Below are 144,179 nucleotides of genomic sequence, written 5' to 3'. Positions count from 1 at the left end.
AACAGCCATCATTGGGGGCCTGATCTGACCACTCACCCTCATAAATCAGCAGGGTGTCTTTCCATGCTGAGACTGATGCAAAGTGACCAGAGGGAAGTCCCCTACAATGAGACTACTTAGGAGTTCAGCAGAAAGAATTTTTAGAAGGACCACTATTAGCTGTAAATCTCTAAACCCCCTCTTTTTCCCTCTCCCCACAAACAAGAACAAACTGGCTGGTGGGGCCCTGAACCAAGGAAGTGCACCTCATCCTGCTCAGTTTCTGTGACCCAGGCAAGTGTGGGAAGCTCTGCACAGCATATGCTGGTCAGCTCACTGGTTCAGTGCAGACAAGAATGGAGTGTTTTTTTCCCTGGACAAACAAAAGAAGATTCAAAAGGGCCCAACTGAAAGAAGCACACGGAGCCACAGTCCAAAGCAAATCACCAGAGAAATTCCACTTTATTCTGAAAATACATGCTCTTTTATAGGGCTGGGTAAGAGCTAATAGTTCAGGGAGAGAGGCAGTGTGGCAGTTGATTGAATGAGGCCCTTTTGCTGAGGTTCTGGTATGGTGTGGCAAGGGCTGATTTGCTTCAGGTTTGCGCTGGTGAGAAGAAGTTATGAGGAGTAAAATCAGGAAGAGAAGCTCAGTCAGCGCCATGTTGGCACCTGGGGGGGTGATCTTATATTCCTCCCTTTCTTGTTTTGTATTGGAACGGGGTGTTGTTCAGTCTGGCTACTTCCTGCTGGATAGGGGTGGAGTCAGGGATGGGGTGGGGTGGGGGATTCCGGAGGAACATGGTCAAGAAGTTCCATAACAAGGCCGAAAAAGGGAAGACCTGTTGGGGACTAAAGTCACAAAATGTTCCCTGTAGCCAGAGGTCCTACATCACTTCATTCCATTCCTCTAGGTGGTGGACGGGTGGAATAAGTCAGGCGTCCTAATGGAGGGCCGCTAGGAAGGAGCCCCATAGGTTGGTTACAGCTCCCTCAACAGTTAGTGAGGTGTTCCCGAGAGGAGGCGCTGGGCTCACCTGTTGCCAGTAGCTGATAATTCTTGAGGAGTATCTGATTAAAAGCCTGGTTAGAGATTTTACCCACTTGGTTCTGAAGGAACTTAATGATACAGGATAGAAAGAGACAGGCGAGAAAAACGAAGGATAATGGTCCTAGAATGGGCCATACCCATGTTAGAAGGGGAGACTGGAACCACAAGGAGAATGGGGAATTGAGGGGGTCTTTGTAGGTCTGCTGCCAAATTATGTAATTTGATGATATTTTGTTCCACTAGGCCGGATTCATTAATATGATAGCAACATTCTTCTTGAAGGAATACACAGGTTCCCCCTTTTTCAGCTGTAAGGAGGTCCAGAGCCCGGCGATTCTGGAGAGTCACCTGGGCCAGGGAGGTTACCTGCTGTTGCAGAGAGACAAGGGAGGAGGCAGTAGAGGAGAGAGTGCTTTCCAGCTGGGTGTTGATATCCTCAACGAACCATAAGGAGTAGGCAAGGGCACCTCCTGATAGACCGGTCCCAGCAAGGGAAGTGGTCAATGAAACACTAACCAGTATGGGTAGGGAAGCTTTGTGCTTAGCATGTGAGGGTGGGGACATAAGGAACCGAAGTTCTGAGCTGCTGTAAAGGGTTAACTGTGGAACAATTGTAACAAGGACACAAGGGGAGTTTAAGTTCTTAAAGAGGACATTTGTGAGTCTTCCGTTACTCCAAAAGAAATGTCCAGGTTGGGCATAAGAAGTATTGTTAAGAGTGATGTTAATGGCACAGGCCATGGAAGAAGCAGCTTGGGTTTGGATTCCGTAGATGCAGGTTCGGGGGAGGTGAGTGGGAGGTGATGTCCTCAGGTTCCCACAAGGAGATGTGAGAAACATGTTTTATGGCAGACTCCTGAGAAGAAAATGTGAAGCTTGTAGCATTTAGGGGAACCACAGCTAGCAGAGGTCGGTTTAGAGAAGCGCAAAGGAAACAATCGGCAGGGCTAATAGTTGGAAAGGTGCAATTGAGAAGGCAAATGGTGTCTTTTAGTAACTGAAGCCAGGAGTAAAATGATCCAGAGGAGGAAGAGGAATTTTGTAAGGCTAGCATAATGATTTTTTGTGAATGCTTTGATGTCAAGGATACCTGAGACACCTGGGTGCCTATGGAGACATATTCCCTCCTGTGGAGGGATCCACAGGGAGTGCGAGTATATCCGTTACAGTGAATGGAAGCAGTTACTCCCGAAGCCCATCGAGGATCCCATGAGTCCTTGATGGTGAGATTGTAGGTGTGGGCATTGCTAATGTAGGAAAAGATGCCTACGTTCAGCTGTCACGAAAAACATCATGAACCCTGGAAGACCAATATGGGCAGCCTCTGTAGGTGTCAGGCCACCATCTGCAGTAATCTCGGGTTTGATCGTATGAAAAGCAAAGGTAGGGGCGGGTAGCCTGTTGAAATAGCTTGGTGGTCAGGGGAAATGAGATATGAACAATGCCAGAGCAACCCATCAGGGGACAGTCGGCTGTTGCTGCCAGAGTGGTGGTCTTGGTGTTCTTTTCTGTGTATGTTTGCTTCACCTTAAATCTCCACACAAAAGGTGTGGAGGTTATTAAGAGGGACATAAGGAGAAGGGGTAGGAGGATAGGGATTAGTGCTGGACTAACATGGATCATGTTCAGGAACTGGCTCAAGAAGGGAGACAGGGAAAAATGAAGCTTTAAGGTATTATGAGGAGAGGTAAAGCAAGAGTATTTTGTTTGAGGTCCGCAGGAAGGTGTCGCCAAAGACTCCAGGTGAGTTTCTTCAGGACCCAGGGAACTGGAGACTGACTTTAGCCTGGAAATATGAATCCATGGAGTCAGCTGATTGTTAGGGAGTACCGGCTTGGCAGCTGTCGGAGTACACAAGATCACCAAAATTGGGCCCTCCCATTTTGGTTTGGGGGGATCTCTTTCACCTGGGGGACAATAGTACACAAACTGACCAGGTGTTAGAGGGAGGGGATTCTGAGAGAGGTCGGGGTCAGGGAGAAGCCAGTCTTGGTGCTTCCATAATTCAGTTCGGAGGTGAAACAGAAGGGGTAGGGCATAGTTCTTGGGAAGGGGCCAGGTTTTTGGTGAGATGCCAGGGGGAAGAAGAGGGCGGCCGTACATAATCTCAAAAGGGGAAAGGAGAGAGGGTTTCTTTGGCAGAGCCTGCAGCAGAGAAAGGCCAGAGGAAGTAGCTTCATCCTCTAATGGTGGGATCTAGCTGTTTAGAAAGATAGGCTACTGGAGCAAAAGTGGGGTCGTACTCTTGTCCCAAGACCCCAAAACCTTTTCATGAACATAGAAGAGAAATGGTTTGGATAAATTAGGCAAGTGAAGGACTGGAGCATGAAGGAGCGCTTATTTGAGCATCTGAAAAGGCCATCCAGTGGTTGAAAGTAGTGACTCATTCTGGGGGCCCTTTGCCATATAATATAATGGTTTAGCTAGGAGGGAAAAATTTGGAATCCATGCCCTGAAGTATCCTGCCATTCCTAAAAATGATAAAATTTTGGCCTTGGTTTTTGGGGTGGGGAGAGAGTTAATGAGGTGTTTCCTGTCAGTGGTAATAGCCTTTTTCCTGTGTGAAATGAGGAAACCCAAGGTAGGTGACCGTGGGTGTAGAGATTTGTGCCTTTTGGGGGAAGGCCTGATACTCCTTTTGGGCTAGGTAATAGAGTAAGTTGATGGTGTCAATGTTGGCGATTTCAGCTGAAGGGCTACAAAGGAGGAGATTATCTACATACTGAAGGAGGGTGGAGTCAGGGCAGGCTGAGTGGAAGCCATCCAGGTCTGCTGCCAAAACCTGCCCAAAGATATGGGGACTATCCCTAAAACCCTGAGGAAGGACAGTCCATGTGAGTTGTTGAGAATGTCTGGTTTTTGGGTCAGTCCAGGTGAATGGAAAAATGTCTTGGGATTTGGGTGCAAAGGGAATAGAAAAAAAAGGCATCCTTTAAATTGATAACAGAGAAATGGGTAGAGGTGGCCGGGATCTGGGAAAGAAGAGTGTACGGGTTAGGGACCAGGGGATGGAGAGGAACAACAGAGGAATTAATGAGGCGAAGGTCTTGTATCAACTGGTAGGTACCATTAGGTTTCTGAACCGCTAATATGGGGTTGCTGTAGGGAGAATGGGTAGGCTGAAGGTATTTTTTAGTTATAAGATCATGTATGATAGGCTGGAGGCCAAGTTGGCAGTGGTGGACAAGAGATACTGGGATTGACTAGGAAACTGGTTGGGATCTTTAAGGCGAATGCGGATGGGAAAGCAATGGACCGTGGATGGACCTTGGGTGTCCCATATAATAGGATTGATGAGGTGGTTTGGGACAGGAAAGTGTTTGTGAAGATGGCCCTCTAGTGGCCCAGTCCAGTCAGAACAAAAGGAATTGTGGAATCTTCTGTCAGGAGGGCCATTAGGAAGTGTGGAGTGGGGGAAGATGGTGGCTGTATTGAGATGGTGGTTTTGAGGATTGAGAGGATATACCTACCAAGAAGTGGCACTGCACACTGGGGCATGACAAGGAAGGAATGTGAGAATGGAAAATTTTCTATGGTACATGTAAGGGGAGGGGTCTTTAGTGGAAGTATAGATTTCCCTCCTACCCCAACAATAGGAGGGGACAATGGCATTGTGGGTCCCCAAAACCCCCTCAAGACCAAAAATGTGGCTCCAGTATCTAAGAGGAAGTTAATACAGTGCCCATCCACAAGAATTTCCACCCTGGGTTCCTGCCTGTAAACAGTGATGGCCAGGGAGGAGGACCCAAGGCCCTGTCAATCATTGTGTGCCAGGCCCAGGAGGTCAGCGTTAGGGTTCCTGGCTGCAGCTCCCCTTTGGGAGGTGGGACAATCTGATCCCCAGTGACCCATTTATTGGCATTTTGGGCAAGAGGGAATAGGGGTCCTTGGGGTGGAACATGCTCTCACCCAGTGACCCTCTTTTCCACATTTGAAGCAGGCACCTGGAGGATTTTTACTTTGTGGATGACGTTGGCACCGTGTTTGGGGGGTCCCTTGAAGGACCTGAGCAAGCATCTGAAACTTACTATACTCTGCCTTTTCATATCTCTGGCATTTGCAGCATTCACCTTCCTCATCATGGTTATGGAAGACTTTGAAAGCCATAGCCAGAATTTTGGTCTGAGGTGTTGCAGGCCCTTGTTCAAGTTTTCTAAATTTAGCCTTAATATCAGGGTAACTTTGAGATATAAAAAAAGTCATAAGAACGTGTCTACCATCAGGGTCTCGGGATCTAAGCTGGTATATTGTTGCAGAGCCTTAGTGAGATGATCTAAAAATTCAGAAGAGGGTTTCATCATTTTTCTGCATTATTTCCTGAGCTTTTTGGAAATTAACTGCCCTATGGGTGGCCTTCTTAAGGCCAGCAATTATGCAGGCAGCAAACTGATTTCTCAGCTGCATTCTGGCTGCAGTGTTATAGTCCCAGTCTGGGTCCTGTTCAGGAACTGCATGGGGGCTGGTGGGATGGTTAGGGTTAACATGGTGGGTGTCATCTGCATGGGCTTGGGCTAATTCCCATACCCCGCCTACATTCTTCAGGAAGAAGGGTATTGGCCAGGAGCATGTAGATGTCATGGTGGGTGAGACTGTAAGCCTGGAGGACCCACTGGAATTCCCAAATACACGTAGTGGGATCAGTCATGAAAGAGCCCAATCTCTTCTCAAGCTGGGTGAGATCAGTCTGGAAAAATGGAACATGAACCTGAATAACCCCTTTGGGTCCCCAGCGACCTCTCAAAGGGGTGCCAGGACATGGGAATGGGTGGTTTGGGAGTGTGACCTAGTGGCTGGAGGGCTGAAGGAGTTAGGGGCAGGGGAGGGTGATGATGAAGAGGACTCAGGAGAGGATGGTGAAGGAGAGGAAGGGACAGAGGGAGGTGGGTGAGGGTAGGGGGTTGGTTCATCTGTGGGATCAAAAGAGGAGGTGGCAGGCTCGCTGGTAGGGGAGGGTTTGCAGGTGAGGAGAACCTGATGAGGGCTACAGGAAGAACAGAGATTGGGGTGAGAACTGAGGAGGGTAAAGGCCTCAACATAGGGGATCTCCTTCCACTATTTTCGAGTGCTGGCAGTAATTGAAAAGATCCTGGAGAATTTGGGGATCAAGGGAGCCTTTGGGAGGCCACTGACTAAGATTGTCTAACAGGTACGAAGGCCAATCTTGGGTGCAGAATTCAATGAGGGTTTTAGGTTTAATATCTGAAGTGAGTGAGAGATGAGCCAAGTTGGAGAGTAGGCATTTTAAGGGGGAGTCACTTGGGAGGGAAGAAGAGGTCCCCTATTGTTTACAGAGGAGAGAAAGTGATGGAGATGAGAGGCAGAGGAGGTGAGAGAGAGAGAGAGAGAGAGAGAGAGAGAGAGAGAGAGAGAGAGAGATCTGGACCCAGGGAAGTGAATGGGTGACTCGTTCAGGCATCCCCACTGAGCAAAACCATTCACGGGACTCCATAGAGTCAGTGGCAAGGGAAAAGATTTTCCCAACCAGGGCAAAATGCCGGAGGTCACGGAGTACCTAGCACTAGGTTTTTGCCAGTCGGTGTGGAAGAGGAGAGGAGAGAGGAGAGAAAGATCGAGAGAAGAGAGAAGAGGAAGGGGTCTGTTGTTCCCTCCCGCCCAACTGAGGGAGGAAAGAGGCACCTAGGAGTCCACTGTGGTCATGAAGGCCGAGGTGGGATGCGGTCGCCCCCCTATAACCAGACGTCGAGATTTGCCAGGTGTTCACGGCCAAAGTCCTGCCATAGCCTGATTAAGGGTGGTAGACTCTCAAAGGGTAACTCACCTAACAGTTGGCTGGTGATGGTTTCAGGGTAGCCAGCACTCGAGAAGGCAGACGAGGGCGAGAAGCTTTGGCTGGGTGGATGGAGGGGGTCCTCCCTCCCGGTTTTGGCACCAATGAAAGAAGCGCGCATAGCCACAGTCCAAAGCAAATCACTGGAGAAGTTCCACTTTATTCTAAAAATATATGCTCTTTTATAGGGCTGGGGAAGAGCTAATAGTTCAGGGAGAGAGGCCAGGTAGCAGTTGATTGGACGGGGCCCTATTGCTGAGGTCCCTGGATGGGGTGGCAAGGGTTGATTTGCTGCAGGTTTGCGCTGGTGGGAAGAAGTTATGAGGAGTAAAATCAGGAAGAGAAGCTTGGCCGGTGCCATGTTGGCACCTGGGGGGGTTACCTTATACCAACCACTGACAATGAAGGGAGGCACTGTGGGTAGCCTAGGGACCTCTCCAGGATTGTAGTGCCACAGCAAAGGGATGATGTCTGAATATCTATTGACAGAGATTCAGTGTGAAATTCTCAGTGGAGGCAGCAGAAAGGGGTTGACAAAAGCCTTAAAGGGTGCACACCTTGAATTGTGATCACAATTGGAAAGAGAAAGGACCAACCTTGCTTGGATAAATGCAGAATCTTTCATCAGTCTTAGTAAGCAAAAGGAATTAACACCTGCCATTATCAGTCTGGGGCAATGGAAAAGAGAATCCAGTGAAGCCACTGGAGACCCTTCACTATAATACTTCAGGGAGGGGAATAGGTTGAGGGATTACTCCTGCATCAGAGATCACACAGGAGAAAATCCACAACCAGAGTTCCTGTGCTCACAGTCAGCCAACAGGATCTCCACTACCACAAAAAAGATCCACCATTCTGAAGTACTACACACAATACAAAGAGCCAAAGGACATCTCTGTACTCTTCAAGCAGGAAGGTGTATTCCCCATAGCTGTCAAATGAGAAGTTACTACTATGAGATTTATTGCAACTCAGGGATCATTTCCTGTGCCCCTGCAACTCCTGAGAGATCCACAAAGACCGGTGAACATCTGCTAAATATCCAAACCTCAAGGAAATGAAAACCAAGATTCAACTAGAATTTTACCAACCTTGACATGGTATACTATTTACAACTCTAACATCAACTTTGATCATATAAATAACTCCTTAACTTGAATGACAATTGTCAACCCCATAGCCAATATTTTACCTTCAACTCATTTGAATGTAGTTCATTTAATGTTTTAAAGTATTCACTGGAATCAGTCTTCCTATGTTTGTTTTCCTAGCTCTAATTTATACCTACTTCTCTTTGCCCTTGGTCATTCTCTTGCACTATCTGCTGCTACTTCAAATAACACCTGTTCATCATTTCTCTCTTATATCTTGGTGTAAATTACCATTTTATAGATTTTCTCTTTATTCTGTTTATTTCTTTTCCTTCCTTCCTTCCTTCCTTCTTTCCTTTCCTTCCTACCTCCCTCCCTCTCTCCTTCCTCCCTCCTTGCTTCTCTTTCTTTCTTTCTCTTTCTTTCTTTCTTTCTTTCTTTCTTTCTTTCTTTCTTTCTTTCTTTCTTTCTTTCTTTCTTTCTTTCTTTTCTTTTCTTTCTCCTTCCTTCCTTCCTTCATTTATTTCATTCTTTTCCTCTCTCCTATTTTCCAAACTTTCTTCTTTCCATCTTTGACCCTCACTTAATGTTATAAATGTACTAATCATAATAACTACCTGTGACCTGTTCCAGAACTTTACTGGAGGTTTGTATTTGAATTTGAGGAACCACAGAAAAATATCACAAGTTTTTTTTTTCTTATAATTTTGAATATGAAAAAATTGATTAAGAAGTGATTACAGTTAATAGGGCTCAGTAACATCTCTTAAAGTGGTGCTGATATTGGGATCAGCATATGTCACACATTAAATTAAAATATCATTATCTGAATATTCCCCCAATTCTTAAGAAACTCACAAAGTATTCCTTCAATTAAAAGAAGTCACAACAATACCTGAAGATGAGTATATGTACAAATAATATGAAACAGCAAGGGAACAATGCATCCTAAACAATCCATAATGTTTCAACAGTAAAATACCAGAGAAGGCAATTAGAAATTTATCATTAAACTACTTCATGAGCCAAAAGACCATGTAATGAGTAAAATCAAAGATTAAAATAAAGAGAAAGAACACTTGAATTAAGAGATTGAGATTCTGAAAAAGAACAAAGTGGAAAAACTTGAAATGAAGGAATCAATTAACCAAGTTCAAAATTCAAGGACACTTTGAAGATAGACTGTCAGGCCTCAAAGACAAGTATATAATCTTGAACATAAAGCTGACCATAGATAAAGGTGTTGCAAAACCATAAAGAGAAAATTCAAGTAATATGGGATAACTTTAAAAGGCTTATTTAATATCCTATGCACATGTACGATTACACAAATGGTATGAATCTACATCATGTACAACCAAAGAAACAAAATGATGTATCCCATTTGTCTACAATGAATCAAAATGCAGTCTGTAAAAAGTTAAAAACTAAATAACTACTTTTTTTTTAAAAAGGCTTATTTAAGTTTCTTTGGGTTAGAAGAAGGTTCTGAATTACAAACTAATGGAATGCACAATTTTTTTAATGAAATAAAGGAATGCACATTTTTTTCAATGAAATAATAACAGAAATACTCTAAAACCTTAAAAATGAAATGGAAATTCATATTCAGGAAGCATATAGAACTTCAACTATACAAAATAATAATATACCCAATCCTAGACACATTATCAAATGCCTAACAGAATGAGGATAGAATTTTAAAAGATGAAAGATAATAACTACTGATTGCACTTAGAGGAAAACCAATCTGTGTTTCACCAGATTTCTCAACCTAGACCTTAAAAGCTAGGAGGGCTTGGAATAATGTATACCATGAACTGAAAGAAAATGGATGCAACCAAGAGTACTACCTCCAGCAAATTTAAGCTTTGAATTGAAGAGAAAATAAGAACCTTCCAAGATTAACAAAAACTAAGAAGAATTCATAGTTAGAAAGAAAGTCTGCACTATGAAACACTCAATACAACATTTCATGAAGAACAAAGGAAAGAAATGAAAGCTGGGAAAGGGAGAAACTACACTAGAATATTGAAGTGAAGGTGAATCAAATCCCATTTAATTGGTAGAAATAAATCAAAATGGCAGGAAATAAAAATCTTCTCTTAACAATGACATTGAATGTACATGGTGTACACTCATCAATGAAAAGAATTAGATTGGCAGACTGGATTAAAAACAAGACACAGCAATATGCTGTCTGCAAGAGATTCATCCTACAGGCAAAGATATGCACAGACTGAAGGTGAAAAGATCAGACAAACATGAAATCCACAGGGATCTCAAAAAAAGCATAGGTTAGTATTGTCATACCAGATAAAATATACTCAGGTCAAAATTAACAGGAAGTGATGAAGATCATTGCACTCTGTTTAAGAGAATCATACATGAACCTGATAAAACAATCACAAATATTTATGCCTGAAAAAATGAAGCATCTACATACATGAAAGAAACTCTTTGCAATATTATCAAATAGACCACAGTATAATATCACCATTTAATGTTAACACAACATTCTTATCACTGGATGCATCATACAAACAAAATCTAGATAAAGATACTACAGAACTAAAAAAAATGTGGACCTAGCAAACTTCTATAGAATATTTTATTCATCAATGAGTGAATTCACATTCTTCTCAATAACACATGGAACATTTTCTAAAATAGGCCTTATTTTAGGTCACCAAGCAATTCTTAGCAAATAGAAAATGACTGAAAATACCTGGCAGAAATTCTATCAGATCATAATGAAATGAAATTAGAAATCAATGAGATAAAAGCTAGAGACCACTCTAACTCTTAGATATTAGACAAAATATTTTCAATAATTTTTTAATTGTCAAAGGACATTTACCTCATATATTTACATATAAATAATAATCTGACCCAGTGCTAAGAATCTGATCCAGTGCCTCACATATGCTAGGCAAGCAGTCTACCACTGAGCTACAACCCCAGTCCAACAAAGCACTTTTGAATGATGCATGAATAGCACAAGAAAAGAAGTGAGAAATAAAAAAAAATAAAGGAATATGATATAACATATCAAAACCTCTGGGACACAATGAGCTCAAACACTAAAGGAATAGAAAGTTACCTGCTTGCTCAGTTCCCTGCACCTCATCAGGAATCTGCACCCCCTTCACACTGCCTGCTTGCTCACTTTGGGTCAGTCTTCAAAGCACCCCAGCTGATTTCCACAGGACACTCACGCTGCCCACTTGCTCAGCAAAGTGAGTCTTTCCTGCACTGCAGCATTTTCCCAGACCTCTGGACATTGCTCCTGGCTCACTGTGTTCTGTCTTCACTGAACCCCAGCAAAAGTATGCATGCCCTTTAGACTGTGTACTTACTCACGTTGGCCAGTCTTCCCAGCACCCTCGCACATATCCACAGGAAACTCACACTGGCTCCTTGCTCAGTTAATTCATTCTTCCCAGCATGCCAGCAGGAATCTGCATGCCATTCACATTACCAGGTTGCTCACTCTGGTCCCCGATCCCTGCACCCCAACAAATTTCCACAATCACTGCACTTTTCCTTCTTGTTCCCCTAAGTAAGTCTTCCCTACACACAAGCAGGTTGCCCCAGGATTCTCACACTGCCTGCTTGCTCACTGTGGGTCACTAATCCTTGTGACCAACTGATCTCCACTGGCCACTCAGCAGAAACCTGCCTGCCCCTCACACTGCATTCTCATCTGGATGGGTCAGTATACCCTGCACACAACCAGGTGGCCACAGGTTCCACACACTGCCTGCTTGCTTACTGTGGGCCAGTCTTCCTTGCCCACCAGCTGATTTCCACTAGTCAATAACACTGTCTCCTTGAACAGTTGGGACAGTGTTTCCTGCACTGCAGCATTATCCCCATAAAGCAAAACATTCCTGCTTTCTCACTGTGGTCTGCTTTCCCTACACCCAAAGAGATGTTGACCTGACTGTCAGACTGCCTGCTTAATCACTTAGTTTTCCTAGACCTGAGCATGTATCCCCAGCACTGCCTGCTTGTTGAGTTGAATCAGTCTTCCCTGCACCCCACGAGGTTGCAACAAGTTCCAAAAACTGCCTGCTGGCTCAGCTGGCTCAGTCTTCCCTACACCCTAGGAGGTTTACACAGGACCCTCACACTGCCTGCTTGCTCAGAAGAGTCAGTTTTCCCTGTACCCAAGCAAGTTTCCCAATGCCCCTCACACTGCCTTCTTCCTCATTAATGGTCAGCTTCCCTACCTACACACCAGCAGATTTCCAATGGTTACACACACTGCCTCTTTGGTCAACTGTCAGTCTCCCTGCACTTCTCTAGGGTATTCCCTCACCTGCACAATGCCTGCTTTTTCAGCTGGGTCAGTATTCCCTGCTATCCAGCAGGTGGTCACAGGCCCCACAGACTACCTGCTTGCTCACTTTGGGTCAGTCTTCAAAGCGCCCCAGTTGATTTCCACAGGCTACTCACACTGCCCGCTTGCTCAGCTGTGTCAGCCTTTCCTGTAACCCAGCATTTCCCCCAAGCTCCTAAACAATCCTCCTTACTCACTGTGGTCTGTCTTAACTGGATCCCAGCAGATGTACGCGTTCCCCTCTGATTTCCTGCGTACTCAATATGGGCCAGACTTCCCTGACATGAACCCCATCATGTATCTATCAGCCCCTCAAACTGGTTCCTTGGCAGTTGGCTCATTCTTCCTGTGTGCCAGCAGCAATCTGCATGCACCTCACACTGCCAGGATGTTCACTCTTGTTCAGTCTTCCCTGCAGCTCAGCAGGTTGTGATGGTCCCTAACAATGATTACTTGCTCACTGAGTGTTAGTCTTTTCTGCGCCCCAGTAGGTATCCACATGCCACACAAAGTTCCAGCTTGCTCACTGTGATTATCATTCTCTGCACACCATCTAGGTCTGCACACCTTTCACATGACCTTCTTGTTTAGCTGGGTCATACTTCCCTACATGCAAGCAGGTTGCCCCAGGCTCCTGATGATGTCTCATCATAGTTTTAATTGACATTGCTTGCTCACACTCTGGGTCAATCATCCATGCACTTCAGCTGGTTGCCACTGGCCGCTAACACTGCTTGCTTGCTCACCTGAGTTAGACTTCCCTGCACCCCAAAATGTCTGCAAACTCTACAAACTGCCGACTTACTCATTTTGTTTGAGTGGTTTCTGCATCCAAGCAGGTTGCCATATGCCCTTCACACTACACTGCCTCAGTCTTGCCTGAACACCAACTGTCTGTGTAGACCTCACATCTCCAGATTTCTCACTGGGATTCAGATTTCCTTTCTGCACCCTATAGGTTTTTCCCACACCCCTCACACTGCCATCCTGATCACTGTGCATTAGTCTTCCCTGCACCCCAGCAGGTTTCCATAGACCCCTCACACAGCCCACTAGCTCAGCTTTGTTAGTCTTCCCTGCCCACCAGCCATTGTCTGCATGTCAATCACACTGCCTGCAAGTTGAACTGCATGAGTCTTCCCTGCAGCCCAGTGGATTATCTGAGCTCCAAAATCTTGACTGTAGGCTCATCTAGTCAGTCTTCCATACACCCCAATAATTTCTCAATGGCCCCTCACCATCTCTGCTTGCTTACAGTGGGTCAGTCTTCCTTGCATACCAGTTAATTTCCACTGCCCACTCACACTACCTGCTTGTTCAGATGGGTCAGTCTTTCCTTCCCTGGGACATTTTCCCCAAAAACCTAGGTCCAGGGAAGGATCTAGTGGAAGAGATCAGGGAAAGCTTTCAGTTCAAAGGGGCACCCAGGCCTGACTCTTGAAAAGGTCAGGGACAAAAAGGCTAGGCATCAGAACATAAAATCAGACTTGGCTGACACAAAATCCCACTGTCACCCAGCTCTGTGACCTGGGGTCAGTACTGGTTAGCTTGAAGTGTTGCTCATTAGTGGTATTTCTACAAGTTCTCTGCTTTCAGAGAGAAGCTCAAGTCAGAGCTTCTGTCAATCATTCTGTGGCTGTGAGGGCTGGTATGAGTGCAAGCATCTCTTCAGATGCATACCAGGTTGATCCTGGGAAAAGTTGGGAATTTTCTCCACAGGCCTGTCAACAGAATGGTGTTGCCTCAAGGGAGTTTTAGGCAGTGAAAGTGGAGTGCCCGTGCCAATTCAACCCAGGTCAGCAGAAAGACCTTAAGTTTTGCAAAGTCTCAGTGTTAGGCAGGAAAGACTGTTTCCTTACTAGAAAAACAGAAATACTTGAAAGAGCAATTAATGCAACAGGCTCTTTCATAAACAGTGTTCAGATGCTGGCTCCTTGCTCCCTCACAGATCTCAGCTCAGGTGGGAACCCTGACTAATGACTAAGCTCTGACTCTTGTGGAGAGTTTTGTAGACACTGTGCAATTTTTAAGACAGCTGCAAACTTACAACACACTTGATTCCCTTCTGAGAAGGAAGACAAGCCACCTGCACTCTTCAGAAAGTTCTCACATTTCTGAAGTCCTTACATGCAACTAATATCCTCCATTTAGCAACTGAACATTCAGCCAGCTAAGAGAACATCCCCTCATGAAAAAGAATCCAAGGACCCAAGGGAACATATTCTTTAGAAGAAAAAGAAACTAACCAACTACTCAACTGTTCCACTAACAATCTTCCTGATCATTTAAAAACTCCCCTCAGAAAGCCCTTGCTGCTCAAGCCAGCATCCCTGGCCTGGTGACAAACTCCCTGTGAATATCTGGCTGGATGCCTGTCCACATGCCAAACTTGGAGGCCTGTGCCCCAGAGTCAGCTGAAAACATCTGCTGCCTCATCAGCTACAACAGCGTGGAAGACATGCATGGACAACCAAGGAGATTCCCACCAAAGAGAGCACACAAGGCAATTTAAAATAACTTCAAGAAATGGAGCTACACTTCACAAACAGTGAGAGGAAGAGGGCTCATTAACCTCCTCTCAGAAAGACAAAAATCAGAGGTGCACAGCAGCACTTCACCCCAGGCCACACACTTTCCAGGGCCTGGTATAACATGAAAGCACAGTGCTCTATGTTCAAAACTTACAGCACCTCAGGATTGAAGCACCAAATTCTGGTGTGAGTGCAGCCCTTCTGTGACAGCACAGGGCACAAGCCCAAACTGCTTGTCTCAAGTCCAGAGGACCTGAACCTGGCTGCAGACCCATAAAATCTGACATAGTGAGCAAGACATGGATGGAAAATAGCACTTTCTGATTCTGTGTCTCCATGCAGCCTGCAGAGTATCCACATATTTCTGTTTGTTTTCCTCCCCTAAAATTCAGAATCAGGACTGTTACATCGTAGGGACAGATTCACACATCAGCAATTTCTCTTACATACTTCATTCTCATCAATGATGTTAGTGTGTTCTATCACCCCAAAGTCTCTTTAGCTCACAGTACTGACGCATTCTGCACATCACACCTCTAAGTTCAAGGTTAGTAAAATAGGTCCAACCAAGAGCTGTCAATCTCTGATGCTGAGAGTAGCCTCATGTCTTCAAGAACTTTCCTTTTGACGATTCAATGACAAATCACAAGCACAGGAATAGCTCTCTCTTTAATATTCCTTTATATTAAAATTGCCTGAAAATAGAACAGTATCACTGAGGGTCCTCAAAAAGGGGAAAAAAAAAGTTGGAAGAAAGGAAATGATCAGAATAAAAAGGAAATGATTTAAAAATGATTTAAAAGGAAAAATTAATATTGTTACATTTTTTAGGGCTTTAACTCTTCACCCTCCCAGAGTAAAAGAAGATGGAATATCCTCTGCCTATATATGGCAACAAAAAGACCCAGCCCAGGCTGCCTCATAGACCTGTGAATGGAGGAATAAGTCAACCAGACAGTAGCCTCCTGGATGTTACATGAGGAACATCAGCAATCCACTCCCCTCTGTGAATTTTCCAGGAGTTATTTTTGTCAGTATGAAGGGATGCACTTTCATGATGACTGACCTAGAGGATGCGGGGGGAAATCTTATCCCATTAATGTGGGGCTTATTCTTTTTGGAAGTTTAGATCTTCTGAGTTCAGTTTCACAACATGGATGGGTTAACCAGAAGAAGCCTCAGCGATGTGTGGTGGGCATGTGGCATTTAGTTCCTGGGAGCATCTGCATGAGGCCCACACAGGAGCAATGGGATACACTGATAGAATCCTCAGGGATTGTGGTGAGCATGGGTTATGGAGCTCCCAGGTGCCTCTGGGTGAGGACTGCAGAGGAAGAATCGTCTGCACTACCCTGAGTCCTCAGGGTGCCTTATGATCATGTGGCTTGCAGCTCCCAGGAGCCTCTGTGTGAAGACTGCATTGTAGAGATGGGCTGCACTATGCAGAATCAACAAGAGTGCATGGTGAGCATGTGAACTGAACTCCCTGGAACCTATGGGTGTGGTCTACAAAGGAAGGATGTGCTTCACTACCCAGAATTATCAGAGGTTATTGGTGAGCATGTGCCCTGCAGCTCCCTGAATAATTTGGATGATATTTGACCAGTTAGGATGGTTTACACTGCCCCCAGTCTTCAGTGGTGCCTTAGAGTATGTGGCCTGCACGTCCCAGGAGCCTCTGTGTGAGGTGCACTCAGGAGAGTTGGGCTACACTATACAGAATCCTGAGAGATGTGTTGTGATCATGTAGCCAGCAGCACCCAATAGCCTCTGTGTGAGACTTGCACAAGTGATATGCAATCTACTACCCAGAATCCTCAGGGGTAAGTGGTTAGCATGTGGCCTGCAGCTTTCAGGAGCTACTGGGTGAAGACTGCAATGGAAAAATGATCTGCACTGCCCAGAATCCTTAGTGTTTTGTGGAAGGCATGTGACCTGCAGCTCCCTGGATCATCTGGGTAAGGTCTGTCAAGGAAGAATAGGTTACACTGCCCATAACTCTCAGAGGTACTTCATGTGCAGGTGGCATATAGTTCCTAGAAACTCTGGATGAGGGTTGCAATGGAAGGATGGGCTGCATTACCCTGAATACTCAGGAGTGTGTAGTGAGCATGTGTTCTGCATCTCCTTAGAGTTTGTGCATGGTGTGGGGTTCACGGGAGGGATGGGCTTTATAACAAAAATCCTGAGGAATATGTAGTGATCATGTGGGCCACAGGTCCCTAGAACCTCTGGGTGAGGGTTGCACAACAAGGATGAGTTAACGTACCCACATTAATCAGTGGTGACTTATGAACCTGTGACCTTCAGCTCCAAGGAGCCTCTGAATGAGGACTTCTCAGGAGGGATGTGCTACAATACTCAGAGTCGTCATGGCTGTGGTGAGCACACACCATGTTGTGGTGCAGTTGACAGAATCCCTTGCTTAAAGCCACAAGGGAAGAATTGACTGCAATATTTGAACCTTCATTGTGCAAGGTAACCATGTGGCTTGTATCTCCAGGAACCTTTGGTTTAGGGATTTTGCTTTAGGGTGGGTTACACTACCCAGAATCCTCAGGGGTGTGTGACGACCATATGGAATTCAGCTTCTAGTAGCTTCTGGGTGAGGGCTTCAAAGGAAGGATGAGCTACATTAACAAGTATCCTCAGGACTCATGGTAAGTCTGTGGTCTGCTGTTCTCAACATCCTCTGTGTGAGGGCCACAGAGAAGGGATGTGTTACACTACCCAGAATCATATGTTTTGATCATGTGTCTTCTAGCTTCCATGAGCCTCTGGGTGAGGGCCACACAGGAATTATAGGTTTTGATACCCAGAATCCTCAGGGTTGTTTGGGGAGCCTGTGATCTTAAGGTCCCAGGAGCCTTGTGTGAGATCTGAACAGGAGAGATGTGGGGTACTTCTCAGAATCCTCAGGGCTGCATGGTGAGCATATGGCTTGCAGCCTATTCTTGAGGGGTGCAATAGAAAAATGTCTAGCACTACCCATAATCCTAATTATGACTTATGGACATGTTGCCTGCAGCCTCCAGTAGACTCTGAGTGAGGTCTGCAAAGGAAGAATGAGTTACATTGACCACAATCCTCAGGGATTCCTTATGAGTATGTGACCTGCAGATCCCAGGAGACTTGCCATGGGGGCCACATAGAAGAGATGGACTGCACTGTCCAGAATCCTCAGGGGTGTGTTCTGAGCATGTGGCCTCCAGTTCCAAGAGACTATGGGTGAGGTTTCCAAGGAAGAATTGACTGCTCTATTCTTAAATCTCAGGGGAACTGGTGAGCAGGTGGCCTGCAGCTCCCAGGAGTACTTGGATGAGGGCCTCACTGGAAGAATGGGCTATACTATCCATAATCCTCAGAGTTTTGTGGTGAGCATGTTGCTGAAAGCACCTTGAGCCTCTGGGTGAAGGGTGCAATGGAGGGATAGGCTGCACTACTCAGAATACTATGTGCTATATAGGGAGAATGTAGCATGCAGTTCACTGCAACCCCTTGGTTAGGTCTCCACAGGAAGCTGGAGATACACTGCCAAGAATCCAGAGAGTGCCTGCAGAACCTGTGGCCCACACCTCCCGGGAGTCACTGGATGGGTGCTACACAAGTGTGATGGGTTACACTACCCAGAATCCTCAGGGTTGTGTGGTATCATGGAAGTTCTCAGAAGTCTCTGGGTATGGAACACACAAGAAGGATGGGTTACACTGCCTATCATCCTCATGGGTTTTTGGTGAGTATGTGGCCTTCAGCTTTCAGTAGCCTCTACATGAGGCCTGCACAGGAGTGGTTGGCAGTACTATCCAGAATCCTGAGCATGTGGCCTGCAGCTCCCAGAGGTCTCTCTGTGAGGACTGCACAACTTGGATAGTCTGGACTATCTAGAATACTCAGTGTTGTATGATTGGAATGTAGCTTGCAGCTCCCTGGATCCTCTGGGCGAGTGTCACATAGGAAGGATTGGATATACTATCCAGAATTCTCAGGGGGATGTGGTGATCATGTGACCATCAGTTCCTAGGAGCCTCTGCATAGGGCTTCATAAGAAGAATTGAGTGCACTACCCATAATCCCCAGGGTGCCTGGGGAGCATCTGGTTCAGGCTGCACATGAAGGATAGGCTGCACTAAACCAAAATCTACAATGAGCCCGGTAAGCATGTGATGTGCAGCTTGCTGGATCCTTTGTATGAGGTACTAACAGAGGGATGGAGTTCAGTACCCAGAATCCTGAGAGTTGCATAGTGAGCATGTGGCCTGCAATTCTAAGGATAATCTGCATTATTCCTGACCAAAAGTGATGGACTACACTATCCAGAATTCTCAGGCATGCTATGTGAGCAAATGAAATGGCCTGCAGCTTGCAGTAGCTGCTGGGTGAGGGCTGGTTGAAGAGAATCAGGAGGATTAATCCATGTTATTCATATTCCAGGAGTACCAACAAGAATTTTTAGAAGGATTGCACCAAAAGATCATAAATATTTTTGCCTAAGTAGAGGGTATATGTGAATTTGACAAAAAACTGATGTTTGGCCAAGTATGATAGCCCATGCCAGAAATCCCAGATGTTCTAGAGGTTGAATGTGGTGGATCACTTGAGTTCAGGAGTATGAGACTTGGTTTGGACTACATAGCAAGAACCCTGCCCTCCAAAAAACAAAAGCAAAAACAAAAAGTTTGAGTATCCTTGAGTAGACTTTCATAACTATCAAATAAAATGGCACTTCATTGTGGGCTAGTAGTATAAACTAACATATATCATGTTTTCTACCCTTGTGGAGATATTTTGTGTCTTTTGATATTTTATTTTGAGTTCAGTTGCTGGGAACAGAATCCATTATAGCTAGATAGATGAGACTGTATTTATTCTAAGTAGACTCTAGATGTGTTGATCTTTAGAACAAGTCCTAAAACCTCACCTTGAATCTGACCACCAACAGAGTCGTTCCAAAATAACTATGATCCACCAACAGGGTTGGAATGCAAGAAAGTTGGTCTAGTCATTGCTGGTGCTGCTGCTGCTGCTGCACAAAACTATTGATTGAATGATGCTTGCCTGCACAAGTATGAGATTTGCCCCTTCCACCTCACTTCTTCCTTCTTAGATCTCACTCGTGTATCTGATAAGCCTATCCTAAATCATTTCCAGAATCCTAGCTGCTATGGAGTCTAGCTTTTAGCTTTCCTATCTGATAATAGGGTGGCAGAATGTATGTTGCCTGCCACATGCTACATCTGTCACACCTACTAATTAGTCTTTTTTATTTTTTTACAGGTTTTCCAGCAATATTTATTAAGTGACTAGGATAAGAGTATTAAAATATTAGGAAAATCCAAAAAATCATTACATTAAACCTTGGGATTAAAATAAGTCTTCCTTCTGTAATTTAGATATTTTTTTAATTCTTTTTAAAATTTTTTATTATTGTATACAAATGGGATACATGTTGTTTCTCTATTTGTACATGGAGTCAAGGCATACCATTTGTGTAATCATACGTTTACATAGGGCAATGATGTTTGATTCATTATTTTTTTCTCTTCCCCCATCCCTCCCACCCCTCTTTTCCCTCTATACAGTCCTTCTTTCCTTCATTCTTACCACACTCCTTATCCCTAACCCTAAACCTAACCCTAACCCTAATGCTAATCCCTCCCACCCCCCATTATATGTCCTCATCCGCTTATCAGCCAGATCATTCGTCCTTTAGTTTTTTGAGATTGGCTTATCTCACTTAGCATGATATTCTCCAATTTCATCCATTTGCCTGCAAATGCCATAATTTTATCATTCTTCATTGCGAAGTAATATTCCATTGTATATATATGCCACAGTTTCTTTATCCATTCATAAACTGAAGGGCATCTAGGTTGAATAGCAAACAATATAGGTAAATTACTGTATGTGCTAACGCTTTGGGTCAAACAAATCAATATTTTTAATTTATTTTCTCTTTACTGAGTTCCCTTTCTGTAATCAGTTTCAACATGCATATGTGATTGATAAGCAACCAAATCCTGACTGGAAGCTATACTGAATAGATGTTGAATATATTCATTGTTGAAAACTCAACTTGATAATCACCAGGACTTTGAAGGATTTTATTGCAATAATACAAATTATAAGAACTTGAATGGGACAACTACTTACAAAAAACTGACTATCCGGTAGTGTTGGCAATATCTATATGACCTCAGTGTCATTTTCATACTCCAGAGCAACAGGACACCTGTTTTTGTTTAATAGCAGATTGTATGTAACATATAAATACATGTTTGTTCCATAGGGGTACAATGAATCTTTTGGAGTTTCATTAAAATAGTTTTTTTTGGGATGATATCATTCATATTGTTTTGCAGGGCATGTGGCTTCCTGGAAAGAGTCTCTCGTAAGGGTTGTAAGTCAAAAGATAATCTCTCTGTGACCCTCCTCCCACTTCTTTCAGGCAGGTCGACTATAAAAGTACCATGTATGGCAGCAAACTATGAAAGGAACATTAATTGTTTCCTATGGTGTTGCTTTGATTTGCTACTGATGGCAGCACTTATAGTTTTAAATGAATTAAGGAAGTATGAAATAGTAAATGGGAGAAATGTTGAATAAATGCTTTTAGAAACTATTTTTCAGTGGGAGAATATCAGTGGTAAAATTTTATCTGTCTTTTAAAATCAAAGATATGATTAGGGCACTTAAATTCTCTACCAAAGTCATTTTAAATTTTAAATGGCAGACAAAAGGACTACTACCAAATTATTAATGTAGTAATTAGTTTATTAACTTCAGCTCAAATTTATAATTGAACTTTTGTTATGTGTATGTACACCCTTCTTCAAACTGCTTACTATTTTTATTTTTTTTACACTTGAAGCAAAATCGTATGATCATTTTGGAAATGTTTTCATTAAAAATAACTTTTAATTGGTGTTTTGGACAAATACCACATTCATATGCTTGAAATTCCAAGTTACAAAAAAGGTAGAGTGGAAAGTCCCTCTCCTCTTCAGCCACCCAGTTTTCATCCCTGTTACAAGAATATTGTGTAGTCTTGCAAAGAAACTCTATGTACATAAAATGGTACATACTTTAAAAATATAAGTTGTACCATATTCTTTGTATTATATTTAGCATCCTGGTCTTTTTACTTTGCAGTGTATTTTGGGGAATGTTCCACCGGGTCTTGTTCTTAACTTTGTAGGTTTCATCATATGAATTTACTATTATTTATTGAACCTGCATCCTATTCCTTCTAGTTATTTAAATTAATTGTTTCTAAGGTGGGATTGATTTGTTTTTGTCATAATGAACAACACTACAATGAATAACCTTGTCTCTAAGTGATTTCATATGAACAAGTATACCTCTGGGACACACTCCTAGAAGGGTATTTACCTTTCAAAATTTTTCCCTTTCTTTAGCTTGTTTTTTTCAGATGAAGATATTACTATATTTTCCAGGCTGATCTCCAACTCGGGCTTAAGTGATCCTCCCTCTGCCAAGTAACTAGGACTACAGGTACACACCATCCCACCTGGTTAAAGTTTCAATAAATATTATAAGGTCACCGCTCTTATTTTTCCCAATCAGCGCTTGACCCACCTTCTGCCACCCCTTGAAGTCACACCCCATAGAGCTTGACACCCCGCCCAGACCCCTAGCAACAAGGCTCACCCAATCAACTCTCACTCATTTCATGCCCCAACCAATCAACCTCTTCCCGGTCCTGTAAAAGTGTGTACATTTTTAAAATAAAAGGGAACTGCTCCAGCATTTGGCTCGTGTCTCTGTGTGATTCCTTTCAAATATTATAAACGATCAATTTATACTCCTATCAATAATATAGTTACTATTTCCTCATATCTTTCCCATCACAGTGGGCACTCAACCTTTTTGAGCTGTGCTGTTCTAATAGATGAAAATAAGTATAATTTAAATTTGTATGTTAATAAAAAAAAGTTGAGCATCTTTAATGTTTAAAAGACATTTATATTTCCTTTTCTGTGAACTATCTTTCCATGACCATTTTTTCATATTGATTTTAGTCTTACTAATTCATAGGAACACTTTTCTATGTTAGGGAAATTAATTAAAAAGTGAGTTAAGGGTTGGGGTTGTAGCTCAGTGGTACAGTGATTGCCTAGCATGCTTGAGGCATTGGGTTCAATTCTCAGCACAATATTTAAAAAAAATAAAATAAAGGCATTGTATCCACGTACATATAAAAATAATTTTTTTTTTTTTTTTTAAAAAGGGAGTTAAAAAAATGAATTGGAGAGTTCAGGATGTCACTGAGTGGTAAAGCGGCTGCCTAGTATGCTTAAAGCCCTGGGTTTTATGGTGCCTGAGCAACACAAAAAACCAAAAAAAAAAAAAAAAAGAAACTCAAAAACTTGTAGTCTGAAGTTACAAATGTATATATTCTTATTTTGCATGTACATTTTTGAGGTCTCAGGAATTTACCGTGGTGTAATGTGTAGGGTATGGATGCAACTTCTTTCCTAGACAGCCCACTTGGCTGACTGGAAACTTCACTTCTTTCATTCTTAGGTTATTTTCCACCTGCTGCTCTCAGGCCCCGCGGATGTGGCAGGATTCTGGGCAGAGGGAAGCCGGCCTGCGAACTCAGACAAAGGAGGAGCCGCAGGAGAAGCGGGCCAGCGCGAGAGAAAGGGGGTCGCTGCCCAGGGTGGCCTGTCAGGGGTGGGCTCTGAGGGCCCCAGAGCCGCACCCTGGCCTGATCTCTAAGATGGCACCTGGCAGCTTGCCAGAACAAGCCGTACTCATAAACAAGTTTCAGGAAGTAACTCTGACTGGCTGCTGTATATGAGGTGATTCTTGTAACTGCCTAGAGACTGATCCTTGATAGGCTAATATCTCAGACTGACTCTGATTGGCTTATGCTTGCTATATAACCCAGACACTTCCTCGAACAAAGGTTCATTCATTGTTCATCGGTCGTTGTTCGTTGTTCGTTGTTCGTTGTTCATTGGTCTTTGTCTTTTGGTCTTTTTGTTCCTGTGAAAAAGAAGCGTATGCGTTATCATTGCCTCCGCGGGTGGTGGGCGATGATAAGTGGTGCTGAAATCCAGGAATGAAAACTTTACAAGGATAAGTAAGAAAACAAGGTAAGATATTCTAAAATTTTAACAAGTTAAACTGGGTATAAAAAGGTCAAAAATAAACAAGTGAAAGGCAGCCTTGACGTTCGTGGTACGCGACTATCTGGACTAAGGGAAAAGATATCCAAAAGGAAAGTAAAACAGTGGACTAAGCGAAAAGCGGTCCACATTGAAGGTATTAAAGTGAAAGTAGCACACGAAAGGCGCTACACCCTGGACTAAGCAGAAAGCGTTCTTTATTAAAGTTAAGGTATTAAAGTGAAAGCAGTGTGCAGGCCGCGATTGCAGTTATCATTTTGAAAATTATGGGATCAGAAATGTCTAGACTCCGTATGGAGCAACCCATGCGGGCAATGCTAAAGGTGAATGGGATGCCATTAAAGACTAAGACAGCCAGAACATTTTTACAGACAGTAGAAGGAGTTGCCCTATCGCGTTCCCTGCCTGCAGAGAAACACGACACCTGGTTGAAGTTTCAATGCTTTATTGCGCGCTGTCCTTCTGCTTCTATTGTTTCTTTTTCTTATCCTGTTTCCCCTCCTCAGCAGGGAAGTTACAGACCTTATATAGGTAAAACCACCAATCAAAGGAGAGCACACGAGGGAAAAGCGTGGACAGATACAGAGAGCCAAGCAGGGCATACTGAGATCATGTGTTGAGACCAGAGAACCAGTCATAAAGACTTCCTTAAAATGATGTCAGATGTTTGTGCAAAAGTAAACTGCTCTGGCTCACTGCCAGGCGCCATCTTAGCCACACCTAGGGCCAGGGGTCCCAGGTACCCCGACAGTTCCCCCTTTTTTATTATAAAATTAAAGCTCGGGACCATGCCTGTCTTAGGTTGAGTGGTCAGCATATGTCCTTACCCGTCATCAGAGTCTGCAGAGCATGCTGCAGCTCCTGTCTTAGGTTGGTACATAGCCACCTCCTTCATTACCCATCTTTGACTACCGGTCCAGCATCGAGAGCCACACTTGTGGGGAGCTGCCGGCCTCTAGGGCGGTCTTGGCCTGATGAAAGATAATCCGATCCCTGTGTTGGCTGGCTCATAGACGCACAAACAGACGAGTGAGGAAAAGGATACCAATGAGGAGAAGCAGTCCCAAAGTGCCCAGACCTGCCCACTGTTTTACAAAATTGAAAGCAGAAGAAAACCATTCAGCCATCTCAGATACAGAAGCAATATGTACCCCAGTAGAATTAGCTTTGACAATTTCGGCTCTAAGTTGTGAGGTAAGATTATCAAATTGAGATGACCAAGTAGAAGTAAGGTAAAGTGACAAATTACTAGATAACTTAGCTGCAGTGCTGAAATTATCATATACAATAGGGGTAACACAAACAGCTCTTAAAGAGTAAACACATCCCAGTCCCAAAAGTTCTTGTAATATGTCCACTTGTTCTTGTAATAGGTCCACTCTTCGATTCACCAGGAGTAAGCCTGCCCTTAAATGTTGGTTTAAAGTCTCTTGAGTTTGTAAGGCAGTAGCTGTGTTTTCAGCTAAACGGTTGACTGCAGTTGCTGTCTGTATAGTAGTTGTCAATGCAGCAGCTGCAGTCGTGGCAGCCGCCACCGATGCAACAACGGCTGCAACCACAGCTGCCGCGATGCCAAATTGTCTTTTATTTCTTGATAGTAGCACTGGTAATTCTGCATGTGTAACAGAGACTGGGATAGGTAGGAAGGTAGGGATGCGCATTAAGACCGCGCGGGAGAAATTGGTAGCATTCCAACATTGAGAAAGGTAGCAACTAGATTGAGAGCAATCAAGGGTTGTGTTATTGGAAATATTGGTTAGTAGAAACATAAAAGGAGGGAACACACAGGCTGGAGTGGATGAGAATGTAATGTTTTTAGTACAGTTAGTATTAGTCTCAGCTCCAGCATTTTTTCCGCTCCACGTCGAAGAGTTCCATTCGCATTGTCTAAAAGATCCTCCTTTAAGAGCAAAAAGAGGTTGTAAGTTAGTATATCCTGAAGTCGAGGTGAATAGCAACCAGCTATCAAAAGGATTAACGCGCTCCATGCCCATGGCGTCATGATCAGCAAAATTATCAGTGGTATGCTGGGAAGTAAAATTTGGTGTGAAGAAAAATCCATGTTGAACTGGGGTCACTCGCTTTGTATTTTGACAACCTGTCCAAATGGGAGGTGTGGAAAATTTTGGATTACATGGAGGAAAAATTCTGGGAGTTTTAAATCCATTAGTGGGAAGAGGTAATTTGTGAGGTACAAATCCTGTGATCAAGGTAGCTTCCCCTTCCCAGTATGTCCTTGATGTGGTTATTAAATTACTATTGGCAAACTGAACACCAAGCGAAGCATAACCATGGAGCGGAGCATAAGGGGATTCCATACTCTTATAAAAGAGACCCTGTACCTGCTTTTGGAGAACAATACAAGGTCTAGAGTTATTATTACTAATAGCATTATCCTCAGGTATATCAAAGCATAAGGCTCCAGGGAGGGAGAAAGCGGAAGAATTATATGGTTGAGTCTCTGGATCATAAAGTGTAGTGGGTAATCCTGTAGTCGCATTGGTGGTGAACAACGGAGGGAGTAGAGAGGAAGTATTAGTTAACGGCAAAGGATATGGCCAAGCTTTAACTATTGCCCACAGGTTCCGGGTCTGGCTGTCCGCTTGTGTCTTTGCAGTTATGGGAAGGCTCACTATCGTGAGGAGGAGTAGTATCACTTCCATGTTGTATAGGTCTGGTCAGTCTTTCAGGAACCCAGATCGGAGTTTGTTGATCCTGTGGAAAAATACAAACAGACCCTCGGACCCAACGTAGTACTGGATCTGGTCCTTTCCAGCAACCTGTCAATATGTCTTTCCACTTGGCCCATGTTTGAGGGACAGGGGAAGGGTTGCTATGGCGATCAGCTGCAGAGTGTCCATAATTGTCTATAGTCAAAAAATTTAAAATAAAAAGAACCAGATTAATTTTGTCCTTGGGAGATTTAAAAGAGGCTCCTATTCCCCCTTTTTGTTTATTAAGACAATTTTTTAAGGTGAGATGTGTCCTCTCGACTATACCTTGTCCTTGTGGATTATAGGGAATACCAGTAATCAATTGAATATTAAATGTTTGTAGAAATAGCCGGAAGCTTTTGGAGGTATAAGCAGGACCATTATCTGTTTTTATAACTTTAGGTATGCCCCAGCAAGCAAACGCTTGTAGGCAGTGTTGAATGACATCTTTTACCTTTTCTCCAGAGTGAGCAGAAGCCATGATGACCCCTGAAGCAGTGTCTACTGACACATGTACATACTTTACAGTACCGAATTCAGGAATATGAGTTACATCCATTTGCCAAACATGATTAGGTAACAATCCCCTGGGATTGACTCCAAAAGATTGTACTGGGATCAAAGGAGCACAGTGTTGACAATTTTTACTATTTGTCGAGCCACACATTTAGAGATAGGAAATTTTCTACTCAAGGTAGTGGAATTTACATGGAATTTCTCATGAAAGAGTTTTGCTTGTTCCTCTATGGAAAAAACAAAAACGGATTTGGTAGCCATATCCACCAAATCATTTGCTCTAGCCAAAGGTCCCGGTAAATTAGAATGAGCCCTAATATGTCCTATATAGAATGGATGTTTACGCTGCAGAATAAGGTTTTGCAGTGTAGTGAAATAGGAAGCCATGGTGGATAAAGAAGAAATACATGGCACAGTTTCAAGAACACTTAAAGCATTAACAACATATGAACTATCAGATAGGAGATTAAACAGCTGATTATCTGTTACTTTAAAAGCCAACACCACAACTGCAAGCTCAGTAACTTGTGCCGAGTTGGATTGAACTATTATAGTATGAAGTCGATCATGAACAAGTGCAGCGCCTACTCCATTTTTAGATCCATCAGTAAATATAGTTATACAATTTTTAATAGGTTGGGCACTAGTCACTTTTGGAAAAATTATGGGAGTAACTTTACAAAACTGAATCCAAGGATGTTGGGGATAATGGTTATCAAACTGAGCTGAGGTGGAACAATATAATACTGACCAATCATCATCATTATTGCTTAGCCATTTAATTTGCTGAGTGGAATAAGGGGTTATAATGATAGAAGGATGGATTCCAAAGACAGTAATGCAAGATTCTATTCCCTTAAATATTACTTGAGCAACAGCTTTGGGATATGATTGCAATATTTTAGCTGGAGAACTAGGAAGATTTATACTCTGTAGAGGTCCCCCCTGCCAAATTATGCCAAAAGGACTATGTTTTTCTGGGATGATGATTAAACTCAATGGTTGAGTGGGATCACAGCGATCAACATAGCATAGTTGAAATCTGTTTTCAACTAGCTATAAAGACATTCGTGCTTCGGGAGTAAGCTTTCTAGGTGAATTTAAGTCAGGATCACCTTTTAGTATATCAAATAAAGGTTTTAATTCTCCTGTGGATAATTTTAAATAGGATCTAATCCAGTTAATATCACCTAGGAGTTTTTGAAAATCATTTAAGGTATTTAACTGATCTGTCCTGATGGTCAACTTTAATGGCCTGACTGTAGTAGCAGTAAGTTTAGTACCCAAATATTCTTGGAACTCTCCTAACTGTAACTTTTCAGGGGCTATTGTTAACCCCCTTTCCTTTAAAGCTTGGGTCATGAATTGTAATGCTCCTAACAACACTTCTTTCTCTGGATGGCAAATAAGTATATCATCCATATAATGATAAATCAACAATCTCTTGAATTTTTGTTTAGTGGTTGTTAATGCCCTATCCACATACATTTGACACATAGTAGGACTGTTGGCCATGCCTTGAGGCAATACGGTCCATTCATATCTCTGATCAGGTTGAGCGTGGTTAAGAGAGGGCAAAGTAAAAGCAAATCTCCAACAATCCTTTTTGTGTAAAGGTACAGAGAAGAAGCAATCTTTTAAATCCAGTATAATTGTAGGCCAATTTTTTGGCAATGCAGAAACAAGAGGTAACCCGCATTGGATAGGCCCCATAGGAAACATTTGATCATTTATAGCTCTCAAATCATGTAATAATCTCCATTTTCCTGATTTTTTCTTTATTAAAAATATTGGAGTATTCCAAGGAGAAGTAGAAGGTTGTAAGTGACCTGATTGTACTTGTTCTTGTACTAATTTATGAGCTGCCTCTAATTTTTCTTTTGTTAGGGGCCACTGTGGGATCCAGCGAGGCTTATCATCTTTCCAAACTATAGGAATTGATGTCATTACAGTGGCCCCTATGAAAAACCCAGACCCCTGAAATCATTTTTTGGTGGAGGCAAGGGAAGTGGTTGTAACAGTCCTTGATAAGATTTTCCCAATCCTTCACTGTCCTTATACTCCATTTTTTGTAACATATGTTTGACCGGGGTCCCTTTATAAATATGGTCAGTGGTGAGTTTTATGTCCATTTGTTGTAAAACATCTCTTCCCCACAAAGAAACTGGCACATTACACACATATGGTTGGAACACCCCAGAATGACCCTCTGCATCCCTCCAAGACAATGAGGAAGCACTTTGATTAGGGCTCTCTGCCACCCCTAGACCTCTCAAACTTTGAGCAGCTGTAACTAGTGGCCAATGTTTCGGCCAGACTGATGCACTAATAATACTTTTGTCTGCTCCTGTATCTAATAGACCTGTAAATTCCATATTTCCTACCTTTAAGTTTAAGAGAGGTCTCTGTCCCATATCCATAGTAAGATTTATTAAAGTAGTTTCTGTTGATCCAAAACCTCCTTGTCCTCTATTTGTATTCTTACTGGGCCATAGAGAATGTCGACTAGGCAATATAAGCATTTGTGCAATGCGGTCTCCTGGAAAGATAACTGTAATGCCTTTTGGTGAAGAAACTAAAGCTTTAACTTGACCTGTAGAGTCAGGATCGATGACCCCTGGATGAACTACAAGCCCTTTTAATGTTGAGGAACTTTTGCCTAATAATAGCCCTACACTATCTTGTGGAATTTTTTCATGCCAATCTGTGTCTACCATTTGCACCCCCATATCTGGAGTTAATATGAGTCTGGAGGTGGCACAGATGTCCAATCCGGCACTTCCTGAGGTGGCTCTACGCTTCCCTTCTCCGTTGGAGGATACCACTGTTGAGGAACTTGTTGGATGACCCCGTATATTTGTTGTGGGCCCCGGGGAGGGCCCTGCCTCCCGTTTTTTTGCAGCCTAGGATTAGGCCCTAGGAAGTTACCTTCCTTATCTCTTTTTGACTGGCAACCACTACTCCAGTGATTTCCTTTTTTACATCTTGGACACAATCCTGGCCCAGGTCCTGAGCTACTCCCTGCATTGACATTGCCACCTTGGGTCAAAGGTGACCTTTTATTTTGACAAGCGGCCTTTAGATGTCCCATTTGACCACATGCAAAGCATGATCCTGAGAGTCCTTTGTTTGTCCTTTGATTAGAATTTCCTTGAGCCTGAGCAAGTGCAGCAGACAACATAGTAGTCTATCTATCTATAGCTGCTACAAATGCACTGCTCTGTGCAGAGGTATCATTTATATCTTTACACACTCTTAGATAAGTAGATAGATCCTTGTTTTTCCATGGCCTAATGGCGTCCTTACACCATTTGTTAGCTTGCTCATAGGCCAATTGTTTTACTAGAGGCATAGCTTGGTCCGCATCCCCAAAAATGCATGATGCAGTTTGAATCAACCTATCCACAAAGTCTGCATAGGGTTCATTGCTCCCTTGAGTTACCTTGGATAGCTGGCCCTGTAGATCTCCTGTACCCTGCAATGTTTTCCAGGCTCTAGTTGCTGCAGTGGCAATCTGGGCATACACAGCAGGATGGTATTGAAGCTGTGCTTGGATAGTCTCATATGGCCCTGTACCCATAAGCATTTCTATGTTAAGTTGAGGGTCGCCTGCAGCTGCATTATGCCTGGCAGTGTCTGCAGAAATTTCTTGCCAAGAAGTCTTCCACATAAGATATTGTCCTCCAGACAGAGTGGCCCTGGCAAGGTTAACCCAGTCTTGAGGTACTAGGTTTAAGGAAGACATAGTTTCTACCAGAGCAAGAGTGAACGCTGCTTGTGGACCATATGTACTTACTGCCTCCTTTAGTTGTTTAACTATTTTAAAATCTAAAGGTCGATGATATCTTTGATTTTGAGCATCCTCAAAAACTGGATATGCGGCAGAGCCAAGATGACTCCACGCAGTGCGTGCCTCACAGGGTAGTGTTTTAGGAGGAGCCCGAGGCGCCGAGGGAGCTACAGGTGCTAGGGGGAGCTCTTTACTTATGTTTAATTTTTGTACTTGTTTTTCTAGTTCCCCTCCAGAAAGTTCCCCTTCCGAGTCAGTTCTTGTTTCTGAAATCTGAGAGCGACACGATCGTTCCTCTTTTATTTCTTCCAAAACCTGACTGCCCTCAGTCAGAGGCTTCACAAAAGAGTGTTTTTTAGTTTCCAAACAACTTTTAACAAGGGACCAGATGGCCATGGTACCCACAGGCAGAGGCTTTTGTTTATCCGCTATGCGGAGGTCCTCCCCTAAATGTTCCCACTGTGGAATATTTAACAGCCCCTCATTTAAAAACCAGGGAGAAACTTTTTCTATAGTATCAAGAAACGTCCTGGCTGTCTTTGCCTTTAACGGAGTCCCATTTTTCTTTAACAATTTTCTCAGTGGCTGTTGCATCTTAACTTTGGACATATCAGACCCCATAATTAATTTGCTGCGATCACTTTTTGTATACCAGTTTCAGTTCACTGGACGGCGTTCCGCTTGGTCCGGGTTGATTGATGGTGGCCTTTCACGCACCACTTTCACTTTAATATCTCTAATGTGGACCGCTTTTCGCTTAGTCCAGGGTGTAGCCGCCTTTCGCGTGCTACTTTCACTTTAATACTTTTAAGGTGGACTGCCTTTCGCTAGTCCACTCCGAGCCGCGTTTCGCTTAGCTCTGTCTCCGGACTGCCTTTCGCTAGTCCACTCCGAGCCGCGTTTCGCTTGGCTCTGTCTCCGGACTGCCTTTCGCTAGTCCTTACTTTCACTTTAATCGGACCGCATTCCGCGTGTCCCCGGACCACCTTCCGTGTGTCCTGACTTTAATTGGACCGCATTCCGCGTGTCCCCGGACCACCTTCCGTGTGTCCTGACTTTAATTGGACCTCATTCTGCGTGTCCCCGGACCACCTTCCGTGTGTCCTGATAGTCGCTTTACCACGAACGTCAAGGCTGCCTTTATCACTCCTTTTTTATTATTTATAACATTAATCTCTAAAACTTACCTAGGTAGTTGCTGCTGGTTTGTTGTTTCCCGGGTTGGGTTTTGGCACCACTTATCGCGTTCCCTGCCCGCAGAAAAACATGACACTTGGTTGAAGTTTCAATGCTTTATTGCGCGCTGTCCTTCTGCTTCTATTGTTTCTTTTTCTTATCCTATTTCCCCTCCTCAGCAGGGAAGTTACAGACCTTATATAGGTAAAACCACCAATCAAAGGAGAGCACACGAGGGAAAAGCGTGGACAGATACAGAGAGCCAAGCAGGGCATACTGAGATCATGCGTTGTGCATGAGACCAGAGAACCAGTCATAAAGACTTCCTTAAAATGATGTCAGATGTTTGTGCAAAAGTAAACTGCTCTGGCTCACTGCCAGGCGCCATCTTAGCCACACCTAGGGCCAGGGGTCCCAGGTACCCCGACATTGCCCCATGGTTTCTAGAAGAAGGGATGTTAAACATACCACAGTGGGAACATTTAGGAGAGGACTTAAGAAAAGTAGAAGAAACATTACCCCTGGGAACCATGGCCATATGGATGTTAGTTAGAGGGCGTTTAGATACTCCTAATACCAAATGCAGAGAGGCAATAAAACAAGGGAAAGAGGTTTTGGAGGAAATAAAAGAGGAAAGGTCTAAAGCATCAGAAAGGGTGTCAATAAGATCAGAGACAGACAAGGAAAATGAAACTGGGTGTGAGGATAGTTCAGATGAAGAGGAGGATTTACTATGTAGAACAAAAAAATCTTGCTATTACAGGATCTACTAAAGAAAAGATGGGGCAAACATACACCACACATGGTGACCCTGTGCTCTCAGCTCTTAGAACCAGCCCAACCATCAGTGGCATGTCCTAGTAAGGAGTATAATATAGTACTCCCAGTCCCCACAAATATTGGGAGATAATTGTTTCACAATTTTCTGAGTCCAAACCTGAATTGATTACTAACCAGGATTAAGGGTTAAAATGCCCTAGGCATCAAGTTTCTGCTGGAACATTTTAGACCCTTTTAGATCCAAATCTCAGTCAAGGCTTACATTGAAATGTAAATAGAGAAAGCCTGAAGGCTCAGTAGGAGAGCGGTCTCAAACCCAAAAAGAAAAAAGAAAAAAGAAAAAAAGAGCAAAAAGTCTTACCTGAACTCCAGCAAAAGTAAATTTTATGGTGCTTTACTAAGGTAATTAACGGCCGTATCATTTTTCTAGGACTCTTGCTTTTTTTTTTTGAATTCTACATTTTTTTTTTGAGCTCATGATCAGTTCTATTTTTTTTTTTTATTCAACTAGAGTTTTTGAACATCTGTTACATTGCAATGGAGATTCACCTGAAAAGTTTCAAGGCCTTTGATTTTGTGTTATGTGTATGTCGTGCTGTCCAATGTCATGTTTTGTCTGTATCAAAATTGAGCACTCCTAAATTAAAATTTAAAAATGGATCCAAATATTTTTAATTCACGTGATTTAAAAAGGCTTGATTTAACTTGGGTAAACTAATAGAAGTAAAATGACTTGAAAATAACTTGCAAGTCTTTAGGTGGTCAAACTAATATAATGTTGATGTTTATAAAATGTCTAACATCAATTTTTCTAGGACTTTCCTCCAACAAGAAAAGCTGGCAAATACTGTTCAGGACACTTGTCTAATATCTTGGTTTTTTTTTTTTTAATAAAATAAGTGAATTAGAATTGACATGCATGGGATTACTCAAATGTGTTTGTACAGAAAATTGTTTTGTGTCATCACCAAACTAAAAACAAGGTTACTAAGAGTTATGTCCTAACAGGTACAATTCTATACACAAAGGGTTCTAAAAGTTTCAACTGTGTTTCAATTAGAGTACTATAAATAACAAAATATTTAATCTTGTTAAAATAGAATAATTTATCTAAATTCAGAAATTTCATAAGAGTTGTTTCAGAATGTGAACAAAAAGGGGTCAACAATAGGAAAGAGAAAATAAAAGGTTCTGGGTATGGAAATATATTTAATAAAAGGGAAAAGGAAATGTTTCTGGGTAAGAAAGTGCTTGTGTGATGAAATAAATGAGGGTCTAAGTAAGTGCTAAGAAAGTCTATGTAAGTAAAGGGCAAGTTTCAACAAGTTTGCATGTAACTAAGTTGGTTGTATGTATGTGAAACATTTAAAGCTATTTAAGGTTTTTCCTAAGGTGAAATACTAATGTTCTAATATAAACCAAAGTTTAACCTATATGGTAAAATGACATGGTAAAATAACAAGGATTTCTTAGAAACACTAATTTACTCTTAACTTTGTGTCTATTAAGTTTTATTCTTTAGAACAATTAGTCTTAAAAATAGGGGTTTATACAATTATGGTTAAGCAACTGTTAGAGTATTGTACTACGTTATAGAGTCTAAATTTTTCTTTAAAAACTAAATTTGGTAAGAACCAATTTCTCACTAAATTTGAAATAACTCTAACCACAGGTATACCTTATAACCCACAAGGACTCTTGGTCCCCTAAAGATAAACTTTCTCTTTGCCTCTTTATTTAAAAAATTTTTAACTCTGGATAATGAGGGTTGCTGTGCCACTGAGAGGCACAGCAATCATAAACAACATGATAGAGCGATGGTAAAATGGAAGGATGTTTTTACAGAACAATGGAACGACCTGGACCCGGTGCTTTACTGGAGCCGTGGCTCGGTTTGTGTGTTTCCACAGGATAAAACATCGCCTATCTGGGTTCCTGAGTGACTAACTCGACCAGTGCCAATGCTACCAACAAGTAACTCAGACCAACAAAATGAAGATGCTGAACATACTCCTGATGACCATGATGCTCGTAGCCTTTCTCCCCTTGAACTAACTTACAACCTCTTTTCAGTCTATTAGGAGGAACAGTTCAATTATGTACCTTTCCACCTACCCCAGTTTGTGTGTTTCCCCCCTTTTACGTTTCTGCTAACTAATGAAACAACTGCTTCTCTCAATTGTACTTCAGATTTATGCTATCTCTCTCAATGTTGGAATGCTTCTAGGTTCCCGCTGGCAGTCTTAATGTGTGTTCCTACCTTCCTACCAGTCCCAGTCTCTGTTACAGATATAGAACTGCCAGTGCTATTATCAAGAAACAGAAGAGATTTTGGCATCACAGCAGCTGTGATCACTGCCATTGCAGCCTCTGCAGCAGTAGCATTGACACAGCCATACAGACAGCAACAACAATCACTTGGCCGAAAATACAGCTGCAGCCTTACAGACTAAAGAGACCCTAAACCAACATCTAACAGCAGGCATACTCCTTGTAAATCAAAGAGTGGACTTACTACAAGAACAAGTGGATATCTTGCAAGAACTTTTGGGACTGGGATGTGTTTATCCTTTAAGAGCAGTGTGTGTCACCCCTATTGCTTATAATAACCTTAGCTCTGCGACTATGTTATCTAAAAATCTCTCTGTCTACCTTACTGGCAATTGGTCATCTACGTTTGATAATTTAACCAGTCAGCTACGAGCTGAAATACTCAGAGTCAATGCCACCAGGGTTCAAGTTGCATTGGTATCTGAGATGTTCTCTTTGTTGTCTAAAGCCCTGGGATTGACATAACAGTGGGCTGGAACAGTAGCTGTTCTGATTATTATCTGCTTAGGGATAACCTATGTTATATGCAGCCAAATCAGAGCTCGCCAAGATGCCCGACATCATCGACGGGATATAGTACAGGCTTTGACAGCCATTGAGACAGGCACATCCCCCCAAGTATGGCTAAGCATGCTGGACCAGTAGTCAAAGACGGGTAAGATCCGTGGAAATGTATACCAACCTAAGACAGGGTTCTGACGCCTGGAGGTCAGAATTCCAATGACGGGTAAGGATGTAATTTGCCATGGACAACCTAAGACAGGCATGGTCCCAAGTCATCTTTTCTTTATTAAAGAATAAGGGGGAGATGTCAGGGGCGGGCTCTGAGGGCCCCAGAGCCACACCCTGGCCTGATCTCTAAGATGGCACCTGGCAGCTTGCCAGAATAAGCCGTACTCATAAACAAGTTTCAGGAAGTAACTCTGATTGGCTGCTGTATATGAGGTGATCCTTGTAACTGCCTAGAGACTGATCCTTGATAGGCTAATATCTCAAACTGACTCTGATTGTCTTATGCTTGCTATATAACCCAGACACTTCCTCGAATAAGAGTTCGTTTGTTGTTCGTTGGTCGTTGGTCCTTGTTCGTTGTTCGTTATTCATTGTTCGTTGTTCGTTGGTCTTTGTCTTTTGGTCTTTTTGTTCCTGTGAAAAAGAAGCATACGCATTATCATTGCCTCCGCAGGTGGTGGGCGATAATAGTGGCTGGCATTCGCCACACTTGTGCTTCCTCAGCAGGCGCCTCAAAAGGCGAGGGTCGCAGGGTCAAGGAAGCTGCCCCCAGGGTCGCCGGGCTCCGGCTGGTGCCGCCTCCTAGACGCCCAGGCGGGAGGTGGCACGGCCTGTGAGGCTGGGCAGAGTGCGCTCTGCCTGTGAGGCCAGCAGCCCGGCCAGCAGGGCTCTAGGGCTGCCCCAGATGCAGAGGCTCTGCCATTAGGGCCATGCAGCAGGCGCTGCAGCCGCATGGGTTCTTCAGCGACTAGGAAGTCGGAAATGGCGGGCACTGCTGATCCTGGTCCTGTGGAAGGTCAGTACGGGGCAGGGGCAGCCGCCAGGTCCTGGGCTGCGCTGGACAGCGGGCAGGTGCCAGGCTGGGTTCCCCAGAGTTCTAACGGGTAACATCTCTCCTCCCAGCACTCGGTCCCAGGCCCAGCACTTTGGCTGGCGACTGGGGACTCACAATTCCTGTTGCATGCCGAAGGAAGTTTTCTCATTTTTTTCTTTTATTGGCCGAATCCCCAGGGAAGGTTTTGTTATGATCTTATAACTGGATTTCACGTTGCAGTCATTGTGTCAGAGAACTTCCACTGTTGACCACTTGGTTGTCCTCAGTCGGGATTCAGGCAAGAGAAAGTCCGGCGGGTAGTTAGGCAGTTTCTGAAACAAAAGTTCATTTTCAGGTCGGATAATTACATTTAGTTGAGTTATTTGGAGGTGTTCTCCTGGGCAGTTTTCTTGCCAAGGTGGTCCACTTGCTTATGAGGCATTGCATTTTCTTTCTTTTTTGTAATATGGATGTTTCACGTGTGTAAAGTGTCAGTGAGTCATCAAGCTCATTTTACGGTTCTTGCGGTGAATCCGAAGCGGCCTCCCCACTTCCTGCAAAGATGTGTTGCCTTAATACAAGAGATTTCCCTTATAAAATGTAGTTAGTTTCTTCTCTGGGTGCGATTTTGAATGTGGAATCACTCTAAGGAACAAAAAGGGAACCACTTATACAAATTGATCTTTCAAGTGGGGGAGCGTTGTTAGGAAGCATCTGTCCTGTTCCTGGTGTCAGTTTTCCTCTGGGAACTTACATAATAATTATACTATCATTTTTATAACATTGTTTTGTGAAGTAAAGAAAAATTTAGACTATACATGGGCTCATGCTTACCTGTCATGATTACCTGTCATAGGCTTCCTTTACCTTTCATACGGACTTAGTCCCTTGAGTCTTTGATGCAATATAACCAAGAACAAATAGTAAAATAATAAGGAAAAAAAAAACAAATATAGAAGACTGCATTTGGAATATAATTCTTCATGCTTTAATTACTAGAAATGGAAGGCTGTAGTGCATTTTAAAGGTAAAAACGTTTCCCTCATGCATTCAGAATTTCAGATTTTCTAATTTCATGATTCTTAGTAGACGTTGCTTCCTTTGGGGCAGATACCAAGACATGACTTTTTAAAACACTTGGTGGAGTAACTGTCATTTACTGTTGTACCAGGTTCTAAAGTATTAAATTGACCTCCTTCCATGACTAGTTCAATTCTGTAAGGGGAGAGAATGAAATTGGAAGTGTGCCGAGTGGTGATAATGAACTCTGGCCTGAATTAAAGGCAAAGGGGGAAATGCTTGAATAGTAGTTAGGCCCATCTACCATGCACAAGTGTGAGTGCCATTACTGGGTAGGCCTGTGTTTTTGGCAGTATGAAGCAGCTATATGCCCACTAGTACTTTGTGGTAGCAAATAGTATCTAAATGTAGGTAGTTTTAACTAATAATCCTCATGTTCAGGTTCAGATTTATTTTTTCTAGGTTAGATTAGAACACAACCAGGACTAGCATCTAATCCTTGTCCATTGCTTTAGTCCCATTACTTAGCATTTATATGTTGTGCTTGCTTTCTAGGTGCCTTGCCGATACTACATTTTTGTATTCAACAATTGCGCTATATCCTTGGCTTATAAAATATGTCTAGGAAAATTTGGCCTTTTGTGGTGAATTATGAAAACAATTTCTATTGATTTATTAACTTACCATTGTTGTAGAATGAGTTCCATTCCCAGGGAAACACTTTTTGTATCTTTGGAAAAATTTTGGTGAAAGTAATTTAGACTCTATCCAGATTTACAGTATTTGGGACATTGTGACATGCAGGTTCGTAGTGCCTGTCGAATTGCAGGCATTATAGCTCAAGATTTGCTCTGGAGGAAGTTTTCAATTCTTGCATGCATTTCCTAACCATGTCTTTGTATGATAAGAATTTTCACTATTTCTGAAGACAACTCTGTCTTCATATTCAAAGCATCTAGCCTGGGAATATATATCAGTGGTAGAATGCATGCTAGCATGCCAAGGCTCTGAGTTCTATCCCTAAAGCTGGAAAGAAAAGAAGCATCTAGAATTTGACCACCTTCCTCTAGATGACTACAGAGTTACAAAGACTGCTAGGATTTGACTATACTATTTCTCTCTTCCAGATGGCACTACCATTGAACATTTGATGTGTTCTAGATTTATTCATTGGTTAACGTTTACTTAACACATTTTAGGTACTTGGCACCATATTGAATACTAAGGACACAAAAAATAAATTTTAAAAAGTAAAGGCCTTTGCCAGCTAGACCAAAAATTTTAAGTTTAGAGGTTTTGGTTTTTGTAAATGAGACCCCAATTCTGAGCTCAGATTAATAAATAAATAAATATCCAATATGAGAAAAGAGCAATATAGTTTAATTTTCTCTGTCAGGTTAACTGATTTTAGACATTTTGGTGGAACCTCCAAAACTATTAAAATAGAATTTTCACAAGGCAGAATCATGACTTCTGTGCAAATGTAAAAAACATGACAGTGATATCATTATTTAATGAGAGATCTAGTAAAATGTTAAAAATTCATATAAACTTTTTAGTATTTATAGATCATTGAATAAAAAATTAAAGTCATGTTAGATACAAATTAGCAACCTAAAAGTACATAAAAGTAAGTTTGGGGTTATCTTTTCCACTGGATACAGATTATTTTTATCTCTAACAGCCAAAATTCTGTAAATTTATCTTACAGATAATAATAGAAAATAATAAATGTTTCAAGCAGAATACTGCACTGAAAATGCCTATTATTATCTTTTGCTTAGCTTCAAATTTGGCTAAATTTTATGAAGACTGTGTTTGGCAAAGTCATAATTTTCAAAATTGAAAAAAACAAGGGGTGATAGCTTCTGCAGCATATATACTAACATTAGAATCATACAGAGAAGATTAGCATGGCCTCTGTGCAAGGATGATAGCAAATTCATTAAGCCTTCTGCAAAAAAAGAAAAATGGAAGGGATTTTTTAAAAAACAACATGTGACTGTTCATTTTATTATATACAAACACAAAGTTTGAGGAATGCATTTTTGGAAAATAATTATGGATATAGAAATGTGATTTTTAAATTTTTTTTTGTTTGCTTATTCCTTTAAATTTTTTGGTGGTGTTGGGGATTGAACTCAGGGTCTCCATGCACTCTACCACTGATCTGCACTTTCTTTAGCTTTCAAAGCAAAACCTCACCTAGAGCATTTAAAAACATAAGGGCTACAAATAAGAGCGAAATGACATTCCTAACTGATAATACATGGATTGTTAATATTACTGCTAAATTATGTATCGTCTATAAATTGCCAGAAACAAATGCCATCTCCACTACTCTCCAGGAACATTGAAACTTGGAGAAAAAAAAGAGCATGGGCTATATTTCTAATAGTAGTTTATTACCTTTGACTTTGAAGTATCTTTGGTATTTTATGCATGTGCTGATTTATGCTGAGAAAAGTAAACACACTTCATATGAGAAATAGGCCTTAAAATAATTTTACCAGGTTTTTTAGTCTCTGGTATTTCCTTGGTAGATAACCTTTCTGTAGGCCTTCTTTACCAGGCTAGCCATGGAAAAGAAAAATGTCTGTTTTCTTACCATCTGTATTTACGAATGTCAGTGAGACCTAGAAATAATTGGTTGAATTCCTGGGTCTAATTCAATTTCCATTAAATATCAACCTCCCCACCCTGTGACAAATGCTCTCAGGTAACTGTCTAAAAGGCAAGTAATGTGAGTGAGTATTTGAGTTAATTAATAACAGTCCATGGGAAGGAAAAAGAAGGTAGAGGCTCTGTTTAAGAAATGCTTTTGTGAAATCTGAAAGATTCTAGTGTTTTCTATCTTTGTACCAATGTCTCTTGGAAGTTTGTTTTAGAAGACTATACAGGATCTTACCTGAGACCCAGAAGAGTAGGGTATTGAGGATTGATCACAGGGCCTTGTCCTTGCTTGGCGAGTGCTCTATACTCCTAGTGCTGTTGCTACTTCTCTCATACTTCTAGACACACTTTTAAAAGATTAGGTTGGGTAGACTCAGGATAATATATTGATTAACACAAAGTCATCTGAGTAGTGACTTTTGTAATATTTGGCAAACTAATCACAGGAATGATACCCTGTTTTATTCACAGATCCTATTGACATGCAAGGGTAAAGGACTCTTAAAGGGGCATGTATAATAGGGATTGGGGACTGTGGGACCATCTTAGAATTTTACTTACCATCCTCATTCATTTAATGGAAAATGTCTATCACATAACCTAATAAGTAAGGTCAGTTTAATTGTCAAACCAGCCAACCTAGTATTTATTTTTTGTCAAAGTCTGACTAAATTTTTAAATTCAAGTTATGTGCTAATGCATGTTATATGCCAACCATCTAATTTCTAGATGCAAACTATGAGGTAGAAAGCTACATAAAGTATGATAATTGGGGCTGGGGAGATAGCTCAGTCGGTAAAGTGCTTGCTTTGTAAGCACAAGGCCCTGGGTTCGATCCCCAGTACCAAAAAAAAAAAAAAAAAGTATGATAATTGGCTTTGGATTTTTTTCTCATGGATGAAATTATATTGCCCTAGGTATTTCTTTTTTACAGTTTTCATTTATGTTTTAGTACATTAATTGTACATATTAATGGAATTCCATTCATTCATAGAACATGAATTAATCATGTCCATTCACTCTTCCTCCACCCTTGTCCCATTCCCCTGCCCCTTTGCTAGTCCTTTGTAATCACTATTGTACTTTCAGATTTATTTTTTCAGTATTCATATATGAGAGAGAACATGTGATACATCCTATGTCTGACTTATTTTCTTTAACATGATGGTATTTCTTAAAGATGCACTCTGTTTTTTTAGGCCTATCCACTCAGGACAATGTGTTTTTTTTAAACAGTAGATTATTGAACAGGCCTAGCAAATAATCTTTTAAATGAAAACTGTCTTTTTGTTTACTGTCCTAGATTACATTTATTTATTGATTGCATCCTAGAGCAGCAATGATAGTGAGTTTCAGGCTAAGAATCTGCCTTTCTTCAGTTAAGTGAAAGAGGGCAATTGTGAAAGGAGGGCTGGAAAGAAGAACTTGCTTTACTCCTTACGTGCAAGTACCTTGTCAGGCAGATGCACCTCACGGCAGATCTTTTAGAAAGGGCATATATAGTAGTTTAGGTAGTATGCTAATGCATTTGGGTGTTTGGCACAGGAATTCTTTTATATTATATAAATATATAAATTCATCTCTTTTATTTTTCTGTTAGTGTACTTTAATTATACATGGTAGCAGAACTCCTTGTTGTATTTTTGTATGTGCACACAATAGAATACTATAATTTGATCAGTTTGGTTCCAGAACCATTCCTCCTGTTTTTCTCCCTTCCTCCCTCCTGCTGCCCCCTTTGTCTATTCTACTGGTTTCCCTTATGTTTTCATGAGATTCCTGATCCCTGTTTTTTTTTTTTTTTTTACACTTTTCCCTCTATAGCTTCCACATATGAGAAAAAACACGACCGTTAATTTTTCAAGCTTGACTTTTTTCACTGAACATAATGCTCTCAATTTCCATTTTCCTACAAATGACATAATCTCATTTTTCTTTATGGCTGGATAAAACCTTGTGTATGTATACCACATTTCCTTTATCCATTCATCTGTTGATGTACACCTAGGTTCCATAATTTGACTGTTGGGAACTATGCCAATATAAACACTGGCTTATAATGCTTATAATACTATATTATGGTGACTTGACTTCTTGAAATAAATTCTGAAGAGTGCTATAATAGGGGCATGTGGTGATTGCATTCTTAGTCTTTTGAGGAATCTCCATACTGATTTCCATAGTGAACCAGAAATTCTTGAACTTTGAATAAAACAAATTTAATAATCATGGTCTTTTCTAGTACATAGAGGGAAAAATAGTGACTTGTATTTTTTCCAATTTCATTTTTCTCTCATCAATAAGTATTCCTTAACTCTTTGGCATCTACTACTGTTTAATTGCTAGGGGGTAGTGTGAAACTGTAAAATTAATTAACAAGACATAGAAGATCTAAAGGATAAAGGGATCACACATTTTATTTTGTTTTTGATGTGTGTATATAGTTTGGTTTTAAGTTTTATAATCATTTTTACTAACGTTATCCCTGTTAACAATGATGGAGTATAAATGTCTTAATATTTCATGTTCTGCAAAGAGCCCTGGCTTTGACATGCTGTGCCCCTGGAATAAGTTGGGAACCATTGATCTAACTTGTATTTTATTGATTTTATAGGCTAGTGGTCTGCCTTTATGGAAGTTGCTGAAAACTCATATGCCATTTTATTCCTTTCAGAAAATGTTTGATGACAAAATTTTACTTCAACTAATAGTCTTTCTTACATTCTTGATTATTTTATGCTAAGCCCTCTGTAATATTGATCTAAAGAGAATGAGATTCTTATCCTGTACCTTTCTACATTTTATTTATTTATTTACTCTTTGTTCTTTTTAAATATACATGACAGAAGAGTGTATTTTGACATACTATACATACATGGAGACTTCTCTACATTTTAAATAAAATCAACATTTTTAAAACCTTCCAAGAAATCCAGGTGCAGCATCACATGTCTGTCATTCCAGCAACTGGGGAGGCTGAGACAGGAGGATTGCAAGTTGGAGGCCAACCTTAGCAATTTAGTGAGGCCCTTAAGCAACTCAGTGAGATCCTGTCACAAATTAAAAAAATAAAATAAAAAGGCCTTGGGATGGAGCTCATTGGTTAAGCAGTATGTGAGGGGTTAATATTAGTAGAAGAGAGGAAATGGAGTGGAAACCCTTTCCTTTATAATGTTATATGGGATAACTTAGTTTCCAAGTATATCCAATGGAATAAAAATAAATTTTATGGAGTACTTAACTTTTTCTGTCTCCACATGATTTCATGAAATCTGTTGGCTAACTTTATGCAAAGGACTGTGCTTTAATGGCAAGGTCCTAGGTTACCACTAGAGTACGAATAAAAGCAGCATGGAGGATAGGAGGGAATCAAAACGAAGAAATGATTCCTGACCTTATTGAGTGCACAACTTTGGTTTCAATTCTTGATTATATACCCTAATCATAAAAATGTTACCTAAAAATATTACCTCCTTTAACAGGTTTGTTGGGGTGTGTCATATAATAAGTTGCATATATTTAAAGTGTACAAGTTGATAAGTTTTGATGTAGGTATGCATCAGTGAATCCTCCGTAAAGATAGTGAACACATCCTTTAACCTCCATAATTTTTTGGTATTTGTACTTCTCTCTCTTATACCTCCCCATTGCCAATCTCCAAGTAATCACTGATATGCTTGTTATCACTATAAATTGCATTTTCTATAGCTTTATCCTACCGGGATCATACAGTATATACTCTTTTCTAAAAGTCTGTCTTCTTTCAATTATTATTACTATTATTATTATTAATTATTAATTATTTTGGTACTAGAGAGTGAAACTAGGGGTGATTTACTACTGAGCTGCATCCTCATTGTTAAATTCTTTAGTATTCTTTATTTTGAGACAAGGTCTCACTAAGTTTCTGAGGCTAGCCTCAAATTTTTGATCCTCCTACCTCAGCTTTGAATTGCTGTGATTATAGGCTTGTGCCACCATGCCAAGGTATCCTAATTATTTTAAAATGTATCCATGTTGTTGCATGTATCAGTAGTTTTTTTTTTTTATTGTTTGGTAGTATTACATTGTATAAATATACTACAGTTTATTGTTCCCTTCACTTCTTGACATACTTTTGTCTTTTCAGATCTTCGTTATCACAAATAAAGCTCCTGTGCACATTTATGTGCAAATTTTTGGACATGTATTTCCCTTACTCTTGGGTAAATACAAAGAATAATAATTGGATTGGTAGTATGTTTAACTTTTTAAGAGACTATCAAACTATTTCCAAAGTTTGATTGTACAGTCTTATATTACTATCAGCAATATTTAGCATTTCATTCTGCCAGCACTTGATAATTTAATTTTAGCCATTCAAACATTTGAGCAACTGTATCTTGTGGTTTTAATTTACATTTCTTTAATGATTAGTGATGTTGAACATCTTTCCTGCTCTTATTTTGCTATCCATATGTCTTCCTTTGTGAAGTTTGTTTAGAGTTTGTGCCCATTTTGCTAGTTTTCTGTTTGAATTTTGAGAATTCTTTGTCTGATGTAAGTAAGCCCTTTATCAGTTATATATACTTCAAAGATTTGTTTTACCAGTCGGTAGCTTTTTTTTTTTTTTGCAGTACTTGGGATTGAACCCCAAGATGATCTAGTATTGAGCCATATCCCCAGACCTTTATATTTATATTTTAAAATAGTCTCACTAACTTGCTGACCTGCTTCTGGAGCTTGTGATCCTCCACCCTCACCCTCCTGAACAGCTGGGATTACCAGTGTGCATGAACATGCTCAGCTCTCATTCTCTTAATGCTGTCTTTTGAAGAGCAAATATTCAGATTTATGTGAATTCCAGTTTATCTGTTTGCTTTTTTTAGGGACTGTGTCATATCTGAGAAGTATTTGCCTAACCCAGACTTATAAACATTTTCTCCTAATTTTTTCCTCTACAAGTTTTATAGTTCTAGTCTTTACATTTAGATCTGTGATTCACTTGAATTGATTTTACATCTGCTATGATAATTCCATATTTAGTAGGCTTTGTTTTTTGCATATGAATATCTCATTGTTCCATCAGATATTGAAAAGACTGTCCTTCCTCCTTTGTTAAAGGTCTTTACACCTTCCATATATGTATGGGTTTAATTCTGGATAATCTCTTCTGTCCTTTCTATCTTTGTGTGTATCTGTAGATGTGTATCTGTACTGTTGCTTTATAAAAATTCTTTTCTAAAAACATTTTTAAGTTGTAGATGGAGGCAACACCTCCATTTTACTTATTTATTTTTATATGGTGCTGAGGATTATACCTAGTGTTTCACACATGCTAGGCAAGCATTCTACCACTGAGTCACAAACCCAGCCCTGCTTATAAAAATTTTTTTATCTTTTAATTTTTTACAGACTGCATTTTTAAATATTAATTTATTTTTATTGTAAACAAATGGGATACATGTTGTTTCTGTTTGTACTTGGAGTAATAGCATACCATTTGCGTAGTCATACATTTATATAGGGTAATGTGTTTGATTCATTCTTTTATTTTTTCCTTCCCCCCACCCCTCCCACCCCTCCCACCCCTCTTTTCCCTCTATACAGTCCATCCTTCCTCCATTCTTGCCCCCTCCCACCCCCCATTATCTGTCATCATCTGCTTATCAGTGAGATCATTCACCTTTTGGATTTTTGAGATTAGCTTATCTCACTTAGCATGATATTCTCCAATGTCATCCATTTACCTGCAAATGCCATAATTTTATTATTCTTTATAGCTGAGTAATATTCCATTGTATATATATACCACAGTTTCTTTATCCATTCATCAATTGAAGGACATCTAGGTTGGTTCCACAGTCTGGCTATTGTGATTTGAGCAGCTATGAACATTGATGTGGCTGTATCTCTGTAGTATGCTGATTTTAAGTCCTTTGGGTATAGGCCAAGAAGTGGGATAGCTGGGTCAAATGGTGGGTCCATTCCAAGTTTTCTAAGGAATCTCTACACCGCTTTCCAGAGTGACTGCACTAATTTGCAACCCCACCAGCAATGTATGAGTGTACCTTTTACCCATATCCTCTCCAATACCTATTGTTTTTTGAATTCTTGATAATCGTCATTCTAATTGGGGTGAGATGGAATCTTAGTGTAGTTTTGATTTGCATTTCTCTTATTACTAAAGATGTTGAACACTTTTTCATATGTTTGTTGATTGCTTGTAGATCTTCTGTGAAGCGTCTGTTCATATCCTTAGCCCATTTGTTGATTGGGTTATTTGTATTCTTGGTGTAGAGTTTTTTGAGTTCTTTATATATTCTGGGAATTAGTGCTCTATCTGAAGTATGAATGGCAAATATATTCTCCCACTTTGTAGGCTCTCTTCACATTACTGATGTTTTCCTTTGCTGAGAGAAAGCTATTTAGTTTGAATCTATCCCAGTTGTTGATTCTTGCTTTTATTTCTTGTGCTATGGGAGTCCTGTTAAGGAATTCTGATCCTAAGCCAACAAGGTGAAGATTTGGACCTACTTTTTCTTCTATAAGATGCAAGGTCTCTGGTCTGATTTTGAGGTCCTTGATCCATTGTGAGTTGATTTTTGTGCAGGGTGAGAGACAGAGGTTTAGTTTCATTCTGTTGCATATGAATTTCCAGTTTTCCCAGCACCATTTGTTGAAGAGGCTATCTTTTCTCCATTGCATATTTTTGACACCTTGTCTAGTATGAGAAAATTGTATTTATTTGGGTTTGTGTCCTTGTCCTCTATTCTGTACCATTGATCTACCTGTCTGTTTTGGTGCCAATACCATGCTGTTTTTGTTACTATTACTTTACAGTATAGTTGAAGTTCTGGTATTGCGATATCCCCTGCTTTATTCTTCCTGCTAAGGATTGTTTTAGCTATTCTGGGTTTCTTATTCTTCCAGATGAATTTCATAATTGCTTTCTCTATTTCTGTAAGGTACATCATTGGGATTTTAATTGGAATTGCATTGAATCTTTTGGTATTATGGCCATTTTCACAATATTAATTCTGCCTATCCAAGAACATGGGACATCTTTCCATCTTCTAAGATCTTCCTCAATTTCTTTCTTCACTGTTTTGTAGATTTCATTGTAGAGATCTTTTACCTCTTTGGTTAGATTGATGCCCAAGTATTTTATTGTTTTTTTGAGGCTATTTCAAATGGAGTTGTTTACCTCATTCCCCTTTCAACTGTTTCGTTGCTTGCGTATAAAAATGCTTTAGATTTATGCGCGTTGATTTTATAGCCTGCTATTTTGCTGAATTCATTGTTGACATCTAGAAGTTTTCTGGAGGGGTTTTTTGGATCCTCTAAATATAGAATCATGTCATCTGCAAATATTGACAGCTTAAGTTCCTCTTTTCCTATTCGTATCCCTTTAATTTCTTTAGTCTGCCTAATTGCTCTGCCTAGAGTTTCGAGGACAATGTTGAATAGAAGTGGTGAAGTAGGACATCCCTGTCTTCTTCCCATTTTTAAAGGAAATAGTTTCAGTTTTTCTCCATTAAGAATGATGTTGGTCACAGGCTTAGCATAAATAGTCTTTACAATGTTCAGGTATGTTCCTAGTATCCCTATTTTTTCTAGTGTTTTGAGCATGAAGGGGAGTTGTATTTTGTCGAACACTTTTTCTGTGTCAATTGAAATAACCATATGATTCTTATCCTTAAGTCTATTGACATGATGGATTATGTTTATTGATTTATCAATGTTAAACCATCCTTGCATTCCAGTGATGAACCCCACTTGATCATGGTGCACGATTTTCTTAATGTGCTTTTGGATAGAGTTTGCCAATATTTTGTTAAGGATCTTTGCATCTATATTCATCAAGGATATTGGTCTAAAATATTCTTTCTTTATGTGTCTTTTCCTGGTTTGGGTATGAGGGTGATATTAGCTTCATAGAATGAGTTTGGTAGGGTACCCTCCATTTCTATTGCCTGGAATACTTTGAGAAAGATTGGAATGAGATCTTCTTTGAAGGTCTTGTAGAACTCGGCTGAGAATCCATCTGGTCCTGGGCTTTTCTTGGATGGTAGGTTTTTAATGGCTTCTTCTATTTCATTGCTTGATATTGATCTGTTTAAATTGTGTATGTCCTCCTTTTTCAGTTTGGGAGGAGCATATGTCTCTAGAAATTTTTCAACATCTTCGGTAGTTACTATTTTGTTGGAATACAGATTTTCAAAGTAGCTTCTCATTATGTTCTGTGTCTCAGTGGTGTCTGTTGTGATATTTCCTTTTTCATCATGAATTTTACTAATTTGAGTTTTCTCTCTCCTTCTCTTTGTTAGTGTGGCTAAGGGTTTGTTTATTTTGTTTACTTTCTCAAAGGACCAACTTTTTGTTTTGTCAATTTTTTGAATTGTTTCTTTTGTTTCAACTTCATTGATTTCAGCTCTGATTTTAATTATTTCCTGTCTTCTACTACTTTTGCTTTTATTCTGTTCTTTTTCTAGGGCTTTGAGCTGTAATGTTAGGTCATTTAGTGTTGACTTTTCATTCATTTCTGGAATGTGCTCTGTGCAATGAATTTTCCTCTTTGTACCACTTTCATAGTGTCCCAGAGATTTTGATATGTTGTATCATCATTCTTATTGACCTGTAAGAATTTTTTAATCTCCTCCCTGATGTTTTTTGTTATCCATGTTTCATTCAGTAGCATAGTATTTAGTCTCCAGGTGGTGGCTTTATTTCTGTTTTTTATTTTGTCATTGATTTCTACTCTCAGTCCATTATGATCTGATAGAACACAAGGCAGTATCTCTATTTCTTTGCATTTCCTAAGGGCTGCTTTGTGGCATAACATAGGATCTATTTTCAAGAAGGGTCCATGTGCTGCTGAGAAGAAAGTGAATCCGCTCATTGATTTATGGAATATTATATATATGTCTATTAAGTCTAGGTTATTGATTGTGTTATTGAGTTCTATGGTTACTTTGGCTTTTTGTTTGGAAGATCTATCTAGTGGTGACAGCGGTGCATTAAAGTCACTCAGAATTATTGTGTTGTGGTCTGTTTGATTCCTGAAATTGAGAAGGATTTGTTTGATGTATAGTGATGCACCATTGTTTGGGCAATAAATATTTACTATTGTTATGTCTTCCTGATTTATGTGTCCCTTAAGCAGTATGAAATGTCCTTATTTATCCCTTCTGACTAAATTTGGCTTGAAGTCCACTTTATCTGATATAAGGATGGAAACCCCTGCTATTTTACTGAGTCCATGTGCATAGTAGGTTTTTCCCCATCCTTTCTTTCACCTTTAGTCTGAGGATGTCTTTTTCCATGAGATGAGTCTCTTGCAGGCAGAATATTGTTGGGTCTTTCTTTTTAATCCATTCTGCCAGTCTATGTATTTTGATTGATGAGTTCAGGCCTTTAATGTTCAGGGTTATTATTGAGATATGATTTGTATTCCCAGACATTTGGCTTATTTTTGGTTTTTAAGTTGGCTTGGTTTCTCCTTTGAGTGGTTTTTCTCTAAGGTAGTTTCTCCCTTTGCTGACCTCCATTGTTGTTTTTCATTTCCTCCTCATGGAATATTTTTTTGGGAACATTCTGTAGTGCAGGTTTTCAATTTGTAAATTCTTTTAACTTTTGTTTATCATGGAAGGATTTTATTTCATCTTCAAATTTGAAGGTTAGTTTTGCTGGGTATAGGATTCTTGGTTGGCAACCATGTTCTTTCAGAGCTTGAAATATGTTGTTCCAGGCCCTTCTCGCTTTTAGAGTCTGGGTTGAGAAGTCGGCTGTTATCCGTATTGCTCTCCCTCTATATGTAATCTGATGCTTTTCTCTCATGGTCTTCAAAATCTTATCTTTATTTTGAATGTTAGGCATTTTCATTATAATGTACCTTGGTGTGGATCTGTTGTGATTTTGCGCATTTGGTGTTCTGTAAGCCTCTGTTATTTGATTTTCCATTTCATTCTTCAGGCTTGGGAAATTTTCTGATATTATTTCATTGAATAAGTTGTTCATTCCTTTGATTTGTATCTCTGTGCCTTCCTCAATCCCAATAATCTTTAAATTTGGTCTTTTCATGATGTCCCATAGTTCTTGGAGATTCTGTTCATGATTTCTTACCATCTTCTCTGGGCAACTTTATTTTCAAGATTAAATATTTTGTCTTCAATGTCTGAGGTTCTGTCTTCCAAGTTGTCTAGTCTTTTGGTGATGCTTTCAATTGAGTTTTTTTTTTTTTTTGGTTTATTGTTTCCTTCATTTCAAGATTTTCCATTTGGTTTTTCTTTGAAAATCTCTACCTCTTTTTTGAAATGATCTTTTGCTTCCTACACTTGCTCTTTCAGCTTGAAAGTCCACTTTATCTGCTATAAGGATGGAAACCCCTGCTTTTTTACTGAGTCCATGTGCGTAGTATTGGTATTATCATTCATTGCCTGCATTTGCTCTCTTATCTCATCCTTTGCTTTGCGAATCATCTTAATCATGTATAATCTGAAGTCCTTTTCTGACTTTTCTTCTACCTTACTGTCATTGGATTCTATTAATATAGAATCTAGATTTATTTGGATCATTTTCTTCCCTTGTTTTTTCATGTTGTTCATGTATTTTCCCCTCTAGCAGTGCAGATCTGGGGTATTGCAGATTTCCCCCTATAGGCTTGTAGTGGTCCTATAGTTTTCCAAAACTCTTTCTTTAAGGGGAGATCAATATTAGCAGTGCCCAAATCAGACACTGTGCAATCCTAGACCAAATAGCTCCTATGAGGACAATAACAAAATTGTCATAATAAGCAGAATGAGTTTAAAAATTATCTTCAATAAAACAAACAAATTTGCAGTAAGGTCTGCAGTTTCTAATGGAGGACAAAGAGGATGCAGAGGGATGTAGAATGTGGCTATTAATGGGATAAGAATAGATTATACAGAAATTCTAGATAATAGAAAGTGTGAGAATGTAATCAAAAGAAATTGGATGTTAGCATGCAAAAAATGGAGAAAGAGACTCTGAGGGAACAGGTAAACAAAAGGAAGAGAGAGCAAGAAAAATAAAGAAACAAAAACAACTTTTTTCTATAAGTAGAAAAAAGGAAATCTACTGTATAGCAGTCTTATAGTAATGAAACCTCCCAGAGTTCAGTAGCCTGATGCATGATAGGTACCTGACAATGAGCTTCAAGTCTCCAGCAGGCATCTCAGGATGGGATTTGCCCCACCTAAATATTGGAGCTATGGCTTCCAGGATTACCCAAGATGGCCACTCTGACTTCCAAATGTGTTGCCAAATGGGGAGCTGCAGCTCAGGGTTTGGACGTGGTCAGCTGAAGGTCCTGGAGGTGTGATGTGGTTGGTCAGGGTCCTGGAGGTCCAGTGTGTTTGGTGTAGTTGTGGGATCCTGGAGACCGGGTCCAATCAGTTGGTCGGGGGTCCTGGTGATAGGGTGCAGTCAGTTGGTCTGGGGGTTCTGGCGGCAGGGAGCAGTCAGTCGATGTGAGGGCCTGAGAGGCAGGGAGTGATCAGTCGGGCTGAGGAATCCTGGAGATGGGGCTCAGTCAGTCTGGCCAGGGATCCTATGGGGCCTGGCTGTTGCCTCAAAATGGCGGGAGCCACATGTAATCACCCTGCAGGTACTGTATCAGTGAACTTCCAGGCAACAGCAGGCAGCTGGAGCTCCACTGGTGGTTGGCGATCAATTTGCTGACTGTTGTCGGACGATCGGGAGGTGAACCTGGTGTGTTGGATGATGGATAGGTGTAAGGCAGGCGATGGACCACCCAGAAGCAGGCAAATGGCGGGTGATAGGCACCTGACAGTGAGCAATCTGCACTCAAAAAAGGTGTCGATATGCTGGCAGATGGTAGGTGATCACAGCAGACAAATTGGTAAATACCAGGGAATCAATAAGCAGCAAAAACTGCCTCACCAAGAAACAGATATCCTCTGCTTGAAACTGGAGTTACAGAGCGACAAGGAATGCAGCCTCCCTCTAGTCAGCCATCTTGGATCCCCTACAGACTGCATTTTGATTCATTGTACACAAATGGGTTGCATCTTTTCGTTTATATCATTTTACATGATGTAGATTCACACCATTTGTTTAATCATACATGTACATAGAGTAATGCTGTCTCATTCCACCATTTTTAATGCCCCCCTCCCTCTCATTTCTTTCTACATAATCTAAAGTTTCCCCATTCTTCTCTCCCTCCACATCCCCCCACCCCATTGTATATCATTTTCCACTTCTCAGGGAAAACATTTGGCCTTTGGTTTTTTTTGGTTGGCTTATTTCACTTAGCATGATATTCTCCAGTTTCATCCATTTATTTGTAAATGCTATAATTTTATTCTTCTTTATGTCTGAATAATAATCTATTGTGTATATATACCACCGTTTCTTTATCCGTTCATCTGTTGAAGGGTATCTAGGTTGGTTCCACAATCTAGCTATTGTGAACTGAGCTGCTGTAAACATTAATGTGATTGTATTACTGTAGTATACTGATTTTAAGTCTTTTGGGTATAAACCGAGGCGTGGGATAACTGGTTCAAAAGGTATGTCCATTCCAAGTTTTCTGAGGATTCTCCACACTGCTTTCCAGAGTGGCTGCAATAATTTGCAACTCTACCAGCAATGTAAAAGTGTGCCTTTTTTCCCCACAACCACGCCAACATCTGTTATTGTTTGTGTTCTTGATGGTAGCCATTCTAATTGGAGTAAGATAAAATATTAGAGTTATTTTAATTTGCATTTCTCTAATTACTAGAAATGTTGAACACTTTATATATAGGAAAAATTTTTGACATCAGGTAATGTTAATGCTCCAGCTTTGTTCCTATGGGTGGAATTTTAACATTGCATACTTGTTTTCACAGATGTTTTCTTATTTGATATTAATTAAAGAAGTTTGGCATAAGAACTTTTAATCCTTGTAAATAACCACAATAAGAATTATGGTTATTTACCAAAACCATAATCACAGAAAAAATATCCTTCCCTGGTACACATTATTTTAATTCCTATATGTAGTTATTTTCATGGAGTTGGTCCTTGAGATTTTTTAGGGAAAAGTGTTGTATGAAACAAGTTATGAAGTCCAGTATTTTTATATGAAAAAGTCTCTTTTATTCCATTGACCTAGAAGTGTATAATTTAGTTATAATTTGGTTTCATCTTGTCATATTAAAAAAGTACAGGGTGTAAGATGAATTGTTTTTTTTTCCCAAAATTCAATATCTAAGAAATATAAAGCTGATTTTTTGATGTTAGTTTTCTGTACAATTTATAACTGCTTTACTTATACTCATCTTATCCAGACCTATTCAAAGAGTAGTCTATCTTCACTTTCATGTGACCTACATTTTTCCTATTCCTCACTTCACATGAGTTTTCTTAATCATCTTTGTGTTTTATCAAAGCTATTTATGCAGGTAAAAAGATAACTAGGTCTATGTCTGCTTTCTTGAGAGACAACACTTTTAGCTTTTCAAAGTGCCTTGTTTTGTATTTACTTCTATATTTTTAAGGAAGATAATTTTATATTGCTTTTGTTGAATTCTTTTCTTGGAAGAAAAGAATATTCTTGTGTATTCTTTTTATATTTAGTTTTAGATGGATACAGTATCTTTGTTTAATTTATTTACTTTTATGTGATGCTGAGGATTGAACCCAGTGCCTTACATGTGCCAGGCAAGTGCTCTACCACTGAGCTACAACCCCAGCCCTTCTTGTGTATTCTCTAATATGTGTATACATTACCCACTCCAACCATACACCTTACCACACAAGCATACTTTCTGCCTCCCTGCTCATGGTTATATGTTAGTTTTGGTTGAAATAATATTAAAAGCTTACATCATTATGACTATTCCTGCTATTTGTATTAAACCACTTTTTCTTTTCTAACTTTTTGCTTTGACTGGTGGCAATAATTCTCTTGTTTTCTTATTTGAACAGTTTTCTACGTATTGATTCTCAAACTCAAACTCTCTACCAGTTTTCTAAATATTCTCTCAAGAGTTCTAGTTCATCAGGTACTCTATCCATTTTGTTTTCTTGAGAGTTTCTCCCAGTCTTCTGACCTGAATCTGGTTAGTAGATAGTTCTCATCCTATAGTTTCCCTTCATTTCTTCCTGGCCAATCTTCCACATCAATTCCTTCATTTCTTATATATCCCAGATTTTTCTCTTTCTAGATTTTCATAGTCATTTTAGTGTAGTACAACCTTCAGAAGCTTATTGAAAAAGATTGTATGGGAGATAAGGTTTTTACCTTCTTATATCCATGAACATCTTTATGTTACTATGACAAATGATTGATAATTTGTTGAAATCTTGAATTCTGTTTGGAAACCATTGTGTTTTAGCTTCTATTAAAGTTTGGAACTATTTCATGTCTTCTGCTTGTATATAATCCACTCTTCCTCCCTCCCTTGCCCCCCAATCCTGTGTTCTCTGTCTCTGAAGCTCTGGCTCTGTGTGTGTGTGTGTGTGTGTGTGTGTGTGTATGTGTGTGTTGAATTCAGGAGCACTGTACTCTTTACCTGTATCCCCAGCCCTTTATTTGCATTTCTTAAAATTTTGAGACAGATTCTCACTAAGTTGTTGAGGTGGACATCGAACTTGTGATCTTCCTACCTCACTCTTCTAAGTAGCTGGTTTTATAGGTGTATGCTGCTGTGCCTGTACAGAATTCTGACATTTTAATTTTTTTCATTGAACTGGGTACTAGGATGGTCATTTAGACTTACTGATAATTTCACTCCTTGATTTTCTCTTTGCCTGATGATTCTCTTTTTAAATCCTATTTATGGTGAATTGTAATCCAATCAAAAAATGTGTAAAGGATAAATATATGATTTAAAGAACACCAGTATCTAACTCTCACCCAGTACACTGTGTTAGAAGACAGCACACTGTCAGCAATTTTTTCATTAAATCTCTCTAAAAGGTTGCCCACTTTTATGATAGTCACTGCTTATCTTTATAACGTTCTCATCTAATCTAGTGTCTCTAAATACCATAGTTTAATTTTGTCTGACATTAAACTTTGTAAATAGAATCCATCATATGTGCTCTTTTTATCTGACTTTATGCTGTTAACATTATTTTGAAGATATATCCACGTTTTATGTGCTGTTCATTACTACTGTTATGTTTTTGCTAACATATTCCATTCTATGAATATTCCACAATATATCTATTTTACTCTAGATGGATATTTGAATTGTTTTTTAGTTTGGGAAGTATAATTCATAATGTTACTTATAAACCTGGTACATGTCTTCAGGCAAATGAGTGAGCTCAATTCTTTAGAGTAGTGATGTATAATAGGAATATAATGTGAACTACATATATAATTTAAAATTCTCTCCAACCCATGTTTAAAAAGTAAGAATAGACATTGCTTTTAGTAACATATTATTTAGCCTAATAAATATATAATAATTTCAGCTTGTAATAAGTATAAAAACTAAGATACTTGACATTTTTATACTAAATATTTGAACTCTGTTATGTGCTTTATACTCTTCAGAGCCCATTTCAATTCAGTGGAGCTACACTATAAGTGTTCATTAGCCACATGTGACTAATATCTACTCTATTAGATGCATAACTCTAGAGAATATATATACAGTCATGATGGGACACGTTCTGAGAGATGCATCCTTAGGTGATTTTTTTCCTTGTTTGAATATCATGGCGTATACTTACGCAAACCTAGATGATATTGGTTAATGGCTTACTGTGGCCTCTTAATGCATACTTTCTTATAGTAAACTTACCATTTTTGTTTTTGAAGAGATGTGCTTCTGCTTAGGCTGGCACCAATCTCCTGGGTAAAAGCAATCTTCTTGCCTCAGCCATCCTCCTGCCTCAGCCCCTGAGTTGCTGGGACTATAGATGTGTGCCACCACACCTGGCTATGAACTTTTAAAATAAATAGTAAGAACATACTCTAAAAGAAAAATAAAAGTATAGGATGGTAACTATACAAACCAATAATACAGGTGTTCATTATCATTGTCAAATATTATGCACTTTTCAGAATTGTATGTGCTGTACTTTGATATGACTGACAGAATGGTAGGTTTGTTTACACCAACATCACCACAAACATTTAAGCAGTGTGTTATGTGGACATCAGGACAGCTTCAACCTCACTAAGTATTAAGAGTTTTTTGGTTCCACTTTATTTATTTATTTATTGGTGGTACTGGGCATTAAACCTGGGGTCTCTCTACCACCAAGCTACATGCCCAGTCCATTATTAGGACAGCTACAACCTCACTAGGTATGAAGAATTTTTTGGTTCCACTTTATTTATTTATTGGTGGTACTGGGCGTTAAGCCCAGGGGCTCTCTACCACTAAGCTACATGCCCAGCCCATTATTATTATTACTCTTTAAAATTTTAAGACTAGGTCTTGCTCAGTTGCTTTGACTGTCCTCAAACTTTCAGTCCTCCTACCTCAGCCTCCCAATAGCTGAACTTGTAGGCATGCACCACTGCACCTGGCTAGTTCCATTATGATCTTGTGGAATCACAGTCATATATGTGATCTGTTGCTGAACAGAATGTCCTGTGGCTCATGTCTGTTTATAATGGTGAAGTTTTTGAAAGCAATTGAGACATCTAATGCTCTAGTAGTAGTGTTGGAGAGTTCCTAGTGCTCCATATAATCACCAACATCTGGTAATAACAGAATTTTCAATTTTCCTGACTGGGTAATAGTTTTCAGTGTGGTTTGAGTTTCATTTCCTTGTTTACTAAAGAACTGGAGCACCTTTGTATGTATATTGACTATTTAAATTTCTTCTTTTGTGAAGTGCTCATTTAAGTAATTTTTATTTTATTTTATTTATTTTTTTAGGTTCTTTTTTTATTTTTATTTTTATTTTGCGGACAGGACATCAAACTCAGGGACTTGTTCATGCTAGGCAAACACTCTACTACTGAGGTATGTCCCTATCCACACTCCCATTTTTTCTGTTAGCGTTTTGATAAGTTTTTCTTATTGAAGTTTTAAAAGTCTTTTTTATATTCTGGATATGAATCATTTTGCTTTATGTGTCACATACATCTTTATCTCCATAATTGACTTTTACTTTCTTTAAGGCAGTTTTTGATGAATCTGAGTTAAATGTAGTTAAAGTGTTAATGTTAGCCCTTCCTTTTATGGTTGGGAACTTACATGTTCTATTTAAGAAGTCCTTTTCTATCCTAAGGTCAAGAAGATATCTATTGACATCATTAGAACATTATTAAATATGTATTTAATAGGTCTGAAAGGCAGCAAGTATTGATTGTTTTGTAAAGTATGCAGTAGGGATTCGGTTTGATATTTTTCCATATAGATATCTTAATTGTTCAGCACTACTCATCCATTTGCCTACCTCTCTACAGTCTACACACTGCCATACTCTAGTGTCACTTCTGTTTAGGTCAAGGTTGTGTGTGTGTGTGTGTGTGTGTGTGTGTGTGTGATCTTGCTTCTGAACCTTCTCATCTGTTCTATTGATCTACTTCTCTTTGCTTATGCCAATATCATTAATTGCTGCAGGTTTGTAGTAAATTATAACAAGTAGGAGAGCAAATACTTGTTCTACTTTAAGAGTACTTGACTGATTTTCTTAGCCTTTTACATTTTCTATATTATTTTTGAAATTATCTTATAAATTTCAGAAAAACAGCCTGCTTGATTTTGTTTGTAATTTGTGAACTTCATGTGGAGAATTAATATATTTATAATATTGTCTGATAATCATAAAGGTATTCTCTTTCATGTATTTAGAACTTTAGTTTCTCTTAATAGTATAATTTTCTCCTGAGGGGTCATTTTCTTTTGTAATATTTAATCCAAAATACATGATATTTTTTATTCTACTATAAAAGCTATTATTTGAACCTTTTATTTCCTAGTTTCATTGCTGATAGATAGATATGAAAGTTTAGTTTTTATGAATTTGAATTAACTTATCTGTACAATAGTTTGGTCTTATATGTGTGTATTAGTCTGGAGACTTTAGAAAAACTAAACTAATAGTATATATGCACATACACAGAGAGACATTTAAAATGAGATTTACTATAAGGGAATTGGCTCAATTACAGAGGCTAAGAAGTCCAAGATCTGAATTTGGAGACCCGGTGTAGCATAGTTCCTGTCTGAGTCCCAATCCAAATGCAGAAGACTTATATTGAATACAATCAAGCGGAGAAAGAATTCTTTATTACTCAGCCTTTAATTCTATTCAGGGATTTAATAGATTAGATGAGGCCACCCACATTGGAGAGGGAAGTCTACTAATTCTACCCATTTAAAGGTTTATCTTATCTACAATCCCTTCAGATATTCAGAAATAATGCATAACCAAATATCTAGTCTCCCCAAATCCAACTATCACAAGGGACAATCAAAGTATCTGCAAATAGTTTCTTCCTTCCCAATTCGTATACTTTTATTTCTTTTTCTTACTTTACTGCATTAACCAGGATTTCCAGTACAATGTGGAATAGAAATGATGATAGCCTTGCCCTTTTCCTGTTCTCAAAAGGACATTTTCATTATTTTAGCATTAACTTTAATTTTATTTTACCTTTTTCATTAGATCCTTTGTCAAATTAAGGAAGTTCACTGAGAGATTTTATGATGAATGTGGAAGTATTTTCGGATACTTTTTCTACATCTGTTGAAATGATGCTATTTTAAGCTTTTAATCTGCTAACTTATTGAGTTATATTACTTGAATTTCTAGCATTAAATCAGCTTTACCTTCCTGGGTTAAACCAAATTGGTCATGTTATATATAGTCTTTTAAAATATATATTAAAGCATAAGGTCCGGAATTCAATCCCCAGCACTGCAAAAAAAAAAAAAAAAAATAAAAAAATATAATATATATATATATATATATATATGTATTATGGAATTTAGGTTGACTGATATTTTGTTTAGGCTTTTGTTTCTGGGTTCATGAGTACAAAGAGCCTATAATTTTCACTTCTTTTTGAGTGTTCCTATGAAGGGTAGTCTCAAAATGAGTTTAGAAATCTTAGTGCTTTTCTCTTTTCTAGGTGAGTTTGCATAAGATTTTGTATTTATTCCTTACATGTTTGATGAGTTTGTCAATGAAATCAAGTAGGCTCATATAATGAACTATAATATTGAGTTCCAACAAATTTTAAAAAATTGAAATTATAGAAAGTATGTTTGACAACAGGTGATTATTCTAGAAATCAATAAAAAAATAAGCTGAAAAAATCCCATATATTTAGAAGTTAAGAAATTCACTTCTAGTGCAGGGGCGTCCAGAATTCCATCCAGTGCTTGACAAAGATCCTCTGGAGGATGATTGCAAAGGCTCATCCTAAAAGGAATTGCCGGATGTTTTGCTCCAAAGCATGGTGTTTTCTCTGATAATATATTACTCATTTCAGTCTGAATGGATTGCTTAAGGGGACGAAGGGAATACAACAAAAGTTCCAGAAAATATTACCTACAATCTGTAAAACAATGGGTCTTTACCACTAACAAAATTAAAAATAATTTTGCAACCGTACACTGAGTCCCTGAAAGCCTCTGGAGAAAATAGTTGTAGATCTGCCTTTGTCTCCAACAGGCTGGTTAAATTTTAAGGATGGTTTTGTTCATGTGTGGTGGTGAGGTAAGAGAATAAGGTTCTACAACATTCCTTCCTTCCTACAAAGAATATGTCACCCCTATAATAAACGTTGGTACACAATTACAATTGGGACCGCTGCCCTCCTGTATCCCTTAACTCAGCAATTCAGATATTAACCAGATGGACCTAGTAGAGATAGTCACATGAGATTACTTGTCTATTGTTTTAACCACGAGAATATTAAGAATAGTCTTAGGTCACATAGAGTTTAGATATTAAGGAAGTAAATATTGTATTAGTTCACTGAGGTAGTTAGATATTCTTAAAACAATTGTGAATATGTAAGGATAATCTGTAAGGTTACTGTTTTCTCATAATTTTCTGTTCCTTGTTAAAAACAATTTCTGCCTATTCTTTGAAAACTTCTTTAATATTAACCACAAGATTGTCATTATAGCCTGAAGAAAAATGTATATAAACCCAACCTTCCCCAGAATAAAGTGGGATTGATTGCACCAGAACTAGAGTCTGTGTCTTTCATTCTCCATCCATTGCCAATGCTGTCTCCCCGCGCCCCGTTTACCGGTGTGGAACCCATGGACTCCTGCTAGGGCTGGACCCCGGCATTCTAGATTCTAAAGTATATTAGAAAAACATAATAGAAATTATAAGTTATTTTGAACTGGATGTTTACAAAGATATTTCATATCAAAATCTGTGGATTTTGGGCTGGTTTGTGGCTCAGTGGTAGAATGCTTGCTAGCACATGTGAGGCATTGGATTTGATCCTCAGCACCACATAAAACTCAATAAATAAAATAAAGGTATTGTGTCCATCTACAACTAATGTTTTTTAAATCTGTGGATTTTAACAAAAGTAGCTCTTTGAGAAAATGCTCATATTACAGATGAAAGTTTAAACAATAATAAGCTAAGTATACATCTCAGCAAGTTAGCAAAAGAACAGAAAAAGCATAAGAAATAATAAAGATGAAGCAGAAATAAATGAAACAAAGTAGAGAGGATCAATGAAATCAAGAGTTGATTCTTGAAAAGATTCATAAAATTGATAAACTTTGGAGATACTAAATCAAGAAAAGAATGAACATACAAATAACTAATATTGGCATTTTGAGAAGGGATATCATTATAGATCTCTTAAGACTTACACAATAGGAGAGGCTATAATGCTGTATTTTATGCTAATGTTTTGTACTGATTTTGTTCAAGGATGTACCAGTTAGGAAATGGTAAAGCCTGAATCATAAGTCATTCATTAACTGGAATTCATTGTTTTCATAATGAGTTCATGATCCAGATATGAGGGAGGATTTTGTGCTTAAAATTTGAGAATTTAGATGAAATAATCAATTTCATGCTGTTTTCTTTGTGGGATGGATGTAATTACTGATTCAAGTTTTTAAAGTAACTATGAGACTATTAAAGATTTCAGGGATTTTTGTTTCTTTGTCATTGGCACTGATATCCTTTTAATACCATGCCATAAAAAGTTTAAAGCAATACTTGTGTTGACAAGTATTGATAAGACACCTACTCTATAGTAGGTGATATTACTTATAGCATTTCTTATATCCAGTCAAACTGGATTATTTTTAGGATAAATTACTAGGTTTTAGCTTTAGTAATTTTAAAAACAAAAAGGGTTTAGTATAGTTAGGTGGTGACAATAAGCAACACAGGCCATTATAAAAGTTGAGTAGCACCTACTTCATAAAGCGTCTGTATGATTTGTATAGTATGTGTGTTTCCAGAGGTACCTCTATTACTGGGATTAATGACCAGGTGGTTATATTAGTTGGCTTCAGGGTATACACGATTCCTTTGGGATTGTATAGAAATACACAGACAAGGACACATGCCTTTTGGTTTTAGAGAGAAGAGCACTCAATTGCCTTTTCACAGATTTTCAAAAGATCCAAAAACAGTATAAAGAACCACTGCTCTGTGGGTTAAGGAAATTTACATGAACCAATAAATAGTTTTTCATTTTGATTTATGTTTGTATTACAGTAACTACCCATCGTAGCAAAATGTTATTCATATATAATATTTGCTTTGATTTTTTTCATTCATTTCATATTATTTTACCAGTATTGTGATTGAGAACTTCTATTTTAAGGTTCAGGAACAAGTTCATCCAAATCTCTCAGCTAATGAAGAGTCTCTTTATTATATTGAAGAACTGATTTTTCAGCTGCTTAATAAATTATGCATGGCCCAACCAAGGACTGTTCAAGATGTCCAGGTAAAAATTATTTTTGTTACTTCAAAAAGCTATGGAATTACTATGCAAATTAATTTTTGTATATAGATCTGTATTATTCTATATTATTATGAATAATAAAGCCACTGAAATTATATGTGATATATTTGGCCATTTTTTTTTCTTTTTTCTTTTGGTAGTAGGGATTGAACCCAGGGGTGCTTAACCACTGAGTCACATCCCCAGCCCTTTTTATTTGTTTTGAGATAGGACCTCACTAAGTCACTTGGGCCTTGCTAAGATTCTGGGGCAGGCCTTGAACTTGCAGTCCTCCTGCCTTACCCTCCCGAGTTTCTGGGATTATAGATGTGCGATATAACAACTGAAATTATGAAAAATTATAAGGTTTCAAGAAAAACAATGCCAGAGAATATCTTCTTACCTTGGGATTAGTCTTCCTTTTTTGTATTGGGGATTGAACCTGAGGGTGCTCTACCACTGAGCTACATACCTAGCCCTTTTCATTTTTTATTTGAGACTGTGTGTCACTTAATTTGCTAAGACTGGCCTCTAACTTGTGATCCTACTGCCTCATCCCCTGAGTTGCTGGAATTATAGGTGTGTACCACCACACCCAGCAGGGGTAGGCAAGTATTTTTGGAGAGGACTCAAAACCCAGTAACTTATTAAGAATAAAATTGATGGGAAAGTGAAAAGTGTAAATCCCATACTAAGGGAAGGTATTTGTAATATGTATGAATGTCAATGGGCTTGTACTCAGGATATGTTAAAAACTTCTGCAAATGAATAAGAAAAAATATACCCTCCTCCCCCAAATGGGCAAAAGTCTTGAACAGAAATTTCATAAAAGAAGATATATTTAATAGCTAGTGGGTACATGAAAAGGTACTAAAGCTCAGGAGTCATCTGGGAAATAGGAATTAAAGTCACAATGAGAGAACTGGAGTGCAGCTCTGTGGTAGAGCACTTCCCTAGTATGTGTGAGGCTCAGGGTACAATCACTAGTATGCAAAAATAAAAATCACAGTGACATATTTCACACCAACAAAAAGCTATAAAATTAAAGATTAATTATACCACATGTTGGTGAGAATATGGAGCAACTGGAACTCTTTATATTGCTTGTGGAAGTATAAACTTGTGTAACAACTTCTGGAAATTGTTTAGATGTTTCTAATAAAGTTAAATATCTATTGTATGACTTAGCAGTTCTCTGTTGTGTGTTTACCCTACAGAAAGAAAATATATTTTCATGAAGGGTCTTATATGTGAATGTCTAAGCAGTTCAATTCTTAAGTGGTAAATTCCTAAAATTAAATATTTATCAGCAACTACTGATACATGCTATCACATAGCTGTAATTCATAGAAAACTAAGAGATTACTTATTATAAGATTTCATGTTAAGAACTTAAAGCAAGTAAAACCGATGGTGGTATAAATCAGTATAGTGGTTGCCTATGAAGGATGAAAATCAGTTATAGAAAGGTTCTACATGTTAACTTAGAAGATGGATACAAAAATGTGAACATTTAAAAACTTGTCAAATTGGGCAGACATGGTGGTGCATGTGTATAATCCCAGTGGCTTGGGAGGCTGAGGTTAGCAGATCACAAGTTCAAGGCCAGCCTCAGCAACTTAAGGAGACATTAAGCAACTTAGTGAGACTCTGTTTCAAAATAAAAAAATGAAAATAATAAAAAGGACTGGAGTATGGCTCAGTGGTAGAGTGCTCTTAGGTTAAATCCCCAGTACAAAACAAACAAAACACCCCCCACAAACCCATTCAATAGTAAACTTAAGGTCTGTGTCTTTTACTGCATAAAAAATATTATTTCAGTAGATAAATGTACCTCCTAAGGATTTTTACTAATTGATTAAAGTACATGTACCTCTAAAAGAATATGTGTGCATTAGTGTTCCAGTACTGTTTTGCCTCAGTTATGTGGGAGTATTTTTAGAATGGTAGAAATACTAGTACAGATTTAAAAATTACTTTTTAACTATACTATTTACATTATCTTTCTTTTGAAGATTTCTATAATAAAGCAACAACTTGCAATATAAAGGAAAAATCTATTTGAGTTATTAATTTTTTCTGGGACCATTGGAATTAAAGCATTTGTTTCCATATTCCCCACTGCAAGATTTGAACTTTAAATAAATAAAAAGAAAGAATAATTTTCAGTATCTAAATTTGCTAAAATATGAGAATATAATTTTAAAAGTAAGAAACTTTGCTAAATTGAAGTTTGATTCAGGTAAAAGTAGTTCTCATTGTTTGTGTCAATCACTGGTTAAATTTAAGATTAGGTGAACTACCCAGGCTTGGATTATTTTTGCCAAAATCTGTATTTCCACAGTCATTCTGAGGTCCTGCATGCACATGATTCTGTGATATCTGTACTTGCAAATTCTCTTTATTTAAAGTACTAAGATAAGCAAAAGAAGAAAGACTGCATAATAATTGATAATACTGAATGAATAACTTCTTCTAGGTAAATAATCTTAACTCTAAAAACCTAACTTAAAATCATGATATACTATTTCATGTTAATCTCCTGTACATTGTATCTTTTCCTTTTTCCAGTTCATCTTTTTTACTTTTGCAGTGCTATGCATACTAACTAGACAAGTGTTTTCTCACTGGGCTACATTCCAAGTCTCCAGTTCATCTTAATTATGTGAAAAATCTTGATAGTCCTATTGGTCTTTTTTGACATAAAAATTTATTTAATATAGTAAACATATTTTATTGGTGTTCTCTTTTTGCACCAAAATTCATGTTAAAGTTGAATTTTTTATGAATTTTCTATTTGTGAACACTTTTTAAAATTCTGCAATGGTATTGCAATGATCTGAACAGGAAAGAGTTCGAAAGACCTTTCCTCATCCAATTGACAAATGGGCTATTGCTGATGCACTATCTGCCATAGAGAAACAAAAATTCAGAAATTCTCTTTTACTACCTGTGGACAAAATTCATGCCTTATTGAAGGTAATAAGATGAAATATTTGGAAATTCTTTAACAAATAATTATTTATACAGCATTGGTGTATTTATGGAGTATTAATGTAGCATGGTCTGTTAATGTATATGTGCACTTGCATGTGTATTGTACTAATACATACATATATGTATACTAATATGTGTAAAAAATAAAAAAAGGTTTGTGGATATACATCAGTGGTAGAGCACATGCTTACCATGTGTGAGGCCCTGTATTCAATATTCAGCACTGCCTTTCCCCAAAGAACAAAATAAAAATAAATGTGATCTGATGAATTATGATTGCTTTCAAATAATATTAAAAGTTAATAATAGAATGCATTGTAACACATTTGTGGTATTTTCCAAAGAATGCTACCCTAATCTGCTTCTTATGTATTTGGCTATGATTATTAAGTTTTTGTTGATTAAAACAGTATATGTATTGTCAAAAGCTACTGTGAGTTCATAAAAATTTTACAGTTAATCTTTGATACAGATATTTCCACATAGCAAGTGAAAGAGTATTATTTAATCTTGAGAATGTGGTTGTTGTACATGGATTTGAAGACCATTTCAAAGAAATTTCAAGAACATCCCCCCTACTCACACACAAACACATATCCTTCCTTCCAGTGGAAAGTATTATAATAGGGGATCCTGGTTTAAAACAAGGTCATTGAAGAAAGGAGATATTTGTCAAATGGGTTTCAGGTAATGTGTTAAGAGGTTTCAGTGAAGAATAGCCCACAAGTTCTATATTAGAATCAACTATTCTTTTTGATAAGAAATCAGATTTATTAAATCAGATATCTTTAAAAAATTTTTAAGTCCATAACACTGGGATCAAAAGGTAATTATTTTAACCTGTGATACCCAGAATTTGAGACATTTGGCTTATAGAAAGTTTTTTATAAGCAAAAAATAGGAATTTTTAAAATGTTTAACTGATACTGAACACTGCTTATCGTTTTGAATTAAATTATTTTTTTTCCCCACAGGAAGATTTGGGGTGTAAAGTGGACTATCATGTGTCCCTATATATTGTGGCTGTATTAGAGTATATATCAGCAGATATTTTGAAATTGGCTGGTAATTATGTTGTTAATATCCAACATTATGAAATATCTCAACAGGATATTAAAGTGTCAATCTGTACAGAAAAGGTAAGTGTTAAAATTAGTTAAACTGTATAATAGCATGTGTCATTTCTGCCTCAGATTTAAATACATTAGTATCTTAGTAAATTTTATAATTCCTGATATTTGAAGACAGAAAATTCTTGGCTTTACAGAGTAACCATGATATTTCCATGTTTTTAAGCAAATGCCAGAATGGGAGGGGAGTTTCTCTTTTTTTCCATCAAGAATCTTTTACCTTCAAGAAAAAAAAAACATGCAAAGTTTCAAACCACTTTAAGAAAAGTAGCTTGAATTTTATAGTTTTAGAAGGAGAACATGTATAGTTCACTCTGGTACTTCTAAGTACAGCTAATTTTGAAGAACATACTTTGGTTTCACAGGAGAGTTTAGTTGGGGTACAGGCAGAGAAAAAGAAGTTTGGAAAGCCAAAATTACACCCTTCTGATAACTTTTTGTTTACATATATGTCCTCCTTCTTGGCTATAAGCTACTTAAGGGAAGAAATTGAGTCCATTTCCTTCTCTCTTCCTTTTCTTCCAGTTTCACTTTTTCGTATTTTTCTTTGTAGGCTGTGGCTTTAGTCTCTTTGTCTTGAGGATCCTAAGCCTCATTTCATTTGTAGGAGTTAGTAAATCAAGTATTATGTTAAATTAGTAGAACATGAAGCTGATGTTTGTTGCAGAAGCATCTGGACTTTGAGAGCAAGTGTGCACCCAGGTCCATCTTTGTGTGCTTACATCCAACTGTAATGAGCCAGTGTATGTCAAGTTGGTGGAGGCCTTTTGTGCTGAGCACAAAATCAACCTAATTAAAGTCAATGACAACAAGAAACTAGGAGAATGGGTAGGCCTTTGTAAAATTGACGAAGAGGGCAAACCCCATAAAGTGGTTGGTTGTAGTTGTGTAGTGGTTAAGGACTATGGCAAAGAATCTCGGGCCAAGGATGTCATCAATGAGTACTTCAAATGCAAGAAATGAGCAAATAAAGTTTTCATTCACATTCCAAAGAAAAATAAGCATTTTAAAGCACCTGTTATGTGCCTGAGCACTGTCACTGTTGCAAGTAGTGAAAATACAAAGCTAAGATAGTGACTCATGTTGTAGAAGTAATTTGTTTCAGCATGAAATGAAACTATTGTAAACAAATTATTACAGCACAATGTGATTTAAACTATTACACTAATAAGTGGAAGATGGAGTTAAGAAAGTCATCAGGTAGAAGCCTGGAAGACTCCACAGAAAAAAGGTGCCTAATCTGGGGCCTCTGGGACCTGCCACTTGCCAGTGGTTCTCAGCCTTGACTGCACATTGCAATTATTAGAAAGCTTTTAAGGAATATTGATGCCCACATCTTACCCCCAGAAATTTAATTGGCCTGGGTTGGAATTTCTTTTGAAAACATTCCTGATTCTGATGTGTATACACCCATTGTTTTATACCAAAATTAAAAAATGATTTTTCACTTACATTTTATTTTGGAAATTCCTTATTTTCATTATGAATTCTAAAATTAAGACAACATATTTTTGGTTACTTTCAAAGTGTCTCAGACTTATAGAAAAGTTGGAAGTACAATAAATAAACCCCCTTGCTACTGAGCAATTTGAGAATACGTTTCCAACATAGTGTGTCCTACAACAAGAACATTCTCCTACAGTACAATGGTATGGCAGTCAAAATCCAGGAAATTAATACATTTATACAATTCAAATTTTGTCCCAGTAATGTCCTTTATAGCAAAATCATCTAGTGAAAATCAAGCATTTTTTATTTAGTTATCATTTGTCTTTTTTTCTCAGTTGGGAACAATTCCTTAGTCTTCCTTGGACTTTTTTGACTTTTACTTTTTTGAGGATTACAAGTCAGCTATTATGTAGACTATTCCTCATTTTAGGTTTGTGTTTTTTGTCTTGCTATACTTTGGAGTAAGGACTTCACACATGATAGGCATGCTACATCCCAGCCTTTAAAAAATTATTTGAGACAGGGTCTTGGCCCAGGATGGCCTCAAACCTGTGATCTTCCTGCCTCAGCCTCCCATGTAGCTGAGCTTACAGGAGTGTATCACTATGCACAGCTTTAGATTTCTCTGATAGTATCTCTTGATTAGAATCAAGTTATATTCTTTAGCAGGAATATCATCAGAGTTGTGCTATGTTCTTTTCATTGTGTTTTCCCACATGGAACATGGGTATATAATTTTCAGTGTGTTTTATTAGTGGTTATGTTCACTCTGATTACTTAATTAAGGTTTGTCTGCTAGGCCTTACATTTGTGAGTTACTCATTTCCATTTTGAAATATATAACACATTGTTATTTACTGCATTTACCATGTTGTGCAATAGATCTCACAAAAACAAACAGAAAAATCCTTTCCTTCTATATGATTGAGATTTTGTACCCTTTGGCCTTCTTTTTCCCATTTCTCCCATCCCACAGTCTCTGGTAACAACATTCTACTCTTTGCTTCTATGAATTTGATTATTTTAGATTCAACATATAAATGACACTATGGTATTTGTCTTTTCTGGAGTACTTTCTATTGACACTAGATATTTCAGGTTCAGAGTACTCTGCATCAGCTCTTCAAACTCTGGAATTAGTTGTTCCTCTAAAAACTCTCATCCCTTTTAATGAAGTATCTTTTTAGAATCCAAAATCTGGATTTTGAATCCAAAGTCTGGGTGCTAGATGAGGTCATTGCTGTTGGAGTGACACTGCTCTGGCATGTGTGTGAGTGTATACATATTCCCTCTGTTTTTTTAGTTGTCAACAAATGTTTATTTTATTTATTTATATGTGGTGCTAAGAATTGAAATGAGTGCCTCACACATCTAGGCAAGCACTGTACCACTGAGCTACACCCACAGCCCCTCCCTCACTCTTAAAGCCCAGAGTGAGGGAATGTGTGTATGTATAGATAATCAGCAGTGACACCCAACAGCAGTGGAATCATTCAGCACCCAGATCTTGGTTCTAAAGGCCATGCTGTGTGTGTATATATATGAAATGTACACCCCATCCATCTGTACACATAAACACACACACACAACTTGTAATTAGTTCTCATCTCTCTAATCCAAATCCAATACTAAGATTCATATTAGTCTTTGTCTTTTCATATTTATAACTCACTTTTGGACAGTGGGAAAACTGGTTCCCATTTTTTTGATATATTTTCTTATTTAATCAATCCTCCTATACATAACCAACCTCTTTTTTTTCCCATTGGCATTGGTCCCTTCTTTAACCCTTTTTTACTTAGTACTGTCCCTTTCATATACAGTCTCCTTATCCATCTCAAACTTGGACAATCTTATAATGCTGCCTCCCCTGAAGCCTCACTTCCCCACCATATAAATACCCTTCTCCCCTTTCTTGGATCCTGACACACCGTGGTAGGCTCTATTCCCATGAAAATGTCTTTCTTAGCCACTAAGCACCAACACTGTTTACTAAAGCTGCTTGTTATGTTGATAGTCTCTTTATCTTGATAGGTCTAGTCTCTAACATCAGACTGTGCCTCACCCTTAGACACACTTATTTTTACACGAAGGATCCAATACTCTGAGATAAACCACAATTTTTCTTCCTTTCCCACCCTGAAGGAATTCCTACCTTATTTGCTTTGCCCTTCCTCTTCCCCCAGTGACCTTGAGCTGACTGTTGAAAAATTAGGGAAAAGAGAGACTTCGTACCATACTTGAAGTTCACCTTTTCTATGACTATTTAAAGGCAAAAACAGTTAATTTCAAAACAGTTTCAGAATTAGAAGATGCTGAATCCTAAGAACAGATTGTCAAGTGATTTTGTGTTCTCTGGGCACTAGTGCACTTGTTTCTCATAAAACTATTTATTTATGTAAAACTGAATTAAGTGGAATTTCTGTCTCATATAAAGCTAAAATTGGTTTCTCTATTGACTTTTATTCATATATTCTGAAGGCCCTTACATCAGACTACACTGTTTCAAGTAATTCAGTTATTTATAGCATTTTTCCATGTCCTAAGTCATCATCTTCTGAGAGTTAAAAATGAAACAAAATAGAATCATAAAAAACTTCATGTGGCTTAATTTTCAGATCCCCTTGCTTTCAGACTGATTGCTAATATTAAAGACAGAAGTCCAGATTTGGTCTGATCATGCTGAGATTCTGATCTTCTTGATTCTCTACCCTATTTTATAATTTCTGCATTATCTTTATTGATCCCCATGTAATACTTACTGAGATTACAGTTACTTGAAGCCCCTTGGACTTTGTCTTATGAAGTATTATTATGATGTTATGTTTTTGATTTCTTTGCCTCATGCTGCTAAGTTTTTTAAATGTAAGATTGAATTCAAGTTTATCTCTAGACAATTTCATACTGTTATTGTAGCTGTGTTCTAAAATATCCGGATATTTAAAAATAATCTAATTCTTACACATAATATTTTGAATATCTTACCCAGCTTTTTATAATGTGTGTATATATATATATATATATATATATATATATACAAGAAACATTGCTTTATTTGAAATTATTTAGTAAAATGGTTGAAAAATATAGTATAGGAAATGAGATTTTAAATATTAATAGGCATTCTTCTAGGTTAAATGAAAGAACTTTTTCATCATAGATTTTCAGTTACTATTTCATGTATTGTTCAAATCTGGAACAAACTTTAATGTTAAATGCCAAAGAATAAATATCTGAGGCTTTGCAAGTTATGGTTTCTCTTGCAACCACTCATCTTTGTCCTTAGAATCATGAAGGCAGCCATAAACAATTGAGCATGGACTGTCTACTGGTAAAATTTTATTTACAAAAGTAGGCAGTGAGCTAGATTTGGCCTCTGTGTTCTAGTTTCCTAGTCCTTGTTTTGGACTTCTCTTTTTGGATCTTCTGTTTGTTGTAAGAGACTGTCATATGCTTACCTGAAACCCAGATGACTGTATTCATGATTGTAGTCATGTAAACTAAGTTATGAGTTTGTTTGACATGGTGTGATCTTTGTGAATCTAAACTGATTTCTAGTGATTATGATTTCAGGAACTTACAAACCATCTGCTTATTAAATTGTTCAAGTTGTTGATTTCTAGAAATCTGTATGATTTTCCAAAGAACTTGAGAATCAAACTTTTTAAACATTAGAAATAAAAACACTTGGCTATTCAGGATTATTCTGGAACATCAAGGATTGCTGAGAATAGTTAGATAATCATAGGAAAGAATTATAGTACTCAACTTCTATAACTACTAAAGAAAATAGTACTTAATCTGAAAATATTCCTTAAAATTAAGAAGGAAAATACTATTTAAAAAAGGTGAGAAAAAGTAAGAGGGCACAGAGCATCTCTGAAGAAATTTTAATTTTCCAGGCCTAGATGTATTAGGAGTTGATTTCTCTTGTTTTGTTTTTTGGTGCTCAGTATTGAACCCAGGGGAACTTTACCACTGAGCTACAACCTCAATCCTTTTTTTTTATTTTGAAAATCAATATCACAATTGTTGCTGATGGTGTCACTAAATTACTGAGACTGGACTTGAACTTGTAATCTTTCTGCCTCAGTCTCCAGAGTTGCTGGGATTATAGGTGTGGGCCACTGTGCCTGGCTTTATTTCTTTCCTGGTATCATTACTTCATTTGTTTCAAGAACTGGCTCTACTTCTTTATTGTTCTTGTTATAAACAGGACTCCAAATTACTTTTATTGTCCTAAAACTTTTTATGATCCTTCACTCATTTGACCATTTTATCCTTCTATAAAGTATAATAGTAAATATCCTTCTTCAAAGTAAAGTATAATAGTTTGAAATATATTTAATATACATATGCTCTTAATTTATTTTACTTATTTTTGTGGTACTGGGGTTTGAACTCTTTCCAGCCAAGCTCTATCCACAGCCCTTTCTTTTTCTTCATTATAATTTGAGACATGTTCTTGCTAAATTGCCCAGACTGGCCTTGGACTTGGGATGCTCCTGCCTCAGTATCCTGAGTAGATGGGATTAAATGTGTGTTCCTCTGCACTTGGCCACATATGCTCTTTAAACAAGTATATTTTGTACATTTATTATGTGTCATATTATGTGGAATTTAAGGTTTTAATCCTTAGAAGGTTATTGACTAATGGGGAAAAACAGACATGAATAGAAATTTCTTTATTGGTTAGTTACTTCTATAGGAAAGATAAGATTGCTAACAGAGAACTGAAGCTGGTAGGGAGTTGGGGAGAGTTTGGAAAAACTATATAAAATTATATTTGAGCTAAATGATAAAAAAGTGGTAAGTATTGGCCAGATGAATAAATGTAATAATTGGAAAGGAGGGATAAGAGAAGACATTCTAAACAAAGTAATAGAGGGGACTGTCCAGATTTAAGAGACATTCTGAGTTAGCATCAACAGGATATGGGGATAGATTGTATATAGGAGAGAAATTGAGGAGTAATAAGTGTAAGGTAATGGCAAGTTTTGTAGTTTTAAAGACCAAGTACAAATAGGTGATATTATTAGTGATTCTGAAATGGACTATATATGTGTAGGTTTTGTTAGAAAAGGAGAAAATTAGGCCTTTGGTAACATATTTCTAGGGTATAGAGAGATACTGAGGTTAGATCTAAACATTTAGGAATCATTATGATCTAGATAATAATTGGAAATCATCTAAGGGGATGGATGAACTTACTCATGGAGCAAGGACAACAGGTGTTTTTGGATTGGTGGCTTGTTAGCAAATAAAGCCTCCAGATTTTTTTAAAAATTAATTAGTTGCTATCTTTTTGTATTTACAAATAATTTTTTTTCACATAGAAATTTGGGTTCTGTACTTTTCTTGAAAAAAGAAAGTCAAAAGGCCTAATAGAAAATAGGTGGCATTGAATAATAGACTTTCTCTTTAGGTGCATACACCTCCCAATTTGTCACAGTCTCTACTATTTCTTATATAAATGTTACCTGCCCAATTCTTGTACTGTTTGAATTAAGGACTTTTTGTGTTGTTACTGTGTATCAGTCCATGACTACAACAAAATACCTGAGGTAATCAACTTAAAAAGAGGGAAGGTTTATTTTGACTCAAGAATTTTCAAGATGCCAGTCCATAATCAGTTGGCATTGTTGCTTTGGGCTTATGGTAAGAAAGCATATCATGACAAGGAGTACATGGATCAGACAACCCACTTATGTCATGGTGTCTGGGAAGCAAAAAGAGCAAGGAGTTGTAGTCCCACTATCCCCTTCAAGGGCATGCTCCCAGTGACCTAACTACTTCCCATAAGGTTCCACTTCCCAATAGTTCCAAGCCTTTAACACATGGGCCTGTAGGAGAACTTTTTCAAATTTTAGTAGTTGCAAAAAGAATTCTAAGAGTGGAACCCTACATTGGGTGGTAGAGAAGTAAGTGGTTGGGAAGGAGACCCCATTGCTGGATGGCTTTTCAGAAACCAAGGGAAGGGAATATTTTAAGAAGGATAGATGGTGAGCTGTAAAAGACAAAAATATACCATTAGATCTGACACTCAGAAGTCATCAGTGAGAGCAATTTCATAGACTGTTGGGCTTTCTGAGTGAATGTGAGTGAGAAGAGATAGCAGGTACAGACTATACTAAAAGGATCTTTAATAAAGGAGAGAAAAAGAGAGTGATAGCTGTTCTCTGTGTTTTATGTGTCATACCTTTCATTTTGAATGTCTATTTAAAATTTTATTTCATCAGTAAATTCCTTGTGTAGCCACATTAGTTTCTTCAAAGTCTAAAATGGCTAGAAACTAGGGGTGAATAGTGTTCAGTGATGTGTCTCATGTAGTGGGCAGTGAAGAGGAGAGGGATCCAAGAGATTCAATAAAGCAAGTTTAAATTATAAATGGCTTTATCCTAAAGAAATTAAGATTTTATCCAGAAGGCAATGAAACCCATTATCATTTTATGTGGTTTTTTTTGGTGTTTTGTTTTGTTTATTTCTTTTGTGGTACTGGGGATTGAACCCAGGTCCTCATGCATGGTAGACACAAACTCCACTACTGGGCAGAATTCCCAGCTCTTTTTATTTCTTTGTTTTGAGACAGGTTTTCTCAAAATTGCCCAGATTGACCTTGAATATTGATTCTCCTGCCTCAGCCTCCAAGTAACTGGGAATACAGGTGTGCATCACTACATTGGTGATGCAAATTTGTTTTCAAGAAGAAAAGTTTGAAATGGATTTGGAAGATCTGTGGCAGAAAGATCAGATTCTGAGACTTGTGTATCTTTGTAAGAGATACTGATTATTTAATAGTCTAAACTAGAGCATGGATGGGGGTGGAGAAAACCAACCAGGTCTAAGATAGTTTTCTTTTTAAAAAATATTTTTCATTATATATATGGCCACGATACATTTATTTGTTAATATTTTAATAGGTAAAAGCAAAGATTTTTAAGATTTTTTAGTTCTAATATTTTTATTGAACTTCCATATTTCCAAAATGATTATACCAACCACATTCCCACCAACAGTGTGCAAATGTTCCATTTTCTTATTTATTTTATTTTATTTGTTCTAATTAGTTGTACATGGCAGTGAAATGCATTTATACATTTTGATAAATCATACATAAATAGAGTATAATTTCTCATTTGTCTGATTACACATATTGCAGGATCACATCAGTCATGCAGTCATACATGTACATGAGGTAACAATGTCTGTTTCACTCTATCATCATTCCATCCCCATACCCCTTGCCCTACCTTCACTCCTCTCTACCCAATATAAAGTAACTCTGTTCTTCCTTATCCACCCCCTTATTGTGAATTAGCAACTGCATATCAGAGAAAACACTCAGCCTTTAGTTTTTTGGGTTTGGCTTATTTTGCTTAGTATGATATTCTCTAATTCCATCCATTTACCAACACATGCCATAATTTCATTCTTCTTGAGAGCTGAGTAATATTCCATACATACACACACAGACACACACACAGACAGACACACACACCACCATTTCTTTATCCATTCATCTGTTGTTGAAGGACATCTCAGTGGTTCCATATTTTAGTTATTGTGAATTGAGCTGCTATAAACACTGATGTGGCAGTGTCACTGTAGTATGCTGATTTTAAGTTCTTTGGGTAAAACCAAGGAATGGGATAGCTCGGTCAGATGGTGGTTCCATTCCAAGTTTTCTTATGAATCTCCATACTGCTTTCCATAATGGTTGCACCAATTTGCACTCCCACCAGCAATGTATGAGTGTACCTCTTCCCACATCCTCACTAACACTTCTTATTGCCTGTATTTTTGATAATTGCCATTCTGATTAGAGTGAGAAGAAATCTTAGAGTAGTTTTGAGTTGTATTTCTCCGATTGCTATAGATGTTCAACATTTTTCATGTATTGATTGAGTGTATATCTTCTTCTGTGAAGCGTCTTCTCAGTTCCTTAGCCCATTTATTCATTGGGTTATTTGTTTTTATGTAGTTAAGACTTTTGAGTTCTTTATATAGACTAGAGTTTAATGCTTTATCTGAGGTGCCTGTGGAAAAGATTTTCTCCCAATCTGTAGGCTCTCTCTTCACATGATGTTTCGTTTGCTGACAGGAAGCCTTTTAGTTTGAGTCTATCCCATTTATTGATTCTTGATTTAACTTCTTGCACTTTAGGGGTCTTGTTAAGGTAGTCAGGTCCTAGGCCATCATGGTGAAGATTTGGGCCTACTTTTCTTATAGCATTCGCAGGGTTTCTGTTCTAGTGTCTGAGTCTTTGATCCACTTTGAGTTGAGTTTCATGCAGGGTGAGAGATAAGGGTTTAATTTCATTTGTTACATGTGACTTTCCATTTTTCCCAGCATCATTTGTTGAAGAGGCTATCTTTTCTCTAGTGAAAGTTTTTGGCCCCTTTGTCTAGTATGAGATAACTGAAATTATGTGGGTTTGTCTCTGTGATTTCTATTCTGTACCATTGGTCTACACGTCTGTTTTGGTGCCAATACAATGCTGTTTTTTATTACTATAGCTCTGTAGTGTAGTTCGAGGTCTGGTATTGTGATGCCTCCTGCTTCACTTTTCTTGCTAAGAATTATTTTGAATATTCTGGGTCTCTTTTTTTTTTTCCAAATGAATTTTATGATTGCTTTTTCTAGTTCTTTGAAGAATGTCATTGGGTTTTTAATAGGAATTGCATTAAATTTGCATAATGCTTTTGGTAGCATGGCCATTTTGACAATATTAATTCTGCCTATCCAGGAACATGGGAGGTCTTTCCATCTTCTAAGGTCTTCTTCAATTTCTCTTTTCAGTGTCCTGTAGTTTTCATTGTAGAGGTCTTTCACCTTCTTTGTTAGATTGATTCCCAATTGTTTATATTTTGAGGTGATTGTGAATGGGGTAGTGTTCTTTATTTCCCTTTCAGTGGATTCATTACTGATGTATAGAAATGCATTTGATATATGGGTATTGACTTAATACCCATATACTTTGCTGAATTCATTTATTAGTTCTATAAGATTTCTGGTGGAATTTTTTGGATTTTCCAAATATAGAATTATATCATCAGCAATTAGTGATAGTTCGAGTTCTTCTTTACCTATTTGTATAGCTTTAATTTCTTTCTTCTGTCTAATTGATCTGGTTAGAGGATTAAGGATAATGTTCAGTTAAAGTGATGAAAGAGGGCATCCTTTTCTCGTTATAATTTTTAGAGGGAATATTTTCAATTTTTTTCCATTTAGAAGGACATTGGTCTTGGGTTTAGCATGTGTTTTTTTTGATGTGGAGGTATGTTCCTACTATCCCTAGTTTTTCTAGTGTTTTTTTTTTATTTGTTTGTATGTGGTGCTGAGGATTGAACCTAGTGCCCCACACATGGTAGGTAAGTGCTCTACCACTGAGCTAACTTCCAGCCCCCTAAGAGAGATTTCTGAGTTGCATTCAGAAATATCAGGGGGTCAAGGTTCATTTCAGTTTCTTCTTTATTGTAGTTCACCAGTAGCTGTTAGAATATCTGGTGATCAGTGGAGTTTTTTTAAATTAATATTATCTTACTGTGTTGTCAGAATTTCCCCTCATCCCTTTGAAGTAGTTTCCCATGGAGTTTCCTTTTATGATAATACCTTTTTTCCTGAATTCTTTCCTTACATTTTTTAATATATAATTAACTAGGTACAATCTATGTTTTGTAACCGTTATTAATTTAAAATGTATGGTCACCTTATTGTTGTTGCTTTTGATTTACAAAAAGTTCTTGCCTATTTTCAGATTTCATCATACTGTGAGTTTTTACTATTTCTGAAAGAAGAAATTGTCACTATAGCTATTAAACATCAGTACAATATTTAGATTTAGCAAGTAAACCTAATAGCAGTTGTTTCTGTTGTAAATAACATTTGTCCTTTGTATCTGTGGGGAATTGATATCAGGACCCTTGGTGGATATCAAAATTAAGACTTTTACATACAATGGTGTAGTGTTTGTATTTAACCTATGCATATCACATTTCTGGATTACTTATGACATATAACACAATATAAATCCTATATAAATTGTTATTGTACTGTTTTGTTTAGGAAATAATGACAAGAATACTCTTTATACATGTTCAGCAGAGATGCAGTTTTTCTTTTTCTAATAATTTTGATTTGAAGTAGGTTGGATCCATGATGGAACCCATATATACACAAGGCTGACTGAATGCATCAGAAAATATTCACACTTTTATCTACAGTCTACCTTAACAATAATAACATTTCACTTTTCCCTTTTTAACTTTACCCAAGTGCACACTACCTTCCTTATAATACAATAAGGAACCACCTTGCAAATACCTATTGTTTGCCAGACAGAATAGTCTACATTTTACGTACATTACCTCATTGTGTTCTTCATCAATAACATTTTACACATCTGACTTTCAGAAGAATAAATAACTTGTCCATAATCAGTAAGTTCAGTAAGTGACTGAGCTGGAAATTTTGGTTCAGATTCACGTGTGCTCTTTTAGAAATATGTTTGTGTGCACGTATGTGAATCTTATATACACACATATATGTATACATAGATGCATACCTATACATATGTGTGTATGTGTATATATCACCATTAAGTTTATCTTATTTTCAGAAGTATTTATTTTGCCATATCCAGCTTTACTTTAACTCACCTTCATCTTTTCATTTTTCTTTTTTCTAAATTCTCTAATATAAATTTCCCTATAATACCTATAATTCTCATTGTATAATATTTTAATTTCAAGTTTTTGAGACAGTTTTACTAAAGAAAATAACTTATTTATATTCCTGATTTATATTATCAGGTTTTGATGGACATGTTTGATCAGGATGACATAGGTTTGGTTTCCCTCTGTGAAGATGAACCTAGTTCTTCAGGTGAATTAAACTACTATGACCTTGTCAGAACGGAAATTGCAGAAGAAAGACAGTATCTGCGGGAACTAAATATGATTATAAAAGTGTTTTGAGAAGCCTTTCTTGCTGATAGAAACTTATTTAAACCTTCTGTAAGTGACTTTTGGGTGTGCAATTCTATATATCTCCAAAACTTAATAGCACCTAAAATATAAATAGTAATGTTTACTTTATTAGCATATATAAATATTCTTTGGTTTATTTGTGGATTTTAAAATAGGAAAATTGTTATATAATAAGTGCAGTGACATTGAAAAATGGACAACGTTAGCAAGAGGATTTACACTGGAGTGAAATCTTTTATTGCTATGTAGTATCTGAGATCAAGTTATTCATTGGAAGGTGGGGGAAAAGATATGTGGTCTAAAAAATAGACCTATGCTTTCTCCTGTCTTTTGGTAGCAGTAGTTAAAAGTTTTAACTGAATGCCACATAAACAGAAGGAGAATGGCTCTTCCAAAGACAGGGTGGTGTGGCATGAATAGGGTGAGGATTCAGAGACTTACCTTTTACCTCTATAGCTTCTTAAGTTGGCTCTGGTAAGCCAGATAGAGAAACATTGTAATTTTTTTCTTCTTGCCTTCCTTTATCACATAATTAGTTTTAACTATCTGTATGTCTGATTCACATTTTAAAAATACTCTGCCCTTAGCTTATTTATCTTATACTTCCTAAGTTTGGTCTCAAAATAACTATTACATGAACAAATACAAGTGGTGCTGAGACATAACTGGATGAATGTTTTAAGAGTTAGCTTTTCTCCTTATTTTCCAAAAGAATGAGTTCTGAGTTTAACTGATAATTTAAGGTGTTTTAATTGACCTTTTCCTCCCCACACTTTTCTTTTTCTAGTAGTGGTAAAAGAACCCAGGGCCTCATGCATGCTAAGTAAATTCTCTACCACTGAGATACATCCATAATGCTGTTTTTTTTTTTTTTATTTTTATCTATTTTATTTTTTGCGGTGCTGGGGATTGAACCCAGGGTCTTGTGCATGCAAGAAAAGCATTCTACAAACTGAGCTAAATCCCCAGCCCCCATACTACTGTTTTTAAAAGTTTATTTTTGATACAGGTCTCTGAGTTGCCCAGTCTGTTTTCAAACTTGTACTTCTTCTGCCTTAGCCTCCCAAGCATCTGAAATTATAGGCATGTGCCTCCACACTGGACATTTTTTCTTTGGCACATATGTTCACTTTAATGATATCAGAAACTCCAACCTATCATCCTTTCTTAAGTATTTTATTTGACCTTCATAACAGTGTTGTGAGATAGCCAGGGCAGGGGTCATCATTTCTACCTTTCTGGTAGGGAAATTGACATAAAATAGTTATGGCTTACTCAGGTTAATTATAGACCTCAAGATTGAATTTGGCCTTCTGTGTTTTTGTTTTTCCTTGATGACCTGAGCACATGGGCTCTCTTTAAAAAGAGCTGCGAAGGACTTAAGTAATTTGCTCATGGTCATATACCTGATATACTATCATATAGCTCTGATAGGGTTCTTTTGAGGATTAAATGAGGTGATAAAATGAGCCCCATCATAGAAATCAGAGACAAACAACAAACATGTCATATTATACCACACATGGTGGAGCTAGAATTTAAGCTCAAGTTTGTCATATTCAGAAGCTCATGATATGTCCAATAGAAGATGCTAGGGTGAATAATAGTTGACTATAACTTGGATAATTAGATATATGATCTGTTTCTATCCAGAGGACTCAAAACTTTTTTTAAAGGGGGTGATTTGTTTATTTTTTATTCTTGTAGTTGTCAATGGACCTTTATTTCATTTATTTACACGTGTTGCTGAAAATCAAACCCAGTACCTCACACATGCTAGGCAAGCACTCTACCACTGAGTCACAACCCCAGCCCACTCAAAACTTTTTAACATAGATAAAATTCACACACTGGAATTTGGATGAAATCTTTCATTCCTTTTTAAATTCTAGAGATGAGTCACAAATTATAAAAACAGGCTGTATCTGAGGTATCTTCAAACTGAGGTATCTTCAGTTTGGTCTCATCTCTTACCATTCACTAACTCTATATAATCTTAAGTCTTATGACATCTTAACCAGTTTTAAGACACATGCCAGAATTATTTATTTCAATAATTGCTTAGAATCATTCACAGTTTGAGGTTTTAGGATTACGTAAGAGAACTATGTAGAATCTGTATTCCAGTATTTTTGCTCAATATAATACAAGATATTTTCAAATTTTCCTTTCATATTTACAATTGACTTTGACTATGTCTTCAAATATCTTAGTATCAGATTGGGTGAAAATGCACCCTTAACACTTATATTTTAGTTAGTAATTTTAAAGCATAATTCACATTCTACCATGCCTTAATCTTTTATTTTCTTTTTTCAGGATATTGAAAAGATTTTCAGTAACATTTCAGATATACATGAATTGACTGTGAAGCTTTTAGGTTTGATTGAAGACACAGTTGAAGTGATGGATGAAAGTAGCCCTCATCCCTTAGCTGGCAGCTGTTTTGAAGATTTGGCAGAAGTAAGTTTACAAAACTACTTTAAATTCTTCTTAAAGTCATAAATGACCATATTAAGAAATTTATTAAGATATTCTGTGTAAAATCTGACTACTATTTGAAAAAATACTTTAAAGCAGGTGCTGTGACACACACCTGTAATCCCAGCAGTTTGTGATATTGAGGCAGGAGGATCATGAGTTTGAGGCCAGTCTCAGCAACTTAGCAAGAACCTGTCTCTAAATAAATAAATACATAAATAAATAAAAATAAAAAGAAATAGAGATTTAATTTAGTGGTAAAGGAACCCTAGATTCAGTTCTACCTAGTACCAAAAAATACACGAAGTTTAATAAACAGCAAACTAAATTTACATTGTTTATAGTTTTAGTGACTCTTTATAGTATATTTATATTAATATTTATAGTGAATATTTATAAACTAGAGTATGAACATTTAGGATTTTTAAGGGCATTTAAGATGAAAGAAAATAAATTTTATTCACCATAGTCCTTTAGTTTTTGTGAATTTTAGACTGAATTTTCAAAAACAAAAAAGGTTTATATTAATTTTTTCCAAATGAAAATTATTAGGTAATCTTATAAATGATTATAAAAGTAATGTGGCTTATTGAAAAATATTCAAAAAAGTAGAGGCACATATAAATTAAATGAAATTCATTTTATTTTGTAGCTCCCTGAGATAACTTATCCTTTAGGTAACATTCATTTATCCTTACAAATATTTTTGTATGAATCATACAAACCTGTTTGTATTTATAAGAAAATTGGTAGTCCAATTTTTTAAAAGACTGTTTTTATACCTTTATTTTATTAATTTATTTTTATGTGGTGCTGAGGATTGATCCCAGTGCCTCACATGTGCTCTACCACTAAGGAGCAACGCCAGCCCTGATTGTCCAATTTTATAACCTTTTTAACTTATATGTTATGAACATTTTCCAAGTTAATAAATACACTTCACCACAATTTTTATTTATAAATTATAAATACCCTATTATACCATAACATTTAGCCATCTCTTATCCAAAAGTTTATAATTTCTTTACTCTTTTTTTCTTGTTATTGTAAACAATATTAATTTTTGTCATTTTAATGGGAAAAGAAATGCATGTCATTGTTCTTTTTTTAACCAATGATGTCAAGAATTATTTAATACTCATTGATCATTTTATTTCTTTTAGTTATTTTAATGCTGTTTTTGATTTCATATAAAACTACCTAATTGTATAAACTTTGCCTTTATTTTTCTGAAAACAGATCAATCTTGTTAGGTCTATTTTGTAGGACAAAGAAATTGATAAGATGAAAGTATTCAGTTACTCATACTTAACATTTAGTCTTTATTCTGTTTTTAAAAATATTTTAAGTTGTTTATAGGTCTTTATTTTATTTGTTTATATGTGGTGCAGAGAACCCAGTGCCTCACACATGCCAGGCAAGCCCTGAACCACTGAGCCACAACCCGTGGCCTAGTCTTGATTCTTAATAGAATTTTTTATATTGTGATGTCATATTAATTGATGATTTCTTGTTAATTTGCTCTACTCTTAAAGATATCATGAGTTTCTCAAATACTACATTATTTTGCATGTTCTAAAATGCTGTATTATTTATACTTTGGTTATAAATGTAAATGCAATTTTAATTTCTTTCCAATTTTTTTTTTTTTTGGCAGCACTGGGGATTGAACCCAGGACTTTATATATGGTGGGCAAGTGCAATATAACTGAGATATATTTCCAGCCCCATATTAACCATTTTTAGGTGAAGAGTTCATTTGAATTAATTCAATTCACAGTATTATACAGTCATCACCATTACATCATTCCAAACTTTTTCATCACCTGAATAGAAAACTACACAATGAGCAATAGCTTCCTGATCTTCCCTCTCCTAGCTCTTGGTAACCTCTAATCTACTTTCTATCCCTATGAATCGGCCTGTTTTAAATATTTCCTATAATTGGAATCATATTTATCTACTTGTGTCTGCCTATTTCATTTAGCATATTTTAAGGTTCATCAATTTCAGTGCATGAGTCAGAATGTTATTCCTTTCAGTGACTGAATAATACTCCATTTCACATATATACAGATAGCACATCACTAGTCCAAAATGCTGTGATATCTAAAACTCTGAAGAAAATAGTTGGTACTGGGGATTGAACCCAGGGTTGATTAACCACTGAGCCCTATCCCCAGCTCTTTCTTTACATTTTTATTTTAAGGAAAGATCTTGCTAAGTCCTTAAGGCCTTGCTAATTGTCTGAGACTGGTCTTGAACTTGAAATCAACCCTCCTGTCTCAGCCTTCTGAGTTGCTGGGATTACAGGCATGTGTCACCATGCCCAGTCCCAAATTTTTTGATTGCCAACCAGGTATCAAAAAGTTTTGGATTCCAAAGCACTTTGAGCCATCATTCAAATATGTTTGGAATTTCCAGGTGTTTCAGATTTCAGATTTTCAGATTAGGGACGCTCAACATATAAAATCTATGTAATATTCCAAAGCCCAAAAAACTCCAAAATCTGAAGCATTTCTAAGTTCCAAGCATTTTTGATAAGGGATACTCAACCTTTACCTTGTTATATTCATCTTATTCGTTTGTTGATAGACAGTTATATTATTTTCACCTTTTAGCAATTGTGAATAACAGTGCATTGTTTTCATTACTTTAGGTGTATACATAGGAATAAAATTATGTATACATAGGAATAAAATTATTAATTCTGTGTTTGCTTTTGAGGACCTGCAAAATTGTTTTTTCTGTTTTCTTGGATCAGGGATTGAAACCAGGGGTGCTTAACCCCTGAGCCAAATCCCCAGCCCCATTTTTATTTTTCTTATTTAAAGACAGGTCATGCTAGTTGCTTTGGGTCTTATTATGTTGCTGAGGCTGGCTTTGAACCTGTGATCCTCTTGCCTCAGCCTCCCAAGTCTCTGGGATTACAGGTGTTGCCACCACACCTGGTGCCAAATTGATTTATGGGGGCTGTACCATTTTATATTCCCAATAGCCTTAGTTCTAACTGAACATGGGAGTTATTATTAATTATCAGAGGTAGCAATTTATTTAAATAAATACATTGGGAAAGCTATGGGCAGTTAATGGTTTGTTGTTTTTGCTTTCCTTTAACATTGGAAACCACTGAGTATCAATGTTCTTTTCCTTTGAAAGTATTCTAAATGTAAACTTATGTAAACCTGGGTAACCTTGAATTTCCCAACTTATCAATATACTTTTCATTTATTGGGGATAAAATGTCCATTTTAATAGCTTGATACTTGGGATCACACAGTCCATTATTTATTTTAAGGTCCATAGCCTCTTGACATCTAGTGTTCAAGGTCAGTGCTTATATTTAAAAAAATAATTATCAGTTTCAGACATAGTTATTGTTTGTCTTTGGAAAGTAGAAAGCAATAAGCGATGATTGTTCATTGAGGACTTGAACATAACGTTGTCATTAGGTAATCTGTAGCATATTAGTAAAGATGTTCCTTTACATTTTCATTTTTTTAAATAGGAGCAAGCATTTGATCCTTATGAAACATTATCACAGAATATTCTTTCACCAGAGTTTAATGAACATTTCAGTAAGTTGATGGCCAGACCTGCAGTTGCTCTACACTTCCAGGTAAATTAAATGTTATTTTCTTTTATGAAACAAAGAAATATATCATCATCTTATTGTTGAAATGTTTGTAAGGCTAGAATCCTTTTATAAAGCAAGTATGAAAATAAATTTCATTAGTCCTTCAAAAATCCATTAATTCTAAGAGCCCATTTTAAATTATTTTCTGTATTCTGTCTTTTTTCAGTCTGCTCTTAATGTGGTAAATATTTTATAGCACAACATCACAAATATTGAATAACCAGAAGAGTCTGGCACATTTTGGATGAGAGTAGAGATATGAATCTGGGGAGCTATTTCAGTGTCATATTCTCTATAGGAATATTTGGAGAAATCATTAAGAAATGAGAATAGCCTCATACTTTCTCACATTGATTTCTCTATCAGTTCTACAATTTAAAGGAGATGAATACTGAAGCGAGGTGGAAGATGTAAATTTCTTGGTTTAATGATGCATTTAGAGAAAATGAAAATAGGTGAAGAGACACCAAATTTTTATTCTGTCAACTCCTAAATGTTTCATTGACATAAGTGATACTGATTACTTATTAGCTGTAGCAACTTCTGTATCTAGACTGGCTCTTTCTTCTCAGCATGGGAAATGATCAAATCTGTATTGTCTTAAAACAAGCAAGCAAACCATCCAGTCTTTCTTCACTGTAGCTGCTCTATGCTTCCATTTTTCACTCTGCAGTCAGTTATCTTCATATTAGGTTTTACCCTTCTGCCTCAAACACTACCATCTGTGTTCTAACCAGGATATAATACTAAAACATACCTTTTCAACTAACTTAATTTGCCAAATAAAGTGGATATTTTTATTTATACTTTTGTCCATAGCATACATATATGAATTAATGGAGGTTTTTTGAAGGAATTTTTTAAAAAGCATATTATACTCTTTCTCGCATTTAATATTGGTCTTGTAAATTATTTGTCTTGTGGGCAGAAATATCAGTAAGTCAACTTTAAAAAATCAACATGAGTTGATTTAAATTCCTTATAACTTTTAGAAAATCATTTGTTCTACATAGCAGTAGTTTTCAACACCTGGGTATACCTATCCCTAGGTACACATGAAAATTTTTCATGGGATAATAAAAGCACAGGTAACTTTAAGGAAATTAGTTCCTAGTTTGTCTGAGACCTTGTTTGTGTATTTTACATTTTCTTTTCCAATTTCTCTTATATATTACCCCATGCCATATTGAATTTCCTACTATGCACTGATCCAAGATGTGAAAATCCCCAAGGCACCAGTGAAAAGGGGGCAAAAAGCATTGCTACTGACAGTTCATTGAGTACAAAGTAAGAATATCCAAAAGAAAGATGTGGAGTAATTACAGTAAAAACTCTTGGTAGTGAAATGCCATATTTGTCTCTCCTTCATCACATTTTTCTGACTACGTAAGAAGCAAGATATTGATGACAAAGGTGAATATTAACTTATTAAAAAGAGTGCTCCCTTATTCATTCACTGTATAGAGGGGAAGTTATAAAGTTCTCATACCAGGATGTTCTCTGTTAGAAACAGTTTTAAATTCTTGCTGATGCTTCTACTCCTTAAGACCAGGGTATTCATATGTTTACATGAATATAATCATCAACTCAGGCTTTCTGAAAACCAAAAAAGTTACAAGGTACAGTAAACTCCCTTCACCTTGATTCACCAGGTGTTAACATTATGTAATATTTGCTTTGCCATTCTTTATGTGTGTATGTGTGAGTATGTTCATAACTTCAAAAGCTTTGGATATATCTATTGAAAGAAATGCCCTGACCCTTGAAAAAGACTATGAGAAATAGTTTACTGCACATTTACTCTTTTAGTACTGACACAACTGATTCAAGGACATGGTGAAGAAAAATATTATGGTGCTGTTTTTTAAAGTACATGTTTTAAAAAACATCATAAAAAAGTTTTAATGAGTTGATTTTCCCACAAGATTATTAACTATACTTTTGTGAAAATCTAGAAATAAGTTTATTACTACCAAAAAATAATCACACACATATTATTTCACATCTATACAGAGGTCCTGGTCCATGGAAATAGAAACAAATTCATAATTTATTATAATTTCCCATGCTTTAGACACACAGATATTTCATAGTAGTTGTAGCATTTTACAGGAGTTAAAGAGAAGCTTGATAAATATTTCAGTGGGTTGCCAGAGAGGGAGGCGAGTGTGACTGCGTCGGAAACCGGGCTGCTGTCCGGAGGAGGAGGTGTGTGGCGAGCTGTTTGAACTCAGAATGACTGCTTCTGAACACCTGGGGGTTGCCCGGAGGAAGAGTACAAGTGCGGTGGGTCGCTTGGTCTAGGAGTGACTGCATCAGAGCCACAGGCGGTTGCCAGAGGAGGAGGCGAGTGGTGAGTTGTTTGGACTCAAAGCGACCGCTCCTCAACACAGGTGGCCTGCCTGGAGGAGGAGCGTGGTGGGTCACTTGGTCTCCCAGCAACCGCTCATGAACACCCGGGGGGCTACCCCGAGGAGGAGGAGGAGGAACAGGGCGGGTCACTTGGGCTTGGAGTGACTGCCTAGGGATACGGGAGGTTGGCGGGAGGAGGAGACGCAAAGTGAGTTGCTTGGACTCCTAGTGACTGCGTTGGAAACCGGACTGCTGTCCGGTGGAGGAGGTGTGTGGCGGGTCTCTGGGTCTCGGAGCTATTGTACAGGGCTCCAGGTGGTGGCTCAGAGGAGGGGCCGCATAGCCAGGTGATAAGGTGCAGAGTAGGGTCCCAGGAGCTACATGGCTTCTTGCTGGAAGAGCCGCACAGAGACACGCCTAGGGGCGGAGCGAAGTTTCCAGGACTGTGAGCAGATTATCTGGGAGAGGCAGCCTAAGGAGACTCGCCTGCGAAGGGTGAGGCTCCCAGGCCCAGGAGGTAGGTCTGGGCCCCTGGGAACGTTGCAGAGGAAGACAGCCAAGCCCAGGCGGTAGTTGCAGATTGAGGGGAACCTCTAGGAGAGGAACTGACCAGTGAGACGTTCCCACCGAGTGAGTCTTCCCTACCGGGAGAGGTTTTCCCACAGGGACGGTAAAACCAGAGACACAGTCACAAACAGGACTTGCCTCAGCCCACAGCCTAGTTTCCCATTGGTTGACCATTCGTCAACAACTGGAGACACCTCTGACCACTAGCAGGGAATATACGCCACCTGAGGGTCACCACCCTAGAAGGCAGTTTCTTCGTGGAGCTCCGCATTATCAACTTCCTCCAAGACTTCAGGCTACTGAAGGATAAGAGGGGACATACTAGCAATCTTCAGGGACATTACAAGTTGATAGAGAAAATCTGCAATATCTTAATGACCCACTGATTCCTGAACAATATGAGAAAACAAGGAAAGAAAATGCCCCGAACAAATCTAGATGTTACATCAATAGAATCCAACAACAGCATGGCAGAAAAATGACAGAAAGGGAGTTCAGAATGTACATAATTAAAATGATTAGGGAAGCAAATGATGAGATGAAAGAGCAAATGCAGGCATTGAATGATGAGATGAAAGAGCAAATGCAGGCATTGAATGATCGCACCAATCGACAGTTAACAGAGCAAATTCAGGAAGCAAAAGATCATTTCAATAAAGAGTTAGAGATATTGAAAAAAAACCAAACAGAAATCCTTGAAATGAAGGAAACAATAAACCAAATTAAGAACTCAATAGAAAGCATAACCAATAGGATGGAACACCTGGAAGACAGAACTTCAGATATTGAAGACAAAATATTTAACCTCAAAAACAAAGTTGAACAAACAGAGAAGATGGTAAGAAATCATGAACAGAATCTGCAAGAACTATGGGATATCATGATAAGGCCAAATTTGAGAATTATTGGGATTGAGGAAGGCTTAGAGAAACAAACCAAAGGAATGAACAATCTATTCAATGAAATAATATCAGAAAACTTCCCAAATCTGAAGAATGAAATGGAAAATCAAGTTCAAGAGGCTTATAGGACTCCAAATACACAAAATTACAACAGACCCACACCAAGGCACGTTATAATGAAAATACCTAACATACAAAATAAAGACAGAATTTTAAAGGCTGTGAGAGAAAAGAACCAAATTACATTCAGGGGGAAACCAATACGGATATCAGCAGATTTTTCAATCCAGACCCTAAAAGCTAGAAGGACCTGGAACAACATTTTTCAAGCTCTGAAAGAAAATGGATGCCAACCAAGAATCTTATACCCAGCAAAGCTTACCTTCAAATTTGACGATGAAATAAAATCTTTCCATGATAAACAAAAGCTAAAAGAATTTACAAAAAGAAAGCCAGCATTACAGAACATTCTCAGCAAAATATTTCATGAGGAAGAAATAAAAAACAAAGAAGCAAATCAGCAAAGGGAGGAATTATCCTAAAGGAACTGTCAAATAAAGGAGGAACCAAGATGTGTCAAAAAATAAATAAATAAATAAATAAAATTTTAAATATGAACCAAATGACTGGGAATACAAATCATATCTCAATAATAACCCTGAATGTTAATGGCCTGAATTCATCAATCAAAAGACATAGACTGGCGGATTGGATTAAAAAGAAAGATCCAACAATATGTTGCCTGCAAGAGACTCACCTCATAGGAAGAAATACCCATAGACTAAAGGTGAAAGGATGGGGAAAAACATACCATGCACATGGACTCAGCAAAAAAGCTGGAGTATTCATCCTCATTTCAGATAATGTGGACTTCAAGCCAATGTTAGTCAGAAGGGATAAGGAAGGACATTTCATACTGCTTAAGGGAAGCATAAATCAGCAAGATATAACAATCATAAACATCTATGCCCCAAACAGTGGCTCATCCATGTATGTTAAACAAATCCTTCTCAATTTTAGAAACCAAATAGACCATAACACAATAATACTAGGTGATTTTAACACGCCTCTCTCACCACTGGACAGATCTTCCAAACAAAAATTGAACAAAGAAACCATAGATCTCAATAACACAACCAATAATTTAGACTTAACAGACATTTATAGAATATACCATCCAACCAAGAACGAATACACTTTCTTCTCAGCAGCACATGGATCCTTCTCTAAAATAGACCATATATTATGCCAAAAAGCTAATGTCAGCAAATACAAGAAGATAGAGACACTACCTTGTATTCTATCAGACCATAATGGATTGAAGTTAGAAATAAATGAAAGAGTAAAAAACAGAAACTACTCCAACACCTGGAGATTAAACGATATGCTATTATATGATGAATGGATAGCAAAAGATATTAGGAAGGAAATTAATAAATTCTTAGAGAATTTGAGAACAAAGAAATATCATATCAAAATCTCTGGGACACTATGAAAGCAGTACTTAGAGGAAGATTTATTTCATTGAGCACATTTAATAAAAGAAGTAAAACTCAAAAAATAAACGACCTAACACTACAGCTCAAAGCCCTAGAAAAAGAAGAACAGACCAACACCAAAAGTAGTAGAAGACAGGAAATAGTCAAACTCAGAGCTGAAATCAACGAAATTGAAACAAAAGAAACAATACAAAAAATTGACAAAATAAATAGTTGGTTCTTCAAAAAAATAAACAAAATTGATAAACTTTTAGCCACACTAACAAAGAGAAGATGAGAGAAAACCCAAATCACTAAAATTCGGAATGAACAAGGAAATATCACAACAGACACGACTGAAATACAAAACATAATTAGAAGCTATTTTGAAAATCTATACTCCAACAAAATAGAAAATTTCGAAGACATCAACAGGTTTCTAGAGACATATGAATTACCTAAACTGAACGAGGAGGACATACACAATTTAAATAGACCAATTTCAAGTAATGAAATAGAAGAAGTCATCAAAAGCCTACCAACAAAGAAAAGTCCAGGACCAGATGGGTTCTCAGCCGAGTTCTACAAAACTTTTAAAGAAGAGCTCATTCCAATACTACTGAAAGTATTCCATAAATAGAAGAGGAGGGAACCCTCCCAAACTCATTCTATGAAGCCAATAATTACCCTGATACCTAAAACAGACAGAGACACATCGAGGAAAGAAAATTTCAGACCAATATCCTTAATGTACATCGACGCAAAAATTCTCAACAAAATTTAAGCAAATCGCATACAAAAACATATTAAAAAGATAGTGCACCATGATCAAGTGGGTTTCATCCCAGGGATGCAAGGTTGGTTCAACATCAGGAAATCAATAAATGTCATTCACCATATCAATAGACTTAAAGTCAAGAATCACAAGATTATTTCGATAGATGCAGAAAAAGCACTTGATAAAATACAGCATCCCTTCATGCTCAAAACACTAGAAAAAATAGGGATAGTGGGAACATTCCTTAACATTGTAAAGGCCATCTACGCTAAGCCCATGGCTAATATTATTCTAAATGGTGAAAAACTGAAAGCATTCCCTCTAAAAACTGGAACAAGGCAGGGATGCCCTCTTTCACCACTTCTATTCAATATCATCCTGGAAACTCTACCCAGAGCAATTAGACTGACCAAATAAATTAAAGGGATACGAATAGAAAAAGAAGAACTCAAACTATCCCTATTTGCTGATGATATGATTGTATACTTAGAGGAACCAGGAAATTCCACCAGAAAACTGTTAGATCTCATAAGTGAATTCAGTAAAGTAGCGGGATATAAGTTCAATGGACATAAACCTAAGGCATTTCTATACATAAGCGATGAATCTTCAGAAAGAGAAATCAGGAAAACTACCCCATTCACAATAGCTTCAAAAAAAATAAAATACTTGGGAATCAATCTCACAAAAGAGGTGAAAGACCTCTACAATGAGAACTACAGAACACTAAAGAAAGAAATTAAAGAAAACCTCAGAAGATGGAAAGATCTCCCATATTCTTGAATAGGAAGAATTAATATTGTGAAAATGGCCATACTACCAAAAGTGCTATACAGATTTAATGCAATTCCAATTAAAATCCCAATGATGTACCTTACAGAAATAGAGCAAGAAATTATGAAATTCATCTGGAAGAATAAAAAACCCAGAATAGCTAAAGCAATCCTTGGCAGAAAGAGTGAAGCAGGGGGTATCGCAATACCAGATCTTCAACTCTACTACAAAGCAATAGTAACAAAAAAGGCATGGTATTGGTACCAAAATGGAAAGGTGGATCAATGGTACAGAATAGAGGACATGGACACAAACCCAAATAAATACAATTTTCTCATACTAGACAAAGGTGCCAAAAATATGCAATGGAGAAAAGATAGCCGCTTCAACAAATGGTGCTGCGAGAATTGGAAATCCATATGCAACAGAATGAAACTAAACCCATATCTCTCACCATGCACGAAACTAAACTCAAAATGGATTAAGGATCTCAGAATCAGACCAGAGACCTTGCATCTTATAGAAGAAAAAGTAGGTCCTGAGCTTCAACATGTCGGCTTAGGACAAGACTTCCTCAACAGGACTCCCATAGCACAAGAAATAAAAGCAAGAATTAATAACTGGGATAGATTCAAACTAAAAAGCTTTCTCTCAGCAAAGGAAACTATCAGCAATGTGAAGAAAGAGCCTACAGAGTGGGAGAAAATCTTTGCCAATCATACTTCAGATAGAGCACTAATCTCCAGAATCTATAAAGAACTCAAAAAACTCTACACCAAGAATGCAAGTAATCCAATAAACAAATGGGCTAAGGAAATGAATAGACACTTCACAGAAGAAGATCTACAAGCAATCAACAAACATATGGAAAAATGTTCAACATCTCTAGTAATAACAGAAATGCAAATCAAAACCACCCTAAGATTCCATCTCACCCCAATTAGAATGGCGATTATCAAGAATACAAACAACAACAGGTGTTGGCGAGGATGTGGGGAGAAAGGTACACTTATACATTGCTGGTGGGGCTGCAAATTAGTGCAGCCACTCTGGAAAGCAGTATGGAGACTCCTTAGAAAACTTGGAATGGAACCACCATTTGACCCAGCTATCCCACTCCTTGGCCTATACCCAAAGGATTTAAAATCAGCATATTACAGAGATACAGCCACATCAATGTTCATAGCTGCTCAGTTCACAATAGCCAGATTGTGGAACCAACTTAGATGTCCTTCAATTGATGAATGGATAAAGAAACTGTGGTATATATATACAATGGAATATTACTCTGACATGTGCTAGTGTAGAGATACAGCATAATAATGTAACCAAAAGTATGGACACTGGGGTTTAATAATGTAGCCAAAAGTATGGACACTGGGGTTAGGACTCCTGGGTTTGAATATAGGTTCTGCTACACTTTTTTTAGGCACATTATTTAACTTCTCTGTGCATCACTTCCTTCATGTGTACCATGTTTAAGATAATAACACTTATCACTTACAACAGAGATGTAATAAAGATTAAATAAGCTACTGAGTAAGAAAACATGCACAGGGAACTCAAAAAATGTTCATCATTATTTGTCTTAACACCTAAAATTTTAAGTGTTCATAAAATAAGTCATTTATTCTAATAACTTCTGCCAGTTACTTTTTGGGTACTTACAGTGCACAGGTAGCATACTAAAAGTGAACAGCCACAGTTTTTAAGACATTTATAGTTAGTGAAGGAAAAGAAGCAGAATAAGGAATTACCATATAAGAGTGTAACAGAAGTAATACTGTGAGACCAGCATGGTAGGAGTAACTAACTCTGCCTAGGGCAGTCAGAAAAAAATTCCTGTGGTTGTTGGGTGAATAGGGATTTATCCTAGTAAGTGTGTATGTCCTATTTATTTGAAGAAGTCATGAAAGACAATTGCTGAGGAACAATTTACATTGACAATAGAAATGTGAGAACTTAATGCAACTCTCAATCCTAAATTGAGAAAAAATTATCCTAAAGTATATTACTAGGGCAAGTGACAGAACTGGAATATGTACTGTAGAACAGGTAATAGAGCTTTATCAATGCTTAATTTCCCGAAATCAGTCACTGTGCTGATTCTGTGCAAAGAAAAAGAAAAGAAAATCCTTATTCTAAAATGTACCACTTGGACTGGGGGTGTGGCTCAGTGGTAGAGCACTTGTTTATCATGTGCTGGGCACTGATCTTGATTCTCAGCACTGCATGTAAATAAATAAAAATAAAGGTCCACTGACAACAAAAAAGTAAAAAAATAAAAAGTACCACTGAAATATTAAAGGAGGCAAAGGGAACAATCCTATTTGACAGTAACTTGTGATGTATTTGAGTTTTTCTTATTTTCCAAAAATGATCTCAGAACCATTCAGCAGTTATTCTCCTTATTCTGCAAGGAAGTAGATAGTATCACAAACTACTCCCAGGGGGAAGGTGGTGCACACAGACTGATGATGCTTGTGACAAAATGTTGAAAAAATAGGGACTGATAGTATACAGGATTTGGCATGTGTTGGTCTTGCAACTTTTCTGTAAGTGTGCTGTTGCTTCAAAAGAAAAAAAAAGAAGGAAGAAAAGGCATCATTAGAAGACATCTTCTTTCAGAAGGGGCATTTCTAGATATCCTAGAGGTATTTCATTGGGTAGATATCCTAGAGGTTCATTGGGTATTTAGGAGAGCCCAACATGTGGAAAGTGTATGGAACTCATGAAAGTGCATGACTAATTTGAAAATAGTTCAATATGGTAATTTCTATGTTAATATAATAATTTAGAATACAATCTTTCAAATATCTACAGAGAACTAGCTTGGATATTCTTAAGCTCTGTTTATGAAATATTGCTGCTCAAAATTCAAGAAATATTTTACAAATTATTGGACAAATGTTATCCCGGAGACATGTTTTCTATACTATCATCAGTAGGAAATCTCATTTTCTAAATATCCTGAATCATTTATTTGTTTCACAACCTGTAATTATTACACAACTATTTTTAAAAGATGTGTATAAGGGGTTTGGGTGGGCTTAAGCTAAGTAGATAGTAGAAATTAAGTATCCTTGTAACCCTAGAATCTCAACATTGGTGATAATTTGGAAATTTCTATCCTCAAAAACAGAATAAAAATGTTTTAATTAATTTATATCATCAACATCCTCTTTATTATGAAAATATCTTAGAGTGGAGCTGAGATGCATCATATGAAATTTGTAAAATGGCAAAATATGTGATTTTGCTAGTAATTTTTACCTTTAAAGGTCAGAATAACCAAGTATTATATTTTTGCAAACTTACATGGTAATTTGAACCTTTTGTGCTAATGCCTGAATGTTTTCTTTCTCATACTAGAGATTAAGATATTACTTCTGGGTTGGGGATACAGCTTAGTTGGTAGAGTGCTTGGCCCTTGGTTCAATCCCCAGCACCGCAAAAAAGAAAAAAAAAAGATATTCTAATGATAGTCCCTTAAATTATTTTTAATTGCTAATCTCTTGATGCCCAAACTCTACAGGATTCTTTAAATAGCCAAATGTCTCTATGTTTCATATATGGAATAATTTTTAGGGCATAAAAGAAAGGTAATGGCCCAAGTTCTCAAACAATATTCAACATTTTCCTTACTGAGAAAGGAAAATCTTGCTGAATGCTTTTGAGAATGCAGTTGAAATATGAAGAAAATATAAAGTTTGCACAAATTTTCTAGGAAGTTAAAAATCATAACATTTATTTTAAAAATTTTTTCTGAAAGATGATAATTTTTTATATTTCTTCTTACATAAATACATATTTATGTAATTTCCATATGACATTTATATAATATTCCACTTTTGAATTTTTCTGTCAGATGATTTGTGACATAGGTACATAATCCAATATCAATTATTTATTATAAAGTAAACTTTCTGGGAACTTTACAAGAGAAATTTTGGAAAATGAAATAAAACCAGAACTTTGGAAATTAACAAACCAATTTAAAATTTTATTTCTAATGGTTATAACATAGAATATTAATTTTCATGGTTTCTTGATATTGACTAGAATGGTTGGATTTTGTGTTATAAAAATACTAGTAGAAACCTTTATGAATTCTGTTTGCAGAAAGGTTTTTTTTTAAATTATTTTTTGTGGTGCTGCGGATCAAACCCAGGGACTTGTGCTTGCAATGCAAGCACTCTACCAACTGAGCTATCTCCCTAGCCCTGCAGAAAGGTTTCTAATGGATTGAAGTGTTAAAAGCTTTTCTACCTTGTTATGCTGTAAAAGAAATATTTGTAAGCTTTTTGAAATTGCTGAAACTCAATTATTTAATCATTTGAGAATGTGAAATCATTTGTGGGAGTTTATCCTGCTTTCTGTATTCATGGTTGCTAATGAATAAAAGTAAGTTGTAGTCTTCATGTTTTTGATAATTGAAACTATTTTTGTAAATCTGGAAGATGTTAAAATGATTTTCACAATCTATTTTTTACTGTTTGTTAATAATAATTTATATCTATATCGTATTTGTAGAAAGAATGTTGATTTAAGGCATTATAGAGTAAACATAGTTGTATAAAATAGTTGTTTTTATTAAGTATATTTAAAGTGTATTTAAAGTTTTGAACATTTGATGATGCTTTCTCTAATTACAATAAAATTGAAGGAAGAATCAAACAATGCAGTTTTAATTTATCTTTTGTTTTTTTTTTCCCTTAGCAATTGAAAGCATGTAGTGAAGAACAAGAAGACAGAGAATGTTTGAATCAAGCTATAACTGCTCTCAGGAATCTTCAAGGTAGTGTGGACCGAATTTACAAGCAGTATTCACCTAGACACCAACCTGGGTAATTCTAAACTGTTGAAAATATGAATATTTCTATATGCTTCAGTGTATCTGATACTTGGTTTTCTCAAAAAGTGTAATTTATAATGACAATTTCATTTTAAAAGTTTTGCTTTTCTTTCATTTTTCTGGTTGTTTTAGTTTTAAGATTAGCATTGTAGTAATGTTAAGATACAATTAATAAATTTGAAAAATGTGTTTAATTATTTTTGTAAGAGCAGTACCATAATTTAGGATTATTTGTAATTTTAATACTTATGACATCAGGAATTTTGAAATATAGAGTCTGTAATGCTTCTCTTTCACAGTAATGAAATGGGATATATTTTTATATTTTAATTTTTTTAATTCTAATTATACATGACAGAATGAATTTATGCATTATTCTTCAGGGACAAAGTTAGAAGAAAGTGAATGTTGTATATAAAGTTTAGTATTTGGTTATTTAATTTTTTTCTTTTGAAAGTCTGGGGATTTAACCCATGGCTTCATGTATGCTAATAATCATGTACTCTACCACTGAATTACACCTCGCCCAGTTTAATATTTTCGTTACTTGATTTGAGATAGTTCACACTTAAAGATATTAGGAATTAGAATCATGTAATAATTGAATAACTTAAATTCATCTATTTTTTCAATTAGATCTTGTCTGCCCTTTTTATAATTGTCAATTAAGAAGCAAACACCTGACCATCAAAAAAATGAATGAAATACAGAAAAACAGATGGTTGGGAAGGCAAAGTTATTGGACAGTGTTGCAATGAATTCATTATGGAAGGACCATTGACAAGAATTGGTGCTAAACATGAACGACATATTTTTCTTTTTGATGGCTTAATGATCAGCTGTAAACCTAATTGTGGCCAGTTCCAGCTTCCAGGTTGCAGTAGTGCAGAATATAGATTAAAAGAAAAGTTTGTCATGAGGAAAGTACAAATCTGTGATAAGGAAGATACCTGTGAGTGCAGACATGCTTTTGAATTAGTATCCAAAGATGAAAAGAGCATAATATTTGCTGCTAAGTCTGTGGAAGAGAAAAATAATTGGATGGCAGCTCTTATTTCTCTTCATTATCGTAGTACTCTAGATCAAATGCTAGATTCTGTGTTATTGAAAGAAGAAAATGAGCAGCCACTGAGATTACCAAGTCCAGAAGTGTATCATTTTGTGGTAAAAGACTGTGAGGAAAACATTGTTTTTGAAGACAACTTGCAAAGTAGAAGTGGAATCCCAATTATTAAAGGAGGAACGGTGGTGAAATTAATTGAAAGGCTAACATATCATATGTATGCAGGTTAAGTGAAACTCATTACAAGGACTTGCCGAGGGCCCAGTTCCCCAAAACTTTTTAACAGTGTTCAAAGATAATGCATAAACCCATTTATCCATCATCCAACTTTAATAATTATCAGCTCATGTTTTATCTGTTTCACTGCAGATGGAAATGCCTTAGTCCTAGAATTATTTTGAAGATTTAAGGGAAAAAAATGGATTGTTTCCAAAATATTAAAATACTGCAAAATTAACAGGGAAATAACTAAATGTTTCTAAAATATAATATTGTTAACTTTATTAGTTATTAAATAAGTGCTAATAAAATTTGCATTTTCCTGGTTTTTAAATTTGAAAGCAGTCCTCATTTATCAAGAAAATACTGCCATTGACAGGAAAAGCTACAGTAGGAAAAGACTGAGTAAAAAGAAAAAGGAAGGAAAATATGGTACTTTGAATTAATTAAACTGAAAAATTGAACATGATATATGTTTATGCTCCACTTTTGCAGATTCCTATTTTGTTCATACTTTTCTTACTACATATCGTTCATTTTGTAAACCATGGGACTTGCTAAACTTACTGATTGGTGACAAAAATGTATATTTTACTTGCATTAATATTTAATGAATATTTATTTATGAATATTTATGAATAATTTATAAATATCTGTTCTGTACCTTGCAAAGTGCTTAGTAGCTAATAACTACTCAGGTAGGTGTGGAACATAACTTATTTGGCATTACATTAGAAGTATTACTGTACTTTTTAAATAGTGTTCACTGAATCACTCTTTGTAATATAGTTCTTTTCACCTATTAGCAATAATTCAAGAGATAATCATAAGAGCCAATTTAGAGGAAAAAAAACATTTTAGTAAAATTTGTTCTGTTCCTTAAAAGGAATTTTCAGCTTTTTGCTTTATATATAAACTTGTTATGGAAAATTTCAAAACATGTACAAGAGTACACAAAAAAATATAATAAGCCCATTTATCCATTGTCCAACTTCAGTAATTATCAACACGTTTCATCTGCTTCCCTAGAGATTTAAATATTCTACCATCAGGATTATTTTGAAGTAGATCTCAGAACACATATTTCATCTGTAAATATTTCTATATGTATCAGAAAATTTTTGGGTTTTTTTTTTACTGAATGTTTCTTACTTAGTGATATTTTAAATACTTTGTATTTTTTAAAAATAATCTGGATGGATGCCATGGAATGGGCCTATAAGTCCAGTACGTGGGAGACTGAGGCAGGAGAGTCACTTGAGACAGCCTGTGTAACATAGTGAGATCCCATTTCAGAAAACAAATACTAAATATATTCAAATATGTATACATGTACACATACGTATACACACATGTACTTATATGTACTTATAAATTCTGAACTACAAAATGATTTTTGTTTTATGTTTAAAGCTTAGTATAATTTTATCTTGACTCTTAAATTTCTGTTTTGTTCCACAAAACTAAATTTACTAGACTCAGTGTAATATATTGTGAAAATCCATTGGTGTGATTTCTGTGTGCAAAATAAAGAAAGAACATTTGCTAGCCTTACATTATAGCTTTATTTCCTATGGTTGGGCAATATTTTGTTTTTTTAATTTTGATTTTTTACCTTAAGGATAGATGATTAGATAAGTCCTTTGTTTCACATTGTGGTACAGGGGGTTAAATACAGGGACTGGCCTGTGCTAGCTAGAGCTCTACCACCGAGCTACATGCTCAGCCTTTTATCTTATTTTTTTTTGAGGTGGTCTCATTAAATTGTTGTGATTGACTTTGAACTTGCAGTTCTCCTGTTTCAACTCCCAGTAGCTGAGATTAAAGGTGTGCACCATATCTCCCAGATCTTTGATGATCTTTAAAGAAGTTAAATTTCTGTGGATTCTTGTCTTGGATCTTTTCCATGGACCTTTTTTGTCAGTTAGTGCTAATTATAAAAAAAGTTTTGATGAAGATTAAGAATATACAATCTGGGGCGGCCCTGCCTCGGCGGCGCTCGGGGGGATGTGACTGCGCGGCGGCGGCGGCGGCGGCGGCGGCGACGTCCGGGGCCTGGGGAGGGTGTGTCTCCAGCGGAGACCCCGGGGCCAGGGCAGCCACGGCGGCCAGGCCTCCTCCCCCCGTGACCGCCCCCGCCTTCGGGGCTGCGGATCCTCCAGCCCGTATGGCGAGGCCCCGGTGCCGCCCCCGCCGAGCCCGCCGCGCAGCCCCCCCGCCCCGGAAGCCCCTGCCTGCTGTCGGGCGGCCTCCCCCGGCCCCCTGGCTGCTCCCGCGAGCGTCAGATGCCCTGACTTCTTCCAATGTCACCTAGGGCCCCCTTGGTCCTAGCGCAGCCGAAAATTTCAATGCAAAGGAAAAGTCTGGATTGGTTTCACAGGCCTTTTAAAAATCGGACTTAAAAAGTTGCTGGCAATGCATTCCTTCTCGTCAGTGGAGGGCAAACTCTCGCTGAAATCAGGGTGACCGGTGTCCTTTCCGGAGAGCAGAGTAGGGAAGGAAGAGGGACAGGAAATTTGTTGGAAGATCGAGAAACCAAGATAGGGGGTTGGTGACTTCCACAGAGAAAGTTTGGAAGTAGCATCCAAGGACGACCAGGTTTCCTTTTTACATGTGAATGGAAATGATTGTAAGACTGTTGACCCAGCATCGCCTGTGAATATTTCCGTTTTAAGTTTTTTCTACTTGGGGAGGAAAAAAACTGTATTCATCCCGTGAAATATATTTAAAATAAAGAAACTTAAAATCAAGTTAAACTGCGAAAATAATTGGAACTCCTGTTTACAAGTTTCAACCTAAAGCTCCGCTCCCTTTTGTCACGGAAGGTGTCTTTCTGTGATAGACCTCAACTACCGACTTGGGGAGATGCAGTGAATGTGAAATCCCACACATATGCCCTTTTCCTTCTAAGCCCACTAACCATTCTGGAAGATCTTGAACCCTTTTCTGGAAAGGGGTGCCTATCATTGCTTTATGGGGCAGCAGCCTGGAAAAGTTATTGGGGACCAGCGAAGGCCAAGTTTGCCTGCCCTGCACTTTATCAAAGGAGCAGGGAAGAAGGAATCATCGAGGCATGGGGGTCCACACTGCAATGTTGTTGTGGAACATGAAGCCCTGCAGAGGCCAGTAGTGTCTGACTTTGAGCCCCAAGGCCTAAGCGAAGCTGCTCATTGGAACTCCAAAGAAAATCTCCTTGCTGGGCCTAGTGAAAATGACCCCAACCTGTTCGTTGCACTGTACGACTTTGTGGCCAGTGGAGATAACACCCTCAGCATCACTAAAGGTGAAAAGCCCTGGGTCTTAGGCTACAATCACAATGGGGAATGGTGTGAAGCTCAAACCAAAAATGGCCAAGGATGGGTCCCAAGCAACTACATCACACCTGTCAATAGTCTGGAGAAACATTCCTGGTACCATGGGCCTGTGTCCCGGAATGCTGCGGAGTATCTGCTGAGCAGCAGGATCAATGGTAGCTTCTTGGTGCGGGAAAGTGAGAGCAGTCCTGGGCAGAGATCCATCTCACTGAGATACGAAGGGAGGGTGTGCCACTACAGGATCAACACTGCTTCTGATGGCAAGCTCTACGTCTCCTCTGAGAGCCACTTCAACACTTTGGCGGAGTTGGTTCATCATCACTCCACAGTGGCAGATGGGCTCATCACCACGCTGCACCACCCAGCCCCCAAGCGCAACAAGCCCACCGTCTACGGCGTGTCTCCCAACTATGACATGTCCCCCAACTACGACAAGTGGGAGATGGAGCGCACAGACATCACCATGAAGCACAAGCTGGGTGGAGGCCAGTACGGGAGGTGTACGAAGGTGTGTGGAAAAAGTACAGCCTAACCGTGGCCGTGAAGACCCTGAAGGAGGACACCATGGAGGTGGAAGAGTTCCTGAAAGAAGCCGCGGTCATGAAGGAGATCAAGCACCCGAACCTGGTGCAATTGCTGGGGGTCTGCACCCGGGAACCCCCGTTTTATATAATCACTGAGTTCATGACCTATGGGAACCTGTTGGACTACTTGAGAGAGTGTAACCAGCAGGAGGTGAACGCAGTGGTGCTGCTGTACATGGCCACGCAGATCTCCTCAGCCATGGAGTACCTGGAGAAGAAAAACTTCACCCACAGAGATCTTGCTGCCCGAAACTGCCTCGTAGGGGAAAACCACTTGGTGAAGGTGGCCGACTTTCGCCTGAGCCGACTTATGACGGGGGACACGTACACAGCCCATGCTGGAGTCAAGTTCCCCATCAAGTTCTACAACAAGTTCTCCATCAAGTCTGACGTCTGGGCATTTGGGGTATTGCTTTGGGAAATTGCTACCTATGGCATGTCACCTTACCCAGGAATTGACCTGTCCCAGGTGTATGAGCTGCTGGAGAAAGACTACCGCATGGAGCGCCCAGAAGGCTGTCCAGAGAAGGTCTACGAACTCATGCAAGCATGTTGGCAGTGGAGCCCTGCTGATCGACCCTCCTTTGCTGAAATCCACCAAGCCTTTGAAAGGATGTTCCAGGAATCCAGTATCTCAGATGAGGTGGAAAAGGAACTGGGGAAGCAAGGTGTGCGAGGGGCTTCGAGCACCTTCCTGCAGGCCCCAGAGCTACCCACCAAGACCAGGACTTCCAGGAGAGCTGCTGAGCACAAAGATGCCACCGATGTGCCTGAGACACCCCATGCTAAAGGCCAAGGAGAGAGCGATCCCTTGGACCATGAGCCTACGGTGTCTCCACTGCTCCCTCGAAAAGAGCGAGGTGCCCCCGATGGCAGCCTGAACGAAGATGATGTCTTCTCCACAAAGACAGGAAGACCAACCTGTTCAGCGCCTTGATCAAGAAGAAGAAAAAGATGACACCAACACCCCCCAAGCGCAGCAGTTCCTTCCGGGAGATGGATGGTCAACCAGAATGCAGGGGGGCCGGCGAGGAAGACAGCCTGGCAAGGCCCTGCTCCCACACCCACCACCTAGCTCACATGTGAGTTTTCTGGAAAAGATGGTTTCCTCTGGATCCTGTTTATGCGGTTCTCACAGTGTCTCACCTCTGTGCCCCTGCTGGCTTGGCTCAGCAGGGAGGCACCACCACAACACCAGCGGCCTTGAGACAAAGCCAGACACCCTCCCGTCCCTGACTGCCGAGTCCGTGAGGTACTGGTCTCTCTTCTTACATGATGTGCCACTATACTTTGCATTTATACTTTGGTATTATACTCTTCTGTAGACTCGCTCTTTTATAAATGATGTGTACATAGTTTTCCACTGTACTCCCTTCTGGATGCCGAGGGTGTCCCCTTTCTCTCCCTTGGTCCAATACCTTTTTGTTTCTGTATATGACTACGTTTTTTTGTTTGTTTGTTTGTTTTTAATCCAAATCTCTCCTCTAGTATTTTTGAAATAAATGTTTATAAAATTTAAAAAAAAAGAACATACAATCTTAGGATCATATAGCTGAAGGTCATTTTTTGTAGTTCTGTAGTGTGCAGTACTTTAGGGAAAGTTTAACAGTAACATAACACTTCTATAAAGTGATATGAAAGAGGATTCTTCAGATGAATATTTTTTCTGTTGTATTTAAAATCTTTTTCATTTATGTATGAACAAATTTCTTTTCTTTTGATTTTCTTCTTAGATTTGAAATTCCAGAGCCAGAACTTTCTGAAGCAGAAAAATTGACAATAGAGAAAGGGAAGCAGCCAATAAGTACAGACCTTAAAAGATTCCGAAAAGCATATGTCCAATCAGTACAACTTAGGTTTGACCTGAATATTACATCTCTTATGTGCCATTCAATTTTCAGTATATAGTTAACACAAAAGTACTTAGCTCTTAATTTAAATACAAGTAGTATTATTAAGTTTATGACAGTTACATTTCCAAATTTCTTTCTCTGTGAAGGTATTTTAAACAAATACCCTGAAGAAATTTATATAAGTATACCAGATCTCTCTGTCATGTATAATTTTACAGATCAAAATAAGTATTTGTTATTTTAAGTAAAACTTACAAATAAAGGCTTGCTTAATGTCAACCTTCCAATTTATTTCCTTCATGTCACTTTGTAATGATCATTACCTGGTCCTGATTTTTTTTTATAATTTGTAATACTTACGGAATTTTTCACACTTTTCCTACTCTCTTTATCTTACATTATCTGAGGAATCGTTGCAGTAATTTTTAAATATATTTAATTATAGCAGTTTCCAGTTGTTAGGTACTTACTGTACTAGGTATTACCTTAGGTACTTTATATTTTTTATCTCATCTCCAAAATATAATTTTTTATGGTGTAGCATGATGATTATTCTCACTTCATATGTCAGGAAATGGAAAACTTATCGTGGTTAAGTAATTTGAACTTGGTCATGTAAAGGTAGTGACAGAATGGGACCATATGTGACCTTTTGAGCCACTGTGTTTTGTATTGTTCCACTAAGCATTGAAAATTGGAAGCTCCTTTGATTAACCTTCTTACAGTCCAAATGTGAACCAAAGTATTATTTACTCATTTTCTTTGGGTACTGAGTTATCATATTAATTATATATGATCTATATATTTTTTCTCTCTAAATATTGTTTCCTTGACCACAGTTAACTAATAAATTATAGCTTTGAAAATGTATTAATTATTTTCCAGGATAATTTTCCATAAATAAATTCAATTTGGAAGAATAATAGTGCTGCTAGCTATATGTCTTTTACCCAAAACTTTTAACATGTCATACTTTGTATAAGAAGATAAACAAATGGATTATTTACCCCTTACATTAGCAAGAAAGAAGAATAATTTTTCTCAACTAACTGTAATGCATTTGTACTAATCTGTACTCAAATGAGGCATTCATTTATTCATTCCTATTATAGGGCAGGCAGGAAATAAGATCTTAGATCTCAGTCATGTAAATTCTTTAACAATTTATTTCTAAGCATTTCTATGCATGTTCTCAATTCTGTACTTGTATTCTCTATTTATGTTGAGTACAAAAATAATAAACTGTCATGATATGGTGCCATGATATCATGATTTTATTGGGGTAAAAGAATATATGAAATAGTTATGCATTATACTACTTTGAATAGTTTCATGGCATATATATATATATGCCACCCCTATAGGACTAGCTGAGATTAGACTCCAGTAGTTAGGGAAGATATCTTGGAAGAGGTAAAATCTGAGATTGTCCCTAACGGGTGTGCGGGTGTGTGTAGGATTTAGATATCCTACACACCTTTAGAAAGGTGATTGTAGGTAATGAGGGTATGGAAAATAGTGTGAACAGAGGTAAAAGGGCAGAATTGTGAGTGGTGTGCAGAGGAAATAGGTAATGAAACTGATCTTAATCAGGAATGAAGACATTGTATTGCAAGTAGTAGTAGATGAGATTAACTGTATGAATTGGGTGGAGTTGAAGATGGCTTGGAAATTCCAGTCAGTTTGTTAAACTTGTTCTTTGAGCACTGAAGGATTTTAGCAAAATGCAAGCTAATATTTTTTCTCAGCATTTTACTATGACATTTTAACACAGAGAAAAATTGAATTTCAAAATGAACAACCATAAATCCACCAGATCAACTGTTAACATTTTTTACTTACTTTTATCACATATCTATTCATTTATCATTCCTCACTTAGTACATTAAACAACTAATTTTGAATATATTTCAAAGTACACTGCTTCTTAAATACTTCAACTTCTATATCATTAACATTTTAGTATTTATTATTCATTTGTTCTAAAATGTTCATTCAGTGAAATACACACATTTTAAGTGGACTTTGGTTGAATTTTAATAAATCTTCGTAATCCAAACTCCTTTCAAGATATAAAATGTTAAGCCACACCCTAGGAAGTTCTCTTGTGCCTTTTCTAATCAATTTTTGTTCCCACTGCCCAAAGGCAGTATTCTGATTTATCCCCCTATTGATCTTTTTACTTGTCTTAGAATTTTGCATAAATGCATTCTTATACTTTTTTGTTTGTGAAAAAAAAAGGAAAGAGAAGTTTTATTTCTTTGCTAGCAAAAGAGAAACATAGGGACTCCTATCCCAGAGGCTTTGATTCTGCCCATCAGGATGCACAGGTATTTTTTAAAGAGGCAATTCAAAGGCTGTATTCCATGTGTTCATCAGGAGTTGTAATTCACTTGTTAAGTTGGGAGATAGTCATTTCTGAAATCTTCTGGTGCCATCCCCAAGTCTGAATTACTTCGTTCCTCTTGTCGGTGTGACTCTGACTAGGATGGAGCAGAAATGGATTCTTAAACTTCCATGTCTGACACAACATGCTTTTGAGGTTCATCCATGTTACTTAAATCAATGTTTTCTTCTGGTTTATTACTGACATAGTGATTCATTGTATATCACAGTTCATTTATTTTTCCCATTGAAAGACACCTGAGCATTTTCTAGTCTTTGATTATGAGTAAATCTGCAGTGAACTTTATCTTGCAAGTCTTATTGTGAATATATGTATATATATTTCACTTGCATAAAAAACTCAGAGTGGAATGACTAGGACATAAGGTAGATATGTGTTTTGTTTTAAAATAAACTGTCAAAAAGTTTTCTGAACATTCTCACCAGCAATATTTGAGAGTTCCTATTGCTGCATATCTACACCATTGTTTAGTGACGTTAGTCTTTATATCTTAGTCATACTGGTGGGTATACAGTGGTATCTCATTGTGGTTTTTATTTGTACATCCCTGTTGACTAATGATGTCGAGGATATTTTACTGTCTCTTATTGGCCAGTCATTCTTTTTCTGTGAAGGATAGGTTTGAATCATGTCTATTATTTGTTGTCTTTTTATTACTGAGTTGTAGAAGTATACTGAGTATGACTGGATATAGTCCTTTTCAGAAAAAGGTTTTTTAAATATTTTCCCACAGATTGGGGTTTACCTACTAGTTTTCTTAATGACATTTTTATGAAATGAAGTTTTTTTAAGTTTGATGAAGTCTGATTATAATTGTTTTTATCTGATTGTAATTTTAAAATTACATCAATTCTCTAGAAACTAGAAAGGAAAGAAAATGTAAGCAGAATTGTTTGAACTGATAACTGTAAACTAGAAGCTAACAATTTATGATCTCTTGATATATTTTCTAAACCACTGAACTAACCAGACACACAATGACTTAAGGTTGTTTTAATACAAATAGCATGACAAAGACTGGCTAATTAAAAGTACATGCAGGGGTGGGGTTGTGGCTCAGTGATAGAGCACTTTCCTAGCATGTGTGAGGCACTAGGTTCAATTCTCAGTACCATGTATAAATAAATGAATAAAAGAAAGGTCTATCAACTTCTAAAATATTTTTAAATAGTACTTGCATAGTCTGAGAGAAATATAGTTGTCTATGGTCAGGAAATAAAAGCCAACATGAAAATGGCTATTTGTTGAAGTAATGAAAAAATAATAATTTATATTATTAGGATGGCTGTAAGGCAGGAAGAATTTCATATGTGTATAGATAATTAAATACTTGCAAGATCAGGAGTAATTATTTTTTTGATATGCAAAACAAAAATCACTCTCTGACTGCCTTGACCAGTGTAACCAAACTGGCAATTCTGGCTAGGGGAGATGGGGAATTAGAAAAATAAAGACTGATACATGCAGATTTTGAAGATAAGTAGCTGGGATTAGGTGGAGAGCTGCTGTTTCATGGAGAAGCAGATCTAAAGAGTTATGCTAGCCATCTTTACTTATATATATCTCATTATCAGATTAAAGACTATGCAAGCATTATTCTTTGTATTCAGAAAGTTATAGAACTAGAAACAACTATGCAATTTTTCTGCAGTTGCAAACCACAGTTGCAATGTGCAATGATTGGAATTTGTGTAACTCTCAAGAAGGTCCATTGTTTAAAGTTACTGTTAAGCAGTCAGGCTCAGGAGTACAGTAGAGCTGGTGAAACCTTGTGGTTGTCTAGAATGAGAATTCCTCTATCCCTGGGAGCTGTGTTCCTGAGATCAAGGTTTGTAGATGTTCAGGGATGGGATTCATTGAGGGTGAGGATGAATGACACCTACCTTACCTAGTCTTACCCGGCGCGCTTACTCAGGCATCAGAGATCGAGCTCTGAAGGCATGGATCTAATTTTATTTAGGGTTGCACAGGACATATATAGGCACATTGTCCAATCAAGTTAACATGCTTCTTAAAGTATAACAGAGTCAGCCTATTGGTGAACTATACGTTGAGGGTCGAGGTAGTGTAAACAAACCAAGCATGCCTAAGCAATTCTGCCCAGCAACAGGTCTGAGACAAAGGACTGGGGGAATGGCAAGCTCCTGCACACAGCATGAGGCAAGGCAGTGCGGTGAGCTCACATCACAGTTTGCTGGGATGCTTGATAGAATGAGGCCTACCCTTAGCTCAAACTCAGCCTCAGCAACTGCAAAGACCTTCATTCCATGGCGAGTCTTTACCATTATCTCAGTTTCTCTGTTCAGACTGTTTGGCTTACTTAGATCATGGTGTCAGTGACTGTTGTCAGATAAGCTTGAGGAATGTTCCCTACAAAGGTTGAAGCTGATAAGACTCTTCTGCAGAGCCTCCTTATGCAGGGAATTACCACAGCAGCTGAGCATCCTGCTGCCCATACAGAGGAACATTCCCAGGTACCAGGCATGCCTCAGCCATGAGGTCATCAGAGACCCCCAATCTCAGTCACTGCTCTCCCATCCTGTCCCTGCTCTCCACAACTGAAAAAAATTTTTTGTCTTTAAAAATGAAATAAGGTTATAGGCATATTTGTAGATTACATGGAAATTTGATGATAGCACCTGAATTCATTTTATTTTTTGGTAATTGGAATTGAACAGAGGGGTGCTTTACCATTGAACTACATACCCAACCTTTTTATTTATTTATGATTTTATGTATTTATTTATTTATTATTTTGAGACAAGGTTTCACTCAGTTGCTGAGGGCCTTGCTGAATTGCTGAGTTTGGCCTTGAAGTTCAATCCTCCTGCCTTAGCCTCCCAAGTCACTGGGATTATAGGCATGTTCCACTATGTTGGGCTTGCACTTGACTTTAGAACCAATACACTAAATCTTACTTAATTTCCCATTTTCTGTGAAAAATACAATAAAATTTAGAACTTAAAATACTTTTTTTCAATTTGAGAACTTAAAATAGCTTTTCTACTATAGAGCATGCATTTTCTACATATGAATAAAGAAAAGGCACTTTTACTTAACATAAATTGGGAATTAAGCACAGGAAACATAATTTTTAACATATGCTTATTTTAAAGTATAATTTTTAATTTTAATTTTTATTTATTTATTTATTTTTGGTGTACTGGGGATTGAACCCAGGGGCACTTTGCCACTGATCCACATCCTCAGCCCTTTTTATTTCTATATTGAAGCAGGGTCTTACTAAAGTTGCCCAGGCTGGCTTGAACTTGTAATCCTCCTGCCTCAGCCTCCCAAGTAGCTGGGATTACAAGTGTGTGCCACCACTACAAGCTAAAGTATAATTTAAAAACATTGTATATTATGGAGATTGATTTTCTCCATATTATTGAGGCACTAAGGTACTAATTAAAAACAGAGACTCTAAGTATTACATTGGTTCTTGGATATAAAATATGCTGTGGCATTAGAAAAATGAAAGAAGTATAATTGAATGTTTCGGTTTCACTAAATTATGATTCTTTCACTTACCAGGATCTTAAATGTATTTCGCCAGTGGGTTGAACACCATTTTTATGACTTTGAAAGTGATGTGGAATTGCTTAGAAGACTAGAATCCTTCATTTCAAGTGTAAGAGGTACATTATTTAAAGTTTTTATTGAATCTTATGTTGTACTTGTTTATTTTCAAAATCCTGTGATTATAATCTAAGCTACTTTGCATTCTTAAAAAGCCAAAATAACATTTGATAATATTTATTGTCTCTAGTAAGCTCACATAGGTTTAGAACTATCTGAAGTCTTAGAACCTTGCCTTTTCATATTATTATTTGTCTGCAGTGCTGAGGATCAAACCAAGGCCCTTGAACATGCTAGGCAAGTGTTGCACCACTGAGCTATATGCTTGACTTTAAAAAAGTCAAATGTCCTCTTTAATAAATTCAAACTATTTAATTTTATGTCATCTCAAGTTGGACATTTTTTATTAAATTAAAATATGTATAATTTTGTGCCTTTTTTTGGTACTGGGGATTAAACCCAGGGGCACTTAACCACTGAACCACATCTCCAGCCCTTTTTCATATTTTATTTAGAAACAGGGTCTCACTGAGTCATTTAGGGCCTTGCTAAGTTGCCGAGGCTGGCTTTGAACTTGCAATCCTCCTGCTTCAGCTTCCCCAGCTGGTGGGATTTACAGGCATGCACCACCACACCTGGCAGTTTTATGCTTTTTATTTTCCTTAATCTGGTTCTTTAATCTTGGATGATTAACAGCTTTTTAAAGCAATATTTCCTCTCTTGGAAAAGTATGCCAGGGGAATACATTTTTGTGCATGAAAGATAGGAGTTTCCAACTTAAAGTTTCACACACAGCATATGAAATAAAACTCCAGGCCATGATAATGTTTCATCAAATATATATTAAATTACAAACATTTGTGTTTTATCTAAATTACATGATATTGATTAAGAATTCTTTTGAAGTATTTTGGCAAGTATTTATGTCAACACATTGATCTCACTGGGAACAGAGGCATAAGCCTCTAATCCCAGCATCTTGGGAGGCTGAGGTAGGAGGATTGCAGGTTCAAAACCAGCCTCAGTAACTTGGCAAGGCCCTGAGTAACTTAGTGAAACCCTGTCTTAAAATAAAGTACAAAAAAAGGACTAGGGATGAGGTTCAGTGGTTACGCACTCCTGGGTTCAGTTCCCGGTACCAAAACAAACAAACAAAAACATGGATCTCTATGTCTGTGGTTTTCAGAAAACATGGGGGAAAGAGAAATATGGCAGATGACACCACAGGGGTATAATTGGCAAGACTCAGACTTGAGAAACACCACAAGACAAATGATTCCATCTCTTCCACAAATAAATTGCAAGCAAAAATGGGACTTATGGGGGAACCTATAGATAAAAGGAAACTTAGGACATATGAACTAAATGTAATATGTAAATCTTATTTATGTTTTTTTTTTAAAACAAATCAACTATAAGAAAACATTGAAGAGGAAGATAATTGAATATTAACTAAATATTTGGAGATTTAAAGACCTCACTTTTTGACACAATCACATCAATGTTTATAGTACATCAATTGGTAACTAAGCTATGGAACCATCCTAGGGGCTCTTCAACAGATGAATAGATAAAGAAACTGTGTCATAAAGAAGAATGAAACTATGGCATTTGCCAGTAAATGAATGGAACTGGAGAATATCATGCTAAGTGAAATAAGCCAATCCTAAAAAAGTTCATTGAATTAGATAAAGGGAATGAAGGGAAGGGAGGGGGATGGCAATAGGAAAGACAGTTGAATGAACTGGATAAAACTTTCTTATGTTCATACACGACCAGTGACCAGTGTCACTTCACATCATGTACAACCACAAGAATGGGAAGTTATACTCCATGTATGTATCATCTGTCAAAATACATTGTGCTGTTATGTGTAACTAACAAGAACAAATAAAAAATCTAAAAAAAAGACTTCACTTATTATATGTCATAATGATACTGTGATTATTTTAAAGAGTCTCTTAGAGAAAAGACTTAAATGTAGACAAAATGATATGATTCTTGAGTTTGTTTAAAGAATAACCTACAAATGGACATAGTGGTGCATGCCTGTAATACCAGTGACTCAGGAGGCTGAGACAGGAAGATCACAAGTTCAAGACTAGCCCCAACAATTTAGTGAACTCCTTAACAGTTTAGCAAGACCTTGTCTGAAAATGAAAAATAAAAAGGGATGGAGGTGTAGTTCAGTGAGAAAATGCCCATGGGTTCAATTCCCAGTACCAAAAAACAGATAAAGAAAAGAAAGAAAGGGAAGGGAAAACATGATTTGGAGTTATATGAAGCAAAACTTGTCTGTGAGTTGATAATTATTGGAGCTGGGGTGAATGTAAAAGATTAATGCAAAGATTCACAGTTATGTCTGTCAAGTAAAAGTCATTCTGATTATTTGTTCTTTCCTAGGAAAAGCTATGAAGAAATGGGTAGAGTCAGTTGCTAAGATCATCAGGAGGAAGAAGCAAGCTCAGGCAAATGAAATAAACCAGAATATTACCTTTAAAAGTCCACCTCCACCAATTGAATGGCATATCAGTAAACCAGGACAGTTTGAAACATTTGATCTTATGACACTTCATCCAATAGAAATTGCATGCCAGCTAACACTTTTGGAATCTGATCTCTACAGGTAGATAATTGTAATTTCTTGGTCTGTTTTCAAAAACCTTGAACATTGCTCTTCCCTATTTTTGAAACGTTTTGCTAATATTCATGAGTGCTTAAAAGTACATCATCTATTCTCCTGGGTTTGGAGGAAAGCTCATAGCTGTTTTTCATCACAGTCTGTTCTGTAGGTAAAAGTCTTCTAACTTGCTGCTATATAGACCTAGGTTAAAGATGAGCAATCATTCACAAGAGGAATGGCAGGATGAAGGCTACTGCAGTACAATAGCAACAGCTTTCAAGTCATTCATCCCTCTCTTACTCTTAGTACTTCCTCGGATTGCTTTAGTTTGAGGTTATTAAGTCAGGTCTGTCTGTAGGGATGTTAGGCTCTAGATAGCTAAATGCATAGAATAATAAATGAAGCACATGCTTTTTTCTTTTACTTATGACCTACGCTCCTATGAAGACTGCAGACCCTGCATGTAACAGCTACCTATTCAAAAGTAAGCCCCTACTGCTCTCATTCCATCAAAATCTTTTCTGTATCCAGGAACCACCCCCCCATTTAAAATACAAATATCTGGAGAATTTATCCCAATGATAAGCAGCCATATAATGAGTGCTCATGAACAACAAAAACATTACAGATAAAATTAAAGTTCTTCTACAATTCTCCCTAATCGCATTGCTCTCCTTTCCCCTAAGAAATAATAGCTACCCAGAATTTGATGTTGACTCTTCCTCTGTTTCTTTTTTCTCTATCTATATATATACATATATTATATATACACATACATGTGTACATATATATATATATATATATACACACATACATATATTTTCCTAAATAATATATAGCATTGGTTTGCACGTTTTAAATATACTTATTTTGCATGATGTTTTTCTACTTGTATTCTTTTTGATATCTGTTAAAGTCCATGAGTATAGTTCTAGTTTACTTATTTTAGCCGTTCTATGAATATTCCACAGCTTATCCAGTCTCTTATTGGTGAACCTGTAGATTGTTTGGGGTTTTTCACTTTTACAAACAATGCTTCACTGAACAGTCTTGTAAATGTGCTATTGTAACTTTTTGTAAGAGTTTATATTGTACTTAACAATAGAATTGTTGGGTCAGTTAGTATGTTTATCTTTAGCAATAGAAGATCCCACTGAATTGTTTTACAAAGTGATTGTATCAGTTTTGCTTGCATATTAGAGATGCAGAGTTCTTATTTTTAATTTTTAATTTTTTGCAAATTTTATATTATTAAGGTTTTGTTGCTTTTTGTTGCTTTGGCAGTAAAAGGAATTATTGCAGTTTTTTTCTGAGAAGAGAAAGTATTTTTTTCATGTTTATGGCTATTCATGTCTAGTTTTCTGAATTGTTCATATGCTTGTCAATTTATGTTGTGGGTTCACTGTCTTTTAAAAATTATATTTAACTTATTGTTAAATAACCTTGATACTGATCTTTTATAGATTAAATTGTATTGATTTTTTTTCTTATTTCACAGGAAAGTCCAACCTTCTGAACTCGTAGGGAGTGTGTGGACCAAAGAAGATAAAGAGATAAATTCTCAAAATTTATTAAAATTGATTCATCATACCACAAATCTCACCCTGTGGTTTGAAAAGTAAGTTTTTGTTTATTCTTTATTATTGCTTCAAAATAGTCATAATATTAAGTCCTATTTAAACTTGAATTCTTACTCTAAAGAGGTCTCTTGTTTTCTAAGTGAGGTGGAGAAACTTTTCTAAGCCATGAATTTTTTGTTGTTGTTATTAGATGCATTGTGGAAGCAGAAAATTTTAAAGAATGCCTGGCAATTCTAAGTAGAATTATAGAAATTCTGCAAGTTTTTCAAGATTTGAATAATTTTAATGGCATATTGGATATAGTCAGTGCAGTAAATTCAGTGTCAGTATACAGACTAGCCCATACTTTTGAGGTAAGTTTTAGGCTTAAATATTTCATGCTTTTGGGGGGAAGATAAAATGAATGTAAAAGAGATTGCTTCTACTACCTGACTTTTTGAGTCAATCTTTTTTTTTTTTTTGGTAGCAGGAATTGAACCCAGGTGCACTCAACCACTGAGTCACATTCCCAGCCCTTTTTAATTTTTTTTTAATTTTGAGGCAGGGTCTCATTAAGTTGCTTAGAGTCTCACTAAGTTGCTGAGGCTGACCTTAAATTTCTGATTCTCCTGCCTCAGCCTCCCATGTTGCTAGGATTACAACCACTCCTGGCTTGATTAATCTTTTATAAATCCATATTTTAACCTTAAACATAGAAAGTCAAAAATATTAAAAACATATATCAATATATACTAGTAAGCTTAGGACTTGTCAAAGAATATGGTACTTGTGTCTCTTTTTAATATGTTCAACCTAAATTTGATAAAGTTTCACATGGATTTTTTTAATGGCACATTGATATTCTCACATAAATGACAAAATATATTAAATAAAATTATACAAATAACTTCTTAATCACCTTTAGTTATAGTAAAAAAAATAACATGTAAAGGACTCTTTCTGAAACTTAATTTATTTAATTTTTTTAAATTATAAAATAATGAGTTTAGTGTTTATATAAAATTCAGGAGATACAGAACATAGAAAGATTTTATGTCTTCTAATAACAGAGCAGAGTTGAGATTATACTGTATGTAGATTTTCATACCTACATCTTTATTAATACTTTCCTATTTTATCTTGTTTACACAAAATATTACATAGTTTTCTGTCTCATGCATAAACCCATAATTTATTCCATCATTCTGTTGTGGAACAATAAAGTTATTTTGAAATTTATTGTTGTGAGAAATAATTTATCATGGACCATCCATATGCAAATGTATTTGTAAAAATTTGATTATTTCCCTAGAGTAAGTTTCTAGAGATGGAAATCCTGGATTTTCAACAGCATTTGCACATGTTAAGAACTTTGGTAGTTTTGCCAAGTGTTTTCTAGCAAGAAATGATAAATGGCTCTGGGTATTACTACATTAAACACTTTGCAGATTTCATGGGCCAAAAATAAAAATTCTCATTTTAACCTTGTGTTTTTAAAAAGTAGCAAGGTTGAATAGTTTCAAATGTATTTATTGACCACTAGTGAGTTGGGATAGTTTTAAATGTATTTATTGGTAACTTTTATTGTTTCTTTATGATTTATTTAATTTATGTCATCTTTCATTTTTCTTTTTGGATGTTTGCATTTTGACTTATGTGAACTTTGTATATATTAAAGATATTAAGACAGTCAAACTATATTTTTTCAGTGTCTTTTTATGTTGTCTGCTTTTTAATTTAAATATTTTATACTATTTTGATATATGGATTCAAATCATTCTCAATTTATGGGTTCTTCCTTCGTTTTTATTCTATTAAAAGACTTTCTCTATGTGAAAACTAAGAAGGTACAAACTCAACTATTTTAATATTGCCTTTGAGAATGTAAATTTATAAAATCTTTCTGGAAAGCCATCTAGCAATGTGTTGAAAATTTAAAATATACATATTCTGAGACCCAGAATATTAAAGAAATCAAATCCTAAAGAAAGAAAAGCACCAAACTATAGAGTTATATGTATGAAGATACAGTGATTGCATCATTATTGTAGTAGCAGAAAACTAGAGACATCCTGAATGTCCATCAGTAGTAGAATGATTAAATATATTATCTTATAATATGGAATATTGTTCAGCTATAGAAAAACTGTTGGGATTTTTGTGTATTAACTTACAATAATATTTGTGATATTTGTGGGGAAATACCATAAGAAAGTTCAGAATGACTATAACATGATTCCATATTAGTACAACAAAAGAGAACAAACCCTAAACCTCTAAGTGGAGTTGCATAAATATTAAGAATAGTGAAAAAGATACATTCTCTTTATCAATTCTTTTAGTGCATTGTGATTAGACGGGAGAAGAAGAAAAACTGCTTTTATGTTTGTAGTTTTATAATTGAGTATTTGCATTTTATTGACTTTTATGAACTTTATGTATTAAAGAAATTAACACAGTCTGTTTAGATTAATTATTTCAACCCAGTTATTGAAAAACTCTGAGGCATTTTATTCATTTTAGAGGCTAAGCATTCATTTTAAAAAATATTGAGCAACAGTATTTCTAAAATTATATATAAGGCATAAAGAATAAAATCATCTATATTCCTGGCATTCAGTCTAAGAGCCCCTCCATTTCCATCTCCTTCCTTGCTGCTTCAAAACCAAGCACCGTAATGAACCTTAGGCTTTTAATTCTCTTTCTTTTATCCTAATTTAACTATGTATTTATCTAAACTACATTGTTTTATTTTGCAAGTTTCTTAATTTTATATGAATTTAATTCTTCAATGACTTCTTTTACTAGCATTATATTCCTAAGATTAGTCCATGTTGTTTGTAGCTATAGTTCATTCTTTTTCATAACTATTTCATAATTATAAAATCAATTTACCAAAATTTAATCATGTTTTTATTAGTTAATAGTCATTTGGATTGTTTCCATTGTGAAACTGTTATGAACAATATTGCTGTGAACATTCTTTACATATATCCCGATATACCCATATTATTCTAAAAGTAGAATTTATAGAATTGCTGAATGATAGGGTATTGATGTCTTCAACTTTACTAGATATTGCCAAGTTGTTTTTTCAAGTAATTGTACCATTTCACACTCCCTTCAGAAATATATGAGATCCAGTTATTTCATATTCTCACCAATACTTGATATTTTCAAGCCTTTTAACTTTTCCATTCTTGTAGTTTTGGTTTATATTTTCCTAATTTTAATGAGTTTGAACCTGTTTTCAAATCTTTATTGGTTCTTTCTTCTTGTGGAAAAATTTTAAGTTTTATATGGATATGTGCAAATTCTCTTATATTCTGGATTCTAATATTTCCTCATTTATATGTGTTGTAAATATCTTTTCCCAGATAAGCTTCCTTTTCATGGTTTTTGTGATGTCTTTTGATGTACCAGAATTCTTAATGTAGTCAAATTTACTTATTTTTCTTTGTTATATATGCTTCTTTTGGTCCACTTTAATAGGTCCCCTTCTATTATCCTAATGTTTTGTCTTTTTCATTAAGTCATTACTCTAGGTGAAAATGTGTTTTGAATATGTGACGAGGTTGGAGTATTATTTAATTTTTTAAAGTATTTTTTTAGTTGTCAATGAACCTTTGTTTTATTTATATACATTCAGTGCTAAGAATCAAACTCAGTGCCTCACACATGCTAGGCAAGCACTCTACCATTGAGTCACAACCCCAGCCCCTATTATTTCATATTTCATTCCATAAGGCTACCCAGTTTTTTGCATACATTTATTGATAGTTCATATTTTGAATGACCTACAGTGTCAGCTATAATAAATTTATTGTCCATATATGTGGACCTGTTTCTGGTCTTTTTATTTTTTTATATTTTTAGTGATAGGTGGACACAGTACCTTTATTTTATTTATTTTTATGTGGTGCTGAGGATTGAACCTAATGCTGCACATGTGGTAGGCAAGTATTCTATCACTGAGTTAGGAACCCAACCCTTATTTTTCTTTTTTTTCAAGCTCAATTTGATTTTTCCTATGCCACATATATAACTTACCATAACTTTATCTTTTTATTAAAATCTTTTTTATTTTTACAGACTTCATTTTGATTCCATAACTTTATACTAATTCTTTTTAAAATATGTTTATTTGCAGATGGACATAATACCTTTATTTTATTTAGTTAGTTTTATGTAGTGTTGAGGATTGAACCCAGTGCCTCATATGTGGTAGGCAAGTACTCTGCCACTGAGTTATAACCTGAGCCCACTTTATACTCATTTGTTTAAAAGAAAGTAGAGCAAATCTTTTACCAGTCTTTCAAGGGTGACTTATTCTTGGCCCTTTAATTTCATATATAAATTTTAGAATTATCTTAAACTTCATTTAAAAAAAATTGGATTGTTATTATTATTATTATTGGTACTGAGAATTGAACCTGGGGGCACTTTATCACTGAGTCACATTTCCAGGTTTTTTTTTTTTTTTTTTTTTGTGGTGGCGGGGACAGTGTCTTGCTATTTTGTGAGGATTTTGCTAAATTGCTGAGGCTGGTCTTGAATTCACAGTTTCATGTCTCAGCTCCAGAGTAATGGGGATTACAAGCATTTGCCATCATGCCAGGTTGAAAATTGGAACTTTAATGAAGTTGCATTAGATCTGTAAAATCAATTAGTGCCAATTTACAGTTATGAATCTTCCCATCTGGGAACATGGTATATCTCTCCATTTATTTTTTCATTTAATACTATCTTATGGTTTTCTTGACAGAGACTTTATACTATTTTTGTTAGATTTATATTAGATTTTTTAAAAAATTATATTTTCCTTATGATAAAATATTTTCATATCTAGTTGATTTTTGTTTATTGATTTTTTTAACAGCAACATTGCTAAGTTCTCTTATTGACATTCTGCAGATAGATTTTTGGAGCTTCTTTGTGGGCAGTCATAATTTGTGTACATAGTGTCCTTTTTTTTGAATTCCTAGTTCTTTATTTTGTTTCTTGTCCATTTTAGCTAGGACTTCTATATAGTATTGAATAAAAGCTATGATGCACTCTTGTTTTCTTCTTAACTTAAAGGAAATGCATTGAATGGTTCTCATCAAGAATTATGTTTGCTATGGTTTTGTGCATGTGCATGCCCTTAAGCAGGTTATAAACTAATGAACTTCTAGTAACAATGAAATTTTAAAATAAATACCTGTTTACTACATTCACTATTTTTTTTCATGTTTCCTCACTCTTCTGCGGTCAACTCCTTACCAAAATTCTACCTGTATCCCCAAAAGACCTTTCAGTGGCAAAGTACTTAAATGCTGAAAAGTTATAATTCTCCTTCTCTACACCTATGACTTCAAACTCTGGATAATCAAAATTATGACTAACAAGGGTCCTGAGGATGAAAATTTTTGATTGCTTAACCTTCTAATTAGAAAAATGTAAATAAACCTAAAATTTTATGTTATAGATAAAAAGAGGAGAAATCATTTAGGCAGATGCCCAAAGGATTACCACATATCTCTTAATTTTAAAAAATATTTTTAAATGTTTCCAAAATTTTATAAATTCTAAAGTTCTGTATCCATAAATATGATTGAATTATAAAAATTATGCTCATTTTATGTTTTTAAGGCATTACATAAAAGAAAACAGAGAATTTTGGATGAAGCTATGGAATTAAGTCAAGATCACTTTCAAAAATACCTAGTAAAACTAAAGTCAGTCAATCCACCTTGTGTGCCTTTTGTTGGTAAGTTACTGAAGATAGATATTTATTTTGAGGGTGATTGTGTTATAACCCAAAGAGGCCTGTCTTTAGAGGTCAGATGGTATCTTATTTTACTTTGTCTATTTTCATTAGCTATCTGTATCGATAAATAAAACTTGAAGCTCTACTATTTCCTTGTCTATAAAATGCAGGTTATAATAATTGCCTCATGGAGTTGTAAGAATTAAAATATATTTTGTACTAAGTAATACAAATTCTGTCACAGAACAGGTACTAAGAAATTGGTAACTATTATTTTTACATATTTGTCATATCTACAGTGTTTGTTTTCTCTTTACTAAATGCTTTTAAGAGATTTTTTTAATCTCAGAATTAGAACAACTTTGGCCAAATTATATTATTATATTGTGTGCATGTACAAAATAGTAACAACCAATTCCACTGTTATGCATAATTTTAATGCACTAATAAAAACAAACTCAGAATCAGAACTGTTATATATCATATTTGGCAAAGTTTTATAAACTGAATTTTTCTTAATACAGTCATGCATTTCTTAGTTGCAGGGACATGTTCTGAGAAATGCATCAGTGGAAATTCTGTTGTGCAAACAGAGTGTACTCACACAAATATAAATGGTGTCAGTTACTCAATGTTGCCTGTTTGGTTAATGTTGTTGTTTTGTTTTGTTTTGCAATGGTGTCTTGCTGTGTTTCCCAGGCAGGTCTCAAATCCTGGGTCAAGCAATCATCTTTCTTCAACCTTCTGAGTAGCTAGGACTGTAGGGGTGTGCCATTGCACCTGCCTTGAACGTGGCCTCTTGATGCATTCAACATGAGAGGATACATATGAGGCTGCTTGTGGCATAATATAGAATACTGTTTTACTGTAAACTTTTTCATTGTAAATACATGTATGCTCTAAAGTAATGATAAAGAAGTGTAGTGTAGTAAATTTATAAACCAGTAACATAGTCACTTATTACTATTGTCAAGTATTAAGCACTGTTCATTGTCAAATGTGCTATTCTTTTTTCTGACTGCTGTTTACACAGACACTTGAATAATGTGTCATGTTGGCATCATGACAGTGACATCACTAGTCAATGAGGATTTTTCAGTTCAGTTATCATCTTATGGGATCACTGTCATACTTATGGTGTGTTTTATATGCTATACTTTAATATGATGGGCAGCAAACATAGGTTTGTTTACACTAGCATTACCACAAACACTTGAATAATATATTATAATGTTACAGTTTTTCAGCTTCATTCTAGTCTTTTTGTGTGTGCATGTTGATGATTAAATCCAGGACTTCTTACATGCTAAGCACATGTCCTTATCACTGGGCAATACTTCTAGTCTCTCTGTTCCAGTATTATAGTTCCACTTTTGTATATGCAGTTCATTTTTTATCTAAATATCATTATGTGGTGCATGACTAAATTGTATAATTTTTAAATCAAGATTTTCCAACCTCAGTACTATTGACTTTTGGATTGAATAAATATGTATGTGTCATGTGCTTGTAGGATGTTTAGTAGCCTCTAAGTCTCCTATTCACTCTGTAGTAACACCCATGTCATGATAACCAGAAATGTCTCCAGATATTCCCAGCACACAATGAGGAGCGAAATTATCAATTGATAACCACTGGTTTAAATAAATCAGTAATTATACATAAAAAGGAGATTAAAGATTTTATTGTCAAAGATTTAAAAATAATAATTTTTTTCTATCTAAATCATGGACTCTGAGAAAACAGTTTAAGTCTGAACTCTATTAACCAACAATGCTTACAATATTGATCACTTAAAGATTATTGACAATATATATTTAAAATGAAACATTAAAATTTTGGTTAGAATAGATTTAAAACTTATAATTTGGACTTTGTAAACAGGGTTAAGGAAAGCTTAATTTGCTATTTCTTAGACTAGTAGCCTTTATTTTCTTTTTAATTTTAATTTTTTTCTATGTTAAAAATTTTTAATGCAGAATTGATGGTAATCATAAGGTCTATCAGAGCCTTGCCTTATCAGCATTTTGGAGTGGAATTGCTAGTAAATATTTCAATTTTACTAGATTGTTTTCCCAAATGATTGATTAAATGACCAGTTTTAAAATAAATTTTATTTAAATATTTTTTCATTAGGAATATATTTGACAAATATTCTGAAGACTGAAGAAAGGAATAATGATTTTTTTTTAAAAAAGAGAAAGATTTAATCAATTTCAGTAAGAGGAGGAAAGTGGCTGAAATTATTGGAGAAATTCAGCAATATCAGAATGAGCCTTACTGTTTATGGATAGAGCCAGAATTGAGGGTAAATATTTTCTGTGGTTGTCTTTAAAAGGGAACATGTTAAGCTCTGTGTGATCTCTAAGAAATATCATAATCACATATCATGCTGTTTATTTTGCTTTGTAAATAATATGAGTTAATAATTGTTAATTAACAGTTAAATATTAATGTTAATTAACATTTAAATATTAGATATCTACATTTTCTGCACTTGTCAATATGATGTACTTCTCTTGAAAATATCATTTCTTTGTTGACTTGGTTCAAGTAACACTTCCAGAAAAAAGTGAATGACAAAGTAGAACAGAAGTAACTTTTCTGATGTTCATGCAGTGAAAAGAAAATCCACTACTAATGCTATCATTGATGGATAACCATTTTAGATATTTTATTGATCCAGTATAACATCAGTATTCATCTCTTCAGAAGATCACTGTACTTAAGTAGGGCAAGAGTTGCAAGAGTGGTATGTATGCATAGCATAAAAGGACTTTAAAAAATTCTATTGATGTTCTATTTTTAACAATGGTGTGTAATATTGGTACTGTGATACCACAATTGTGCATCTTCTGACTTTTCTACAGATATACTTCAGTTCACTGGGAACAAGTATTCTTGCTAATATTTTAGTAGTGAAAATCTGATAATGAACCCTCTTAGAAACTTAATGTTTGGTGTATTCTGTGGATTTGTCTCATTTCAAATTGAGCATTAAGGGAATGCATATTTTAGTTGTTACTCTGCCAGTATGTCTATCTAGTGGCCTGTTGCCATTTCTGTCTTCACTGAAATTTTTGTCCCCAAGAGAGTGAGGATTGTTCTTTTTTCCTAGCAGGAAAAAATATGGGATGCCATGTAAACTAGAATAAATAAATAAATTATGATGCCAGGTTTATGTTAAATGAATTTTAGTGTATCATATGTATTTGAAATTCAGAACATATTAAAGCTGTCAACCTTAATGATTTCACTTGTCACATTAAAAATTGTGCTACACTCTTAAACAGAGTCTAAGGTTGGGCATGTTGAGTGAAAATAGCCACTATCATTCTTACCCTCCTAAATTATGAGATAATTAATACTCTTTGTTCCCATTTTAAATACCCTACAGTCCTAAGAAAGAATGACCTAAAGCATATCATTTATGAAAATGCAAGCAGATAATTATTTTAAAGTAAATAGTGATTTTCATTACTTATTTCATTGGGCCCAACTTGTCTGATGTGGAGCTTCACAGGGTTAAGAAAATGTGTTATTAAAGCTCAGATTAGATGGGGTTTGTGATGTGGCTCAGTGGCAGAGCACTCGCTTAGCACGTGTGAGGCACTGGGTTCAATCCTTAGCACCACATAAAACTAAACAAAATAAGTGCATGCTGTCCCGTCTACAAGTACAAATTTTTTTTAAAGGCTCAGATTAGAGTTCACCATACACTTTCCCACAGAAAGAGTGTTACCTTGTAGTTGGGTATTCTTGAAATAGTACTTTAAGCATTCGTATCTCAGTAGCATATCTGCTAATAGAATTTTTTGTTATGGTCTAGATTTCTTATTATCATTTAAAGCATTTTTGGGAAAAGGGATGACTTCTTTATGATTGAGTCAAAGTACATTTAAAATGTAGATAAACTAAGCTATTCATTTTACAAACCAAATTTAAACTAGATAGTATTTTGAAATTGGAGCAAAGGATGAAAAAATAAAAATACAGCTGTTGCAACTTTCTAAAAGTTCTTAAATTACCATTGGCTTATGTAATTTAAGTCAACTAACTTGAATATGAAAACAAATTATTTCTGTTAGAGGAGTGATACAATTTTCTTGAAATTGGCAGAATGCCTAAAAAGCAACAAAAAAATTCATACTAGAAATTTTAAAGTACATTTTGCTAAACCCAATAAGTATCTTTCATTTGCTTCTAAACCATTTAAAAATGAAATAAAGCTAAATCCAGAAATTTGCTTCTAAGGATTTTTCAAAGAGAATCATAAGTATTATGTAGAAAATATATGCAAAATGAACTAATAATTGTTTTTATAACAAAGAATTAAAAGACTTTTATCTGGATAACTACTTATATGAGGATTAGTGAAATGAATTCTGGAACATGTCTGATGGAATACAATAGAGTGAAAAATCTGTGCTTTATAAGATAAGTAAACCACATGGGAACAACTTGACTATGAACTTAAAAAAAAGATTAAATATAAATATGGTGTTACCCCAATTTTGCAGAACAAAGTTTCTATTTATTTACTTTGGTATGTATGATCACACATAATAAAACATCAGAAAATATAGTAAAATATAAACAGGGTGGTTTCTAGTTATTGAGATTACTTTTTCTTTTTTATGTTTTTATGTTTGAGGAGGCAAAGAATCTAAAAACATCTATTTCCTAATTAGGAAGTTAAAGTTTCACTTGCAAAATATTTTGGTAAGTATTTTTTGATAAAGATAAAATATTTTTGATAAAAATACTTTTATGCTAGAGTTTGACACAAATAAGTTATAAAGTTTATTACTTTTGAATAGCCCTTTCTAATTAGCAAAATTCTATTGTTGACTTTTAACTAAAATTTTGGTTCTAAACAGTTTTGGTAACTTACTCCTGATTATGATATAATTAGCAGAAATACTAAGGGATAAGTATACCTACTGAGCCATTAAGATGGTAACACATAAAAATCTGTTCATCTTTTAATTGTGCCATTTGCCTAGAATACTGCTTCCATAAAAATTATGCAATCTTATTAAAAAGTAGAGTGACTTGAATAAACAGGTGTTATAAACTTTCCAGATGTTGTGATCTCTTAATTTGCTAAATTTTTAGTTTTAAAATGATGAAATAAATAATCTTTATTAAAAATTTGAGTACTGGTCAGTACCTGGCTCTGGTTCTCACAGACACTGTTGCTTCCCTAGTCTGAGGGGGCCTCCCAGCCTCTGCCCTGCTTTCATGCTTTCAGTGCAGGTACTGCAATTTACAGCCATGAAGAGTTCCCCCTACTCATTTTTTCCCCTGCAGAAATGGATCTCATTATGCAGAGTACAAAGCTTTATAAAGGAATACAATTTGAATTTTATGAAGTGTAATTTTGTGTATGAATCACATTTTGAAAATATTGAATTTTCAGAAAGCAAGCTAGTAAATTCTGGTATATTCTGGCAAACAGTGTTTCAAATGGTAATATATAGTTAGGCATTTGTGATAACAAAATATTTGTCTTTTGATAAATTGATTGTTCCAAAAATTATAGGATGACTGATACCATATTTGAATGATCCTTAAATGAATATCAGTTTATTTAAATTTTTAATGCAATATGGAAAGTGCATGCTGTGGAAATTCTATGGCTAATTTTATGGAGAAAATACTATCAGTTTGCCAGGTATAATAAAGAGATATGAAGAGTTAAAAGAAAGACAACATGTTACTGCAGGAAGTAGAAACAAATATAATGTGTATTAATGGTAGAAGAGTTAATAATTCATGAGCTTTAAACAAAATTCATTTGACATCACATATAAAGGCATAGGTACAATAAAGCTTTGGTGTTGACATCCCCAAAAGTTGTTACTGAAGGTAATATTACCCACATAAGTCAATTCTGTGGTAAACTGTGTGAAATTAGTCTTTAGATAATGTGGCCCTTTGAAGATTATAATTATTCTTATTTGCTGGAATAAGATGGGATTATTTTGGATGTCATGGTAAAAGTGCTTATAAAGGGTAAAAGGCCTACATTTAACTTTACTTTTGTGGCATAATCAGTAACTGTCCTGATAGCTAGGCTTCATAGCTTGTAACCAAAAGCAAATTAAATGCATAATTTAGGTATTCTGTAGTTACTTAGAATTTTGAGAATATAAACTTCTTTGAAAAAAAGAAGTTTTAATATTTTTAGAAGTGCATAAACTTTTTCTCAGGCCTTTAAGTCAGTTATTATACCAATTAGTGAGCAAATAGGATGTGGGTTACTTAAATTGTTAATATAATCCCAAAGTACTCAAAAGTATCTTGGTAATTTAGGAGAGATATTCATCCCACCTGAGTTTAAATTCAGAAATAAATCTAGTAGAGAGAGTGTGGTGGTTCAACTAAATAGGAATCTTTGTTTCTTTTTGTGTAAAAAGTGACAGGAGAAATTTTATGGGACAGTTTTAGCCATTAGAAAGTACTGGTACCTACTCATGCACAAAACTACTTCTAAAGAATTACCTAAGATCCCTTGCAACAAAAAATAAGGATGGAATTTTGTTTAAAGCGCATGAATTTTATTATCAGATGCTTCTGGTGTTTCCTGATGCTGGATAACTGGAAACAGGATACAATCCTGCTGAAAAGCATAAACAGCTATATCCTAGCTGTAGCTTTATTCAGGATCTAGTTTCAGCTAGTCCGCAATCCACCTCTAAGAATACCTCTCGAATGAGAAACATTTTTGCACATTCATTATCTCCTGGTTTGGAACACACTACTGGAGAAGAAAATAGTGAAACAAGTATGCATGAAGTATTTCAGATATAGAACAGGAATTTTTATAAGAATGTTAGGAATGAACGTGTTAAAAAAAAAAAAGAACTAGGGGGATGTTTCTGAAGCCATAGGGAAAAATGCTGGGAAATTAACTAACAAATATTATGTGCATTCTAAGATTCATGACCTATTAAAGGATTATAGAAAGATTTTTAGCTCCAAGTTAGGCCAAATGATAGAGGTACAGTTAAGCCCTCTGAAGACAAAAAGGTTGTTGTGAGCTATCATGATTTAGAAAAGGCCCGGATTACCTTTGAAGTAAGAATCAAGTTAAATGTTAGGTTTTAAAGTCAGTGCAAGAATATCTTTGGAATAGAATTTAATTTTAGCCATACCTGTTAGTATTTAAATGTGTATGTATATACATGTTCCAAAATTATTAAAATAGTATACAATTTATGTATTAAATATTTGAGTAGAATCTTATTGTAATAAGATCTAAAGTGCATGCTTAGGTGTTTATCTTTAATTCCAGAGGTTCTTTAATAACCTTAACCCCATCGGAAGTTCATCTGAAGAAGCATTTACTGATTATTTGTTCAACAAGTCACTAGAAATTGAACCCTGAAACTGCAAATAGCCACCTCAATTTGTAAGTCCATGACAATGTTGGAAATTTTTTCTATTTTGAAGAATAATATTATTTTCAATATTTAGAAATCTATTCCCTTAAAATTGTAATCAAATAGCTATTTTTAGATGTTTATAGTACTATACTATTTCTAAAATTATGTATACTATAAGGGAAGATGTCACCTTTTTTGATAAACTCTGATGTATCTTTGATTTAGTACCACTTATCTATCTACTCATGTTTGATCCCTTCTCATATAAGAGGAACAGGTATGAGAATATGTGAGCCTAGTAGGTTGCTGAATGGAACAAAAGAAGTGAAAGGACCTGGGAAGGAGTAAGCAGAAGTATTATAGTATTTTGGGCTTGAACACTGGCTCTTGCCTTAGGGCTCCATGGTCCATGGTGGTCAGTGAAACCCTTCTCTCACACCTAGGAATTGCTTGTACACTTTCTAGTTATTCACAGGTTTGCAGTGGCAACAAAAATAGTGGAAGATTGATTTTAAGTAGTGAGAGTGAAGCAAGATTTGGGAAAAAAGTAGAAACATTTATAAACAGACCAGCTTTGGCAAAGCAGTAAACTAGCTAGTTGAATACTATCTCACCTTCACATGAGTGTAATAGAGATTATCCTTCTTTATGAATGAAAAAATAACAGATTAAGACTAAAAGAGATTATATAACTTTTCAAGACTGAATAGTTAGTTATTGGCCCAGTTGAGATTTTAACTCAACTGTTTTTGAGGGGCAGGACAGTACTAGGAATCTATCCCAGGGCCTCATGCATGGAAGGCAAGGGCTCCATCACCAAGCTATATCCCCAGTCTTTTTTTATTTTAGAAACAGGATCTCACTAAGTTGCCCAGTGTTTTAGTCATCTTTTCATTACTGACCAACAAGAATAACTTTGAGAAGAAAAGGTTTATTTTGGCTCATGTTTTCAGAGGTTCAGTCCGTGGTCTGTGGACCCATAGCTTTGGGCCTGAGGTGAGGCAGAACATCAGGCAGAAGCAGAAGGGCATGGAAGAGGTGAATTAGTTAAAGATGTGGAAATGAGGAAGCAGAGGGCAATTCTCCTCACCTGAGTCAAAATAAAAACCCAAAGGCACAGCTCCCAATGATCTACTTCCTCCAGCCACACCCTACCTGCTCATAGTTACCATTCAGTTCATTCATTTGAGTAGATTAATCCACTCATTATGTTATAGCCCCCTAATCTGATCATTTCACCCCTCAATATTCCTGCATTGTCTCACACATTAGATTTTGGGGGATACCACATATCCAAATCACAACAACCAGACTGGCCTCAAATTTAGCAATCCTCCTGCATCAGCCTCCTGAGTAGCTGGGATTATAGGCATTCTCCACAGCATCAGACCCTAACTCACCTTCCGTATTTTTTTGTGAGGTTACCACTGCCATAGTTTTAAAGATGGGACAGAGATTAGGGTAAGGAACAATGATAACACTCTTCACTAGACTTTATAAAGCACTGTTGTAAAGGTTGAACATGTAGTATAAGAATAGGGGAAAAGAGGATTTTTTAAAAGAATGAACCACATAGCATATTATATTAAAATTATGTTCCTAGTAAATATTAAACTGATATAAATTATTTGAAAGGAAAGTTTAGGTGCAAGTGTTTTAGGAGGAAAAAGTTGTTTATGACACAAATTTTCAAGCATTTTATTTCTACACTTACTAAAAGGGATTTACTTATATTCAGGTCCATTTTAAAATTAATCCAGTTAAATCCAGAAGTTACTACTAAAATGCCACAAACTGGCCCTGCAGATTGAGATTTCATTGCACTCTTTTAACTGGTTCCTTGAAAATTAATAGTGTAGCTCTAAGTCATAAAAACAAAATATATGCAAATAAATATTAATTATGTTTACTTTTCCTAGCCTAGAAAATCAAACTACTCCTTAAAATCTCCTGGAATAAGACCTAATTCAGGGCAGCTTGGCTCTACCTCAGGCACTGTACGAAGTCATCCAGCAACATTAGAAAGAGAAACTTATAAGAGTAGCCTTTAGTCAGGTTGCTGAAACTGAGCTTGAATCAATGGTGTCAACACCAACCTCTCCAAATACTCCAGTGTCTGCTTCTTCAGAATGTAGCTCCTGTGGTAAGTATTTGATACAAACCATTTGGGTTTGGAATTTATTATTCAGATAATTCTTCTCATCATTTTAATGAAGAAACTATAGAATCCTCTGCAAACAAATTAGTGTGAAAGAGGCATCTAAATAGTGATTATCACATTTGTGCATTATTTAAGCATGTTATTTTCTAATTTATTCATTCAAAAAGATTTATTTAGTACTTTTGGGGCCCCACTTCCATTTGGAAGGGAGCAACAGGCAGTGAATAAGAAAATAAGTACGTAAATTCAGTGAGGAAAATTGAAAGGGAATGTGATAGAGAGGGAACCATTTAAGCTAAAAAAGAAAAACGCATTCTAGGTACAAGGAATACTTGGTTTAATTTTAAAAAAATACTGACACATTGAAAGATGGTGATAAAATTCTGTGCTATGAGCCAGGCGTGGTGATGCATGCCTGTAATCCCAGCAGCTTGGGAGGTTGAGGCAGGGGGATCATGAATTCTAAGCCAGACTCAGCAAAAGCAAGGTGCTAAGCAACTCAGTAAGACCCTGTCTCTAAATAAAATACAAAATATGACTGGGGATGGGACTCAGTGGTTGAGTGCCCCTGAGTTTAATCCCTGGTACCCACCCCCAGAAATTCTGTGCTATGTGTATATTATGTATTACCTTATGCTGACATTTAAAAAATAAAACCATGCATGTTACCTACCATTTCAAATTAATTTTTCTCATTCCAATAGGTAGCAAAAGCAGGACTATAACTATGACCCTAAGTTGAATCTAATGAAATGACTAGAATAATAATAAACAGGTTAACCAAATTTGTATTTGAACACATTTGGGCCTAGCAACATGGAAAGAATAAAACAACATTCCTCTCTCCCTCCCCTCTCCCTTTCACCCTATCCCTCTTTCCTTCTTTATTTCTTTATTTCTGTGGTAATAGAGATGGAACCCAGGGCCCTATACATTCTAGACAAACCCTTTACTGCTGAGCTGTATTCCCAATCTGAAATATTTTTTATAAATAAATTGAATTGTTTGCTTATAGCTGTTTAAAGTTTGTTACAGTTTTAAAAATCATTTTATAACCTGTCTGTTCAAGGGACTGTGGGACATTGAACAAATTATTTACCACCTTCAAACATTTTAGGGATCAAATGAAATAAATATGTAGAACACCTATGATGTTGCTTAGCATAGAATGAACACTTATGTCAAATTTGTTGCCTGTCTTCTCCACCCTTTCCAATTCATTTTCCTGTAGGAATAATACACAGTCAGCACTTTATATATGTGGCTTCCATACTCATGGATTCCGTCAGCCACATAATGAAAATGCAGTTATGCCTAAGGTGTTTGCATTTGTACTGAACACATATGGACTTTATTCATTGTCATCATTGCCTAAATAAAACAGTGTAACTATTTACATAATATTTCTATAGTAGTAGGTATTACAAGTAATCTAGAGTTGGACATGGAGACAAACACCTGTAATCCCTGATCCCCAGGAGGCTGAGGCAGGAGGATTGCAAATTCAAGGTCAGCCTGTACAATTTAGTAATACCCTGTCTCAGAATTAAAAAAAAAACAAAAACTGGGGTGTAGCTTAGTGGTATTGCACTTGTCCAGCATGTGCAAGGCCCTGGGTGCAATCCCTAGTACCCCACCCCAAAAAATAAATAAGTAAAAATAATCTAGAAAGGATTTAAAGTTGCAGGATATATGTAGGTTATATGCAAATACATTGTAATACATTGCATTTTATAACATTATTATGCATTGTGAGAGACTTAAGTATCTGTGGAGTGGGTTATCCTGGAACCAGTCCCAGATTCCAAGGGATGACTATACTAAATGTTCTAAATGATTACTACGTTCCCAGGCTAGCCTTGGATGATTTATTTCTTCACATTTTACTTAAAGCAATATTTTAAGGAAAGTATTATTCTATCAATCTAAATTATTTCATAATTTATTATCTAAATGCTGTTAACTTTCTGTGGTCATTCATTTAAGACAAAAATAACCCAAAATGGAACACAGCAGCTTTGGAAATAATTTTCTCAGTCTGGAGAATATCTGCTAGTTATTCTAACATAGTAAAATGTATATAATTTAGACAGTAGCAGGAATTCCTGTATTATGAGAAAAGTTGAGTCTTTTCAGTGGCTCTGGGTCAGAGGCTAGCAACCAATGCAAACTGGTTAAACACTTAAAATGAAATTAACAGAAGTTCCCTACCCCATGTCTCCTCACCCCTTTTCTTGTTCCCCATTGATACTTCCTCATTTATAAATGACATTTTTATATTGCTCCCTCTTTTGAATCATTAATTTAAATAATGTTTACTGATTTTGTTTTATAATAATGAGGATTCCATGTTCTACCTTGCCTATACTTATCACATTTGGGGCAAATATTACTCACTAATTAGATCAAATGGTGTTTATTATATTTCCTTTTCCTGAAGTTTAAGAGTTTCCTCATTAAAGCATATATTTGTTTCTTTAAGATATATTGCTTGGTCTTCCCCTGACCTTTTATAGCAAATTTTTATGAGAGAAGGTCAATTAGAAAATCTGTCAGGGTTTTTTCTTCCCCTCCCCTCCCCTCCCTTTCTCCTCTTCCACCTGGAAACCACCTTCCTGGCATTCTCCAGTTTGGACTGGTTGCTGTCTTAGACTCTGACCCAGCCATCATCTTAGAACTCTCTTTATCATCCTAGAAATTCATATCAACTCCCTCCTGTGTTGAATTTTTATTTTTTAGATCTCTTTCTTGATATGTTCCCTCATTTTGGTAGGGGTACATACTTTTATGGCTACCTGTGAAAGTATACCAAAGAATATAAATATTTAAGTTCTTATAAATCTGGAAGTATATTATACATTCAACTATTAATAGTGTGCTTAACTATAGAATTTAAATCATTTTTATTTACTGTATTCTAGCTTTCATAATTGCTATTAAGAATTCTAATACCATATTAATGCGTTCACATATTTAATGCATTTTTTTTCCTTTTTTTTGGTTATACTGGAGATGGAACTATGGGCACTACCTATGAATTACATTCCCAGCCGTTTTTATTTTTTATTTTAAGATAGGGTTTTTAAAATTTTGAAATAGTTGCCCTGGCTAGCATTGAACTTGGGATTCTTCTACCTCAGACTCTCTAGTATCTGGGATTATAGGCATGTGCCTCTGTGCCATCCAGCTCAGTGCATATTTCTTTTTTTAAATTTATTTTTATTGTAAACAAATGGGATACATCTTGTTTCTGTGTACATGAAGCAGAGGCATACCATTTGTGTAATCATACATTTACATAGGGTAATAGTTTTTGATTCATTCTGTTATTTTTTCCTTCCCCCACCCTGTCCACCCCTCTTTTCCCTTTATACAGTCCCTCCTTCCTCCATTCATGCCCCCCTCCCACTACCCATTATGGGTCATCATCTGCTTATCAGCGAGATCATTTGTCCTTTGGTTTTTTGAGATTGGCTTATCTCACCCATTTGCCTACAAATGCCATAACTTTATTATTCTTTATGACTAATATTCCATTATATATATGTGTATATATATATATACACACACACACCACAGTTTCTTTATCCATTCATCAATTGAAGGGCATCTAGGTTGGTTCCACAATCTGGCTATTGTGAATTGATCAGCTATGAACATTGATGTGGTTGTATTTCTGTAGTATGCTGATTTTAAGTCCTTTGGGTATAGGCCAAGAAGTGGGATAGCCAGGTCAAATGGTGGTTCCATTCCATGTTTTCTAAGGAATCTCCACACTGCTTTCCAGAGTGGCTGCACTAATTTGCAACCTCACCAGCAATGTATGAGTGTACCTTTTTACCCACTTACCTTGCAACCTATGTTTGCTTGTCTTCTTGATAATCGTCATTCTAACTGGGGTGAGATGGAATTTTAGGGTAGTTTTGATTTGCATTTCTCTTATTACTAGAGATGTTGAACATTTTTTCATATATCTATTGATTGCTTTTGTGAAGTATCTGTTCATCTCCTTAGTCCATTTGTTGATTGGGTTATTTGTATTATTGGTGTAGAGTTTTTTGAGTTTTTTATATATTCTGGAAATTAGTGCTGTATCTGAAGTATGAGTGGCAAATATTTTCCCCCACTCTATAGGCTCTCTCTTAGCATTGCTGATAGTTTCCTTTGCTGAGAGAAAGCTTTTTAGTTTGAATCTATCCCAGTTATTGATTCTTGCTTTTATTTCTTGAGCTATGGGAATCCTGTTAAGGAAGTCTGATCTTAAGCCGACATGTTGAAGATTTGGACCTACTTTTTCTTCTATAAGATGGAGGGTCTCTGGTCTGATTCCCAGGTCCTTGATCCATTTTGAGTTGAGTTTTGTGCAGGGTGAGAGATAGAGGTTTAGTTTCATTCTGTTGCATATGGATATCCAGTTTTCCCAGCACCATTTGTTGAAGAGTCTATCGTTTCTTGATTGCATGTTTTTGGCAACTTTGTCTAGTATGAGAAAATTGTATTTATTTGAGTTTGAGTCCGTGTCCTCTATTCTGTACCATTTATCCATCTGTCTGTTTTGGTGCCAATACCATGCCGTTTTTGTTACTATTGCTTTGTAGTGTAGTTAAAATTCTGGTATTGTGATACCCCTGCTTCACTCTTCCTGCTAAGGATTGCTTTAGTTATTCTGGGTTTCTTATTCTTCCAGATGAATTTCATGACTACTTGCTCTATTTCTGTGAAGTATGTCATTGGGATTTTAATTGGAATTGCATTGAATCTGTATATCACTTCTGGTAGTATGGCCATTTTGACAGTATTAATTCTGCCTATCTAAGAACATGGGAGATCTTTACATCTTCTAAGGTTTTCTTTAGAGTTCTGTAGTTCTCATTGTAGAGGTCTTTCACCTCTTTTGTTATATTGATTCCCAAGTATTTTATTTTTTTGAGGCTATTGTGAACGGGGTAGGTTTCCTAACTTTTCTTTCAAAGATTCATCACTTATGTATAAAAATGCATTTGATTTGTGAGCATTGATCTTATATTCTGCTACTTTACTGAATTCACTTATGAGTTCTAAAAGTTTTCTGGTGGAATTTTCCGGTTCGTCTAAATATATAATCATGCCATCAGCAAATAGGGATAGTTTGAGTTCTTGTTTTCCTATTCATATCCCTTTAATTTCCTTGTTCTGTCTAATTGCTCTGGCTAGAGTTTCAAGGACAATGTTGAATAGAAGTGGTGAAAGAGGCCAACCCTGCTTTGTTCCAGTTTTTATGGGGAATGCTCTCAGTTTTTCACCATTTAGAATGATAACAGCCATGGGCTTAGCATAGATGGCCTTTAAAATGTTAAGGAATATTCCCACTATCCCTATTTTGTCTAGTGTTTTGAGCATGAAGGGATGCTGTATTATATCAAATACTTTTTCTGCATCTACAGAAATAATGTAATTCTTGACTTTAAGTCTGTTGATATATGGTGAATGACATTTATTGATTTCTGTATGTTGGACCAACCTTGCATCCCTGGGATAAAACCCACTTGATCGTGGTGCACTATCTTTTTAATATATTTTTGTATGCAATTTGCTAAGATTTTGTTGAGAATTCTTTCATCAGTATTCATTAAGGATATTAGTCTGAAATTTTCTTTCCTTGATGTGTCTTTGTCTGGTTTAGGTATCAGGGTGATATTGGCTTCATAGCCATGAGTTTGGGAGGGTTCCCTCCTCTTCTATTTCATGCAATACTTTGAGAAGTATTGGAATGAGCTCTTCTATAAAGGTTTTGTAGAACTCGGCTGAGAACCCATGTGGTCCCGGACTTTTCTTTGTTGGTAGGCTTTTGATGACTTCTTCTATTTCATTACTTGAAATTGATTCATTTAAGTTGTTTATGTCCTCCTGGTTCAGTTTAGGTAATTCATATGACTCTAGAAACCTTTTGATATCTTCGAGATTTTCTATTTTGTTGGAGTATGGATTTTCAAAATAGCTTCTAATTATGTTTTGTATTTCACTTATGTCTGTAGTGATATTTCCTTGTTCATTCCAAATTTTACTAATTTGAGTTTTCTCTCTTCTCTTTGTTATTGTGGCTAAGGGTTTATTAATTTTGTTTATTTTTTCAAAGAACCAACTATTTATTTTGTTAATATTTTCTATTGTTTCTTTTGTTTCAATTTTATTGATTTCAGCTCTGATTTTAACTATTCCCTATCTTCTACTACTTTTGGTGTTGCTCTGTTCTTCTTTTTCTAGGACTTTGAGCTATAGTGTTAGGTCATTTATTTGTTGATTTTTTTCTTCCTTTACTGAATGCGCTCTATGAAATAAATCTTCCTCTATGTACTGCTTTCATAGTGTCCCAGAGATTTTGGTATGATGTATCTTTGTTCTCATTTCCCTCTAAGAATTTTTTAATTTCCCTCCTGATGTCTTCTGTTATCCATTCATCATACAATAGCATATTATTTAATCTCCAGGTGTTGGAGTAGTTTCTGTTTTTTATTCTGTCACTTGTTTCTAATTTTAATCCATTATGATCTGATAGAATACAAAGTAGTATCTCTGTCTTTTTGTATTTGCTAAGAGTAGCTTTGTGGCATAAAATATGGTCTATTTTAGAGAAGGATCCATGTGCTGCTGAGAAGAAAGTGTATTCGCTCTTTGTTGGATGATTTATTCTATATATGTCTGTTAAGTCTAAATTATTGATTGTGTTATTCAGATCTGTGGTTTCTTTTTTCAATTTATGTTTGGAGGGTCTGTCCTGTGGTCAGAGAGGTTAATACTAGGTTAAAATCATCTAGTAGTATTGTGTTGTTATCTATTTGATTTCTGGAATTGAGAAGGATTTGTTTGACGTACATGGATGAGCCACTGTTTGTGGCATAGGTATTTATGATTGTTATGTTTTGCTAATTTATGCTTCCCTTAAGCAGTATGAAATGTCCTTCTTTATCCCTTCTGACTAACTTTGGCTTGAAGTCCAAGTCCACATTATCTGATATGAGGATGGATACTCCGGCTTTTTTGCTGAGTCCATGTGCATGGTATGTTTTTTCCCATCCTTTCACCTTTAGTCTGTGGATAACTCTATGAGATGAGTCTCTTGCAGGCAGCATATTGTTGGATCTTTCTTTTTAATCCAATCTGGCAATCTATGTTTTTTGATTGATGAGTTCAGGCCATTAACATTCAGGGTTATTATTGAGATATGATTTATATTCCCGGTCATTTGGCCCATTTTTGTTTCTCCTTTATTTGGCTGTTCCTTTAGGGTAGTTTCTTCCTTTGATGATTTACATTGTTGTTTTTCATCTCTTCCTCATGGATTATTTTGCTGAGACTGTTCTGTAATGCCAGCTTTCTTTTTGTAAATTCTTTTAGCTTTTTTTTTTATCATGGAAGGATTTTAGTTCATCGTCAAATCTGAAGGTAAGTTTTGCTGGGTATACGATTCTTGGTTGGTATCCATTTTCTTTCAGAGCTTGAGAAATTTTCCAGGCCCTTCTGGCTTTTAGGGTCTGGGTTGAAAAATCTGAAAATCAATTCTTATTGGTTTCCCCCTGAATGTAATTTGATTCTTTTCTCTCGCAGCCTTTAAAATTCTGCCTTTATTTTGTATGTTAGGTATTTTCATTATAATGTGCCTTGGAGTGTGTCTATTGTAATTTTGTATATTTGGAGTCCTATAAGCCTCTTGTATTTGATTTTCCATTTCATTCTTCAGATTTGGGAAATTTTCTGATATTATTTTATTGAATAGTTTGTTCATTCCTTTGGTTTGTTTCTCTGTGCCTTCCTCTATCTCAATAATTCTTAAATTTGGCCTTTTCATGATATCCCATAATTCTTGCAGATTCTGTTCATGATTTCTTACCATCTTCTCTGTTTGTTCAATTTTGTTTTCAAGATTAAATATTTTGTCTTCAATGTCTGAGGTTCTGTCTTCCAGGTGTTCTATCCTTGGTTATGCTTTCTATGGAGTTCTTAATTTGGTTTATTGTTTTCTTCATTTCAAGGATTTCTGTCTGGTTTTTTTTTCAGTATCTCTAACTCTTCATTGAAATGATCTTTTGCTTCCCCACATTTGCTCTTTTAACTTTTGAGTGTTATGATCACTCAGAGCCTGCATTTGCTCTTTCATATCATCATTTGCTTCTCTGATCATTTTGATTATGTGCATTGTGGACTCCCTTTCTGACATTTCTTCTTCCCTGCTGTCATTGGATTTTATTGATGTAGCATCTAGGTTTGTTTGGGACATTTTCTTCCCTTGTTTTCTCATATTGCTCAGGTATCTACCCCTCTAGTAGTGAAACTCTGAGATATTGCAGATTTCCTCTGTTGACTTATATTTTCCCTGTAGATTTCCAATAACTCACCTCCTAGCCTTCAGTAGCCTGAAGTCTTGGAGGAACTTGATAATGCAGTGATACACAAGGAATCTGCCCATCTAGGGGTGGTGGCCTTCAGGTGGGGTATATTTCCTGCTGGTGGTCAGAGCCACCTCCACTTGTTGACCAATGGTCAGTCAAAAGGGGGACTAGACTGCGGGCTGGGGCATGGCTGGTCTGGGCCTGTGTCTTTGGTTCTACCACCCTGGTGGGAAAGCCTCGCCTGGTGGGGAAGACTCCCCCGTGGGGACCTCTCGCTGTGCAGTTCTCCAAGAAGTTCCCTTCCATCCAGAACTACCACCTGGGCTGGGCAGCCCTCCTCTGCGACATTTCCAAGGGTCTGGACCTACCTCCTGGGCCACAGAACCTCGCCCTGCAGTTGAGACTCTTGCTGGGCATCCCTCCTGTGTGATGTTCCCTGTGGCCCGGAACTACCACCTGGGCTGGGGACCCTGGCCCTGCGAGGGACTCTCTCTCTGAGCAGCCCTCTTCTACAATGTTCCCTGGGGACTGGACCTACTGCCCAGGCCTGGGACCCTTGCTCTGCACTGAAGCCTCTTGTTGGGTGGTCCTCCTCTACAATGTTCCCAGTTGTCTGGTTCATGGCTCCAGTGGGGGAGTCTCACTGGGCAACTCTACTCCACAAAGTTCCCTGCATTCCGGGACTACTGACCAGTCCAGGGAGCCTCACCCAGTGGGAGATACTCACCCAGCGGCTCTGAGTTGGTCCTGAGTCTCTCAATACCTCCTCTTCTTGAATCCTGAGTCCTGTCAAAGGGCCTCCAGTGTCTTGTAGGTGTCTCAGGAAGGGAGCTGCCCTTCAAATGATGATGGCCATGCCCTCAGGAATAATTCAAAATGCCTGCACCAGTCTCCACAAAGCTGGGGAGCCCCAGCGAGGGTGCGCTGAGTCAGCACAGAGGCAAGTGCAGTGTCCCTCAGCAGTAGCGGGACAGGCAGGCATGCAGGCTCAGCGATGGCATCCGACCTCAGCGTGGGAGTCGGCAGGGCCAGCCCATTCATATTATTTTTAAAAAATTAAAATAAAATCAGGCAGATCTGTTTATAAAAGAAAAATGCACCCAATTAAGTAGATTTCATTTTTGTTTCCTTTGTTTTGTGCTTCCTTTACATGGTGCAACAATCACATTTTATGAAGTTGCATCTGTGGCAGTTTTTAACCTGTAGAACTGTATCTCATCCATGTTGCAGCACCTGCACTTTTTATAAATGTGACCAAACTTAAAAATGTTTTATGCCTTTAGGTATCCAGTTTTTGTTTGTGGTACTTGGGATTGAACCCAGAAGAACTGAGCTACATCCCAGGTTTTTTTTATTTTATTTTTTTGAGACAGGGTCTCACCAAGTTGCTCAGGCTTGACTTTGAACTTGTGATCCTCCTGCCTCAGTTGCCCAAGTCATTGGGATTACAGGCATGTATCAACACACCCAGCTATAGGAGTCACTTTTAACTGAAGTATTGTGAAGTTATAAAAGGATAATTTTTTGAGGAATAAAAATTTTGGTTTCCGGGCTGGGGAGATAACTCAGCTGATAGAGTGCTTGCCTCACAAGCACAAGGCCCTGAGTTCAATCCCCAGTACCACAAAAAAAAAAAAAAAAAAAAAAAATTTGGTTTCCTAAACAAAGACGTTTTTGGATTTTTTGTTTGCAAAGAATCATTTCTTTAAATTGACAGTAATTACATACCCATGAAATTTACCCTTTTAAAGTACACAATTCAGTGGAAATATATTTACACAGTTGCATAAACCATCACCACTGTGTAATTTTAAATGTTTTCATGTTTGTTTTTTTTCAAAGTCATCTTTTCTATTTTTAATTTTTATTTTATTTGTTCTAATTAGTTGTACATGACAGTAAAATGTTTTCATTTTAAACAAAAAGTTTTCATCACCCTCAAAAGAAACTCCATACAATTATCAGTTACTTATTTATCCCTATCTCCAGCCCCTGGAAGTCGCTAACCTCTGTTTCTATGTACTTGCCTAATCTGCTCGTGTCATATGAATTAATCACATATTATATGGCCTCTTATGTCTAGCATCTTTCACTCAGCACAGTATTTACAAGGTTCATCCATATTGTGGCATGCTTTTACTCTCCTTATGTCTGAATAATATTTCTTTTTATGAATATGTACATCTTACCCATCCATTCATCAGTCAGCAGCATTTTACTTGTTCATTCTTTAGCTGTAATGAGTGATTTTTCTGTGAAATCACATCAGGGCAGGCGAGTACTGCAGAGAGCTTACTGAAGGGTACCAGTTGAGGGAACTTGTTTTATCACAAACTATCAGGGAAGCCTTGGGAGAATTTCCTTCTTGGAGGATTAGTGTTTGGGAATGAGGTTTAGTCCTCTGGGCTCTCCCAACAGGGAAGGGAACAGTGCATCTGCACTCAGAAACCATAGGAAGGATGGCTGAAGCAATAACTCAAAATTCAAGATGATTGTAAGAAGGGAAGAACCAACATTTTCTCCTCCAGTTGGATTTATCCAGATTAACTCAGTTGTTTTATTCCAGGGCATGGAGGCAGAATTGTAGGAGTGATGTGGGAACTGTGTCATAGAAGGATAGATGTATGTACTCTTCCAGCCTGAGGACTGATCCAGTATTAAGTCATGAGCTGTGGGCTAGAAGGCTTCTATGGCAATCAGGCAGGGGTGGGTAACTGCAGCAAATGAATGAGGTATGATGCCATTAGCTGGGGGTCATCTAGCATATAGCTTAACTGTCCAGTCTCAAGACATTGCTAGTGACTGGGGAAACAGCTCAAAAACAAGCAAGAGGGGCAAGTGGGGGATGACACTGTGCATGTTGGAACTCATAAACCACTTTGAGTGCTGTTGGAGGCTATTAGGGAAAGGGCTCCAACCCCACAGTAAGTCATTGTTTCTCAAACCAGGTTGCATGAGAGATCATGCATCGAAAGCCACAAAATCCATACTCAACCCTCATCCCAGTCCAACAAAGTTAGAGGTGTGGTATTGTTACTAAAGAACTCTGGGTAGTTTTAATATTTATCCTAAATTAAGCCATGGCAATAAGGAAACTTCTTTTAGCATGTATTTCCCAAGGGGAAGACAGCAGAGAGAGGGGAAGAATATAAAATGAAATTATCAGCAGTTAGAATGGGCATATGTTGCATAAAGAGGAAAAAACTTGTTTGTATAATCTTCTAAGAAATAAGAGATTTTAAAATAAACAGGACTGAGCTTTGGAAGTTGGAATAGACTACTAAATACCTAAAAGTTTAGAGAATTTAGCCAAGAAGATAAAGGTGATGCTACTCAAGAGGAAAGGGCGATGCAACAGTTTGGAAAAAGAAAATTGTCACTGGTTTATTCTCCAATGACTTGAGTGTTTGCTCTCTATTAGCTTAACTTTAGAGATCTTTGAGGTTGTATAGCTTTGCATCTTAACCTGCTGCAGTTCCAACCAAACATCTATGGATCATGTAGGTGGATTTAGAAGTGAAGTTAGGTTAATTTAAGAAGTATTGATAATCCATAATGGTAGTGTTTTTTTTTTATATCACAAACCTTTTCAATTATTTTTACCCCTTTCCTGAAAATTTCCTTGTTAAATGATGTTACTTACATATTAACTTAGATTTTGAATATTGAAGAGTGTGGGTCATAGAAATATGACTGTTGTTCTGAAGGTTCCCTGTAGATGGCATTACTTCTCTTTAACAGTTTATAGGAAGGCAGTTGTAAAAATAGAATCTATTTTGAATTAATCACACTTGGATTTTTAAGGTGAACTAAACTTGTTATTTTAATAACCCTATTATGAGCTCATTTCAGAAGATAACATGATATAAATAAAACTGTATCACTTATAAAATTCTATTTGGTTTATTTCTCCATTTCTTTTTTTAAAATATTTTTAGTTGTAGATGGACACACTATCTTTATTTATTTTTAAATATTTGGCTGAGGATCTAATCGAGTCCCTCACACATGTTAGCTCTACAACTGAACTACAACCCCAGGCCATGTTTTAGTTTCATTTTGATGTTTTGAATGTCTTTTATAAAGCTACATAAATTGCAATTTATTGAACATTTTATCTGCCACTGATACATTCTGTAAGAGGGATAAAGACAATTAAGAGGCTAAATTAGGTGCTAGGGTTGTGGCTCAGAGGTAGAGTGCTTGGTGAAGCACTGGGTTTGATCCCTAGCACCACATAAAATAAACAAATAAAATGAAGGTATTGTGTCCATCTACATCTAAAAAAATATCAAGAAGCTAAATTAGTTCTCAAATTGAATTTGCATACAAATCACATTGGGGACTTATTAAAAATGTAGATCAATACATTTTCCAGCCAGAGATTTTGAATCTACAGATCTGTACTCTAGGGCCCAGAAATCTATCTTTAAATTAGCATCATCAGTGATTGAGAAGCAGATGGTCTGCAGATTTTATTTCAGAGACATTGTCTTACCTCAGTTATGTTTGACAGAAACATGTCATAGTTTACTCAGTAGTCATTGGGACAGATTCAGCTTAAGTGACAGATTAAGAAAAGAAATGCTAGTCACTATGTGGTGACTGGAAGTTTTCACAGAAAAGATATAGTTAAATTTTGGAGTCTTATCTTGATGTTCTATGCAAATGCTTTACTACTTAGACTTTTATTTGCTTTGAATATCAATGACATAAATGATTTTGAAAATGTAGCATATGGAGTAGGAGACAGAAATTTTAGCAAAGTTGTTAGCCAGGTCTGTCTTAATTCCATTTTATTAACAGCACTTATTTGTCGGGGTTCCCGGGACCCCCAGCCTTGAGCACGGTCAAGATGGCACCTGGCGCTGAGCCAAAAGCGGCCAGCTATACAGTAAACAACCAGCGAATTCCAATGATTGGCTAGTTAACGATGTGATTAGAGCATGCCCCCCTCGTGTACCTATTCTATGCCTGCAGCTGTCCGCGTGTTTACCTTGTGTGCTCTCCCCTGATTGGTTGAAGTGTATATAAGCTTGGTGGGTGGGGGAGTAAGCAGCGGCTGAAGCTGAAGCTGGGAGTAAGAAGAAGCTGAGAGAAGAAGAAGCTGAGAGTAGGAGAAGAAGCGAGGAAGAAGAGTGCGAGCAAGGGCGAGAGCCGAGTGGGAGAAGCGGAGCGGCCGAAGTAGGTGTGAGCCAAGCGGGAGGAGCGGAGCGACCGGAGCAGGCAAGAGTTAAGCAGAGGGAAAGAGAGCGAGAGAAAGAAAAGAGAGAAAGGGATTAGAAAAGAGGGAAAGAAAGGAAGACTGTGCACAATAAACTTCCAAAGCTTCAGACGTTTGTCGTGTCTCTCTCTGCGGCCAGAGGGAACGCGATACTTATTAAAATGCCTAATGCACAGTAGTTGATTAATGATAGGAGCAGTAGCTGTCATTGAGCTCTTATATGGACTAAGTACTCTAATCTTCATTTTATACATCAAAAGGCAGAGCTTGTAAATGATAGAGCCAGGATTCCATTTGTCAGTTGGGGTTCAGATTCTTTTGTCTTTATCATTAATCCATACTGCCTCTTTGCTGAATGGTAATACTATCTACATAGCATAGAACTACAGTTTTTAAGACTCATTCACTTGCACAATTGCATTCGTCTTTAGTCTCCTAAGTAATGATATATATTTTAGGACATATTATTCCCTTTTGTGTGTGGGAAAAAACCTAAATTTTAGGTAGACTGAATGACTTGATGAAAGTCATATATTTAGTAAATGTGAAGACTGTGGTTATAAACTAGGGATAAAATTAGCATAATAAAGTAAAGCAGCCACATCAGTGTTTATAGCAGCTCAATTCACAAGAGCTAGATTTTGGAACCAACCTAGATGCCCTTCAACATATGAATAGATTAAGAAACTATGGTATGTGTACACAATGGAATATTATTCATCCATAAAGAAGAATAATATTATGGCATTTGCAGATAAATGGATGGGGAATAGCATGCTAAGTGAAATAAGCAAAACCAAAAAAACAAAGGCCGAATGTTTTCCCTGATAAGTGGATGATGATACATAATGGGGTTGGGGGCTGGAGAGTAAGAGAAGAATGGAGGAACATTAGATTATGTAGAGGAAAATGAGGGGGAGGAAGGGGCAGGGGTATGAAAGATAGTGGAATGAGACAGACATCATTACCCTGTATACATGTATGATTACATGAATTGTATGAATCTACATTGTGTACAACTATAGAAATGAAAATTTGTACCCCATTTGTGTACAATGAATCAAAATGCAGTCTGTAAAAATTAAAAAAAAATTATAACAGAAAAAACCTAGGGGTTTTCCCCCTAGTATATTTTCTATAGCATGATACTGTGGAATATTTTTATGAAAGAATGGGCTGGGCTGTGAGGCTAGAAGAGAAAACAGGCCCTCACAGAAGCCATGGGTCTATGATGAGAAAACAGTCATGATAGCTTAAAAAAGAAGATGGTGAACTCACCTAATCATTCTAGGTAAGGAAATATTTTTGAACAATTTTGACAGAAAAAAGGCAGGGAGTTAAG

The 144,179-nt window shown here is 36.8% G+C and overlaps 1 protein-coding gene and 1 non-coding gene across 2 annotated transcripts; both read left to right on the top strand.

Annotated features, from left to right (window-relative positions):
• The first annotated feature begins 36,741 nt into the window (after positions 1-36,741).
• LOC124974041 (son of sevenless homolog 2-like) lies at positions 36,742-129,989 on the top strand. The gene is given in 24 exon segments (XM_047537615.1): positions 36,742-36,863; positions 62,207-62,360; positions 65,205-65,336; positions 66,329-66,493; positions 78,745-78,948; positions 81,241-81,384; positions 84,911-85,021; positions 96,610-96,737; positions 97,380-97,460; positions 97,462-98,033; positions 98,523-98,600; positions 101,523-101,526; positions 103,659-103,781; positions 109,720-109,823; positions 112,168-112,390; positions 113,886-114,005; positions 114,158-114,320; positions 119,578-119,695; positions 121,832-121,882; positions 121,885-122,003; positions 126,996-127,112; positions 129,006-129,125; positions 129,127-129,229; positions 129,952-129,989. Coding segments are annotated over 24 exon segments (3,294 nt in total).
• On the top strand, positions 39,672-39,778 carry LOC124974054 (U6 spliceosomal RNA). The gene has a single exon (XR_007106741.1). It is a non-coding gene; the product is annotated as a U6 spliceosomal RNA (small nuclear RNA).
• Positions 129,990-144,179: the final 14,190 nt, after the last annotated feature.

This window comes from Sciurus carolinensis, unplaced genomic scaffold, assembly GCF_902686445.1.
Source record: "Sciurus carolinensis unplaced genomic scaffold, mSciCar1.2, whole genome shotgun sequence".
Classification (NCBI taxonomy): domain Eukaryota; kingdom Metazoa; phylum Chordata; class Mammalia; order Rodentia; family Sciuridae; genus Sciurus; species Sciurus carolinensis.
The sequence above is the reverse complement of the archived record's forward strand: the minus strand, read 5'-3'. Positions and strand labels throughout refer to the sequence as shown.